At 41.0% G+C, this 124410-nt stretch overlaps 3 protein-coding genes and 1 pseudogene across 4 annotated transcripts in view; 1 reads left to right on the forward strand and 3 right to left on the reverse strand.

Moving 5' to 3' along the window:
* Positions 1 to 17552: 17552 nt before the first annotated feature.
* Positions 17553 to 56882, reverse strand: RPF2 (ribosome production factor 2 homolog). Its single transcript, XM_028104266.2, has 10 exons — positions 56798 to 56882; positions 54676 to 54808; positions 51674 to 51711; positions 46348 to 46387; positions 41938 to 42019; positions 40843 to 40919; positions 34483 to 34582; positions 28565 to 28667; positions 20339 to 20483; positions 17553 to 19574 (listed from the first exon to the last, which is right to left on the reverse strand). The coding sequence occupies exons 1-10, from the start codon at positions 56818 to 56820 to the stop codon at positions 19395 to 19397; spliced, it is 921 nt and encodes a 306-aa protein (XP_027960067.1). The 5' UTR covers positions 56821 to 56882; the 3' UTR covers positions 17553 to 19394.
* Positions 56883 to 63594: 6712 nt separating this feature from the next.
* On the reverse strand, positions 63595 to 76739 carry GTF3C6 (general transcription factor IIIC subunit 6). Of its 2 annotated transcripts, XM_028104106.2 has the most exons (6): positions 76633 to 76738; positions 76236 to 76316; positions 74498 to 74561; positions 74358 to 74402; positions 72699 to 72812; positions 63597 to 66777 (listed from the first exon to the last, which is right to left on the reverse strand). In XM_028104106.2, exons 1-6 carry the CDS (start codon positions 76696 to 76698, stop codon positions 66476 to 66478), a joined length of 672 nt encoding a protein of 223 aa, XP_027959907.2. In that variant the 5' UTR covers positions 76699 to 76738; the 3' UTR covers positions 63597 to 66475. The 2 variants fall into 2 exon arrangements, with proteins under 2 accessions (XP_087880018.1, XP_027959907.2); XM_088023892.1 differs by lacking the exon at positions 72699 to 72812 and having other exon boundaries at positions 63595 to 66777; positions 76633 to 76739.
* Positions 76740 to 89016: 12277 nt separating this feature from the next.
* On the forward strand, positions 89017 to 89532 carry LOC148164065 (oocyte-expressed protein homolog; annotated as a pseudogene).
* Positions 89533 to 112456: 22924 nt separating this feature from the next.
* The window catches only part of AMD1 (adenosylmethionine decarboxylase 1), a 22877-nt gene continuing 10923 nt past the window's right edge, over positions 112457 to 124410 (reverse strand). Inside the window, exons 2-9 of the mRNA XM_028104175.2 lie at positions 118564 to 118650; positions 117596 to 117722; positions 116922 to 117024; positions 115769 to 115811; positions 115521 to 115665; positions 115318 to 115410; positions 115083 to 115238; positions 112457 to 114685 (exon numbers count right to left, since the gene is read on the reverse strand). Coding sequence (XP_027959976.1) covers positions 114545 to 114685; positions 115083 to 115238; positions 115318 to 115410; positions 115521 to 115665; positions 115769 to 115811; positions 116922 to 117024; positions 117596 to 117722; positions 118564 to 118650 — 895 coding nt within the window. The 3' untranslated portion in view covers positions 112457 to 114544. The remainder of the gene's footprint in view (positions 114686 to 115082; positions 115239 to 115317; positions 115411 to 115520; positions 115666 to 115768; positions 115812 to 116921; positions 117025 to 117595; positions 117723 to 118563; positions 118651 to 124410) is intronic.

Here is a 124410-nt window from a genome sequence, read left to right on the forward strand (position 1 = left end):
CAGAGCAAATTGGAATCTGCTCCAAGTCTTTAACACTGAGCCAGGAGTAAAAAGAGTCTCTACGTCTAACTTGAAACCTCAAGATTCAGAACAGCGATTGTCCTGCCTCAGCTGGCCATAAATGTCTCCTTGTCTGAAAACTCCATGCCTGCCAGATTGTTGGAACAATGCAATATTATTTGAAAACATCTAAGTTTGTGCAAAAGCAGAGGTACTAACTAACCAAAAATAAGGATATGATAAAAGTCACTGGAGTTCCATTAATAAAATTTATTTCAAAAGGTGTTTGTCTGTTTGTTTTTTATTAAAAGATTTTATTTATTTATTTGACAGAGAGAGACACAGCGAGAGAGGGAACACAAGCAGTGGGAGTGGGAGAGGGAGAAGCAGGCTTCCCGCTGAGCAGGGAGCCCGATGTGGGGCTCGATCCCAGGACCCTGGGATCATGACCTGAGCTGAAGGCAGACGCTTAACAACTGAGCCACCCAGGCGCCCCTCAAAAGGTGTTTGTATGGTGTCTGGGTGGCTCAGTTGGTTAAGCATCTGCCTTCGGCTCAGGTCATGATTCCGGGGTCCTGGGATCGAGTCCCGCATCAGGTTCCCTGCTTCATGGGGAGCCTGTTCTCCCTCTGCCTCTCTCTCTCTCTCTCTCATGAATAAATAAATCTTAAAAAAAAAAGTGTTCGTAGTTTCTAACCCAAAGGTTTCTGTTCCTTTAAACAGGTTTGAGGGAAGCAAAAATATTACATTTGCATGTTTTGGCTAAATGAATCAAATATGGACAGAGTTAGTTAATCGTCAAGAATTAGGTCAGGGTTTTACCTCTAAAAGAAATCCAAATATTAGCTTTTCCGTTTTTCTCATTTTATAACCATAGGTGAGCCTTATTTGAAAGGATCATTGTGTTCCTGGAAGGTTATGTATAAATAACATTTTTGGAAATAAAATGATCTAATATCTAAAGATGCCAACTATTTTAGGGATCCTCATACTGAATTTTGCTTGTAATATTAATAACTATGTTTATAATGAAAATATTCACTTTTTAATTCTTCCATCTTTGAAAAGCAGAATTTACAGAGTCAGATTTGTCTTGTGGGATTATACACAATGACCAAGTAGGATTTATCCCACGAATGCAAGATTGGCTTAACATACAAAACATCCAAAATACATCACACTGATAGAATAAAAGTCAGACCCCACAGGATCCCCTCAATAGATGCAGAAAAGCATTTGACAAAATTCAAGACCCCTTCATGATAAAAACACTCAACAAACTAGGAACAGAAGGGAATTTACACAACCAGATAGAGTGCATCTACAAAAAACCCACAACTAACATCATCCTTAAAGTAAAAAACTGGGTGCTTTTCCCCTAAGATAAGGAACAAGACCCTACTCTATTCAACATAGTGCAGGACATTATAACCAAGGCAATTCAGCCAGAATAAGAAATAGAAGGCATCCAGATTAGAAAGGAAGAAGTAAAACTATCCTATTAACTGATGATGTGAACTTGCATGCTAAAAAATCTATTAGAACTAATAAACAGGTTCAGCTAGTTTGCAGAATACAAGGTCAATATAATACAAATTGTGGGGCACCGGGTGGCTTAGTTGGTTAAGCGTCTGACTCTTGATTTCGGTTCAGGTCATGATCTCAGGTCATGAGATTGAGCCCTGCCTTGGGCTCCACACTCAGCAGGGAGTCTGCTTCTCTCCCCCCTCCCTCTCCCACTGCCTCTCCCCCACTTGCACACACACTCTCTCTCTCTCAAATAAATAAATAAATCTTTTAAAATACCACAAAAAAACACAAATATAATGGTATTTCTATACAATAGTTACCATAAGCAACCAAAAATGAAATAAAGAAAAGAATTCTACTTAGAAGAGCACCAAAAGAATAAAATAATTAGGACTAACCTTAACAAAAGAAGTACAAGACTTGTACACTGAAAACTACAAACATCTTTGAAAGAAATTAAAGACCTACATAGTGGTACCTGGTAGCTCAGTTGGTTGAGCGTCCAACTTTTGATTTCAGCTCCGGTCATGATCTCAGGGTCATGGGATCAAGCCCCATGTTGGGCACCAAGCTCAGCTAGGAGTCTGCTTGAGATTCTCTTCTCTCCTTCTGCCCCTCTCCCACTCATGCTCTCTCTCTCTCTCTCTTTCTCTCTCTCTCTCTCTCAAATAAATAAATAAAATATTTTTAAAAAGAAGAAGATTAAGGCCTGTGTAAATGGAAAGACCTCATATGTTCATGGATTAAAAAACTTAAAATTGTTGAAATAATTGCCATTTGCAAAGACATGGATGGAGCTAGGGAGTATTACACTAAATGAAATAAGTCAGTCAGAGAAAGACAAATTCCACATGATTTCCCTCTTATGTGGAATTTAAGAAACAAAACAAAGGAATATATGGGGAAAAGAAAGAGAGAAAAACCAAGAAACAGACTCTACTACAGAGAACAAATTGATGGTTACAGGGGGGTGGGGTGGGGGTGCAACGGGTTAAAGGGGTGATGGGAATTAAGGAGGGCACTTGTGATGAGCACTGAGTATTGTATGGAAATGTTGAATCATTAAATTCTACACCTGAAACTAATAACTAATATAACACTGTATATTAACTACTTGGAATTTAAATAAAATCTTGGAGGAAAAAAAAGCCCTTAAAATTGTTAAGATGGAAATACTTTTCAAATTGATCTACAGTTTCAACACAATCCCAGTCAAAATCACAGCTGACCTCTTTGGCAAGCTGCTCCTAAAAATTCATGTGGAAATTCAAAAGACCCAGAATGGCCAAAATAATCCTGAAAAAGAACAAAGTTGGAAGACTCACATTTCTCCATTTCAAAACTCATTACAGAGCTACAGTAATCAAGACATTGTGGTACTTGCATAAGGAAAGACATATAGGTCAATGGATCCAGAGTGTAGAAATAAACCTTCATATTTACTGCCAATTGATTTTTGACTAGGATGAAAGACCATTCAATTGGAAAAGAATAGTCTTTTCAACAAATGGTGCTGGGGCAGTGGATATCTATGTGCAAAAGAATGAAACTGGATCCCCTACCTTACACCATACAAAATTAATTCAACTGGATCAAAGACCTAAGAGCTAAAACTCTGAATGTTTTCAAAGAAAAACACAGGAGTGGGTCTTTGTGACATTGGAATAGGCAATGGTTTCTTAGATAAGACACCAAAACCTAACAAAAGAAAAAAATTGATAAATTGGACTTCCTCAAAATATAGTTTTAGTACTTCAAAGGACATCATCAAGAAACTGAAAAGGCAGCTCACAGAATACAAGAAAATATTTGCAAGTCATATATCTAATAAGGGACTTGTGTATCTAGAATGTATTAAAAAAAAAAAAACGTTACAACTAAGTAAAAAAAGACAACCCAATTTAAAAATGAGGAAGGGATCTGAATAGACATTTCTCCAAGGAAGATAGACAAATACCAATAAAGGCATGAAAAGATGCTTAACATTATTGGTCATCAGGAAAATGCAAATCAAAATCACAATGAAAAGTAAATCTGCCTGAAAACAGCATTATGACAACCTCTTATTTACTGATAAAGAAGTACCCTTTTTTGTTGGCATATGAAATAAAAAGCATCCCAGGGGCACCTGGGTGGCTCAGATGGTTGAGCATCTGCCTTCGGCTTGGGTCATGATCCCAGGGTCCTGGGATTGAGCCCCACATCAGGCTCCTGGCTTGGTGAGGAGCCTGCTTTTCCCTCTCCCTCTGCCTCTCTCGCTGCTTATGCACTCTGTCTCTCTGTATCTCAAATGAATAAAAAAATCTTAAAAAAAAAAAGAAATAAAAAGCATCCCCAAAATACACAAAGAAGTATCATTTCATATCTGTTAGAATGGCTATGATAAAAACAGGGGGTGCCTGGGTGGCTCAGTCCATTGAGCATCGGGCTCTTGGTTTTGGCTCAGGTCATGATCTTGGGGTCATGGGATCAGCAGAGAATCTACTTGAGTTTCTCTCCCTCTCCCACTGACCCTCCCCCCTGAAATAAATAAATGAAATAAATAAATAAATATTTTAAAAAAACAGAAGATAACAACTGTTGGTGAGGATGTGGGAAATTAGAACACTTGTACATTGCTGATGGGACTATAAAATAGTACAACTGCTGTGTAAATAGTTGGGAGATGTCTCAAAAAGTTAAACACAGAATTAACCATATGATCAGCATTCATTTGTCCACTCCTATGTATATACCCCAAAGAATTAAAAACGGGTATTCAAACAAATACATGTACATGAATGTTCATAGCCACATTGTTTACAATAGCTGAATGGTGAAAACAATCCCAATATTCATCAACAGATGAATAAATAAAATGGAGTTAATCCATATAATGGAATGTCATTTGACACCAAAAATTAATGAAGTGCAGATACATTGCATATAATGGATGAACCTCAAAAACATGCTACGTGAAAGAGGCAGTCACAAAGCATCACATGTTGTATCATTGTTTAAATGAAATATCCAGATTAGGCAAATCCATAGAAAGCAAAGTGATTAATAGTTGTCTAGAACTAGCAAAGGAGAGAGAAGCTGGAGGATGATGGCTCCGGGGAGGTGGTTTCTTTTGGGATAATGAAAATGTTATAAAATTGATTGTAGTCATAGTTGCACAACTCTGTGAATGTTCTAAGAGCCATTAAATCATACACTTTAAATGTGTGAACTGACCCCAAATAGCCAAAGCAATCCTGAAAAAGAAAAGCAAAGCTGGAGGCATCACAATTCTGGACTTCAAGTTTTATTACAATGCTGAAGTCATCAAGGCAGTACGATATTGGCACAAAAACAGACACACAGATCAATGGAACAGAATAGAAAACCCAGAAATGAACTCACAACTCTGTGGTCAACTAATCTTCAGCAAAGCAGGAAAAAATGTCCACTGGAAAAAAGACAGCCTTTTCAACAAATGGTGTTGGAAAAACTGGACAGCAACATGCAGAAGAATGAAAGTGGACCACTTTCTTACACCATACACAAAAATAAATTCAAAATGGTTGAAAGACCTAAATGTGAGATAAGAAACCATCAAAATCCTAGAGGAGAACACAGGCAGCAACCTCTTTGACCTCGGCCGTAGGATCTTCTTACCAGACATACCACCAGAGTCAAAGGAAACAAAAGCAAAATGAACTATTGGGTCTTCATCAAGATAAAAAGCTTCTGCACAGCAAAGGAAATAATCAACAAAACTAACAGGCAGCCTGTGGAATGGGAGAAGATATTTGTAAACTACATATCTGATACAGTGTTAGTATCTAAAATTTATAAAGAACTTATCAAACTCAATACCCAAAAACAAATAATCCAGTTAAGAAATGGGCAGAAGACATGAATAGACATTTTTCCAAAGAAGACATCCAGATGGCTAATAGACACATGAAAACATGCTCCCCATCACTCAGCATCAGGGAAATACAAATCAAAACCGTGATGAGATACCACCTCACACCTGTCAAAAGGGCTAAAATTAACAACACAGGAAACAACAGATGCTGGCAAGGATGCAGAGAAAAGGGAACCCTCTTACACTGTTGGTGGGAATGCAAACTGGAGCAGCCGCTCTGGAGAAGAGTATGGAGGTTCCTCAGAAAGTTAAAAATAGAGCTACCCTATGGTCTAGCAATTGCACTACTAGGTATTTACCCAAAGGACACAAATATACAGATTCGAGGGGGTACATGCACCCCAATGTTTATAGCAGCATTATCAACAATAACCAAGCTATGGAAAGAGCCCAAGTGTCCATCGACAGATGAATGGATAAAGTTGTAGTATAGATATATATATGTATATATATCACATATATATAATATCCCATTGCATAATATATATAATATCCCATTGCATAATATATATAATATCCCATTGCATGTATATATAATATCCCATTGCATGTATATGCATTGGATTATTATTCAGCCGTCAAAAAGAGTGAACTCTTACCATTTGCAACAATATGAATGGAGCTAGAGAGTATTATTCTAAGCAAAATAAGTTAGTCAGAGAAAGACAAATACCATATAATTTCACCCATATGTGGAATTTAGGGAACAAAACAGATGACGTGTGGGAAGGGGAAAAAAGAGAGAAAGAGAGAGGGGGAAGCAAACCATAAGAGACTTTTTTTTTAAGATTTTATTTATTTATTTGATAGAGAGAGCAAGGAAGGGCAGAGGGAGAGGGACAAGCAGACTGCACTGAGCATGGAGCCTGACACAGGGCTCGATCCCGCGACGCTGATATTATGACCTGAGCTGAAATCAAGAGTTAGAGATTTAACCCATTGAGCCACCCAGGTGCCCCCATAAGACACTTTTAATGATAGGGACACCTGGATGGCTCAGTTAAGCATCTGCCTTTGGCTCAGGTCATGATCCCAGGGTCCTAGGGTCGAGTCCCTGCTGAGTAGGGAGCCTGTTTCTCCCTCTGCCCCTCCCCCCACTCATGTTCTCTCTCTCTCTCTCTCCCTCTCTCTCTCGCGTTCACTTTCTCTCTCCAATAAATAAAATCTTTAAAAGAGAGAGAGATGTTTATCCTACAGATGTTTATAAAGAGGATCCTGTAAAACGTAGTAAATGACAGTCCCAATGATATCCTTCAATAAATGCAGCAACATTTAAATGAGGATATCCTTAGAATACTCTTTAACACAGGTTAGGATTAAATAAATGCAAACCCACCCTCTGGCTTAATCAAAGAATGCACTCTGGGGAAATAGATTGCACACCTTGCAGAAGAACTTTCCTAATTGTTTCTCTCAGCCTATTTCTTTTTCTTTCCTCCCCCTCTTATTTACAAATACAAAGCATGTCTGTTCAGAGAAATAGACATAAATGAAAAGAGGAAATTAAAATCACCCATAATCTCACCACCTAGAAACTACCACTGTTAGCATTTGGGTCCTTGAAACTGGAGATAACTAGTATTGGGGGAAAAAAGCCTATTTTTAAAGGAAATCCACTCAAAACAAGACCCAGTATGTCATAGTAAATAGTGTTTGGGGTGGGGAGGAAAAAGTTTGACTTGGATTCTGTCTGGGAAAATAAAACTAAAAATTATGAAAACGTATACACTTTATACTGTTTTTGCAAGTGCGAGTGAATCAAACTTTCAGAGATGTGTGATTTTATAATTATATTTGTTTGAGAGCCTGAGTGGATAGCCTTATTTCAATCCTTGCCCTTACAGCACAATTCCATAAAGAATGTTGTTCTTACAAATATATTTGAGTATTTCATCCATTTTCCAAGGGCCAAACTTATCTTTGCTAAATACAGAGCGTCAGTGAGCTCAAGATTACATCCACTGATACAGCCATGCAATGGAATATTATTCAGCCATAAAAAGCAGCAAAGCACGGACATGCTACAACACGAACAAACCTTGAAAACCTCGTGAGAAGTGAAAGGCCAATCACAGAAGACCACATGATGTATCATCGCGCTTACCTGAAATTTCCAGAATAGGCATGGCCATAGAGACAGAGGGTAGGTTAGTCCCAGAAGGAAAGAATGAGGAGTGACTGTTAACGGGTAAGGGATTTCTTCTCGAGGTCGTTACAGTTTTCTGGAATTAGACACATTGGTGGCAGCTGCACAGCTCTCTGCACCAAAACCACGGAGGTGCACATTTCGATGCTAGGTGAGTTATACCGCAATAAAGATTATACTCCCTGATAACTGCACGGAGAAGAGCCATGCTCTGCTCCGAGTAAATGACCCGAATTCATGCACAAATTGAGGACCTTGAGGATGACAAGGGCTAGAAAGCAGCCCATACCATCCCCTGGAGGTGACAGGGAACCACAGACAACAGCTGGAGGACCCCTCTTGGGGAGGTATATCTTACTCCTGCCCATTTTGTGCCCCTCCCATGCATGGTGTAGAAACTGCCAGTAAGTTCCTCTGCTAAAGACCCTACCTATACTGCTCTTTTCTGTAATAAACTAATAATTAATGATACGCTTCACTGAATTAAAATGCCACAAAGTTATATAATATGAAAATGATGCCTGCCATCTTACCTGACAATTCCAGAAGCTTATAGGCAAGGGCTGAAGGAGATCATGGAAGAATGAAAGCAGCAGCTTCCTGACAGTGGGAGGTTTATTCCTTCTCCTCTCTCTCCTCCTCTTCCTCCTCCTCCTTCTGTTCCTTTATTGTTCTTAAGTTTGCACAATACTTATAATTAATGATATAACTTAGTCCTCTAACACATTTCCCAGTTGTATAATTGCATCTGCTTTCTGGATTAAAACCTTGGTAAGTATCATTTGAAATCACTGTTATTACTTTTAAATCGACAGATGCCAAGAAATGCTGAAGGATCCCCGTCATGCTTATTATTAACACGTGCTCACACTTCGTATACACTGACTACAGAAGATGTCATTTGACTGAAGGGAGGCAACATTCCTTTCCCAGCCTTTCAAGGAATACTTGAAGGATTTCTCAGTGCCTATTGTTAAACCCAGACTTAATGGGGAAAAGAAATCAATTGCCTTACAAATTATTGCAAACTACTGCAGTTGGTTTACAAGCTGGATTTGTATTTGCTCAATAACACTTTGAGAGACCAAAGTCACAAGTTCAGTTTCAGTTCCATCTAGTTGTAGCTGTTATTCACATCAGTAGGAAATGTGTTTATTAAAAAAGGAAAAAGAAAAAAAAAAGCTCAACAACAACAACAAAGAACTTAGAACTTGGTCATTCTCCTATCCCTCAATGTCCCACTGTTAAAAGGTTAGACTAAACCAAAACTTTTCTCCATCTAACTTCCACTCGTTGGTTATATTGATGACTCTGACATTTCATAGAATAAATGCAATCCCCTTTCTTCCTGATTATTTTTCAGATCCCTGGAGACAACTATTATACCCTTCATCCATCCATCCATCTTTCATTTCACAAAGACTTTGCGCTCGCCCAAATCTTCATACACTGCTTTCTCCTTAACATTCGGGACTCAGTTCAACTCCTATGTCCACCTTTACGGAGAAATCTTTCCTTGTCATTCTAGTTAAAGGAGATGCTTCTGAGTCACTCTTCACCTCTTCTATTTTATTGTCCTTTTATCATTTATCACTTTCTAAATTTATCCTATCTGGGGGCACCTGGGTGGCTCAGTCAGTTAAGCATCTGCCTTCAGCTCAGGTCATGATCCCAGGGTCCTGGGATCGAGCCCCGCATTGAGCCCCACATCGGGCTCCCTGCTCCGCGGGGGGCCTGCTTCTCCCTCACCTGCTCCCCCTGCTTGTGTTCCTGCTCTTGCTATCTCTCTGTCAAATAAATACATAAAATCTTTAAAAAAAATAATTTTATCCTATACGTTCACATGTTTTACTGCCTGCTTCCCTTGACTAGAATATGAGCCTCGTGGCATCTGGCGACCTCTCTCTTGTTCTGATGGAACTGTATATCCAACATAACCCAGCCATTCCACTCCTAGGTATCTACCCAAAAGAAATGAAAACATTTGTCCACAGAAATTTGCAACATGAATGTTCATAGCAGCTTTGTTCATAATAGCCAAGAACTGGAAACAACCCACATGTCCACAAACAGATGGATAGGAAGCAAAATATACGTCCACACAAGGGAATACTACTCAGCAATGAATTACTGATAGATGAGCAAGATGTATGAACCTCAAAATCTTCATGCTGAGTTAAAGAAGCCAGTCACAGGAGTTGTCCCTTTCTATTCCATTTACTCTACAAAATTCCAGAAAGTCTTCATCAATCTGTAGGACTGAAAGCAGACCAGTGGTTGCCTGGACTTGAGGTAAAGAGATAATGAACTACAAAGACGCATGAAGAATCTTTTTGGGGTAATGAAAATGTTCTCGTCTTTAATGTACTAGTGCTTTCGTGGGTATATACAAATGTTAAAACTCACCAAATCATACACTTTAAATGAAGGTACTCTTTTAAAGATTTTATTTATTTATTTATTTATTTATTTATTTATTTATTTATTTATTTATTTATTTATCAGAGAGAGAGAACACAAAGCAGGGGGGAGCGGCAGGCACAGGGAGAAGCAGGCTTCCCACTGAGCAGGGAGCCCAAAGTGGGACTCAATCCCAGGACCCTGAGCCAAAGGCAGACGCTTAACCGACTGAGCCACCCAGGTATCCCAGGTACCCTTTAAAAAAAAAAAAAAGCTTTATTTAGTTATTTTAAAGAGAGAGAGGGAGCGGGAGCGGTGGTGGTGGGGAGGAACAGAGGGAGAGGGTGAGTGAGAATCTCAAGCAGACTCCTCACTGAGCATGGAGCCTGACACAGGGCTCAATCTCATGACCTGACCTGAAACAAAGTCAGACACTCAATCCACTGCACCACACAGGTGCCCCTAAAGGAATGTACTTTATTATACATAAATTATATTCCAATTAAGCTGATAAAAACAAATTTTGTTCAGTGAATGCCTTTCTTCCCCTGGGAAATTATTTCCACATCTGGCAAGGTTTAGAGGTCTTCATCACCCTCATCACCATCTTCTGAACACAATCCAGGTAGCTCAGGTTCCTCCAAGGGTGGTGCCCAGAACTGGAACCAATACTGTAGATGTGGTTTGGGCAATTTCGAGACACTGGGGCTCTGTTACCTCTACCCTTTTACTAATTTTCATATCAGGCAGTGCCATTTTCAGACTTCCTTGTTTATCTTCAGTCAACCTGAATGTTCTGTCAGTGCAGTTTCTATTTCTATGGACCTTTCTGAAGTCTGCTCACAATGATGACTGACAATGGGTTTGTCCCCAAAGTTGGTCATTTCCCAACTGTAGCACCATGTCTTCCTTATCCTATGTTTGTTTAAGTAATCTCTACGCCCAACATGGGACTTGAACTCACAACCCCAAGATCAAGAGTCACATGATCTACCTACGGAGCCAGCCAGGTGCCCCTATCCTAACTATGTTTATAGTTCCCCCTCTAGATACCGAGCTTCTCACTTACCTTACTAAATGTCTCCTTTTGGCTTCAGTCCACCTGCCCACCCTGCCAAGATATTTTATATCCCAAGATACTTTACTTATATGTCATCTAATATTCTCATTGCTTTATGTCATCCACAAATTTAATAAGTGTGTCATCTTTGTCTTCATTCAAGTGGGAGATAAAATTGTTCAGGAGACAAATGCCAAGGACAGAGCCCTGTGGCTTGCCAGTGAAGATTTCCTTTGCAGATGTCACAGATTTATTCATCATTCATCAACATTCTTTGGGTACAGTAGTCCTTCAAACTGCCATGAAGTGGCCTAAGTGTTTTAGTTATATCACATTTCTCCATCTGATTCACAAGAATACTTTGAGAGACTTAGATGTCTTGTTGAGAATCCCCTAGACTAGAGATGAGAAGACAGGGGATCTATCTAGGACCAGCTTCACTTCTTTCAGGTGTGTGACTTCAGACAAGTAACTTAGTCTCTCTGAGCCTGTTTCCTCAACTGGAAATTATATATAATACCAACTGCACTATACATCTTACAGGATATTTTCAATGGCAAATAAAATGAACATACGAGAATGCTTTCTAAAAATATTTGTCCTTGTCTGGGATTGAGACTCCAAGTCATTTCAATTAGCCAGGTACTTACCATACCACATCTCACCCACCTTGACGGTAGGAGGATTACTCTCTGGAACCCTCCTTCTCAACCATGATGGCTCTACACTTCTCATATTCTAAGCATGGAAATAACATAAGAAATCTGTCAGTTAGTATCATACCACCTGCCTTATTAGGCATTTTAAAAAGTTATACTTTGGCAGCAGCTCTTTCTGCCCACGGGTCCTGTCCCTGAGCTTTAATAAAATCGCCTTTTTGCACAAATAAATAAATAAATAGTCATACCTTGTCATCCTACCACCACCACAAAACAAGACCTCATTTGTTTCCTCTGCATTTGTGGGGGAAATGCTGGGAACTAACACTCTCACACTACTGTTAGAGAACCACACCACTAATTGGGGATGACCATGGTTTTTTGCTGTCCTTAATTAGATCCTTGTCCTTTAAAATCTCAGCTGAGCTCTCAGAGAGCAAGAGCAGAGGATGTCAGTTTCTTTTAACGCCACAACCCCCACCCCCACCCCCACCGCACCGCCTGCTGTCCTTCCCTCCCATATTTTCCGCAGCCAGAATTCTTGCGAGGAGCTCCCATGCCACTTGAGCTTTGTTTATCGATTTTTCAAGATTCCGTCTAATCCTTCCCTAAGGTCTCCCTGTATGGAGGAATGTGCTGGGAGTAAAACTCAAACCATTTGTGACCTGGACTAGATTTAAGTGATGAGTCAAAGGAAAAGAAATGGGGCCTAATGGAGACAGCAATGAATTCTCATGCTCTTCCCCCAGTGCCCCAAACCCCAGAGCTGCCTCTGAGAGGCTGAACTGCAGGTGCTGTCACACTTGTCATCTAAAGTGATGTCTCTAATCTCTTGGGTCACCTTGCCATTTGCTTTGTCAGGTGACTCGGGGGAATCAGCTAAGGGATGGAGGTAATAAGCTTCTCATGTTGATGAATGTGAATCTTCCAAGTCTATATCAAATGCACCAATTAAATAGTTTGTACTTTACCTCCAGGAACCCCTGAGCTCACTTGCAGTGTTTTGAGAGGGACAGAAGTGTTACCTGAATACAGCCGCAACTTTTGCACAGCCCTAACTCTGCTTGCAAGTCCCTTACCCTGATCTGGAATCCAGAGGTGGTCCCCTGAAGCCCTGGGTTACAGCTGAGTGGGAGGGCATGCCTCACAGAGCCAACATCTGCCACTCTGCTTCTTGCTGAGCCCTCAGAAACCCAGTTTTGAGTTTGAAGAATCAATCCAAACCCAGTAAAGTACTTAAACTTCAGGGGCTTTGATCTTTGCTTGGCAAAAGTCCTAAATGCAAAGTTCTAGTTTTGTTATTTCCCCATTATCTGCCTTTTTGCATACTAGTCCCAGCCCCGCTCAGCAGGGACTTGCAATGTTGGACTTTTCTCCCTGGGTTCGGAACCTATTTTCTGATGCCCAGAGTGTGTGTGAAGGGTGGAGGTGGGGGTGAAATGGGTGGGAGGAGGGAAAGTTGTTTAAAGAAAGAAGCAGAACAAGAACAGATATAAAATGCATGTTGGTTATCTTTAAAAAAAAAAAAGGTGCCTGAGTGGCTCAGTCGGTTAAGCGTCTGCCTTTGGCTCGGGTCATGATCTCAGCGTCCTGGGATCGAGTCCCCCATCGGGCTCTCTGCTCAGTGGAGAGTCTGCTTCACCCTCTCACTCTCCCTCTCTGCTCTCTCAAATAAATAAATAAATAAATAAATAAATAATCTTAAAAAAAAAAAGGTCTACTTTATTTATCCCTTATTTTAAAACTTTTTCCCAAAGGGCTTTGAAATGGAAAAGTGGCAAATGGCTCCACTCTAACCAAGGCAGTTAAAATTCCTAACGTGGGCCCCTCTGGGTGATACAGGAAACACACAGCAATAGCTTTCCTGTGTTAAACTTGAACAACTCAAGTTGTCAGCTTGAGAGAAAAACAATATATATTTTTTCTTTAAATTTTTTATTGTTATGTTAATCACCATACATTACATCCTTAGTTTTTGATATAGTGTCCCATGATTCATTGTTTGGGAATAACACCCAGTGCTCCATGCAGAACGTGCCCTCTTTAATACCTATCACCAGGCTAACCCATCCCCCCACCCTCCTCCCCTCTAGAACCCTCAGTTTGTTTTTCAGAGTCCATCGTCTCTCATGGTTCATCTCCCCCTCCAGTTTCCCCCCCAAACAATATATATTTAAAAGCAAGTTGACTGGGGCGCCTGGGTGGCTCAGTCGGTTAAGCTCTGCTTTCGGCTCAGGTCATAATCTCAGGTTCCTGGGATGGGCTCTCTGCTCAGCTCACTCTCCCTCTCCCTTAAATAAATACAATCCTTAAAAAATAAATAAAAGCAGGTTGACTTTCTTGTCACAGCTAGCATAAACCTCAAGCCAGCTAGCCTATCTTACCTTCTTGTTCATAGTAGCTTATTTCAGTGGAGATATATATATATATATGCGCATTGGGATATATGCACCTTTAATGCAGTTACAGGATATTGTGACCATGTTGATGATCTGTTAAAAGTGCTCTAAAGACGTAATGAAGACCCTGTATATTTGCAGGCTCTTAATTTTATGATGGACAAAGCAACCAACAACTGAAATTCAATTAAAAAACAAGGCTTCCTGGGCGCCTGGGTGGCTCAGTTAGTTAAGCGTCTGCCTTCGACTCAGGTCATGATCCCAGGTCCTGGAATTGAGAGCTTGTTTGGAGGTTCTAGCAGGGGAGCGCAGCTACTCGTATATCCTTGACCGAAGAACAGTCCTCTCCTCTATCGGGGAAGGTCGTCCTCTTCGACCGAGCGCGCAGCTTCGGGAGGGACGCACATGGAGCGGTGAGGGAGGAAGGAGACACCCGCCTAGCCAGCCAGATCAGCCGAATCAACCCTGGCGATCAATGGGGTGACAGATGTCGCAGCCAGATCGCCCTCACATCCCCAGGTCCTGGAATTGAGTCCCACATTGGGCTCCTTGCTCAGTGGGGGGCCTGGTTCTCCCTCTTCAGCTCCCCCTGCTTCTGCTGTCAAATAAATAAAAATCTTTAAAAAAACAAGCCTTCCCTTGTTGGTCAAATGTTAGCAGTGGTTTGAACTTCCATTGTAAAGTTTCTTTCCTGGCCCCGCCTGGGGGAAGGGGGGGATATGAAATGGCTAAAAATATAAACAAAAGGAAGGAGAGATCAGAAGCTAGATGATAACTGAAAACTGACTTGGGGTTAGTTCTTTTCTCCCCCTTCCTTTCTTTTTTTTAAAGATTCATTTATTTGTCAGAGAGAGACACAGCGAGAGAGAGGAAACACAAGCAGGGGAGTGGGAGAGGGAGAAGCAGGCTTCCGTGGAGCAGGGAGCCTGACGCGGGGCAAGCAAGCCGAAGGCAGAGCTCAATGACTGAGCCACCCAGGAGCCCCTCCCCCTTCCTTTCTTGAGTAATGACAATTCTACTTTGGATTATGTTCAATACCAAGAAAACAAATAGGCTTTAGGTTATAAAAAGAAACCAAATTTCATTAAATTATATATAGCTTCGTATCAGTGGAAATTAAAACGCACTTCCCACAAAACCAGTGGGTGATATAAATGGCGGATCAAAGTTTCCAGATGCCTCAACAACTCCAACAAAGATTTCTTCCCCCCCCCCAAAAACAGGCTTCCAACTAGATCTCAGTAATAAATCCTAAATAGTACTTTTCTTACTGAAGAGTATGCATTCAAATACTTATTAGAGGGCGCCTGGGTGGCTCAGTTGGTTAAGCGACTGCCTTCAGCTCAGGTCATGGTCCCAGAGTCCTGGGATCGAGTCCTGCATTGGGCTCCTGCCTCAGCAGGGAGCCTGCTTCTCCCTCTGACCCTGTCCCCTCTCATGCTGTTTCTCTCTCTCTCAAATAAATAAGTAAATAAAATCTTAAAAAAAAATACTTATTAGAGACTCTATAATCTTGAGATAAGAATTTCATAGGAAACAAAGGGATGCATTACCAAATCTCAAGAGGATTGATTAAAACAAACAACCTGGGGTGCCTGGTGGTTCAGTCAGTTAAGTATCTGCCTTTGGCTGAAGTTATGATCCCAGGGTCCTGGGATCTAGCCCCACGTCAGGCTCCCTGCTCACTGGGGAGCCTGCTTCTCCCTCTATCCTTCTCCCTGCTTGTTCTCTCTCTCAAATAAATAAAATCTTAAAAATAAATAAAACACCCTAAGGGGCACCTCACTGGCTCAGTTAGCTGAGCATGCGACTCTTGATCCCTGGAGCTATTAAGTTTGAACCCCACACCAGATGTAGAGATTACCTAAAAATAAATTTTAAAACAAACAAACACCCTAAGACAATGTCCCACATACCAAAAATGTGACCATCTCTATCAGTTGAATTGCTGGGAGAGGTCTTCCTGGTAGAGAGGTCAAAGTATGGCAGGGTCTTTCCTGTAGGTGGCTAGTAAGACCCATTGCTTGGCTGAATCATTATTTCCGTGTTAGCTGGAAGTAGGGGATCAAGCATTGGATAAGAACTCTGCATTCATTGTTTCTGATGCCCCTTTCATGGCTCCTCTTCTCCCCAACTATTGTCCATTTACTTTTAGATGGCTGGATATGAGTTATTTTAGCCTTTTCTCCACATCTAGACATAAAATGCCTGCTTCAGATCTAAAACTCTGTGGTCTTTGGGTAAATGTATAATCAAGCAACAAGTGCAAATGAATAATACCAGCTCCCTTTTTATGAGGAGAGGTATTAACCATCTGGAAAGGGATGGGGAGAGGGAGGGCTAAGGAATGGGTTTATTGGAGAAGAGAAATTTAAAATTGAGGCTCTAGCTTTTGCTTAGTGTCAGCAAACTCATGTTAAGTGTACGCACACACAGGCATAAGGGAGCTCCTTGACATGGAATTGAAAACAAAAGCATTTCCACTTCATATAACAAATTATAGTTGATGTATATTTGTGTTTTTGCAACATGGTTGGTTTGCACTTGTATAAAGGAGCTTCTTTACCAGGAACCTAAATTTGAACATTAGGGAAAACAAGTATGCAACACCAGGAAGAGGAAGTAGAAAGTCTCTTCCCATTTTCCTAGGCACAAGGTCCATTTTTAAGAAAATTTCAAAATAAGCTGTTTCGCTTTGGCTTACTCCTACTTGGTATGAAAACACCCAGGGCCTTCATGTGACCTTTAGCTACCCAGAGCTACTCAGTACCCTAAGTGCCCATTGTCTCAAACCTTACCCAGTCCCTCCTTTCTCACTTCTAGCCCTACCAAAACTGCTTTTCTCTCACAGAAGAGGGGGGACAGAGCTTAGTGGCAGAATCTCTTAAGATAACCAATAGTATGGTAGGTAATATGTCAGTGATCAGGTGGTGAACTTTTTTTTTTTTTTGCTACTTACTCATAATTTTAAGCTTTAGGATTTATAAATTAAATTTATAAATTGATTTGTGAAAAATAAAAAGTCCTTAAAGTGTATATCTGATTGTTTTAGAACATACTGTTTCTTTCCATTTATATGTCTCTCTTAATAATACTGTTGTTTGAAGGTAATTCAATTTATTCTTGGACTTGAGATTTTTTATCATTATAATGAAAACCTTTCTTTCTGAGATACAGATGGTAAAACTTTTATATGCATGTATCAGCCACCTTACTATGACTAGTAGACTGCACAAAGGCATTTGGACTAATGGCTAATGAAGAGATGATGTGCTACCAACCTCCCTGCCACTTGTTCATGTATGACTGAATTAAACATTACTAACCACAATCTTCTTTTTAACAAAGTTATTCTCCAGTGTTGTAGAGCAATCAGTGGAATGAAACAAATGGAGTAAATGCTTAATTCCCTCCTTCTCCCACCCTTGCTCAAGGGTAGGCTCCTTGCAAGGTCCCTCCAAGTCTTCCTAACTAATGATGGATATACCAACTGGCAACTGGTACGGTGACAGTGGTTCCTTTTAGCTGAGTTACAGCAATTAGCTATTTGCTAACTGGCTTTTTCTTACTGGGAAAGTCCTCGGATTAAATTCGGTTTAAAACATCTGAACAAAGACAGTTAGTATTGTAGCCCAACATGTCAATGGCCTTGATTCTTTGCCTCCCTTGTAGTAACACCGCCAGCTCCTGTGTAAAAGGAAGGCGACTCTTGACTGGTCCATTTCCTCCCCGCCTGATAATGGAGTCAGAAGAAAGCATGCTTCCATATTATTAGTTTATTTCTTCTTAAGTTAGAAGCAAGACAGAGGATGCAGTTCCTACAGGTTTGAATGCTTGATCATACTTAGGTGAGAATTGATGCAGTGAAAGAAAAAAAGTGCTTTAGCCAGAGTGTGCAGTGAATACATAGCTCAGATCCAGACACATTCAGGCTTTAAATCTTCACCATGGTTGGCGTATTTGTCTCCTACTGCCTGGGACAGTGTAGTACAAACTTTAAGGCCTTCTCTTCATCCTGTGAAGCCAGACTGGGTGCTGAGAGTCTCCCTTTTGTTTGCTTTCTCTAGGACGCTGCTGACTGAATCTATGAGATTTCTCCCAATCCGGGAGAGTAGGGCTGCTTTCTGCACACGCTCACTAGCCCCTTCCAGAAGCTCCCTTGTGTTGCCCTCCTGTGTGCGCTGGTGGCAGGCCACAGGGTGGGATGATATATGGGCAAGGGACTGAGTATTGTGTGTGTCGTGGACCATTTGTGGGGGTCTGCTGGCAGGCCATCTCCAGTGGCTCATGGGCAGATTCCTAATGGAGGCTGTGCCGTGGTTTGTACGGTCCATGTTGGTTTACTGCCCTCCAAGAGCCCTGGGTGCAGTTCTCCTAGGTGCACCCCATTCCCCCGTTGAGCAGTGTATCTCAGTATTCTGGGTGGGGCTAGAAAGAGGGTTCTCTCTTTGGCAGCATCCTGCAGGGCTGGGGGAGCCATTGCTCACTCACATGTTCTCCCTCCCCTCCATGGGGAAATCACAGGCTGGAAGGTTTCTCTTGGTGGGGAGCTGTGTCACATGGGCAGGGCTGATGAGGTTAAAGTTAAATTGTTCTTTGTGCCCTCCTCAATCTATCCAATCTCAGATTTGTTTTGCTCCACAGTGTGCTGGGTCTTCTCTGCTGGACTTCCTCACAGGCACTTCCTTTAGTTTAGTGTATAACCGTGGTTCTTTTGCGGGGGTGGGGGGGGCGGGTGGAGATGGTAGAAAATTAGTGGACATGCTCTTAAGAGAAATGTTTTAAGACACAAAGTTAAAAAACTCAAATGAATCTCTAACTGGCAAAATTTCAGGCAAAATAACAGAAGAGTAAAAAACAAAAGTCAGGTTGTAGGTATGTGTTGGGAGATGGGGTTAACTTTCCAGGTAACGCATACTACTAAGTGTGTATACAGTTCCTTTGGGCCATTTCTACTTTCCATGGCTTTCTCCCATTATTGAAAGCTTAACCCAGAAATTCTTTAAAATACCAATGGCTGTTCGGGAGATCACTCCTCACCTACCAACCCTGGAGGGGAGGGGACAGAAGGAATACCATTAACACAGAGAGAAAAAGGCCCATCAGGATATATCCCAAAGAGGCTTATTTTCAACCTCATACTAGTAGATTAGTGTTCATAATATAAATAATACATAGTTTAGGTAAATTACCATGCTACAAAAATATTTAATAAAATCTTTAAGAAACTTAGAAATGACTGATGATTGATAATTCTCTTAAGTAAACAGACTACAATAACATTATAGTCACTGGCTAAGTTCCATCAGTTTTTTTTAATTCTCTTTGATTTTTTCTCTTGGTCTTCTGTTATCCTTTCTGCAGGTCGCTTCTTCAACCCCTTCATTTTCCTGGTTTGTAGTTTGCTTAGGTCTTGCTTCTGCATATGAATCCTTCCATAAGTTGTACCAAAAGTATCATGGGAGACATTTTTCTTCTTCTTTGGCTATGAAACAAGAATATATATATAAATAAATATGTATTTATTATGTATGTAATGGTATCGTCATAAACTGGTAAAAATCTAGTATACAACTATCTTACTAATAACTCAGAGCACCAATTGAATAATATAGTCTCTAACCCTATAGACCTTTCTTCTCAAACTTAAGTACATACAAATCCCTTGAGGATCTTGTTAAAACGCTATTATAAATCAACAGGTCTAGGGTAGGACCTGAGATTCAGCATTTCTAACAATTCCCAGGTAAACTGTCAGACCACACTTTGAAAAGCAACACTATAAACTATGCTAACCATTGTCATGCACTGAGAGAATTTCCTGTGTTTAGCTTAAGGAATTGTGACTATCATTTCAATCTTTATTGGCATTCCAGAGATGCCATTTCTACTTGTTTTTTAAAACCATTCAAAAGTCAAAATACATTTTATGCAAGTATGGGTTATATATACATCCTGTACTCTAAATCCCCAATCTCCACAATGCCCCAATTTTCTTTCTTGCTTAAAACTGGCAGTCTTGGCTACCAGAAAGCTCTTAGCCACAGCTGATGCATGGTTTCTACAACTCTTTTATTATCCTTTATGGTGGCTTATTTGCTTCTTCCTCCTCTTCTTTGTTCTGAGAGTCTAATTTTATCTATATTATTGAGCTCTTTCTGTATGTTTAGTGTCCTATGCTGCAAATCTTTTTTGGAAAGAAGAGTGGAATATACAAATAAATATGGCACCAATCTGCAAGTTACAAACCTTGAGCGCTTTTGGCATTTTCATAGATAATTTATAAAGATCATCTGATGCCAGATGTGTCCTCCTCAGAACCAGATCCAATGAGGGCCCTATCTCTTCCAATTCAATCCTTGGTGTTCTACAACCAGATTTCTTCAACAGCAACCTTTATGAAGTAGAAAAAAAAGAAATACTGCTTTGACTTTGATGGAAGTCCTATTCCCTCAAATATTTTTCTGTAAGAGAAGTACAGTTCCATAAAATGACACTGTCTTTAGGAGGCTAAGCTTCTTAAATACTGTCTGCATTTAGGCCAAGTATATTCTTTGGTTTGCTGCTTTTTAAAAATCGAACACAACAGGGCGCCTGGGTGGCTCAGTCGGTTAAGTGTCTGCCTTCGGCGCAGGTCATGATCCCAGGGTCCTGGGATCAAGCCCCGCATCGGGCTCACTGCTCCGCGGGAAGCCTGCTTCTCCCTCTCCCACTCCCCCTGCTTGTGTTCCCTCTCTCTCCATGTCTCTCCCTGTCAAATAAATAAATAAAATCTTAAAAAAAAAAAAAGTTTTAAAAATCGAACACAAAGAATACAATACTGTTGGGCGCCTGGGTGGCTCAGTCAGTTAAGCAACTGCCTTCAGCTCAGGTCATGATCTCAGGGTCCTGGGATCAAGCCCTGCATCTGGCTCCCTGCTCAGTGGGGAGTCTGCTTCTCCCTCTGACCCTCGCCCTACTCGTGCTCTCTTTCAACTAAATAAAATCTTAAAAAAAAAAGACAATACTGTTGAGAAACAGCAAGTGAGACAGACCATTCTTCTAAGAAATTAAATCTTTTTTTTTTTTTCCAAAGATTTTATTTGGGACGCCTGGTGGCTCAGTCAGTTAAGAGTCGGCTTTTGGCTCAGGTCATGATCCCAGGGTCCTGGGATTGAGCCCTGCATCGGGTTCCCTGCTCGGCAGGGAGCCTGCTTCTCCTTCTCCCTCTGCCACTACGTCCTACTTGTGCTTTCTCAGTGTGTGTGTGTGTCAAATGAATAAATAAAATCTTTAAACAAATAAATAATAAAAATAAAAGATTTATTTATTTGAGAAAGAGTACAAGTTGGGGGGTGGGGAGGCGGGGAAGCAGGGTCCTTGCTGATGATGATGCAGAGCTTGATCCCAGAACCTTGAGATCACAACCTGAGCCGAAGGCAGCCACTTAACTGACTGAGCCACCCAGGCACCCCAGAAATGGAATCCTTTGATTTGACTTCTTCATCTTACTTACAGATTTACATAATTATAAAAACAATTTCAACTGTGCCTTTGAAATGTTACGTTTACATGATTAACAAATTCTTATTTCTCTAAGACCCATTCAGAATCCACTTTTGTGCATAGTACAGACACTTACTGATCTCTATAGCTTGGAATGAACTTTAAAATCCTCATATAATGGGGTGCCTGGATGGCTCAGTCGGTTAAGCGTCTGCCTTCGGCTCAGGTCATGATCCCAGGGTCCTGGGATCGAGTCCCACATTAGGCTCCCTGCTCAGTGGGGAGCCTGTTTCTCTGCCCCTCCCTGGCTTGTGCTATCTCTCTCTCTTTTGCTCACTCTTTCTCTCTCAAATAAAGTCTTTAAAAATTTTTTTTAAGTAAAAAATAATAAAATCCTAATATAATAAAACCACAACTTTCTAGATTCTATATGTCCAAATAGCTCTGGATCTGGAAACAGATGAGGGACACAGGCAGGAGAAGAGGAGACTAACAATCTCTTTTTGTGAGTGATACCACAAGAACAGCTCAAAGACCTGAAGATTATTTGAGCTGACTCAATTTGTTCTAGTGGCCAGATCTCTACATGGAATAAGAGAATTAAATGAATAACAATGTTTATAAAAGATCAAACTTTGCGAAAAAAATGATCAAACTTTTCACACCAAAGGTGGAAAGTGAGAGAGGCAACCAATGACACGAGAGAAGAGACAGAACATGAGTAAAAGCTCAGTAAGGAAAACCCACAATCAACCAACTCCAGGAAGCAGAACAGAGTGTGCACAAGCTCATTAATAGCTTTTCGGGCCCCAAAAGCGTCACATGCAGACAGTCCACCCATGGGAGGTGCACCTACTGGCTGTTAAGAAGAGTCTTAATGATAGATACGCTGTATCAGACACAGTTATTTACACCAAACTGAACAAGACAAAAACAAAACAAACACCAACCCAGGATACGAAAAAAGCAGAAGTGTTAAACAATAAAAAAAGCTCACTAACAATGAAAGATAACATGAATATTAGTATGGGACTTAAAGGGAGCAAGCAGAGGGGAAAAAAGCCAAAACAAGAGTGCTTAGGTAACTCTCTTCATTGTGGTTCCAGGAAAAGAGAGTTGAGGGTACACCTGTCTCAGGCCCATGGTGAAAGTTGGTGGTATTCAGGGCATCTTCCCTAAAAGCTGATTTAAAGCATATGGTGGGGGCGCTTGGGTGGCTCAGTCGTTAAGCGTCTGCCTTCGGCTCAGGTCATGATCCCAGAGTCCTGGGATCGAGCCCCGTATCAGGCTCCCTGCTTGGCGGGTAGCCTGCTTCTCCCTCTCCCATTCCCCCTGCTTGTGTTCCCTTTCTGGCTGTGTCTCTGTCAAATAAATAAATAAAATCTTTAAATAAATAAATAAATAAATAAATAAATAAATAAATCTCTGTCAAATAAATAAATAAAATCTTTAAATAAATAAATAAATAAAGCAAGCAAGCAAGCATATGGTGGCAGTGACTGTTTTAACTCATAACTCATGTATTTCTGCTTCTGCATCCACATTTTCAATACCTCCAGATAAATGATAATAAATATAAAGCTGAACTCATAACAAGATAAGTATCTTGATTAACATCTTGTGTTCAGTAGACTACTTAAGAAATCAGGGAAATTGTATATATAAAAATGGCAAACTAAAAGTGTTTCTACCACTCAGAATAATTTTCAGCTAAATAGAAAAGTTGTAGATCTAGAACAGCTCATTGCATGCCTGATGGATTCATATCACCCAAGTACCTTTTTTTTTTTTTAAAGATTTTATTTATTTATTTGAGAGAGAGAGAATGAGAGATAGAGAGCATGAGAGGGAAGAGGGTCAGAGGGAGAAGCAGACTCCCTGCCGAGCAGGGAGCCCGACGCGGGACTCGATCCCGGGACTCCAGGATCATGACCTGAGCCGAAGGCAGTCGCTTAACCAACTGAGCCACCCAGGCGCCCTCACCCAAGTACCTTTTTACCTATGCAAGTATCCTCCTACCAAAGTAATTTTTTGAGTGTATATAATTAAGATTATTTCCAAATAACTACATACACACACACACACACACACACACACACACACACACAATCTACGTATGCTGTTATTTACCAAAGAATTAAGTTACAGTGCCATACTGTCTATGTAGGTAATCTTTCTTTTTTAAAGATTTTATTTATTTATTTGAGAAAGACAGCATAAGCCAGGGGAGCAGGGCAGAGGGAGAGGGAGAAGCAGACTTCCCACTAAGCAGGGAGCCCAACATGGGACTCAATCCCAGGACACCAAGATCATAACCTGAGCCGAAAGCAGACGCTTAACTGAGCCACCCAGGCGCCCCTGTGTAAACAATCTCATCTGAATTACTTCAATGCGCATGTTTATTGGCGGATCAAACTGACGGAATCAGAAGAAAACTTTCTCCAATTTTCAGTTATCTATGTATGGTTTCTGGTGATAGATCTATAAATTCTTTTTCTTTATCAAACTTTTAACAGTGAAGGGGCGCCTGGGTGGCTCAGTCGTTAAGTGTCTGCCTTCGGCTTGGGTCATGATCCCAGGATCCTGGGATCAAGCCCCGCATGGGGCTCCCTGCTCGGCAGGAAGCCTGCTTCTCCCTCTCCCACTCCCCCTGCTTGTGTTCCCTCTCTCGCTGTCTCTATCTCTGTCAGTTAAATAAATAAAATCTTAAAAACAAAACTTTTAACAGTGAAATCTAGAATCTAAAATTATTATTTTAGAATCTAAAATTGTTAATCTTTAAAAAAAAACAACTTGTTTACTTTTTCTCAGAGGGAATGCATTAATAAAGAACTTACAAATGATTTTTGTGATCACACTAAGCAAAGAGACTGACATTGACTCATTAAAAATAAAATTAAAACCTTTTCCTTTACACTCATCCCATCATACACACCACACTGTTTTTTAAAGATAAGACATTTCATTTCCAGGCCATCATGTCTCCAGCCAAATACCTACGCCCAAAACTGTTACATCATATGCCTATTAATCTCCATCTCAGATCCTAACTTCAAGTTTTGTTTTGTTTTGTCTCCCTGTAAGCTCTAAATCAAAAGTGACATTCAATTCTGCAAGGTTCTATGGTATAAGATGCAGGGACGCAAAGACAACCCAACTCCTTCCTTCTCAAATGAGCTCAGGCTATTAGATATGTTGATGGGTAATTTTCATATATTTTAAAACCTTATTTGCCTATTTCTTGAGAAAGACTGCCATTACCACTCTTGTTCAAGTTGTAATTTCCCTATTTTTCTCCTTCCCATATCCCTCTCTCCTTGCCTACAATGCTGTTTGCTTGTTAAGGTACACTAATACTTCGTTTTGCATGTTTCTCCCCATAAAACCTAACCAATGTCATGGCAAAGGCAAATGTGGCAGTTACTAAAAATTTCCTGTTTTATATTCTTGGCTTTGACTTTATAGTGAATAAAATTCTCCAAGGAATATAAATGGTCACTCATATATGAGGAATTAATTATTATATGATACATGGGAAGAGGTCAGTAACAATGACTTATTCCCCCCAAAAGGTCAGATCGAAGTTATATTAATATAATTTCATGTTTACACTTTTCATCCAAGAAACTCGAAGCCATTTTCTAAGATTAACCTTATTAACTTCACAAATAATGTGTATCAATGTTAACTATTACCTTTTACCAATTGCTTAAGTGCTGGTTCCAAGTAAAAGAAAGGGGGCAGGACACCGAAGAGTAGCTTGCAAGAGTGCCTAAGGAGCCACACTAAGTCAGACACACCTCTCCAGTATATTCCCACCTCTATCCACAACCCTCTCCCTCTTATAAATGAATTACTATTGATCTTAGAGGGACCACAGAATTACCTACATGGTATCACCACCTTTTGCAAAGGAAAAATGGAGGCCCTAAGCAGTGACCTGCCTAGGTCATGTGGCTAAGCCTGGCCCAGAGCCAGCTTCCTGGGCTCGAGGTGATGCTCATTCCTCAGACCACTTCCTTCCTCTCCCAAGGGCAGCACGGCCTCTGCAGACTAAGCTAATCTACATCGAATGATTTTTTTTTTCCCACTAGCAGCTTGCTCTCACTCACACAGTCCATTTTCTATTATAAATCAATAGCTAGCAGGTTATTATGGGACCCATATAAAACATCTGGGATTAAAATTACACTAGGGTGTCTGACCTCAAAAGTTCAAACTTTTTTTTTCATTATGGGACATGCCATGCTAACCTAATGGTGATTCCAGCAATTCCTCTTAAAGTAAGTGGATGGGTGGATATGTGTAATTACTGCTAACTTATCCATGTTCTGAAATCTGATTTACTAATTTTCTGTCCGTTTTATTTTCTCTGCATTTCTTTCTTTACAAATTAATCTTTCTTTTCACTAAATACAAGTTCTGATATAAGTGAATTCTTTCTTTCTTTTTTAAGATTTTATTTATTTATTTTTGGGGGAGAGACAGACAGCAAGCACGAGCGGGGCAGAGGGAGTAGCAGACTCCCTGACGAGCAGAGTCCCCCTGATGCGGGGCTTAATCCCAGGACCCTGGGATCATGACCTGAGCCGAATGCAGACGCTTAACTGATTGAGCCACTCAGGCGCCCTAAGTGAATACCTTCTTTGAAACTGTTTACAATAAAAGAGTTTTAGATTACTGTTATTATTCATTTCTTATTCTCAAAGATTTTGATCTGTATATTTTTAGCTCCTTTGTATTCCCAGGGTGGGCTGACACAAGTTTTTGGGTTTTTTTTTAATATTTTATTTATTTGACAGAGAGAGAGAGACACAGCGAGAGAGGGAACACAAGCAGCGGGGAGTGGGAGAGGGAGAGGGAGAAGCAGGCCTCCCACGGAGCAGGGAGCCTGATGCGGGGCTCGATCCCAGGACTCTGGGATCATGACCTGAGCTGAAGGCAGACGCCCAACAACTGAGCCACCCAGGCGCCCCAAGACACAACAAGTTTTCAAAAAGATTTTTTTTAATGTTAGTGATTTTTCATCTTTCTTATTCTATAAATTGGAGTCATCTGCTTTGTAATATATTCTTCATAGCACCGTAGTTTGGGAACTCAAACAGACATAAGGCTTTCAATCTCAACAAGCTCAAAATGATTATAAAATCCCTCGTTTTAAAAAAATAAATAAAAAGTATTATAAAAATCTCTAACTACCTAAATATCTAAATATCATGTGGATATTTTATTGCATTTTGCTTACTATTGTTATTATCTAAACAAAAGGAAAATAGAAAAACAGAAGTGATGATACCAATCATGGTGAAAAGAACAAAGTATCTCTGACTCAATACAGTTGAAACAAAGATGCGAATTATTGACAAGAGGTGAATATTTAGTTTCATTTGGACATTCACTAACATAAGCTGGTCAACCAGATATTCATTGTGAAGAAAAAAACAGAATTAGGGGCCTGGCTGGATCAGTAGGTAGAGCATGTGACTCTTGATCTCAGGATCATAGGTTCGAGCCACACATTGTTGGTAGAGTTTACTTAAAAAAAAAAAAAAATGTAGGGGCACCCGGGTGGCTCCACTGGTTATGCATCTGACTCTTGATTTCAACTTGGATCATGATCTGGGGTTGTGAGATTGGGCTCCATGTCAGACTCCGCTGCACTGACCATGGAGCCTGCTTGAGATTTCCTCTCTCCCCGTCTCCCTCTGCCTCTTCCCCCTCTGCACATGGGCACATACACACTCATTCTCTCTCTTAAAAAAATAATTTAAAGAATGTAAACCATGGATGAAATGCTGAAGTCCACAAATGGTTGCACATATGGCACTAACATACAGAAGGCACTGTCAACATTGAATGGTCAGTGGCTCTCAGGCTGCACTGGCATGCCATAACTCAAAAATGGACATCAGTCTGAAATCAATGTACAAAGGAAGGCAGTTTGTGGGAGTTGACATATTCTCCAGGAAAAGTGTGGGCTTGATCAGCCAGTGCCAACGCTTTATTTTAAAGAAGGAAAAAAAAAATATATCTATATCATGATTACCTCACAAGGCACGATTGCAGCATGTCACTAAGCTTTTTAATGAAAACAAAATCAGTGTTAGGATTTATATTTATATTGTGGTAGAGGTAGGGCTAGACAGTCTAGGCTGGAGAAACAGGGTAAAATGAATCTAGCCACTGAATCTTTTTTTTTTTTAATTTTTTATTTATTTTTCAACAGAGAGAGAGACAGTGAGAGAGGGAACACAAGCAGGGGGAGTGGGAGAGGGAGAAGCAGGCTTCCCACTGAGCAGGGAGCCCGATGTGGGACTCGATCCCAGGACCCTGGGATCATGACCTGAGCTGAAGGCAGACGCTTAATGACTGAGCCACCCAGGCGCCCTAGCCACTGAATCTTCTTATTCCTTTCAGACTCCAGTTTTTAGGTTCAGTTTTGAGATTTGCTTTGGCCTAAGACTTGTGGCTTGGTGCTCTAAATCCAGTCAAGAAAAAGAAGGAGGGGCATCTGGGTGGCTCAGGTGGTTAAGCATCCAACTCTTGGTTTCGGCTCAGGTCATGATTTCATGGGTCATGGGATCAAGCCCCATACTGGGCTCTGCAAGGTGTCTGCTTGGGACCTTCTCTCCTTCTCCCTCTGCCCTCCCCTCCACTTCTCAAATAAATAAAAGACCTTAAAAAAAAAAGAAAAAGAAAAAGAAAAGAAGGAGATATTGCATAAAGTAGGGTCAAGACTGAATTAGTGTTCTAAGGTCAGAGAAGTGTAGCATCAGATGCTCTGGGACCCTAGAAAAGCAGGGTTTCAGAGGAAGAAGTGAGCAAGGGAATGACAGATTTGGGGAAAAACACAGACCTGCTGTGCCACTGCTAGTTTGCAGACTCTCCAAACAAACTTTTGACCAAACACCAATTCTAAGTCTGAGCTCTACAAAGGTCACACTAAAATGCTAACCCTGGATTCAAAAATATGCTACAAAATGTACTTACTTATAGCTTCGAAAATAAATCTTCCCATTCAATGCAGTGAAGTGCAGAACATACTCTAAACCAGCCAGGCGGATATTTGGTACTGTGGGGCCTCTGAAGAAATCTGAAAACAAATTTGAGATTGTTTAAAAAAAAAAAAGACTAACATGCTTTTAAATTCAGTTACAGAAAACCAGATTGCAAAATGCTCCATGTTGTATCAATACGTACCTAAAAAGATGAAAAGGTGGCACAAAAACTGATCCCTGAAGAATGTCTGAGAGTCTCACTCCTCTACCATTTAAGCTCATGACTTTGTGTGTTTAGTTCACTGAGTCACGTAATTTGTCAGTTTTGGGAAGTTCTCACTCTAAGCCAATGCTTAACATATGAGTATATCGTATTTATCATGCATATTAACTTTTTTAAAAATGTAAATCAAAGCATAAAATTTTTTATCTATGAGACAGGTAGGTTAAGATGGCAAATTTCTATGGGGCGCCTGGGTGGCTCAGTCAGTTAAGCATCCAACTCTTGATTTCAGCTCAGGTCATAATCTTGGGGTCATGAGATCCAACCCTGCATAGGGCTCCACACTCAACATAGTCTGCTTGTCCTCTCCCTCTGCTCCTCCCCCTGCATTCTCTCAAATAAATAAATCTTACACACACACACACACACACACACACACACACACACACACACACAAAACAGCTGTTCAAACTTTGACTATTAAATCAAATTAGCCTTTGTTTTATGGTAGAGGCCAACACGGAAGCAATTCTAAGAAGAAATCTCAATTACATGAGCAGAGATAATAAACTAAAGTGTTAAAGCCAAAAAAGAACCACTGAGATCCATGAGTAGGCTGTTTTCCCACAGTGTGGTAGTCATATCACTGGTGGCACATGAGATGATCTTAAATGATACACAGGCAGATATAATTTACTATGTATTATTTATTTTATCAGATACCATTTTCCATTCATGGTAGAGACATAAAGTTTCCTTGTAAAAAAAGGAGTCAGGATAAAGAAACATCTCCAGTGAACAACACTAGGAATACTACATGGACTCGGCTAAAGTTATGAAGGTAGCATGTGAATGAAAAAAGTTTGAAAAACAACAATCATTTTATCTTAACAAACAAACAAATTTCAAAGTCCTGTTCACTAGGGGCGCCTGGGTGCCTCAGTCAGTTAAGCATCTGCCTTCGGCTCGGGTCATGATCCCAGGGTCCTGGGATCAAGCCCCACATCCGGCTCCCTGCTCAGAGGGAGGCCTGCTTCTCCCTCTGTCTGCCGCTCCCCCTGCTGTGCTCTCTGTCAAATAAATTAAAAATCTTAAAAAAAAACTACAAACAATGACCAACCATGAAACAATTCCTATCACCCAGACTGTGATTTCCAAAATAATTTTTCAATTTTAAAAAAGTTCAGGGCTCCTTAGAGAAACAGCTGATTCCAGGAATGGAGCAATGAAAGTATAAGAGGAGTCTGAAACATCAAAGGGGCAATGAATTAAAATGTGTCTCAGAACATGGCCAAAAAGACTGACCCTAAAATGGGCAGGAATGATGGCTGAGATAAAGAGAGATATTAATGAGTAAGATAAAAATAAAAACCTGGCTAAATACAAGTAAGGGGGTGAAGAGGCAGAAGAAAAATTGGTTATGGTCAGAAGGAAAGCCCTAGCTTGGACCTTTTCTCAATGGATCAATTCCAGGTAAAAATAAGGCCTCAAGCGTGCCTGTGTCCAGGAGTAAATATACTGAGAAAGGGCATAGAAGGCTAACCAGGGTTTTGATGGGAAAGACCAGGGGATCCAGAGTTAGAGAATAGATCAGATCCTGATTCTGCCACTTACTAGCTCTTTACTCTGGATAAGTAAGTTAACTGATCTCAATTTCTTCATCTACAATATTACCATAATAAACTGAATATTTGCCCCCACTACTCCTCCCAATCCCTACCAAATTCACATGTTAAAGTCCTAACCCTTAATGAAGCTGTATTTGGGCCTCTAAGGAAGAAATTAAGGTTAAATGAGGCATGTCATAAGGTTGGGGTTCTGGTCCCATAGGACAGTATCCTTATAAGAGACCCTACAGGGGCGCCTGGGTGGCTCAGTCCATTAAGCATCTGCCTTCGGCTCAGGTCATGGTCCCAGGGTCCTGGGATCCAGCCCACATCAGGCTCCCTGCTCCGTGGGAAGCCTGCTTCTCCCTCTCCCACTCCCCCTGCTTGTGTTCCCTCTCTCGCTGTGTCTCTCTCTGTCAAATAAATAAATCTTAAAAAAAAGAGAGAGAGAGAGACCCTACAAAGCTGACACCTTCCCTCCTCTCTCTCCCTCCCTCCCACACACAGACATGAAGGAAAAGCCAGGTGAGCACATAGCAAGAAGGCAGTAAGAGTCCTCATCAGAAAAATCAGATCTTGGACTGTCCTTCAGCCACCAGAATTGGGGAAAAAAAAAAATTCTGTTTTTTAAGCCACCCAGTGTATGGTATTTTTTTAGCAGCCCAAGCAGACTAATATGATTACCTTTGTAAAGCTGCAGATTACCTGACCTAAACTATGGCAGCTATTTTCATCACTATATATTTTTCAAGTGGAGTTAAGAATTAGGAAATGAAAAAGGTTAAAAAAATTAAAATGGCCACTGATATAAAGAAAGGCAATAAGAAAAAAGTAACCCAGTTAGGCAGTTAAATTTTAAGATAGGCTTTAAAGGAACATTTAATAAAACTAACCTACTACTTGATTTACTATATCTTTGTATATAAGAAATAGTAATATTAAATAGTAACCATAAAAATTAGGATACACTGAATCTAAAAATAGATATTTACTGATTTTCTATAAAGCAAAGCAAGACCACTAAGATTAACTACAAATTTATACACTGCATAAGAAAGCAAACAGAAGCAAAATTCAGAATGAACAAAATGGGTACCTGGCAGAGAAACACTGATGTTAATAAGTTAAATTTTCTTTCTGGCCAACTACAAAAAAAAAAAAAAACTTCCTAAAAGGAAGCAAGCCCTTGATAAAATCCTCTTTCCCTGCTGTTCTACTTTATTTTATATGAACATAAACATACACCAAGGAGTCTACAGCTGGTCTTACTTCATATTTATATTAAAAACTCAACTTCCCTTGGGACCTGACAATCTCACTTCATTCCTCTACCTTTCTTCTTCCCCAAATTCCTTTTGGGTTTTCACTCCCTCCCCTTCACCACTGCATTATGTGGTTATTCCTGCCATCTAGTGGAAGCACGAAATAATAAAGTTCTCATAAAAACCACTTAAAAGCAAACAAAAGCCTTTTCTAATAAATATATATTGACAGTTGATAATTATACATAAGAACTAGGGGATAAAAGGCAGAAAATCTGAGCCAATGGAGTACAAGAACAAGAAATTTTGGCTAAAAACCACCCTTGATATTCTGGGGCGTGTGATATTGAAAAAAGGAAATGTTGGTCATTGTCTTTCATTAATGGTGTTTGTTCGTTTGTTTTAGTTCATGAAAAATTCAGGTCAGAACCTACAGCAAAGACTGCAACGAGTCAGTTGTTGAGCATGGCGAGACGGGCGGCAGAGGCAGAAAAGCTCAGCCTTTGGTTTTCATTTTGGCCCACCTACTTAATAGCTCTGCGTGTCTCTAACCTTCCATTTTCCCATCTGTAAAATGGAGTATCGCTAAACTCAAGAGCTTTAGTAAGGACTCAACTGAGCAGTACTCAGTTCTTTAAAACACAGCCATTTTTTTAAAGTAACTTCTACACCCAACATGGGGCTTGAAGTGACCCCGAGATCAAGAGTCTGATGCTTTACCAACTGAGCCAGCCAGGTGCTCCCAAAATAGCCATTATTAGTAAGAGAAATGAAAAGTTTTGGAAATTGCAATCCCAACAATAAGACCATAAATAATCACAACAAGGAAAAATGAAAGCAATGTGTCTGCCCACAAATGTTTTTCAGTTGGCTCAGATTTGTTTTTTGTTTTTTTTTAAGACTTATTTATTTATTTTAGAAAGAAAGAGAACACAAGCGGGGAAAAGGGCATAGGGAGAGAGAATCCTCAAGCAGACTCCCCACTGAGCACAGAGCCCAACACAGGGCTCAAAACCAGGACCCTGAGATCATGACCTGAGCCAAAATTGAGAGTCAGCTGCTTAACTGACTGAGCCACACAGGCACCCCCCAGTTGGTTCAGGTTTGTAAAGAGCATGTGTACAATTTAATTTACTTATAACAGGCAGCTCTTCCCGCCCATGGGTTCTGTCCCTGTGCTTTAACAAAAACACTTTTGCACCGAAAAAAAAAAAAACAGAAGAACAACTTATTTATAACATATACTCCATCAACTTTCCAAAAGTGATCTAGGGCAAAGTATATCAAAATCCAAAAGAAGGACAACCAAAAAACTGTAGCAAAGCTTGTAAGAATGGTCAAGAAAGGACACCTGGGTGGCTCAGTTGGTTAAGCGTCTGCCTTTGGCTCAGGTCATGATCCCAGGGTTTGGGGATCGAGTCCTACATCAGGCTCCCTGCTCAGTGGGGAGTCTACTTCTTCCTCTGCCTGCCGCTCCCCCTGCTTGTGCTCTCTTTCCTCTCTCTCTCGCTGACAAATAAATAAACAAAATCTTAAAAAAAAAAAAAAAAAGAGGGGCGCCTGGGTGGCTCAGTCAGCTGGGCATCTGCCTTCGGCTCAGGTCATGATCCCAGGGTCCCAGGATTGAGCGCCACATCGGGCTCCTTGCTCAGCTGGGAGCCTGCTTCTCCCTCTCCCTCTGATGCTCCCCTGCTTGTGCTCTGTCTGTCGAATAAATAAATAAAATCTTAAAAAAAAAAAAAGAATGGTGCAAGGAAAGCTCAGATGGAATAAATTACTTAAACTTGAAAAACTGCTGCTGTATAACAGAAGAGTTTATATCTCTAGGGATGAACTAAATTACTCTCCAGAGTTAGAAAAGAGCTGGCAAAAGTGATCACAAAATATTTAGTAGGATTAATATTAGCAACCTTTAAGAAATTACAGAGAACAATAATGCCAGCTTTTCAAAAAAGGGGAGAAAAAGTGATTTAAAATAGGTAAATTTAACGTCAATCCCAGATAATGACAATAACTGTATACTGGATTTTAAGAAGGTGACTTGTGAACACAAAGGAAAAGATGTAGTCATTACATAAATCATTAGGAACTAATGTAGTTCACTAAGAATAAGTCATCTGTAAGACAATTTTACAAGGTCGTGAGAATAAAGCAATACATATAAAGTACTTAGTACATGCTTGGCACTTAGGATGACAACGATAATGAGATAAAAAGAGCTGGGAAGTCACTGAAGGTTTCCTGGGGAAGAAACTTGATCTAAAACTTGCAAGAATAAAAGAAACTAGGTAAGTAAGAATGAAATCAGAAAAGACAATAGGAAAGTGCATGATATATTTTCAATAAACCACTTTTTTAATGGAAAAGAGGGAGGAAAGTGGGAGAGAGAAAAAACAAAACAAAACAAAACAAGTTATAAGGGGTTATAGTGTAAAAAGCCTTGCACATCAGCCTAAGAAAAATTAATAGAGGTGTTTTGAGTTCGAAGCTGATGATGTATAACAATCTTGAAAATTAAACTTTCCAATTTTCTAAATTTAATGATGCCAATGACAGGAAATGGGTTTTATAAAATGCTTTATAAATAGGTTGATACTGAAGTTACTATAGCATCAAAAAGTAATAATGGTCTATGCAATATAGCGTCCCTTAACCTCTCCCCTGCTAGTGCGGAATAAAACAAAAGATGAAAAGGGGGAAAAATGAAATCAAAAAGAAAAAGCTGTGTACCTACAGTGAAGTGGCAAAGTGTCACCAATGACAGTCCTAGATTGCCTACCTCACCTATCCTGGGGATAATAAGTATTAAAATGCTTACCAATAAGAAGACTTTTTAGCCTTCTGTAGTCTTCTGTTACATCAAAATCATCACCAGCAAATATTAACATGGGTTTTGTTCCCTCGGGACATTTACTATTCTATGAAATGGAAAAAAAATTATAATGATATAATTATCAATTAAACTGTTTATAAGCTGGTTTTAAAGTAGTCAATACTTACATACAGTGATTAGTTCTCATATTCTGACTGTCCTAAAACTATGTTTATGAATATTGATTAAAATCTAAAGACTTGGGGCGCCTGGGTGGCTCAGTCGGTTAATCATCTGCCTTCAGCTCAGGTCATGATCCCAGGGTCCTGGGATCGAGTCCCGCATTGGGCTCCCTACTCAGTGGGGAGTCTGCTTCTCCCTCTACCCGTATCCACTGTTCATGATCTCTCTCTCTCTGTCTCTCAAATAAAATCTTTAAAAAAAAAAATTAAGACTTGAAACTACAGTTGCAACTTTTAAACTAAAATACAGTTGTTTCATTCCCTCACATTGTCAAATAAGTGGTCAAAGAATGACTCAAAGAATAAAATAAAAAGCTAAAATTGCTGCAAAACATACATAGCCCTTTAACAGCCAGCATCTCAGAGTCTAAACAAAGTTAATTTCTTTGAATTATTTACTACCACTGTACCTTTGCCTACTATATCACATAAACAGTATTTTAGGGGCGCTTGGGTGGCTCAGTCTGTTAAGCAGCTGAGGTCATGATCCTGGGGTCCTGGGATTGAGTCCCACATCAGGCTCAGCGGGGAGTCTGCTTCTCCCTCTCTCTCTGCCCCTCCTCCCTCTTGGTGCATGCGTGCATGCTTCTCTCTCTCTCACTTGCTCTCTCAAATTTTTAAAAATCTTTAATAAACAGTATTTTTAAATGAAAGCTAACTGAAACTACCAACTAAACAGGGGCGCCTGGGTGGCTCAGTCGTTAAGCGTCTGCCTTCGGCTCAGGTCCTGAGGATCAGGTCCTGAGGATCAGGCCCCGCATCGTGCTCCCTGCTCAGTGGGAAGCCTGCTTCTCCCTCTCCCACCCCCCCGCTTGTGTTCCTTCTCTCGCTGTGTCTCTATCAAATAAATAAAAAACCTTAAAAAAAAAAAAACTACCAACTAAACATTCACATGAGAAGTAACAGAATTTTATACAAGCTATAGAAAGTATGAGCAAACCTTACTCAGCATGATTGAAGCTCTTACTATAAAAGTATTTTGTCCCGTTTTGGATTTTTTTTTATACAAAGAATAACATGATGTGAATAATAAAGAATCTTTAAAAGCCACAAAAATAAAAGAAGAAAAAAATTCTTTAACTGAATGATTAATTTCTGAAGGCAAACGAGTGTTAGTCTGAGCTTTCCGTTGATTCTAGCACTTCTACTCTGGTTCCAATCAAGGACTGCACAAATCTAGAAATAAACAAACAAAACTGGACAAGAAAACAAACATCCTCTGCCCTAGGACCAGAGGTCACGTTGCTTCCCTGTTCATCATGACCACTTTTGTTGACACTCTCTGCTTCCAAACTCTGAACCTTAACTGTCTATATTTAGGAGGTGTGCCTAAGATCGTCTGCGTGCTCTAGGGCCTGAAGGAACCTACCAGACCCAATGACTCTTCCACTTACTGTCTGTGCCGACCTGACCCTGCTACTTCTACCCCTATGTCTATGGGGTTTAAGTATACAGAAGGTAGGAGAAAGTGATGCGACATCCTGACTACAATGCATAGTAATAAAAAAAAAATCACGTTAAGTCATGACCCAGTATACACATCATAAAAATACGAGGGGGCACCTGGGGAGCTCAGTAGGTCAAGCGTCTGCCTTCTGTTCAGGTTATGATCCTAGAGTCCTGGGATCGAGCCCCACATAGGGCTCTCCACTCAGCAGAGGGCCTGCTTTTCCCTCTCCCTCTGCCCCGTCCCCCTCCCGCTCATGCTGTCTCTCACTCGCTCACTCTAGCTCTGTATCTCAAATAAATAAATAAATAAAACCTTTAAAAAAATATGTAACTGAACAAGTTATATGAAACAGTACTTAACATTTAGATCACTGATATTTTTCACAATGTGAAAACCCAGAACTAGAAGAAAATACAACAGATGAGCTTTATTTGAATAGTATAAAAGACACTAAAAATTCAAATACTATATAAGTACTGTGATTATAGTATACTAAAAACATCATAATTATGTGACATCCTTGAACTAATCTTCTGAATTTTTTTTTCTTTTTTAAGATTTATTTATTTGAGAAAGAGCGTGAGCCCAGGGAGGGGCAAAGGGAGAGAGAAACTTTAGCAGACTCTGCACTGAGTACAGAGCCCGATGCGGGGCTCAATCTTATGACCCTGAGAGATTATGACCTGAGCTGAAACCAAGAGTTGGATGCTTAACCTACTGCACTACTCAGGGGCCCCTGAATTAAGTTTTGTTTTTAAACAAAGGGAAAAAATTCTTACAAATCATACACAAACTTTCCAAATAAAATATCTCCAGGCAACTGCAATGTATCTTATCCTACCTAAAATAAAACCAACTAGCCTTAAATTTTAATCATCTCATTCATTAAGGCTCATTTTACGTAAAATAACCATCCCTAGAAGTTTGGCCACATCTTAGAAAATAGACTCCTACAATAATCACTCAATTTCCTGGTAGAATCGAATCACCTGTTGCTTGAGAGTAAACAAAAGGATGAGGCTTGGCTTGGTAATAAAAGTAGGCAAGTGAGAAAAGAAATACTGGTGAAAAAGTCTTAAAAATAAAGAGGTAGGGGCGCCTGGCTGGCTCAGTTAAGTGTCTGCCTTCGGCTCAGGTCATGATCCCAGGGTCCAGGGATCGAGCCCCACGTCGGGCTCCCTGCTCCGCAGGAAGCCTGCTTCTCCCTCTCCCACTCCCCCTGCTTGGGTTCCCTCTCTTGCTGTGTCTCTCTCTGTCAAATAAATAAATAAAATCTTTAAAAAAAAAAAAAAGAGGTAGATGTAAAAAGGAAATAAATATGAAAAGATAACAAACACGCAATTCCCAAAACAAACTAAAAATAGAAGGTTATAATGGAATAATGAAGTAAAAGTGAAGGTCCGGTTAATAGTCTATGGGTGGGGGGAGGGGGGGCGCCTGGGTGGCTCAGTCAGTTGAGCGTCTGCCTTTGAAGGAGGTCATGATCCCAGGGTCCTGGGTTTGAGCCCCACGTCCAGCTCCCTGCTCAGCAGGAAGCCTGCTTCTCCCTCTCCCCACTGCTCACGTTCTCACTCTCTCAAATAAATTAATAAATAAAATTTTTTTTAAAACTTAAAAAAAGGGCGCCTGGGTGGCTCAGTCGTTAAGCGTCTGCCTTCGGCTCAGGTCATGGTCCCAGGGTCCTGGGATCGAGTCCCACATCGGGCTCCATGCTCCGCGGGAAGCCTGCTTCTCCCTCTCCTACTCCCCCTGCTTGTGATCCTGCTCTTGCTATGTCTCTCTCTGTCAAATAAATAAATAAAATCTTTAAAAATAAATAAATAAATAAAAAATAAAACTTAAAAAAAAATAGTCTATGTAGGAACTGCCAATGTAAGCATACCATCATCAATTAGTGACTTTAAGAGTTAATGGTTATGCTCCATGAGTGAAAATTTAGTATTCAATTTAAATGGTTCTTGTTTAGAATGAGATCTGACAATAATGGTTTTGTGGTCTGGTACAGAAGCTACAAAGTAACGAAAGTACTCCTTTGCTTAGGAAGTGAAATACAAAGAGTGGAGGGGTTGGCATGCTCCCATCTGCCAGTGTTCACACCCACTAACTGCTGACCAAGTAGCAGCAGTGGTGAAGGTAAAATGGGGATATGGGGCTCATCTCCAAGAATTCATGCACTGTGGGGCGCCTGGGTGGCTCAGTTGGTTAAGCGACTGCCTTCGGCTCAGGTCATGATCCTGGAGTCCCAGGATGGAGTCCCGCATCGGGCTCCCTGCTCAGCAGGGAGTCTGCTTCTCCCTCTGACCCTATCCCCTCTAATGTGCTCTCTCTCTCTCAAATAAATAAATAAAAAATCTTTAAAAAAAAAAAAAGAATTCATGCACTGTCCTAAAGACAAACTGTAATAGATGAGCTTCCACCACAATAAAACATCACAGTTTATACACTTTCCCAAACACCTTCTAAAATATTATCTTCACTAACTAGTATTTCCACATATATTATCTCATTTGAATACCTATTTATTTTTCTTAAAGATTTATTTATGTATTTGAGAGAGGGGGAGAGTGAGAGCAGGGGGAGAGGCAGAGGGAGAGGATCTCAAGCAGGCTGCTTGCTGAGCACAGAGCCCAACAAGGCTTGATCTCACAATCCTCAGATCATGACCTGAGCAGAGATCAAGAGTCAGATGCTGACCAACCAAGCCACCCAGGCACCCCTGGTATTATTATACCTTTTTAATACTTGATTGCAATTGAGGGTCAAGGGAGTAACTGACTTGTCATGTCACAAGTCATCTAAATGGCCAACACAGGCCTTCAACCCAAATGTTCTGCCTCTAAATCCAATCTCAGGCCACTGTTCTACCTTGTACCTGAAGAAGCTGCTATAGCTAAGTCCGGATCTGGTAAGTGGCTTTTTCAAACCCACAGAAAACTTGGAATGCATGTTCTCTTTTTAGGGGAGACTAGGAAAAGGAGTCATTATATATTTTACAATTCTTTCAACTACACCATGACCCTCAAAGACCCATAAACAAAGAACAATTATGTAACTTTCCATTACAAACTTCAATATTCATTCTTTCAATGTTCATGGTTATACCATTTACTATATGTATGACTCCAGGTCACCAACAGAATTCCTCTGGGCCCTGATCTCCAACTCTACATAACAGAGAAAGTAATTTCAGCCTTACACAGGGGAGCTATGAAGTCTAAATAAAATAACTATTTGATGGAATATTTGATGGGACAGATTAAGCCAGAAGCAGAATTCTGAAGGAGTAGAAGCCCAATTTGGACCCAAGAACTGAATTAGCAGTTTCCTTGCCTTTCTAAGACTATTTACCACTATTTTATAATACCATTTAAACAAAGGAGACTCAAAGATGCAAGTCCTAAAGGAAAGGACTAAACTAGCATTTTGGTGGCCAGCAGCCTAAATACTGTAGGATCAGCTAAAGCATCCTAGGTTTAGAACAGGGTTCACTTTGGGGTAGCTTAGGGAACAGGTTCACTAAGCCTGGGTGGCGTAGTCGTTAAGCATCTGCCTTCGGCTCAGGTCATGATCCCAGCGTCCTGGGATCAAGCCCCACATCGGGCTCCCTGCTCAGCGGGAAGCCTGCTTCGCCCTCTCCCACTCCCCCTGCTTGTGTTCCCTCTCTTGCTGTCTCTCTGTCAAATAAATAAATAAAATCTTAAAAAACAAACAAACAGGGTTCACTTTGAAAACTCTGGTATTGGGGCACCTGGGTGGCTCAGTTGGTTAAGTGTCTGCCTTCGGCTCAGATAATGATCACAGGGTCCTGGGATCGAACCCCGTGTTGGGCTCCCTGCTCAGCAGGGAGTCTGCTTCTCCCTCTGCCTCTCCCCTCACCCCCCACCACTGCTTGTGCTCTCTCTCTCTCACTCACTCTCTCTCTCAAGTAAATAAATACAATTTTTTTTTTAAAGATTTTATTTATTCATTTGACAGAGAGAGACACAGAGAGAGGGAACACAAGCAGGGGGAGTGGGAGAGGGAGAAGCAGGCTTCCCGCTGAGCAGGGAACCCGATGTGGGGCTCGATACCAGGGTTCTGGGATCATGACCTGAGCTGAAGGTACACGCTTAACCGACTGAGCCACCCAGGTGCCCCTAAATAAATAAAATTTAAAAAGAAAAGAAAACTCTGGTATTTATGAGGTTCTATAAAATAGGTACTGTGCCAATTCAGAGGGATGGGCCCAGACAAGAGCTAATAATCGCTCTGAAGTCTAACTGCCAGAAGATCCACATGTGTTATATGCTGTAAATAAATACTTTTTAAAGTAAAGATAAAGGGGCGCCTGGGTGGCTCAGTCATTAAACGTCTGCCTTTGGCTCAGGTCATGATCCCAGGGTCCTGGGATCGAGCCCCACATCAGGCTCCCTGCTCAGCGGGAAGCCTGCTTCTCCCTCTCCCACTGCTTGTGTTCCCTCTCTCGCTGTGTCTCTCTCTGTCAAATAAATAAATAAAATCTTAAAAAAAAATAAAGATAAAATGAAATTTGCTTTTATCTCAGCACACTAGGATAAAAAATAAAGTTCTTTATTTAAGGTATAAAACTGTAACAGTACTCTTCACCACAAGATGTCACTATTGCCGAAGAGCAATATAACAAAATGCCTTGTATTTTTATGCTGAGTATCTTACCTTAATATCTTTTAGAGAGACAAACTTCTCGATACCCAACTCAATCATATCCAGCACGTGGTAGTCATACATACGACCTAGAAGGAAAACACATTTTCTTTTAAACATTTATTTTTCCCAAACAGCCACCTTATATGTACCCACTTAATCTGCATGTTCAAAATGTTAGTCTCTGCCTCTTTTTTCCCCTCACACCCCACCAAATACGTCCCCTCTTTCTTAAACTTTCAACTCTATCTAGAATAGACTGTTACAATCTCGGCCCTGAAAGAATCTTGGAAATTACTGAGCCAAACTCCCTGATTTTATATAAGAGTAAATAAAGGCCCACAGAAGGAAAAGGGCTTGCTTACATCAGTGACCATGCCAGACCAAGTGCAATACTTACCAGGGAAGGGTTCATTTATGTGGGTAGGTATGTTACTTTGTGTTTTTTTCTCTAACACAGATTTAAGGTACATATATTTTATATCAGGAAAGTATCTGCAACTTTAGGTAAAGTAATATTTACATGCCCATTGTTTACTTGCAATCTGATAGATAAAAACTTTTATTCAAAGTCACAAGGAAAATTTTAAAAAACTAGCTTAGAGCTTACTTGTTACTCCTGAATCCTCAACACCATCAATTAATCTGAGTCACAAAACTGACTCTCTAAATAACAATATTAGAAAGTAAGTGATAGGGGCATGTGGGTGGCTCAGCTGGTTAAAAATCTGCCTTTGGCTCGGGTCATGATCCCGGAGTCCCAGGATTGAGCCCCACATCAGGGTCCCTGCTCAGTGGGAAGTCTGCTTCTCTCTCTCCCTTTGCCCCTCCCCCTGCTCCTTCTCTCTCTTGCTCGCTCACTCTCTCACTCAAATAAATAAGATCTTTAAAAAAGGGGCACCTGGGTGGGTCAGTTGTTAAGTGTCTGCCTTTGGCTCAGGTCATGATCCCAGGGTCCTGGGATCGAGCCCCACATGGGGCTCCCTGCTCCACCGGAGGCCTGCTTCTCCCTCTCCCACTCCCCCTGCTTGTGTTCCCTCTCTCGCTGTCTCTCTGTCAAATAAATTAAAAAATCTAAAAAAAAAAAAGAAAGTAAATGATATTTACCTATTACTAGATTATTTGGCCGCTTCTTATTATGGGAGCCAAACATAAATAAAGAACAATCTGACTTCTTTGAAAAGAATTCCTGTAAAACCAAAAAAACTCTAATTAGTGCATTAATATAAGAACTTTAAGAATCATACCTCTGAACTTTAAAAAAAAGTAATGAATACTTAATGAACTAGACAGGAATAAGCAGAGGAAAGGGACTTTATTTCAAGCTTTTTATTTCAATTTTTCTGATTTTGGGGTACCCTAGGGAAAAGAAGTAAGTTTAAGACTAAAAACATGTTGAAAAGTTTAAATTAATAAATAAAATGAGACTATTTATTCTCACCGATGCAGTTTTGAAACAGCACACTAAGTATTTCATTTGCTGAACAAATGCCTTTATTCATTAGACATTACTGCTACCATCAATGGTACATCTTACCATGCATTTAAAATACACATGAAGGGCGCCTGGGTGGCTCAGTTGGTTGGGCGACGCCTTCGGCTCAGGTCATGATCCCAGAGTCCCGGGATCGAGTCCCGCATCGGGCTCCCTGCTCTGTAGGGAGTCTGCTTCTCCCTCTGACCCAACCCCCTCTCATGCTCTCTCTCTCTCATTCTCTCTCAAATAAATAAATAAAATCTTAAAAAAAATAAAATAAATAAAATACACATGAATAGGGGCACCTGGGTGGCTCAGTCGGTTAAGCCTACAACTGTTGTTTTTTTTTTTTTTTTTAAAGATTTTATTTACTTATTCATGAGAGACAGAGCGGGAGGGAGGGAGGGAGGGAGGGAGGGAGAGAGAGAGAGAGAGAGAGAGAGAGAGAGAGAGAGAAGCGGAGGGAGAAGCAGGCTCCCAAGGAGCAGAGAGCCCGATGCGGGACTCGATCCCAGGACCCGGGGACCACGACCCGAGCCGAAGGCAGACGCTTAACCATCTGAGCCACCCAGGCGCCCTACAACTGTTGTTTTTTTAAGATTTATTTATTTGAGAGAGAGAGAGCGAGCGAGAGCACATGCACAAGCAGGGGGCAGGGGCAGAAGGAGAGGGAGAAGCAGACTCCCTGCTAAGAGCAAAGCCCAACGCAGGGCTCAATCCCAGGACCCCGAGATCATGACCTGAGCCAAAGGCAGCAGCTGCTTAACCAACTGAGCCACCCAGGAGCCCCCAAGCCTCCAACTCTTGATTTCAGCTCAGGTCATTATCTCGTGTCAAGCTCTGCGCTCAGCAGGGTGTGGGTATGGAGACTACTTTAAAGAAAAAAAAAAGTTTCTTAAGTGTCCAAATAAATTCCAAATAAATGAAAATGCTTTCTTAAAATGTTTTTCTTTTTACATTCTCTTACTATGACTAACACCCCAAAGCTATTCATGAACTACCTTTCACATATATATATAGTACTCATCTCTATTGTTCTTCTCCATAAAAAGTCCACTTTTTGTTAAAATTCTAGAGCAAGCATAGTCAAATTATCTGCAAAAGGCCAAATAGTAAATGTATTTAGGCCTCTTACATGCTTCTATAAAGAAACCCTTTAAAAATACAAAAACCATTCTTAGTTTATGGTTCTCACAGAAACAGGGATTTGACCCATAGGAGGTATATTTGCCAACTCTTGTTCTAAAGCACAGTTCCAAAATTGTAGTATAAGAAATGTGCTACTTAAAAAAAAAAAAAAAAAAAAGTGCTACTGGAGGGATACATGGTCAGGAGAAGGAATTCAACCACATTTCAAACATGACCACTGTTTCCACAACTATTGTGAGCTTTAGTAGTCTGAGATTTTCTCCATCCAATGAAGTATCTCCTATCTCTGGAGGTGGGATATCAAAGAGAGGAAAGTCACAATTTCAAGTGTAAGAAAAACTGTCATATCAAAACGAGACAAAAAAAAGTACAGAGGGGCTCCTGGTGGCTCAGTCAGTTAAGCATCTGCCTTGGGCTCAGGGTCCTGGAATGGGGCCCTGCATCAGGCTCTCTGCCCAGCGGGGAGTTCTCCCTCACCCTCTGCCGCCCCCTCCCCTTGCTTGTGCTCTATCAAATGAACAAAATCTTTAAAAAAGAAAAAGTACAGAATGCTACAGATTCTACATCACAACACTGCTACAAAGTGGTCATTCAACTAAAAGCACCATGGTGCCAAAACAAAGCAAGCCCTTGATAAGCAGTATATGAAAGAGACAATGTTGGGTTAGAGCCCTTATTTTCAATTTCATAATCTCTTCAACAATGACTGTGAAAAACCCAAGACTATAATGAAAGTAATTTTGTAAAAAACCGAATATTGGGATGCCTAGATGGCTCAGTTGGTTGAGCATCTGCCTTTGGCTCAGGTCACGGTCCCAGGGTCCTGGGGTCGGGCTCCGCATCAGGCTCCCTGCTCAGTGGGGAACCTGCTTCTCCCTCAGCTCCTCTCCCCACCCCACTCCTCGTTCTCTCTCTCCCTCTCAAATAAAATCTTTTTAAAAAAATTTTTTAAAGGGGCACCTGCGTGGCTCAGTTGGTTAAGCATCTGCCTTCAGCTCAGGTCATGATCCCAGGGTCCTGGGATCAAGTCCCACATCAGGCTTCTTGCTCAGTGGGGAGCCTGCTTCTCCACCTGCCCCTCCCCCTGCTCATGCTCGCTCTCTCTCTCCCTCCCTCTCTCTCTCAAATAAATAAAATCTTTAAAAAAAATTTTTTAAACCCTGAATATTGATTTTTCTTAATATGTTATAATTTTCAATGCAGTCAGTTGCTACATTAGGAGAAGATGTTCAATTTTAGTCTTCTAATTAATTAATGAGATTCTATTCAAAAGTTCTTTCTTTTAAATTCACTAACTAGGGGCGCCTGGATGGCTCAGTCAGTTAAACATCTGAGTCTTGATTTCAGCTCAGATCATGATCTGAGGGTCCTGGGATCGAGCCCCATGTCAGGATCCATGCACTCAGTGGGGAGTCTGCTTAAGGTTTCTCTCCCTCTCCCTCTCCCTCTGCTCTTCCCCCCTGCTCATGTGCATGCATGTGCATGTTCCCTTTCACTCTCTAAAATAAATAAATCTTTAAAAAATAAATGAATTCACTAACTAAAAGGAAAAACAAGTAATGGTGTCCCCTCAAGAGAACATGATCCCATTCTGACTTTTTTTCAGTATCTTTTAATCTTTTTTTTATTTAAGTAAGCTCTATGCCCCATGTGGGGCTTGAACTCATAACCCAGAGATTGAGTCAAACGCTCTGACTGAGCCAGCCAGGTGTCCCCCATTCTGACTTTTTTTAAGTCAATTTAGTTTAAACCACTTATTCTTTTAAGGTTTTCTTTAGAAAGAAAGCAGTATCATCACATACCCAAAGTCCATTCATCATTCACCATTTATTATATACCATCCTTTATCTTTTGATTTTATTCACTAGCCTTTTTCATTTAGTTTGGTTGCCAATACACTCAAATAGGAATTTTAGTAAAGCAACTGACAATTGTTAGCAGTAATTCAGGTCGCAGTCCTTGTTCTAAAAATATCCAAAGAAAGAAGTCAGATTTTTAAAAATCAAACTTGCTTTATAAGAACAGACCTGTAACAAGCTTCCTTTTGATAATCTATTAATTATGCACATAAAATATAATTCAACTTTTAAAAATTCTGTCAATATACTTACAAGCAGTGAATACTGGTCAAAGTAAAATATGAGATCTATAGTCATATTTTTGAAAGTATGAAAGTCTTATTTCAAAATAATAAATAAATGTCTTATTTCCCCTCCAATTTACATTAAAATTCCCTCATATAGGATGATTTCTAGTTCAGAAACATCACAAATTAGGAGTACTAAAGGAGCAGTGATTAGTCTGAATAATCATTTACATGCTCTCTTAAATCAGAAAGATGCTTGGGGTGCCTGGATGACAAAGTCAGTTAAGCAACCGACTCTTAGTTTCAGCTCAGGTAGTGATCTCAGGGTCCTGGGATCAAGCCCCATGTTGGGTTCCACACTCAGCACAGAGTCTGCTTGAGATTCTCTCTGCCTCTTCCTTTGCCCCTCCCCTCAGCACATGCATGCTTTCTCTAAAATAAATAAACTTAAAAAAAAAAAAAAAAGATTCAGGGTGCCTGGGTGGCTCAGTCGGTGAGTGTCTGCCTTCAGCTTGGGTTGTGGTCCTAGGGTCCTGAGATCAAGCCCCACGTAGGGCTCCCTGCTCAGCGGGAAGTCTGCTTCTCCCTTCCCCTCTGCTGCTCCCCCTGCTTGTGCTCTCTCGCTCTCTGTCAAATAAATAAAATCTTTAAAAAAAAAACTTCTTCACATTCTGCATGGAGCACTGGGTGTTATGCACAAACAATGAATCATGGAACACTACATCAAGAACTAATGATGTAACGTAGGGTGATTAACATAACAATAAAAAATTTTTAAAAAATAAAATAAAATTCTTGTACTCACCAATGATGTCTGATCCTCAAATGGTCTTGTAATGTTTTTCCTAAGAATATTTTAAAAGGTGACCTTAATTTTAATAATCTTGATAGCAATTCACCCATAACAATTAAGTAATATATTAAAGACAATTTTATATTCAGATGATCAAAAATAAAGCTGGAGAGATATTCATTCATTCAAATATGTATTTAGTGCCTGTTATGTACTAGGCACTGTTTTAAGAGCTAAGGATCCTGGAAAACAAATCAGACCCTTGCTTTCATGGAGACTACATTCTAGTGAAAAAATAAAAATTTCAAAAGTAACTGTAGTGACAAAAATAAAATAGGGTATTCTATTAGTATGAAGAGAAGAAAATGACTACTTGAGCTGAGATCTGATAGATAAGCAATAAGCCACTGAAAAGTTTTGAGGCTAAGAGTATTCTAGGAAGAAGGAACAGAATAAGCAAAGATCCTGAGATGGAAACAAGCTTAGACTATTCAAGAAATGGAAAGAAGGCAAGTGTCACTGAACTTAGTGTGCAAAGGGAAAATGGTGGGGCATGAGGCCAAAGATGAAGACATGGCCCAGATTATGTAGGGCCTTGTTGATCAAGGTAAGGAATGTAGATATTAATAAAGTAATGGGAAGCATTGAAGAGTTTCAGACAGGAGTGATAAGATCAGACTAAAATTTTCTTTTTATTTATTTTTAAAGATTTTATTTATTTATTTGAGAGAGAAAGAGAGCACAAGCAGGGGGAGGGGCAAGGGAGAAGCAGACTCCACATTGAGCAAGGAGCCCAATGTGGGGCTCGATCCCAGGACCCTGGGATCATGACCTGAGCTGAAGGCAGCTGCTTCACCAACTAAACCAACCTGGTGCCCCTAAAATTTTCTTTTTCTTTTATTTTTTAATATATTTTTTAAGATTTATTTATTTATTTGACAGAGAGAGAGAGTGAGCACAAGCAGGGAGAGCGGCAGGCAGAGGGAGAGGGAGAAGCAGACTCCCCACTGAGGAGGGAGCCCAATGTGGGGCTCGATCCCAGGACCCTGAGATCATGACCTGAGCCGAAGGCAGATGTTTAACTGACTGAGCCACCCAGGCGCCCCTAAAATTTTCTTTTTAAAGGACTGTCTGTCTACTATGTGAGAATGCAATGTAGTATGGCAAGAATGAAGAGAGTAAGAAGCTATTGCAGTAATCCAGAAGGGAAAGAAAAAAATGGTGCATTGGACCAGGAAAATTAGTAGTAGAGCTGGAGAAGCAGTGGGTAAAACATGCTATCTTTCATGCAAAAAGGAAAGAAATACAAATAAATATTTTTCTTTGCTTAAACATGCATAGAGGGGCACCTAGGTGGCTCAGTTGTTAAGCATTTGCCTTTGGCTCAGGTCATGATCCCAGGGTCCTGGGATCGAGCCCCACATCAGGCTCCATCCCAGGGTCCTGGGATCAAGCCCCTGCATTGGGCTCCCTGCTCAGTGAGGAGCCTGCTTCTCCCTCTGCCACTCCCCCTGCTTGTGTTCTCTCTCTCGCTGTGTCTCTCAGCCAAATAAATAAATAAAATCTTTAAAAAAAAAATGCATAGACAAATTCTGGTAAAATATGTAAGGAACTAATGAGAGGTGGTTGTTCTGGGAAGAGTGTTTATATTTTCACTTATAATTTCTGATTTCTAATTATGTAAATGAAGTTTCTATAAAATAGTTCATGATTTTTATGAAGCAAAATCTATACAGAACATGATCTCAGTTTTGCTTAAAGCCTAAAATAGCGACTCCCGGGTGGCTCAGTTGGTTGAACAGCCAACTCTTGATTTCAGCTCAGGTCATAATCTCAGGGTCCTGGGATTAATCCCCACCTTGGGCTCTGTAATTAGTGGGGAGTCTGCTTGAGGATTCTCTCTCTCTCGCCCTCTGCCCCTCCCCCCGTTCACACACGTGCTCTCTGTAAAATAAATAAATCTTTAAAAAAAGAATAAAATAAATGTACAGATATGGAAATATCTGTTCAGATATGAAAATGAGTGAAGGGGAGTGGGAGATACAGGCTCCCAGTTATGGAATCAATAAGTCATGGGAATAAAAGATACAGTATAAAGAATTTAGTCAATATCATAATAGTGACAGATGAGGGGCGCCTGGGTGGCTCAGTCGTTAAGCGTCTGCCTTCCGCTCAGGTCATGATCCCAGGGTCCTGGGATCGAGCCCCGCATCGGGCTCCCTGCTCAGCGGAAAGCCTGCTTCTCCCTCTCCCACTCCCCCTGCTTGTGTTCCCTCTCTCACTGTGTCTCCCTCTGTCAAATAAATAAATAAAATCTTTAAAAAAAAAAATAGTGACAGATGATAGCTACACTTTTAGTGAGCATACCATAATGTATAGACTTATCAAATCACTATGTTTTACACTTGAAACTAATGTAACATTCTGTATCAACTATACTCAAATAAAAAAAGAAAGAATGAAAATATACAGGGAAAAAGATATGTCAGAATGTACATAGTGCTATGAGTGATTACTTATTCCATTATCCCGATTATCTAAGAGAAATATGTATTATTTTTATAATCAGTAAAAAAAGAGTATTATTTTTAATGATGCAAGGCAAACAAACCAAGAAAAATTATTGCAGCATTTATGATTAACAGCTAGCTGTAATTCACAATAAGCAAATACGACCTGTTGGAAACACAGAAAATGCAAATTAAACAAAGTATGTTTTTCACTTCTTAGCTTAAAAATATAAACCAAAAGTAGGTAATGGCCCATGGAACTTATATATTACACTCTGTCAAAAGGAAAATCTTTTCAAAAAGTAATAGAATTAATTTGCCCAATTGGGCATGAAGCTGTACCCAGTAATCTCATGTCTAGGAGTCTCACATAGGAACTAATTCAAAAGAATAACTCATTTGTGTAAAAATGGCCATTTTAGCATTATTTATAAGAATGGCAAAACAGAAAAACCTAAATTCCCCCAAATTAAGTTACAAGTAAATTTTAGTATAAGCAGGAACACTACATCAAAAACTAATGATGTAATGTATGGTGATTAACAATGAAAAATTTTAGTATAACCATTTAATAAGCATTATACTGGCAATGAAAATAATACCTAAAGGATCACCTATCAATAGAAAAATGTTTACAATATAAATGAAAAAGGCCAGATATAAAATTTAATGTATGGCAACAACACAGATAATTTTTAGACATTTTGTTAATGAAAGAAAGCAGACTCCAAAGGCTGCCTGTTGTATGATTCCATTTATGTGACATTCGGAAAAAGGAAAAACTATAAGGATGGAAAACAGTTCAATGGTTAAAGGGGTGGGGGAGGGATGGACTACAAGAGCGCACTGCACAAAGAAATTTTCAGGATGATGGAACTGTTTCTGTATCATGAACTGTAGTGGCAGACATCGGTCAATGCATTTTTCAAAACCCATAAAACTGTACACCACAAAGAGTAAATTTTACATACGTAAATTAAAACAACAACCAGGATGTGGAGAAAAACCCAAAACAGAATACAAACTGTAATAAACAACCCCAATTGTAGTTTAAAGGAATAACACAATCACATTAAAGAGGCAGAAAAAACCTATGTTCCATTGGGAAACAGTATTTGAACTGAATACTCTAAAGCTAAAGACACAAAGAACTATACACACATTCTATACTCTAGTTAATCCGTTGCTTATAGGGTTGGAAATTCTGACACTATGTATGTACTAGAATTATACAAATAAACAAATATGTATATTATCAATAATGAAAGCCAGGTTTCTTGCTGTCAGAAGAAAAAAGTTACAAGGAAAGAAGAAAGGCTGGAAAGAAGTCTGTGGCATTGGGCTGGAATTGGAAGTATTAGTATGAATGCATGATTTTTTAGGAAGTATCGATATGAACTCAGTCTTTAAAATACATAAATATAAATTTAGATGTGCATGTATGCACAGGTTAATATGCATAACACATATTTTCAAGCTCTGTCTGCTGAGGGCATCTAGAGACAATGACACTCCCATAGCAACAGAGCATACTTAGTGTACTTAGTGCCCAGATCTTTGTTTCTAAATTATCAGTCTCCAATATATGGGAACAGGGCTCCACAGAGAAGGGGTTGATTCCAGGGCTGTTACAAGGAAAAATAAAAGATGAGTGTAGAGCATCGTGTGGTACCAGAAAGGAAGTACTCAAATACAAGGAGCATGTTGAAAAAGCACAGGTGCCAACATGAAAAAGATCCCAATGGCCAAAGGTAGAATTTGAGCAACAAAATAATGATAGCATTGGATTATAACTCCAAAGAATATAATAAACATCCATAAGTCCACAGTAATATAAATGAGTAATTCAACAGAGGAGAAGGGAGAGATTTTCCTTACAAAATTCCAATTAATAAATGTAGAAGGAATGAAGGAGATAGAAAACCACCATCAGAACAACACTAGAGTAATCACCTCTGTAGACAAGATCCATTCATGGATGCTAAAATGAATAAGAAAAAGTGTGAGGAGAAAGAGGATTATTTGCATAGTCTTTGCAGAGTCTCAAAGTATTTCCTCCAAACATTTATTAATTACAAAGGGAAAAATAGTAAATTTATCGTGGAGAAACCAAGCAGACTCACTTTAACTGAGGTTAATGCTACCAACGTAACACATCCTGTACTCCCTGGTATGATTTATGGAGAAAAGCACATCACTTTAGCGGTATTCTTGCCACTTATGCAAAAATGCATAAGGCTCAATCTGTTCATGAGAAACTTAAGACAAATCCAAACTGACGGACATTTTACAAAATAATTAACAAGTATTCATCGAAAGTGTCAAAGTCATCAAAAAAGGAAAGACTGGGGGAACTGTCACAAATGGCAGAGTAAGGAGACATGACAACTAACTGCAATGTAGGATCCTGGAAGAGAAAAAGGCTATTACTGGAAAAACTGGTACAACCAAATCAAGTCTACAGTTTAGTTAACATTATTGTACCAATGTTAATTTCTTACTTTTGATAACTATACTATGGTTATGTAAGATGCAACATTAAGAGAAGCTGGGTGAAGGTTATGAGAAATCTACTAATTGCTGCAACTTTTCTGTATGCCCATAATTATTTCAAAATAATATATATATGCTAAGATTACAACTATGTGAGTATTCAATACAAATGAAAACACAAACTGGAAAGAAATAAATTTTAAAAATACTAATAGCTATTATGTAAGGAACCGTCGTGTTTTTTAAACAAAATACTTTTCTAAATCTCCCATAAAGTAACTGTTTGCTACTTTTATAACAGAACGTAAGTTAAAATAAAATAAGTCATTACTTACTTTTTATACAGAACTCCATACGGTTTTTTCAGTGCATACTGTAAAACATAATTTATAGCTTTCAAAACAAATTACATTCTGAAAAGCGGAAGCAAAGATTAAATTGCATTGTATCAGTCACTATACAAGATTACCTGGTCCCTGAATCCTATTCTGATGTCTTCTGCTTAGCTCCCTTTTAATCACTTATATAAACCTGCAACATAAGCTTAATAACCTAACTTAGACTGCACTTCCTTAATCTAAAGTTTCTATGCCCTTTCAAAAATCTATCCAACTTAAATGATTCCTTTCATTTCTTTACATTCTACCTATTCCATTCTTTCCAGACAAACTATTTATTTGAGAGTAGAAAGAAAAGCAGAAGAGAACAAAAAAATAAATCCTATCAGAAAAGGCTGACGGAGTTGAAATACTGTTGTCTGGAGATAAGAGAACGGAGAAAGAGTCCCGGTGATGACAATCAGAATACTACTCAGGAGTTTAAACACAGCCCTTTAAAAAACTCCTGTCATTCAACCCTCTTTTCATTTTTTTCTTACTTCTTTCCACTCATTCCCTAATAATCACTTATTACCGGTATGGTCAGTTCTGCTCTACCCCAAGGAATAACAAAGACCTAAGGCATTCCCTTGCATTAGGGAAAGGGGTAAGTTAGGGAAACAATGAAACGAAAAATGATCATTCATCAACAATCAGAGCTGATGAACAAAGGAAATTCAGCAGTAAAACCTATCTTTTTAAGTACTAAACTTTTTTTTCTTTTTTTATGTGTTTTAGTAATCTCAACAGCCAACGTGGGACTCAAACTTTCAACTCCAAGATCAAGAGTCACATGCTCTTCCGACAGAGCCAGCCAGGAACCCCTTCAATACTAAAACTTTTAAATAATTCTTGACCGAATGTTTCCCTGCCTTGGTGTAACGCACCATTACCACAGTGACAACTCAAGAATCATAAATATGAATGTTAACTACCGCAGTAACATGTAATAGTGTGCTATTCTTAGAGCTTACTTAAATACCGGGCCAGTATCCTACCAACACAATGACACTGAGACAGAAAGATGAACATGTATTAGACATTCAGATATCTGAACTATTGTGTTTAACAAGCATAGAGAGTTTAGTCAAGTTTAAAAGTCTATTCAATTACTTGGTTGATTTAAGTCAAAGAACCTATTGGCTGTATTCAAGGCCTAAATATTCAACCACCAACTAGGTATCTCCATAGACTATGCTTTCTAATCATTGATTAGACATTTACTGGGCATCTACCATGTGCCACACACTGGGCTAAACATCAGGCTACAGAGGTAGAAAAAAACATAAAGTTTCTATCTTCATCACTTACATTACAGGTCCTGAACTGAATATACCACTTCTCTCTCCAAACCTGCTCCACCTGGTGTATTCTCTAATTGGCATTATCACTCATCAAGAACCCAACCCAGACACCATGCCCAAACTCTTCTACCCTCAACATCTAGTCTCTCTGATCATCTCTCATTTTCACTGGCAATACCACACTCCAGATACTCATTACCTGCCTGACAGCAATGGCTGAATTAGTTTCCCACATTTGCTCTCAATTTTCTTTTCTTTTTTTTCTTAAAGATTTTATTTATTTATTTAACAGAGAGAGACACAGCGAGAGAGGGAACACAAGCAGGAGGAGTGGGAGAGGGAGAAGCAGGCTTCCCGTGGAGCAGGGAGCCCGATGTGGGGCTCGATCCCAGGACCCTGGGATCCTGACCTGAGCCGAAGGCAGACGCTTAACGACTGAGCCACCCAGGCGCCCTGCTCTCAATTTTCTCTGGTCAAACCGATTAAAGGAGCTGATCATATCTGTCACCTCCAATCTTTCAATGGTTCCTTAGAGCTTTCAGAACAAAGCTCAAACTCCATGTTATCTGATCCCTGTCTGTTCTTCTAGCTCCATGGAGCCCATTTTCCCTTTAGCCATCCCCAATTACTTGCAGTTCCCCAAATGCATTGTGCTCCCTCACATTCCCTTTTGTTGTTGTTTTTTGTTTGTTCGTTTTTTGCACAGGTATGTCCCTCAGCCTTGGAAGACTTTCTCCTCCTCTTCCTCTCCTCCTACTTGCTCCAACTCCTCCTTCAAAACGAAGTGTAAGTATCTTCTCTGGGAAGCCCACTGTGTGTGGCTACCCTTATGGGATTTTAACTCTGCCTCCCATCCTACCCTGTACATGCCTCCAGCACAGCACTTAATTCACAGTGCTATAATTTCTTACTTGCCGGTCTCCCTCATTAAGCTCACTGAAGGGATAGATGTGTCTTATGTAACTATTAATCCTCAGCACCTAGCACAGTACTTGGTATTGCTGAAGGAATAGACAGTAATATGCAGTTATTTCACTTTACAAACTAGATATGTTCCTTAAATGCGAGTAAACCAAATTCTAGTAATTGAAACCAGCTGAATTTTACTAAGGGAACTACAGTAGTTGCTTTAAGGAAAACCAGTGGTTAGTGTCTTGCCAAGGCAAATAACCTCCAACTTGAGCCTTTCTCTAAGGCTAGCCGTTCTTAAGGCAAGGCAAACTTATCCATGTATTTCTCCAGCAGCCTAAACTAGTATGCTGAAAGTTTCCTAAAATAATTTCAATACCATTTGAAAAATAAGTGTGCAGGGACGCCTGGCTGGCTCATTAGGAAGAGCGTGCAACTTGTGATCTCAGGGTTGTTAAGTTCGAGCCCCACGGTGGGTGTAGAGATTACTTAAAAATCTTTAAAAAATTAAAAAATAGGGGTGCCTGGGTGGCTCAGTCGTTGAGCATCTGCGTTCGGCTCAGGTCATGGTCCCAGGGTCCTGGGATCGAGCCCGGCGTCGGGCTCCCTGCTCAGCGGGGAGCCTGCTTCTCCCTCTGCCTGCCGTTCTCCCTGCTTGTGTTCCCTCTTTCACCGTCTCTTTCTCTGTCAAATAAATAAAATCTTAAAAAAAAAAAAATTAAAAACTAAGTGTATATATATACATACCACATCTTTAAGTACTTGTGTCACCATGGAATTTGCATTTCCCCCTTTAATCAGCATAGCATTTTTAATATTTTCACTGAGTTTCGGTTCTCTCTTCTCAAGGAATCTCTTGGCTCTTTTCGTTTTGGGCTTTCTGTTCAGAAAATCACAATTCATAACAACTTAAAACGTTTTCCTCAGAGTACAAAACCATGACTTGACTAACATGCAAATTCTTAAAAACCAACAGATATTACAGAACATTTATCAGTCAGGATTCTACCACTAAACAAAATCTCACTTTTTAGGGAGATAATAGTACAAGGTATTCAGTTATTACTGTGAAGTGTTAATTAGCTTTTGATTTTTTTTAAAAATGCTTTCATTTTTTATACCCCCAACATTCTTTCATTACCGCTTTTTTCAAAACCTTTATTTAAAAAAAAAAGACTCAATGCATATACTGTTGCTATTTTTTTTTTTACTCCATTATTTTTTCTTCAGTCTAAATAAAGCAAATAGTACTTACCCTAACACAAAGAATTGCACACCAACTAGTGACCAATCTGTGGGCAGTTACTAAACAGAGAGAGGCTACTAAATGCCTCTCTTTCATCCAGGTTTAAGACCACAATGCCTAGTAGGAAGTATACACAATTCCACTCCAACATCACAGCTGAGAAAGTCAAATATTATTGCTACCAATGGGGGAGAATAATGACTGACAACTTTATAGAGTCACTCTATTAAGGTTTATCTTCACCCAGATCCCACAACACAGGTAAAATTATTATCTTCATTTTACAGATGAGGCAACTGAAGCTAGGGAGGTAACGCAGCCAAGGTCACACATCTTACAAGTAGGCAATCTTCAAAATGAGCGAGATTTAAAAACTCATCTAGACCAATCACAGCAAAATATGAAGGGAAAACAAATTCGTTATTCTGATCTTACGATGTGACAGCAGGAGTAGAATGTTTTCATACATTTCTATTCAGAAAACGGGCTTCACTTCTGCTTCCACTATATCTTGCTTTTCCAACAGTTCTCTGCCATCTACTGAAAGAATTCCTCCTCTCTTAAGTAACTATGACCCTCCATCCTCCTTTCAGTCCTATGGACACTTTGGACAGCAAAAGAAAAACAGAATATACACACACTCAATTTATCACGCAGAGTTTAAAAATTCTCCTCCAGAAAAAATGTCAAGCAATATAAAGCTTCCAGTCATTTGCTGTTTGATAAAGATATGCGTTTGTTAAATCAAATCAAGAAATATTTAGTATGTCTAAACTAAAAAAAATGAAAGTGCTCTATACTCTACATTCCATGTGGTTTGTTACTTCTCACTAGCCAGCAACTAATGCAAATAACATCTTATATATTTTATCATCTGTTTGTGCCCCAATCAGATCGTAGTCTTACTCATCTTTGCCATCCCCATACCTGGAGGAATATATAGCAGATGCGCAAAAATCTCTGAATTAATGACTAAAAAAAGAACTTGTTTTGGTTGGATGTTAACCCAGGCAAATCTCAAGAAGTAACAGTAGGACTATTTAGGATATCAATAAATATTTTCTGAACGCATTTAAAACAAACATCAACTCAAGAAGAGAAAGAAAAAGCTAATCAACATGTCTACGTGCTGTAGCAAAAAGGCTTTACATACTTTCTCGCCAATAAGCCTCACAGTTCTAAGTACGATTATTACGAACGCTATTTTACAAAGTAAACCGAGGTTTAGGGGTATTATATCGCCCAAAGTCACAAAGCTTTGAGAACGCGCCCGGACTGTCACCTACAGCTGTCAAATTCCGAGGCCTGGCGCTGGTGACCACTCATTCCCTCACACTTCTTGGGAAGCCCAGGACGTTTCTAACTGGCCAAGATAAAAGCGGCCATCTCCGTGCTACCGCCTGGCAGCTCCCACTAGTGGGCAGGAAGGCTCTCCGTCTCCCCGCGGGCGGCACCAACAGAGGGAGACCCAGGCTAGTGGATAGATCGGCCCACCGCAGGCCCAACTGACAAAGAGCGGGAGGAACGAGTGGCAGCCAGGCGGAGCAGACACTTTTTCACTCCTTCCCACCACAGGAGTCCCACTCTCTAACGTCCCCCAGAGAAGGGACCCAGCGCACTTACACAACTCGATCCAAAGCGTCCATGGCTACCGCAACGCGAATCCCGGGAACGCACGTGCACGGCGCGCTTCCGCGAGATAGGCCAGTGTTCCGGAACAGGCGGAACCGGAACTTGCGGGTAACGCCACTTCCTGGGACCGCCCGGTCGTGGACGCTTGGGCTAGTGCTGCGTTCCCTTGGTTACAGATTGTCTTTTAGCCGGAAATAAACACTCTAGGTAACACCGCCTGTAGCCGCATGATGTACACGCCTGTGTGTACACCCGGAATAAGATATTCAGGGACCAGATGTTATTCTTCTGGGAATCTCCCAGAATGCTAAAAAGGTTGATGACATGGTAGGTATTCACGTAGTGGCTAAAAATGTCAATGGGAAATGTGCACTATTGACTGAACTGTAAGATCAGTGAGGCAAAATTTAAAACTACCACAGTGGCTCATAAAAGGTGTGCAGAAAATAACCCTGCTGGGGAGCCTGGGTGGCTCAGTCGTTGGGCGCCTGCCTTCGGCTCAGGTCATGCCCCCGGGGTCCTGGGATCGAGCCCCGCATCGGGCTCCTTGCTCGGCGGGAGGCCTGCTTCTCCCTCTCCCACTCCCCCTGCTTGTGTTCCCTCTCTCGCTGTGTGTCTGCCAAATAAATAAATAAAATCTTTAAAAAAAAAAAGAAAAGGGCGTGGGAAAGCATGTCTGACAGAGGTAACAGCAGAGATGAAAAAAAAGAAAGAAAATAACACTGCTGATCCTTATTTTTCCCCCAATTTTTGAGTTGCCATATACTTCATATACCATAAATTTTACCCCTGTAGAGTGTACATGTCAGTGGTTTTTACTATATTCGCAAAGGTAAAACTATCACCACTATCTAATTTCAGAACATCTTTATCACCCCAAAGGGAAACACCCACCCTCTCAACCCCGTAGCCATCACTACCCATTTTCCCCTCTTGCTGATCCCTGTCAACCAATGATCTATGTCACTATAGATACGTCTATTCTGAACATAACATGTAAATGGAATCATACAGTATGTGCCCTTTCGTGCTGGCTTCTTTCACTATGTTCATACATGTTCGTGTTTAAGATTCAAATGTATAGGGCGCCTGGGTGGCTCAGTTGGTTGGGCGACTGCCTTCGGCTCAGGTCATGATCCTGGAGTCCCGGGATCGAGTCCCACATCGGGCTCCCTGCTCAGCGGGGAGTCTGCTTCTCCCTCTGACCCTCTTCCCTCTCGTGCTTTCTCTCTCTCTCAAATAAATAAATAAAATCTTAAAAAAAAAAAGAAGTGAATGATATTCTAAAAAAAAAAAAAAAGATTCAAATGTATAGCATGTATCAGTACTTCACCAGTACATTCATTTCTTTTTTAGGACTGAATAATATGCTATTGTATGGATATGCCACATTTTTTATTCCTTCAAAAATTTATGGACATTTGGGTTTTTTCCACTTTTTTACTATTATGAATTATGCTTGTTTGAACATTCACATACAAGTTTTTTTGTAGAAGTTTCAATTCTCTAGGAGTAGAATTGCTGGATCATATGGTAACTCTATGTTTGACATTTTGAAGAACTGCCAAACTAGTTTCTGCCTGTACCATTTTACATTCCCACTAGCAATAAAAGAGGGTTTGGCACCAGTATTTCTATTCTATTTCTGTATTCTATTACCATAAATTTACTGGTGTAAATAACACAAAGTTATGTTAGGGTTCTAGGAGTCTGAAGTCTGAAATTAGTTTTGCAGTTCTAAAGTTAAGATGTGGGGCACCTGGGTGGCTCAGTTGGTTAAGCAACTGCCTTCAGCTCGGGTCATGATCCTGGAGTCCCGGGATCGAGTCCCGCATCAGGCTCAGCAGGGAGTCTGCTTCTCCCTCTGATTCTCCTCCCTCTCATGCTCTGTCTTTCATTCTTTCTCTCTCAAATAAATAAATAAATCTTTAAAAAAAAAGTTAAGATGTCACAGGGGCCCCTGTGTGGCTCAGTCGGTCAAGTGTCTGTCTTCTGCTCAGGTCATGATCTCAGGGTCTTGGGACTGAGTCCCGCATCCAGCTCCTTGCTCAACAGGGAGCCTGCTTCTCCCTCTTCCTCTGCCTGCTGCTCCCCCTGCTTGTGTTCTCTCTCTCTCTCTCTCTGTCAAATAAATAATAAATAAATTTTTTTTAATCTTTTTAGGAAAAAAGATTTAATTTTAAGTAATCTCTGCACCCAACGTGGGACTCAAACTCACCACCCTGAGATCAAGAGTCGTATGACCTACCTACTGAGCCAGCCTGGAGCCCCTAAACTTCTTTATAAACTTTTTAGGGGCACCTGGGTGGCTTAGTTGTCTAAGCATTCAACTCTTGATTTTGGCTCAGGTCATGATCTCAGGGTGGTGAGATTGAGCCCTGAGTCGGGCTCTACAAAGGGTGTGAAACCTGCTTAAGATTCTCTCTCTCTGCTCCCCCACCTTGATCTCTCCCATAAATAAACAAATACATACATACACTTTTTAGTGGTTGCCCTAGAGTTTGCAATATACATTTACAATTAATCCACATCCATTTCAAATAACTACTTCATGGAGTGCACAGGTACCTTATAATACAAAGATACTCCTAATTCCTCCTTCCTGTCCCTTGTATCATTTCTGTCATTCACTTCACTTAGACATAAGCACACATGCCTTAGGCCATTTGAGGCGTTATCAGAGAATATCGTATACTGGGTGGCTTATAAAGAACAGAAATGTATCAGCCACAGTTCTGGATGATAGCTGGAAAGTCTAAGATCAAGGCATCGGCAGATTTGGTGTCTGATGAGGGCCCATTTCCTGATTCACAGACAGCCATCTTTTCACTGTGTTGTCACATGGAACAAGGAACAAAGGAGCTCTCTAGGGTCTCTTTTATAAGGGCACTAATACTATCTAGGAAGGCTTCACCCTCATGACCTAATCACCTCCCAAAGGCCCCACCTTGCAATACCATCACATTGGGGCTTAGGATTTCAACACAAGAATTTTGGGGGGACACATTCTGTCTATAGCAATCCATATACACAGAAGCATTCATAGTCAAATATATTATTATTTGAACAAATTTATCTGGTAAATCAATTAAGAATAAAAATAAAATTTTTATTTTATCTTCACTTATTCCTTCTCTGATGATCATCTTTTCTTTATGCAAATCCAAGTTTCTGACTCATCTCATTTTACTTCTCTCTAAATAACTTCTAACTTTGGGTGCCCGGGTGGCTCAGTTGGTTAAGCGACTGCCTTTGGCTCAGGTCATGATCCTGGAGTCCCAGGATCGAGTCCCGCGTCAGGCTCCCTGCTCAGCGGGGAGTCTGTTTCTCCCTCTGACCCTCCCCCCTCTCATGTGCTCTCTCTCTCAAGTAAATAAATAAAATCTTTAAAAAAAAATAACTTCTGGGTGCCTGGGTGGCTCAGTTGGTTAAGCGACTGCCTTCGGCTCAGGTCATGATCCTGGAGTCCCGGGATCGAGTCCCACATCGGGCTTCCTGCTCAGCAGGGAGTCTGCTTCTCCCTCTGACCCTCTTCCCTCTCGTGCTTTCTATCTCTCATTCTCTCTCTCTCTGAAATAAATAAATAAAATCTTTAAAAAAAAATAATAAAATAAAAAAAAAATAAAAAAAAATAACTTCTAACGTTTCTTGCAAGGAAGGTCTACTGGCAACACATTCCCTCAATTTTTTTTAAAGGTTTTATTTATTTATTTGAGAGAGCATGAGTGGGGTGAGGGGCATAGACAGAGAGAGAAGCAGACACCCCACTGAGCTGGGAGCCCAATGTGGGACTTGATCCCAGAACCCTGGGATCATGACCTGAGCCGAAGGCAGACACTTAACTGACTGAGCCACCCAGGCACCCAGCAAATTCCCTCAATTTTTGTTTGTCTTTATGTTTTTGAAAGTCTTTCTCTCTCACATTTATTTTTTTAAGTTTTTTTTTATTTGAGAGAGAGAGAGAGAGAGAGAGTGCATGAGAAGGGGGAGGGTCAGAGGGAGAAGCAGACTCCCTGCTAAGCAGGGAGCCCGACATGGGACTCGATCCCAGGACTCCAGGATCATGACCTGAGCCGAAGGCAGTCGCTTAACCAACTGAGCCACCCAGGCGCCCTCTCTCTCACATTTAAAGGATAATTTTGCAGAGTACTGAATTCTAGCTTGGTGGGTTTTTTCTTTCAACATTTAAAGTATTTCATTCCAACTGTCTTCTTGACTGCACAGTTATTGAGAAGTCAGATGTAATTCTTATCTTTGCTCCTCTATAGGTAAGGGGTTTTCCCCCATCTGACTTCTTTCAGGATTTTAAATTTATTTTTAATTTTCTGTAGTATGAAAATGGTATCCCTAGGTTTAGGGGTTTTTTGGGGCATTTATCCTAGTTGGTGTTCTCTGCGCTTACGGGATCTGTGGTTTGGTGTCTGAAATTAATTTGGGGAAATTCTTAGTCATTATTGCTTCAAAGTTCAGCTTTTTATTTATTGTTAAATTGGAGTGGCAACTTCCAGCTTCTCAGTGCTAGACCAGAAATGAGAAATGTCTCTGATAATATTTTATTGAATGCCAGATATTGTGAATTTTACTTTGTTGGATGTTGGATATGTTAAAAAGATTCTTCAGTGTTGGGGTGCCTGGGTGGTTCAGTCAGTTAGGTGTCCAACTCTTGGTTTCAGCTCAGGTCATGATCTCAGGGTCATGGGATCAAGGCCCACATTGGGTTCCACACTCAGCTCAAAGTCTACTTGTCCCTCTCTCTCCCCCTCAGCCTCTCCCCTAACTCATGAGTTCTCTAATAAAGAAATACATAAAATCTTTAAAAATATATATTCTTGGGGCAACTAAGTGGCTCAGTTATTAAGCGTCTGCCTTCGGCTCAGGTCATGATCCCAGCGTCCTGGGGTCAAGCCCCCCTTCGGGCTCCCTGCTCAGCGGGAAGCCTGCTTCTCCCTCTCCCACTCCCCTTGCTTGTGTTCCCTCTCTCGCTGTGTCTCTCTCTGTCAAATAAATAAAATAAAATTTTATATATATATATATATATATATATATATATATATATATATATATATATATATATATGGTGTTACCTGAGATGCAGTTACTTGGAAATAGTTTGATCCTTTCAGGTCTTGCTTTTAAGTTTTGTTAGGTGAGGCAAAAGCCTTATTTAGGCTAATTATGCTCTGAGGCAAAACCGTTTTGAGTACTCTATCCATGCTCCATGAAATATGAGGTTTTTCTACACTGGGTGAGAACTGCAAACCCAGGGATTGTTCAGATGGCTCTTTTCCCTGCCTCCAGTGGTTTTCTGGCATAGATGTGATCAGTATTCTACTGAGGACTCCAGGAGGATTCTCTGTAGATCATTGAAGCTTTCTCTCTGTACTCCCTTTCTGATATTCTGCTTTGCAAGTTCCAGCTCTCTTGGTCTTCTAGGGGTTCCAGTTCCATCTCCTCATCTCAGAAAGACTTCTGATATTCATCTGGGCTTCTCCTTCTTACACTGTAACCTGGAAATTTTCTCAAGGCAGTATTCTAAGGAAATCATAAGGCTACCTCACTTGTTTCCTGGGATGGGACAATTTATGCACCAAAGTGAGAATGACAGTGTAGCAGACAGAATAATGTCTCCCTAAAATGCTGAGATCCTAATCCCCAGAACCTGTGAATGTTATATATAAAGGGTGTTTTGCAGATGTAATTAAGTTCAGGATCTTTAGATAGGAAGGTTATCCTGGATTTTCTGTATGAGCCCAATCTAGTTACAAGGAAACTTTTGAGTTACAAAGGACCTTTTAAGAGGGACACAGGAGGGACGCCTGGGTGGCTCAGTCGGTTAAGCGTCTGCCTTCGGCTCAGGTCATGATCCTGGGGTCCTGGGATCGAGTCCCGCATCGGGCTCCTTGCTCAGCAGGGAGCCTGCTTCTCCCTCTGCTTGTGCTCTCTCTCTCTCTCTCTCTCTCTCTGACAAATGAATAAATAAAAAATCTTTAAAAAAAAAAAACCACACGTTTTAAAAAAAAAAAAAAGGGACACAGGAATGTAAGAATCAGAGATGTGATTACAGAAGCAGGTGAGAGAGAGATTTGAAGATGTTATATTGCTGGTTTTGAATATGGAGGAAGGGGCCTCAAGCCAAGGAATGCAGGGAGCCTCTAGTAGCTGGAAAAGACAAGAAAATGGATTCTCCCCTGGAGTCTCAAGGATGTAACCCTATCAACATCTTGATTTTAACCCCATAAGACTTAATCTTGGAATTTGACCTCCAGAACTATAATAAGTTTAGTGGTGTTTAAGCCACTAAATTTCTGGTAATTTGTTACAGCAGCAATAGGAAACTAATATAATCACCAAATGGGAGCATGGAGTATGAATAGAAAATAAGAGTTTGTGAAGACATGATAGTGAAAGAACTCTTATTTGGGATTTGAGAAAACTAGGACCTTTGCTTTCTTGACATCCTTATTCATGATATGCAAGTATGGCTACATTAAACCCAGAACAAAGTACCAGCTGTCCCTCCCACCCCCCAAAAAGAAAAAAAATTTTTTTGGAAGATTTTATTCATTTATTCATGTGAGAGAGAGGCAGCGGGAGAAGCAGGCTCCCCACGGAGCAGGGAGCCCAACATGGGACTCGATCCCAGGACCCTGGGATCATGACCTGAGCCAAAGGCAGACGCTTAACCGACTGAGCCACCCAGGTGCCCCAGCAATATAACACTATTAAATAAAATATCGTTACTTGTAAGCAAAAGCCAACCACTGCATTCAGTGTCAGAAGTAGTATTGTGCCAGCTACATAGAGACTGTAGTTCCAAGATTAGTTTGTAAGTAATTTTATTAAGTCAGTAAGGCCGATCAATGGTGAAAAAATTCATTTGTGAAGTTCTAGTTTTACAAAATATTTCATAGTTGAAAAATAAGATTTAGTTTACCAAATTGCAAACATTTATTCTCATTTACAAGTAAGGAACTAACACACATTATGTTCTCTTCAGAATATAAGACTTTATTATCCTCTTCAATTTAAGGTAGAACCGCATCAGTCTATATCAGTTTCTTTAGCAAGATTACACGTCAAGAATCTTCCATTCTACTTCCTTATACTTTTCTGTTTTTCAAAATGCGTACTGTAGTAAATAGGATTAAGTGTGGCTCTACAGAGTGACTTAAACGAGAGCCGAGTTATTTCTCTCACATAAAGGCCAGACGCAGGCAGTCACAGCACCTTCTCTGCCTCAACAGTGGCAGTCGTCACAGGTTTAGAAGGACGTTCACACTCACAGGACCCCATAGGCCTTAGGGGACCGAACCCAGCCCCCGACTCACTTAACTTCATAGGAAACAGCACAGCACCAAGAGGCTTGTTTCAACAGGAGGCTTTACTCTGGTGCCCAAGTGTCAGTTCAGGTGTAAGGAGACAAGCTCATCTGGGTGGATGCAGAAACCATGCTGGCTTAGAAACTTCACGCTTCCCAAGAACCAACATCTCTTGAAACAGCCATGAGTGTAGCTTTCGGGAATCTTTGTAATAAGAAACACAGGGCTTGGAGCACCTGGCTGGCTCAGTCAGTAGACCACGTGACTCTTAAATCTCAGGGTCGTGAGTTCAAGCCCCACGGTGGGCATGGAGCTTGGTTAAAAATAGAAACAAACCAAAAACACATGGTGCTTAAGTAAGTCTAAAGTCCGTATTTTCCAATGGGCATTTATAGCGGTTGTAGTCTTCCTGGTCTAGACACAGTTTACCAATAAGGGATCTTTTATTTTTTTTTTTAAGTAGGCTCCACATACACGGTGGAGCCCAATGCAGGGCTTGAACTCACGACCCTGAGATCAAGACCCGCGCTGAGATCAAGAGTCAGACACTTAGGGCGCCTGGGTGGCTCAGTTGGTTGGGCGACTGCCTTCGGCTCGGGTCATGATCCTGGAATCCCGGGATCGAATCCCGCATCGGGCTCCCTGCTCAGCAGGGAGTTTGCTTCTCCCTCTGACCCTCTTCCCTCTCGTGCTCTCTATCTCTCATTCTCTCTCTCTCAAATAAATAAATAAAATCTTTAAAAAAGAAAAAAAGGAGTCAGACACTTAACCAACAAAGCCAGGCTCCCCAGGCTCAGGGGAGCTCCTCCCCCAGCTCAGGCTCTTTTTTTTTTAAAGATTTTATTTATTTATTTGACAGAGAGAGACAGTGAGAGCAGGGACACAAGCAGGGGGAGTGGGAGAGGGAGAAGCAGGCTTCCCACTGAGCAGGGAGCCCGATGTGGGACTCGATCCCAGGACCCTGGGATCATGACCTGAGCCAAAGGCAGACGCTTAACGACTGAGCCACCCAGGTGCCCCTCAGGGGTCATTTTTAATCACAATATTGCCTGACATCACAGCTGACATTCTATTATTATCTTCTCTAGTAGATTTCCAGAGAAATAGTGCCAAAAGGTAAAGTTGAAGTCATTTCACCACGGGGAAAAAGAAAGGATTTACTAATCTTTATTCTTGGCAGTCCAGGACAACACATCAGGATCCAATCTCCTATCTTGTTGCTCTGCCACTCATGGCTTCTATTTCCAAGGTTTCTTTACAATCCAAAAAGCCTGCTGAAGCTCTAGCCACCACATCCATACTCCAGAAAAAAGAGAAGATGAACTGGCCCATCTCCCTTTATGCCTTAAAGTTTAAGGAAACTTTCCAGAAGCATCCATCACTCAACACTTATAATTCCATGTCACTGGCCAGAACTTAGTCATTTGGCCACATATTTACACATATATGGGTACGCTGCTAACCTGAATAATTCTGGGATTGTTACAAAATAAAAAAAGAAAGAACAGATACTGGGTCAGGTAATTAGCAAGGTGGGTCAGAGATAGGATGATGGAAGAAGCAAAGAAGCAAGAGATTTACTGGCTTTGAAGAGAAGAGGACCATAAGCCAAAGAATATAGGCAGCCTCCAGAAGCTGGAAATGGCCCTCAGATGACAGCAAGAAAATGGGACACTGATCCTTCAATGACAAAGAATTGAAATCTGCCAACAACTAAATGAACAAGGAAACAGAGTCTCCCCAACCCCCAACCTCCAGAAAAGAATGAAGTCCAGCCAACACCTTGATTTTAGCCCAGCCCATGTCAGATAGCTGAATTACAAAACTATATGATAATACACTTGTCATTTTTTTTTAAGATTTTATTTATTTATTTGACAGAGGGAGAGACAGCGAGAGAGGGACACAAGCAGGGGGAGTGGGAGAGGGAGAAGCAGGCCTCCCGCCGAGCAGGGAGCCCAACGCGGGGCTCAATCCCAGGACCCTGGGATCATGACCTGAGCCGAAGGCAGACGCTTGATGACTGAGCCACTCAGGCGCCCCACACTTGTGTCATTTTAAGCCACTAAGTTTGCAGTAATTTGTGATGGCTGCAATAAAAAAATGTATACACTTACCTTAATAAAACTTCCAATTTAAAGAAATTCAAAGAAGGATCCCTACAGTCATTTATACCAGATTTTTAAAAATTCAATTCATATCGGGTCCTTAACGACTCTGGTATATTAAACTGTGCTATAATCAGAAATGCATGTATAGCCAACAAAACTAATAAAATAGTGAACTGAAAGCTACACAATTATGTTATATAAAAACTCCAAAAAGTTCATTACTAGTTATGAGAAACATTTCATCTAGGAGTGATTTCCGAGGCACTATCTTGAGTTTCCATAAAAACATAACCTTCTGTCTCAGAAGAAGGGATATCAATAAGAGGACCAGAATTCTCTACTTCCAAGTTCAGTGATTTCCCCTGTTCATAATTCAGGTTTGAATTATCTTTTGTTTGAATTTCTTGCTCTTCCAACTCCAAAGATTTATCTGAGGCTGTAGCTACAACGTCGTCATCTTCACATTCATGCAGAAAGCTACAGATCATGTTGGGTCTGTAGGAGAAATCATTGTCCTTGATTTGCAGCCATTCCACACCACCTAATGGGGGACGGTGAGGGATGGGAGGACAAACCAAGAAAGAAATAGGAAAAAGGAATTTTAGTTACTTACATTTATTTCTCTTTAATTTTTTTTTTTTTTAAGTAGGCTTCACGCCCAGTGCGGAGCCCAATGTGGGGCTTCAACTCATGACGCTGAGATCAAGACCTGAGCTGAGATCAAGAGTCAGACACTCAACCAACTGAGCCACCCAAGTGCCCCTCTCTTTAATTCAAATTTTCATCCTATGAATACATGTCAAAATAAAGCCCCAACATAAACCAATGAACATGGTACCATGACTATTAATAAACAATCACATTATTTTCATCTTACATGGAGACCCTGGAGTGCCTATAGTATATGCAACATCAAAACTCAGTGTAAGTGAAATATAGTCAATAATACTGTAGTAACTATATGGTGACTACACTTATGGTGAGCACTTTGTAATGTATATAATTAATGAATCACTATGTTGTACACCTGAAACTAATATAATATTGTATATCAACTATACTTCAATTTAAAAACATTTTTTTAAATTTTTTTTAAAGATTTTATTTATTTATTTGACAGAAAGAGAGAGAGAGAATCACAAGTAGGCACAGCAGCAAGCAGAGGGAGAAGGAGAAGCAGGCTCCCTGCTGACTAGGAAGCCTGATGCAGGGCTCAATCCTAGGACCCTGGGATCATGACCTGCACCAAAGGCATACGCTTAACCAACTGAGCCACCTAGGCGCCCTAAAAAAAAAAATTTTTTTTTTAAGATTTTATTTATTTATTTGACAGAGAGACAGAGAGAAAGCACAAGCAGACAGAGCAGCAGGCAGAAGCAGGCTCTCCGCTGAGTGCAGAGCCCAATGCCAGGGCTCGATCCCAGGACCCCGGGATCATGACCTGAGCCAAAGGCAGACGCTTAACCGAATGAGCCACCCAGGCGCCCTCTAAAGAAATTTTTTTAAGATTTTATTTATTCATTAGGAAGAGAGAGAGCATGAGCAAGAGAGAGCACACAAGCAGGGGGAGGGGCAGAGGGAGCAGGAGAAGCAGACTCCCCGCTGAACAGGGAGCCCGACTCGGGACTCGATCCCAGGACTCCGGGATCATGACCTGAGCTGAAGGCAGACACTTAACTGACTAAGCCACCCCAGTGCCCCTCCAACTAAAAATTTTAAAAAATAGGGCACCTGGGTGGCTCAGTTGGTTAAGCGACTGCCTTCGGCTCAGGTCATGATCCTGGAGTCCCTGGATCGAGTCCCGCATCAAGCTTCCTGCTTAGCGGGGAGTCTGCTTCTCCCTCTGACCCTCTTCCCTCTCATGCTGTTTCTCTCTCTCTCTCTCTCTCAAATAAATAAAATCTTCAAAGAAAAATTTTTTTAAACAATTCAGACCATAAAAAAAATCACTAAAACTAATCATCTTCATTTACTATTCCAAGCCCTTTTTCCTGAGTCCAATTCCCAACTCACTGAGATAATTTGAGCTCTCACTACCACCTTGTCTTTCACTTCCCTATAATTTTCTCCTCAGTCTCCATAACAGATGATACTACCCTATCATCTTTCAACTCAACACTCACATGTCATTTTGAGTTGGAACATCCAACTATGAAATAAGACACCTCTCCAAAAAAAAAAAAAAAACTTGAAAAAAATTGTTATCCTTTTCATACTTACAGTCACAGCCCTAACCCATCAATGAACCTCCCATAATCAAGTATTGTTTCAATAATGCTAGTAATTTGGGGGCGCCCAGGTGGCTTAGTTGGTTAAGCGTCTTGACTCTTGGTTTTGACTCAGGTCCGATCTCAGGGTTGTGGGATTGAGCCCTGCATCAGGCTCCACACTCAGTGGGGAGTCTGCTTGAGAGTCTCTCTCCCTCTCTTTTTCCCTCCCCCTCTGCCCCTCCCTGTTTGCGCTCTCTCTAAAACAAATTTTAAAAAAAGTGCTAGTCATTTTTTTCTTTTATCCTTATGACCCCTTCAAATATTTTCAATGGATCCTCATCAATTTCTATAGCAAGCCTGAGCTATTTACTGTCATCTTCAAAATGCCATTCGATATCTCTAAGATACCGCAACTTATCTTGCCACCCTGTTCACACTTCGAACTGCTCCTATTCCCCACCATAAACCAACTCTTCTGTGACTGTTTGTTGAAACATCCCTACAGCTGATGCCATGTCTTCTCGTAGGTTATTACCATAAAATCTCCTTCTATCAAAAGTTGTTTAGTCCTTTTCTCTCTAGTCAGCTTCAACTATTCTTTCATTTTTTCCCCCTTGCAATAGCATCATTCACCTAGTCACCAGCTTCAAAACCTTGAAGCCATTCTGCAGCCTATTCTGTTATTTAGCATGGTACATGGCACATTCCAGATACTTAATTGCATAAAATGGGTGTTGAGTCACATTCATACATGTGTTTCAATGTGATTTATTTTTTTTTCTATTTTTTTTTTTTAAGGATTTTTTTACATAGTGAGAGAGGGAACACAAGCAGGGGGAGTCAGAGAGGGAGAAGCAGGCTTTCCGCCGAGCACGGAGCCCGATGCGGTGCTCCCTGGGATCCTGGGACCATGACCTGAGCCAAAGGCAGACGCTTAACGACTGAGCCACCCAGGCACCCCCAATGTGATTGACTTTAGAGTGCAAATTCCCAGAAGGTAAGGACCACATCTCCTATTTTGTTCTGCCTGCAGCATATTGCCATGTTTGGTCACCAGCCTCCAAGATGGTCCCCAAAGATTTTCACCTTCCCAGTATTCATGCCCCTGTGTCATCTCCTCCCACAATGAATAGGACATGTCATAAATAACAGAATGTGACTTCTAAGGCTGGTTCATAAAACATATTGTGGCTTCTACCTTGTTCTCATGGATCATTTGATCTGGAAGAAGCCAGCTGCCATGTCAGGAGGGCACTGGAACAGTACTGTAGGGAGGCAAGAACTGAGACCTCCTGCTAAAAGCTGGCACAAACCTGCCAAGCATGTGAGGAAGCTGTCTTCTATTTAGATTTTCAGGTCACTGCAACCCAGCCAACATATTGACTGCAACCTCAAGACAGACATCGAGCCAGAACTGCCTGGCTAAGCTGATCCCAAATTCCTGATTCACGGAAACTGTGTAAAATATTTTTGTTGTTGTTTTTTCAAACCGTTAAGTTTAGAGGTAAATTTCTATGCAGCAATACATAACCAATACAGCCTTGTTGGCTAACTAATTTATGTGATTAAACAAAATACCCAAATCTCCCAGAAGCCCTATTAAAGACTCCAGGAAAGGAAATTCTACAACTTCCTTCTTTAAAAAAGAATATCTAGGGTGCCTGGGTGGCTCAGTCGATTAAGTGTCCACCTTCAGCTCAGGTCATGATCCCAGGGTCCTGGGATCGAGCCCCGCATCGGGCTCCCAGCTCCACAGGAAGCCTGCTTCTCCCTCTCCCACTCCCCCTGCTTGTGTTCCCTCTCTCGCTGTATCTCTCTCTGTCAAATAAATAAATAAAATCTTAAAAAAAAATAAAAAAGAATATCTAAGTAATAGCTAAGCTATCTGATATGTATCTACCTTTCAAGTTCTTTCTAGAACTTCAAGTACCTCTTCCTGTTATTTTCACAGTGCTAAAAAGGAGAGATTGAGGATATACATGTGAGGAACAAAGATTTTTTATGTACTTATGTGTAATTGGTATAATTAATTTCTACATGACTAATATACCTTCAAATAGTTATTCCTTAAAATACAATAAATCAAGCCATAAATATCAAGCCATAAATATCCATCACCAGAGTCATGTTTACTAGAGTTTGAAATACGTCTTTGAGCAAGGAGGTTTTTGGGTTTCTTTTTTCAAATTATGTGAATTTTTTTAATTTTTTTTTTTTTTAAGATTTTATTTATTTGACAGAGAGACACAGTGAGAGCAGGAACACAAGCAGGGGGAGTGGGAGAGGGAGAAGCAGCACCCCCCCCCAAACGGGGAGCCCGATGCGGGGCTCGATCCCAGGACCCTGGGATCATGACCTGAGCTGAAGGAGGACGCTTAACGACTGAGCCACCCAGGCGCCCTATGTGAATTTTTTTAAAACTGAAATATAACTGACGGGCACCTGGGTGGCTCAGTTGGTTAAGTGTCTGTCTTTGGCTCAGGTCGTGATCTCTAGGTCCTGGGCTTGAGCCCCGTGTCGGGCTCCCCGCTCAATGGGAAGTTGGCTTCCCCTCTCGTCCTTTCTTTGCCCCTCCCCCTGCCTGTCCTCTTTCTCTCTCTGCTTCAAATGAATAAATAAGATCTTTAAAAAAAACTGAAGTACAGTTGACAATGTGACGTTAGTTTCAGGTACACAACACAGTGATTTGAAGTCTATACATTCACTACGCGATGCTCACCACAACTGTAGCTTCCACCTGTCACTACACAACACTGTTACAACACCATTGACTATTCCCTAGGCTGCACCTTTAACCCCCATGACTTACTCGTGTGCCACGGGAAGCCTGTATCTCCCATTCCACTTCACTCATCTTGTCCACCCCACCACTCCCTCCCCTCTGGCAGCCACCAGTTTGTTCTCTGTATTTATGGGTCTGCTTTTTGTTTATCCGTTTGTTTTGTTTTTTCTATTCCACATATAAGTGAAATCATTTATCTTTCTTTCTCTTTCTTCCTCTTACTTCACTTATGAGCAATGAACTTGTAAACTATCAAGTGATTATGTATCTCCACAAACATGTGCCTGCTATGGTTGCAAGAAGCAATAGTCTAAAGTCTCTACTTTGGAACGACCAGCAACTGGAGAAGGCTCAGCGGATGTGAGTTAAGAATGAAACTCAGGTCCAACAACTGTGGTCCTAGAGTCCTTCCCTCACATATAAAGTCAGCTTCTTCCAGTTATTAGCTTCCTGGGGAAGGTTGCCACCACTGCCACAAGTTTCCAGGAGATTCTCTGGGGTTTCACCTTGAGAATCCAGATCCTACCATCGCCACGTACAAAGAAGTTTTAATTAAGGGGGTGGGGGATGGTGGCTGCTGAATTCCCTAGGGGTTGGAAATCTATCAAGTTTCTTAACAAACTCCTCATAATTGTCTCCAATGCAAAGCAGGTAAGAAATTTCTTACATGTCTCCAGTGCCCTCTGCTACACTCAAGTTCAAATGAAATTTTTTATTTTATCTTTTTTTTTTTTTAAAGTAGGCTCCATGCCCAGAGCAGAGGCCAACACGGGGCTCGAACTCAACTATGAGATTAAGACCTGAGCTGAGGGGGGCGCCTGGGTGGCTCAGTTGGTTAAGCGATTGCCTTAGGCTCAGGTCATGATCCCGGAGTCCCGGGATCGAGTCCCGCATCGGGCTCCCTGCTCAGCGGGGAGCCTGCTTCTCCCTCTACCCCTGCCCCCTCTCCTGCTCTCTCTAATAAATAAATAAATAAATAAATCCTTAAAAAAAAAAAAAAAAAAAAAAGACCTGAGCTGAGGGATGCCTGGGTGGCTCAGTCAGTTGGGCGTCTGCCTTCGGCTCAGGTCATGATCCCAGGGTCCTGGGATCGAGCCCCACATCGGGCTCCTTGCTTAGCAGGGACTCTGCTTCTCCCTCTCCCTGCCGCTCCCCCTGCTTGTACTCTCTCTCTCTGTCAAATAAATAAAATCTTAAAAAAAAAAAAAGACCTGAGCTGAGATCAAGAGTCAGAAGTTCAACCAACTGAGCCACTCAGGTGCTCCTACAATTCAAATGAATTTTAAATCTATATCTGGTACTAAAAAAAAAAAAAAAAAAAAAATCTATATCTGGTACTTTTCAGGAAGCACTCTCAATTTCCATAAAACATAGTTGTTACTACAAAGTACAAGGAATGTCCTGGCAACAATGTGTCATCTTCAAAGCCAAGAGTAAATCACCTACTTTCAGAGAACTAAGTGAACTAACCTATGCTTTCTTCTCCTTCCTTCTTTTCTGTCAAAAGAGTTCTTGTCATGCTGAGCTTCTTCATTGTATGGCATTTATATTTTAGCACTGTTTTACTACTGCCTTCTGCATCACCTAGAACATAAAACGAACTCAATTATTTTACTGTTGATGCCACCAAATAATCATGTGAAGCCTCAATAACTCCAGTTCAAAGAGTGAGACTAAACTACTTCCTGTTGAGATAGTGTAGTAAGTTCAAAATTTAACTCATCCCTCCTGCTCCCAGCACAGAGAAATGACAGATAAAATATGTAACAACTGAAGGCACAAGTGGACCCCAAAACAACAAACATCTCCAGAGGACCAAAACGCAAAGCTGTGAGTGAAATTAAATCTATTGGCCTGCTAGGCTCCAGCCCTGAAGTAGGCAAGTGGGACCAGGAATTGCCTTACAGGGTAATGGTGTCTCAAATTCTACCACTCTAAATGAAGCACCAACGTCAGACTTACTACTTGAAGCCTGAGACTGGAGCAAGGACGTTCTCAATCACAAAAGAAGCTGAGAAAAAACCTGCTGCCAACATGCTGCCTGGGGTTACAGCTTTACGGGAAACTGTGGGCGCAGGCAGGAGGGAGGATGAGACTCTGAGTTAGAGGTGTGAAGCACACTGAAAACTTCCAGACGCTGCTATGTGTCACTGACACTACACTTTAGAAAGGATCATACCGCTACCTATAAGGATGAACCACATTAAACTGTCCATATTTAGTTCAAGTTGGTCACTTCATATGGTTAAACCTAACACACACTCAGCAATCTGGTAATTCCATTTCTAAGTGTGTATCTTAGAGCCATTTTTGCATACATGTACAAGGAGACACAAAATACTCATGGCAGCATTTCTGCAGTAAGTTAATAAGCATAGTTAAGATCACGGGCTTTGGACCAGACCACCTGGGTTCAAATCCCAGCTCTGTCTCTCACTTCGTGTATGACTTTGGGAATGCTATTTACCTCTTTGTGTTTCAGTTTCTTCAAATATAAAATGAAGACAAAATGGTATCTACCTCACAGACTTGTGATGAGGAATAAATGAGTTAATACGTGTAGCATTTAGAACAATGCCTGACATATAAAAGGCATTCAATAAATTTTCATAGCTATTAATAATTACTGGTAAAAATGGAAGCAATCAACATGTCCAGTAACTGGACAATACACTGTGGTGTGGTCACAAACAGAATACTTAGCAAAAGGGAAAATAGAATTATACATACCAACGTGTATAAATCTCAAAACCTATCTCTAACTGAAAAAAAGATATACAATGGTACATATAATATGCTGTAATTTGTGTCAAGTTTGAAAATATACCAAAAAAATGCTACTTATCGTTTGTGGATACATATATATGTAATACAAAATCAGGTATAGGAAAGAAAAACATCAAATTCAGGAAAGTGATTATCAAGACAGAGGAAGGGAGTATGTTAGAGAGGGGTATACACGAGGCTTCAAATGTATCTGGAATATTTTTTAACTATCCGGCAAAATGGTAGGATTTGATATAGCGAGACAATGGGCACATGAGATGTTAAATTTTAATATTTACTGTACAAAAGTAAGTTTGCAATATTTCACAGTAAAAAATTTGAGTCAGCAATGCAAGCACTTACCATGTTCAACATTTTCTTCAAATATAACACAGGTCCCAAGAGTGTCTGCAGAAAAGTTGAAGGCAACTTGTTGAGAAATAACAGAGTAACTTCCTCTGAAAAGCATATTAAAAAAGGAGTTTTATCTGACATCCTCCTACCTTCATACTCTCCAGCAAAGACATAGCTGTCCACTTGCAGAATTGGCCTCTCAGTGTCAATTCCCTGCAACAGAATACAGGATCATTAAAAAAATCATCATTACAGGGTGCCTGGGTGGCTCAGTTGGTTAGGCGACTGCCTTCGGCTCAGGTCATGATCCTGGAGTCTCAGGATCGAGTCCCGCATTGGGCTTCCTGCTCAGCAGTGAGTCTGCTTCTCCCTCGGACCCTCCCCCCTCTCATGCTCTCTATCTCAAGTAAATAAATAAAATCTTTAAAAAAAAATCATCATTACAAAAAGCCTTGCAGGGGTGCATAGGTGGCTCAGTCGGTTAAGCACATCCAACTCTTGATTTCTGCTCAGGGTGGGTCATGAGATCCAGTCCCACCTCAGGCTCTGTGCTGGCTGTGGAGTCAGCTTAGGATTCTCTCTCTCCCTCTCCTTCTGCCTCTCCCTCCCCCTCTATAAAAAACAAGCCTTGGCGGGGGGGGGGGGGGGTGAAATGGGTGAAGGTAGTCAAAAGATACAAACTCTGTTATAAAATAAGTCCTGGGGATGTAATGCACAACATTACTCTACTTATTAATACCTTGGTGTACACTTAAAAGTTGCTAAGAGTGTAACATCTTAAAAGTTTTGACAACAGGGTGCCTGGCTAGCTGTCTGTAGAGCATGCAACTCTTGATCTTAGGGTTGTGAGTTCAAACCCCATGTTGGGCACGGAGCTTGCTTAATTGAAAAAAAAAACCCTCATTACAAGAAAAAAATTGTAACTGTGTGTAGTGATGGATGTTAACTAGACTTACTGTGGTAAGTACATACAACGGTTAAATCATTATGTTGTACACCTGAAATGTAATGTTATATGTCAATTACATCTCAATTAAAACCAAAAAAAGGAAGAGGCTTCAATATGTAACCTTGCTACCAAGGAGAGTGAACGCCAAAACTGGGGAACCTCTGGAGCTTGTCCTAGCAAGTGCAAGGTAAGCTAAAAATGCTCTGCTCACAGCAGTTACAATACTTCATTCATATCCAAGTAGCACGCTGTACTTCAATCAACCCCCTCTTCAAGTTAAGGTAGGAACAGAAAAAGTCTTGTCAACAGTAGCTCAAAGATTTTTTTTTTATTGTGTTATGTCAATCACCATACATCACATCATTAGTTTTTGATGCAGTGTTCCATGATTCATCGTTTGGGTATAACACCCAGTGCTCCATTCAGTATGTACCCTCTTTAATACCCATCACCAGGCTAAGCCACCCCCCCACCCCTCAAGCTCAAAGATTTTTAAGTAAAATGATAAAAACAGATGGTAATATGACACCACAGCTCAAGTCAACAGTAGAGTGTGAGGTCTTTACATTCTTTTCTTAGTAGGCTTCTTTCCTCCCTTCTCCAGTTAATCTGTGTGCATATCTAAATAGCCTGTCTTCACTGTTTTCTCTCCCCGCTCACTATCTAAAACAATGTACTTTTTCGAAATATATAGGTTGGTAACAAAATGCTACCTCCTCTCAATCTTCCACTCTCCCCGGGCACACATTCAGACTCTGAAGGCGAGCACGGCATTTTCTCCCATTTGTTCCCATAGTCCCTCTGTACTTCTCTCTGATTGTCCTTAGAATTCAGTGCTTTGTAACGAGGAACAGATCTTTGGGGATACGTATTTCAATATTCATTCTTGTTTAAATGTAAGAAAATCTACAGAAATCCCCCAATTCTAGAAGACTCACCAAAATCTTGCATTTATTTTCACATTTTGATAGAAAGTCTGAATCAATAATTCCGGACAATTCCACCAGAACCAACTGCTCCTGGTGGAAGAAAGAGGAGTTAACATGCTAGCACGGGAGAGTTCAGAAGAGGCAGTTAATAAGCGAAGCCAAAAATCCCCACCGGAGCGATCCCAACTTTTGTGAACACTAGGTCCTCCTTTCAACGAGAGGAAGCAAGCGACGATGCCTAAGGTTAACTTCCTCTACTTCCCCCATTCTAGCTACTGTGTGGCAGCTAGGGCTGAGGCCGGCGCTCCGGCTCCGCGCGCCGGGGGCTCTCCCTCCCGCCAGCGGCAGCCCGACTCCCTGCCCCACACGCCGCCCGCGCCGCGCAGGCCGCCGCCGTGCCACTCACTGCTTCCTCTTCTTCCTCTTCTTCCTCTTCTCCGCCCTCCCGGACCCGCTCCTCGGTCGCCGCCATGATTCCGCACCTTTTCGGAACCTCCGAGTCGCTGGCCACGCCCTCCGCGGCCGCCATCTTGAGTACGGGCAGCAGCTCCCCAGGTCTGGCTGCTGCTCGGGCCCCGCAGACCGCTCCTGCCAGGACGCGAGATGGTCGCCCCCGTACCCACGTGGAGGTCCGCGCCGGGCTTCCTTCTTGTTTCTTTCTTGAGAGGAGGAGTGCGGGTCTGGTGGCAGCCGGCCGGGGCAGGCCTGCGACCGAGGACACCCTCAGGCTACCGGCCCGAGTTGGGGGAGAGGGCTGGGGAGGGAGAGAGGATAAAGAAGGTGCAAGCAAGGAGGCCGCCATGTGAGAGGGAAACGAAGAGGCCTCTCTTTGGCCCGACTCAACATTTCTTGGAAAGATATTCTTAATATCGTGTGAGCACTACTCCTCAATTCTAGTTCTCCTTGAGCCGAGTTAAAAGCACATTTCAGTGTAACACGTAAGGAGCGCGCAAAGTGGGCTTGGGTTTCAGGCCTGCCAGCATCAGATCTAAGATAGGTAGAGAAAGGGACCCAACCAATTATATGCTAATGAGCTTGCCCTAGGTACCGTAAGACAAACATTGTTAGGGGAATTCACAGACCTGGGGAAGTGGAGTTTTGAACCGAATTTTCTTAAACTCATGGGTTTCTCTGATAATAAAATAAATGATCTTTGTATAGGAAGCAGGATGATCTAGCTCCAAAGAGCATGAGCTTTGGGGTCTGATACTTGTCCAGTTCAGCTGCATTTTTAGCAGCAAGGCCCTAGGCATGTTGGTTATTGTGAGGATTAAATGAGACAATACATGTAAGATAGACTTAGCCCAGCATTTGGCACAGATTGAGCATTTAACGTGTTTTATCTAGAAGGGGGAGTGGGTGAGGGAGAAGCAGACTCCGGCGGAGCAGGGAGCCCGAATGGGGGCTTGATCCCAGGATCCTGGGACCATGACTTGAGCCCAAGGTAGATGCTTAACAACTGAGCCCCCCAGATCCTAGGACCATGACCTGAGCCGAAGGCAGATGCTTAACGACTGAGCTACTCAGGTGCCCCTAGAGTATTGACTTTTAAAAAACACTTTCCCATATATCCTTTCTGCTTCTTTCTACACATAAACACTTTTTTTAAAGCATTAAATTTATATCTCTGTTTTTACTTTACTCACTGTATACAACATCATGGATTTTTTCCAAGTTTTCCATGGTAAATACAGATTTACATCATAATTTCTAGTAACTGCGTAGTATTTATTGTGTAATATTATTTCACAACGCTTGTGTGGCCTGGCTGGCTCAGTTGGTAGAGCATTCAACTCTTGATTTCAGGGTTTTAAGTTGGAGCCCCACCTTGGGTGTAGAGATTACTTAAAATATTTTTTTTTAAATAGCACACAACACTTTAGTAAACATCTTTGTACATTTTTACTGAGTTGCCCCATTAAAGAAATAGGATTTCATTGCTTAAAAAAAAAGAAAAGGGGGCGCCTGGGTGGCTCAGTTGGTTAAGCGACTACCTTCGGCTCAGGTCATGATCCTGGAGTCCCTGGATCGAGTCCCACATCGGGCTCCCTGCTCAGCAGGGATTCTGCTTCTCCCTCTGACCCTCTTCCCTCTCGTGCTCTCTGTCTCTCATTCTCTCTCTCTCAAATAAATAAATAAAATCTTTAAAAAGAAAAAAAAAGGTAGAGCACTTAACTTGTTAGACATTGTAGATTTGAATTCTAGCTCTGAAATGTAATACTTGTGATCTGGGACAAGCTCCTACACTTTCTAAGCCTCAGTGTTCTTATTTATTAAATGAAGATAAAAATATTTATACTTACTGTATATTTTGCATTTGAAGATTAGATCCTGTTGTATCTAAAAGTGCTTTGTAAATTGAAAAATTACACAAGTTGTCAGATTTTATTGGGGTAAAAGGGAAGATAAAGAGGAGAAGGGCAAGCCAAGGTAAGGGAACAGCAGTCACAAAGGCTTGAGGAATGAGAATATGTGTGTGTACGGTTTTTTTTAAAAGATTTTGTTTATTTATTTGACAGAGAACACAAGGAGGGGGAGTGGCAGGTAGAGAGGAAGGAAGAATCAGACTCCCTCTGAGCAGGGAGCCAGACACAGGGTATGATCCCAGGACCCTGAGATCATGACCTGAGCTGAAGGCAGATGCTTAACCATCTGAGCCACCCAGGCACCTCGAGAATATGTGTGTTCTGCAAGGTCAGTGTAATAATTTAAGAAGTCCCTTGCAGGGACACCTGGGTGGCTCAGTCGGTTAAGCATCTGCCTTCAGCTCAAGTCATGATCCCAGGGTCCTGGGATGAGTCTGACATCGGGGCTCCTTGCTCAGCGGGGAGCCTGCCCCTCCCCCTGCTTGTATGCTCTCTCTCTGACCAATAAATAAATAAAATCTTTACCCAAAAAAAAGTCCCTTTCAAATAAACAAGCCTCATACATCTAGTCAAGTTTATTACTGTTTGCTATTTATGAAGTAATTATTATTTTTATTTATTTTGAATTTACAAAAGGATATAGAGTGAAAAAGGTTAGAATAAGAAGTAAGCTTTCCATCCCAGTCCCCCTACATCCGCTTCCCAAAGACAAGCAATTTTACCAGTTTCTTACATACATATACTTTCAGAGATATTCTATATATTTACAAAAATATGTGTATACAAAATCTGTAAGGTAATTTTAATATTAAAACATCGCACACAAAGTAGAAAACCATTCCCTTGGGAGGAAAGGAGACATAGTATGGGCTTCATGGCCTAGAGCTCCTGCCCTTTGAAAATTAGCTTAAAGGTTGAAACTTCTTGGACAGAAAACAGGTAGTTATTGGGCATAATAACCCATCAGCAATCAACTTTGAAAGAGGGAGAAAAAGAAGCCTTTTGGTGATTGGGAGGAATTTCAGTGGATTCTAATTGGAGTCCATTTTTTTTTCCCCCTAAGATTCCCCCCAGGAATGTCTACATCCAATGTGGGGCTCGAAGTTGACAGTCCTGAGATCAACAGTTACATACTCTACCAACTGAGCCCGTTCTTAATACATTCTATTCTCAGGGTACCTGGCTGGTTCAGTTGGTAGAGCATGTGACTCTCGGTCTTGGGATCATGTAGTTCAAGCCCCATGTTGGGCATAGAGCTTACTTAAAAAAACAAAAAAACAAAAACCATTCTATTCTCAATCCTAAAAAAGATAGTAAGTCTCAGATGCCAGCTTAAAAAGACTAAATTATCTTTACTTAAAAACAGAAGCAATAGGGGTGCCTGGCTGCCTCAGTCGGTAAGCTAGAGCATCCCATCCAATTCTTGATCTCGGGGTAGTGAGCTTGGGCCCCACCTTGGGTGTAGAGATTACTTAAAAAAAAAAAAAAATAGAAGCAATAAACCTAATTTGGCTGATCTATATATGGAATCCTTTTTGCAATAAAAATGAAGTAGAGATACATGCTACAACGTGGGTGAACTTGAAAGCGAGAAGGCAGACACAAAAAGCCACAAATTGAATGATTCCAATTATATGAGATTTCCGGTTAAGTGAGCCTATGGAGAGAAAAGGTGATTAGTGGTTGCCAGGGCCCCCGGGGGAAGGGAAATGACTACAACTGGATGTGTGGTTTCTTTTGGGGGTGATGAAAATATTCGGGAGTTAGTGGTGATGGTTGCACAACTTTGTGAATATCCTAAAAACACTGAGTTGTATACTTTAAAATAGTCCATTTTATGGTATGTTTATTATATCCTAATATAGCTGTTATTAAAAACAACAACAATAATAGAAGCTGCTAGTTTGAAACTGAACAGGGAAGAGAAATTTCTTAGGTGATTAAAAAAAAATCTTTGAAGGCCAGATGAGGGCCAAATACTATGGCAGCTGTATAGCAGAAATATAATTTGGCCCTGGATCCAAAAAGATGGCTTAAGGATCCATGCTGAAGGGGGCAGGGAGGAGTTGGTAAGGGTCAAGTGTCATTAGCATGTTTTGACTGAATCTACTTTAAGCTTTATGACAGTCTCAAGAGGTAATTATTATCAAGAGTGATGTTCAGAATATTTAACTGTTAATATTTAACAGGATGGGAGGAAAATTTAATCTCTGTCAGTTTTCTCTCCTTTACTGTTCCAGATCTTACATAGTATTTGGAGAGAACTTTCCAGTCTCCAGCCCACATTGGTTACTACTGAAATTCCCATGGTTGAAGCCACACAGATCCTTGAAATGCAGGGACTCTTGTTTCCCAGAGCATGGGAATCCCCGCTGTGTTTGGGAACCTCAGTGTTTAAAGGTCTAGCCTTTCTAAGCAGATCATAGATCTTGGCACCTGTCCAGGGCGCTGGGAGGGGATTGAGGACATACCAGTCTATGCTCCTTCCCAGACTCCAGTTTTAAATAAAGGCACCCCCTCCCCTTTTCCCTCTCAGACATCTAGCATAATTTCTTCAGTGAGCTCAGACTCTAACAATGGACAGGAAAAGGCACCATCTTCAGAGCTTCAGCTTTCCATTCTTTAGACATGCCGAGATGATGGAATACAAATGGCTTGGCTACCTGCTTGGAAGGGCTAAAGGGGGAAATGTGGGGTATTAGTATCTCCATAAATTATCCTGCCATATCAATAAAATCTTTTGGAAAAAATCAAACCTTGTCTTGTTGGTTTTAAGAATCAAAAAAATTTGTTCACACCCTAGGTCAGTTATAGCCTGGGAGCTTAAGGGCTCAAAGTGCTAACTGAAAAGAGATTTGGTGGCAGGGGCTGTCCCAGTACTCTGAAGATCTTGTGTGGTTGTTGGGGCATTGCAAGAAAGGGGGTGATAATGAGAGGAATAAAGGATAATGACCTGGTGTCCTTCAGTCCTATAAAGGAAGAAAATGCATTTCAAAGTGTTCTAAGTAGTGAGGTTCTACTGCTAAGAAGTAACAAAATGAGGGAAAATTTACAAGTCAGCTTAAAAAGAGCCATGTTGGAGACAAATTACATGATTTTCTGCAGTCACAGTTAGAGTGAATAGAGAAAAATTTATGGAATTTGGTGGAGAGGGCCAATTGATTTTAATTGTAGTTAATAAGAGGACTCTTAGGGAAAAAATCAGAAATATATTTTTTAAGAAACATAAATAGGGTGTCGTGCTCAATATTTAAAAGCCTGCCACTAGGAGGAGACAAATGAATTAAAAATTGTTTAATTGGCTCTTCCTCTAGAAATTGAGAAGAGCCTGTATGAAAAATATATTTAGTAGAAGAATTCTAGTAAAAAAAAAAAAAGCCTTTAGTGGAGAGTGAGGAGCTGGGGGGAGGGGGATGAGTATTAACATTTGTCTTAAAAATTAACAGGGGTAGGGGCACCTGGGTGGCTCAGATAGTTAAGCCTTCGGCTCAGGTCATGATCCCAGGGTGCTGGGATCAAGCCCCACATCGGGCTCCTGGCTCAGCGGGGAGCCTGCTTCTCCCTCTCCCTCTGCCTCGCTCCCTGCTCATGCTCTCGCTCTCTCTCTCTATCTCTGTGTCTCAAATGAATAAATAAAAATTTTTAAAAAAAATTTTTTTAAAAATTAACAGGGGTGCCTGTCTGGTTCTGTTGGTGGAGCATGCAACTCTTGATCTAGGGGTTGTTTGGGCCGTGTATTGAGCGTAGGGATTATTTAAAAATAAAATCTTAAAAAAAATAAAAAAAGAACAATTTGCTGTTAAATAATAGTTCATATTTCATTAAGTTCTTTTTTTAATCTATATTTTACTCTGTTTTAGATCTGAAAACTAAATGCTAGACCAGTGATCCCCAGCTGCATCAGAATCACCTGATGGGGGCGCCTGGGTGGCTCAGATGGTTGGGCGTCTGCCTTCGGCTCAGGTCATGGTCCCAGGGTCCTGGGATCGAGTCCCGCATCGGGCTCCCTGCTTCCTGGGAGCCTGCTTCTCCCTCTGCTTCTCTCTCTCTCTCTCTCCCCCTCTGTCTCTCATGAATAAATAAATAAAATCTTTAAAAAAAAAAAAGAATCACCTGGTGGGCTTGTTAAAATGCAGATGGCCAGCCCCATACCCAGAATTCCTGATTCAGTCTGGTGTAGGACAGAACAGAATATAGGCATTTCTAGCAAGCTCCCAGATGATGCTGGTTCTTTTGGTCTGGGGAACACACTTTGAGAAGCACCGGGCTAGATGACTATGGAAGTAAGCCATTTGGCAATAGCCAGATTTAATGAAATATTGAGAACATACTAACTAAAATATTTCAATTTGCAAAAAAAGTAACAGTATCAGAAATAAGATTTGATTGATCATTTTTGGAGGGGTTTGAATACAGAAGAAAGTAGTTTATACTTAATTTGGTAGCAGTGTGGCACTTTTGGAGACTCTTGGAGTGTGTTGTAGGCAGTGGTGAAATTAAACAGACACTGAGTGCAGACAGACCAGGTGGGCTACAGGGGTCCTTCTCAAACCAGGACACAGGTACCCCGTGTGAAGGTCCTGACAAACCCAAGATGTTCCCAAAGCATCCATTTGGCTCCCTGACAAATAATTAAAAGCTTCCTTTAATGTGAAAATAAAAATAGATGGAAAAATAAAATAAAAACAGACGGAAGAGGTTGCAAAATCTGCCTTTTTAAAGATAACAGGAGTCTACCAATAATTTTCTCCAAAGTGGGGAGAGGAAGATTTAAAAGCTTCCAAGGGGTACAATCCCTAAGGGTACCCTCCTCCTCACCCTTTATATTTTCTCTGCTGTGAGAGGCACTTTTTGGAAAAATTTGAGAAATACTGGTGTAGGGAAAGGGCAAGAGGTCATGATGGAAAGGAAATATCAGTGTGGGTAAACAAGCATTTAAATATTATTGACTTAGGACGCCTGGGTGGCTCAGTCGTTAAGCGTCTGCCTTCGGCTCAGGTCATGATCCCAGGGTCCTGGGATCCAGTCCCACGTCTGGCTCCCTGCTCCGTGGGGAGCCTGCTTCTCCTTCTGCCTGCCGCTCCCCCTACTTGTGCTCTCTCTCTGTGTCAAATAAATAAATAAAATCTTTCAAAATAAATAAATACATACCATTGACTTTAGAGCACAAAGTTTAAAGATGTTACAGTGTTTAGGTTAATGAGATGGGCAAAGAGAGCCAATGGACAGAGCATCTGAGGGCTCTCAGGGGGAAGGTGATCTGGCATGTGGGGGTGGGTGGCTTGGAAGCTTTTCTATAGCTATTCGGGTTCTGGGAGATGAGACCCTGGATTGGGGCAGTGACAAAGGAAGGGAAAAGGGGTCAGAGACATTCCAGGTGAAAAGCAGTAGGACTCAGGAGACTGCCTAAATGAGGAGGCCAATAAGAGAAGGACGTTTTTAAAAGTCTCCATATATGAGCCTGAGAGTCAGTTTAGTTCGGAAGTACAGTGTCGGTGACACTGTAGAGATAGAGCCCCAGCTGCTCTGTCCAAACAGGAAAAAAGGGTGATTAACGGGACCGTGGTTCTCAAGAGTGGTCCCCAGACCCGTGGAGTCAGCATTACTCAGGATTCTGTTACCAATGCACATTCTCAGGCCCTACCCCAGACTACTAAATCTGAAACGCTGGGAATGAGGCTCAAGGCTTTGTGGTTTAACAAGCTCTCTAGGGGATTCTTCTGATGCCCACTGAAGTTGAACTCTGAGCGAGGCCAGTCAGGTTTCCTTTTTTTTTTTCCTTGCAAGCATTTGAAGTGAGATATACAGAGAAAATCTGTCTGTTGAATGTAGGGAGAGAAGCTGAAAGTCGGTTATAGAAAGACTATGAGTAAGCTGGAATTATGAGTAAGCAGAAACTATAACTAAATGAGGTAGCCAGCCGGTAGTCATAGAGACAGAGGAGGGATGGTGACACCCTATGGTTGGGGAATACTACATTCCTGCTGCAGCCAAGAGTGACAAGTCAACCCAGGTTCTGGATGTGCATGGAATTTGTCCAGTTCCCTGTTCATTTTCCTTCCCAATTGGAGCCCAATCATATTGCTATTCTTAGGTCCCTACGATATTCCTATCTCCTTTATAGTCACGTGTATCCTTAAAATAGCGAGACTTGCCATTGCTTGAGGTGACCTGAGTGGATCTGCATTCCTCAAACATGAAAAGCTGATAAAGCTCCAAAGTAGATGGAGCAAAAGTTTAAATTAATGAAAAGAGCTCATTTAAAATATATATATGGGCACTTATTTTTTTCTTCTTTTTTAAAAATAAAATTTACCATCGGAACTATTTTTCAGTGTATGCTTCAGTGGTTACGTATATTCACATTGCTGTGCAACCCATGTCCAGAACTTTTCATCTTGCAGAGAAATAGTTTCTAAAGAATTACTTTTGGGGGGCGCCTGGGTGGCTCAATTGGTTAAGCAGCTGCCTTCGGCTCCGGTCATGATCCCAGAGTCCTGGGATTGAGTCCGGCATCGAGCCCCGCATCGAGCCCCGCATCGAGCCCCGCATTGAGCCCCGCATCGAGCCCCGCATCGGGCTCCATGCTCGGCGGAAGCCTGCTTCTCCCTCTCCCACTCCCCGTACTCTCTGTCTCGCTGTCTCTCTCTCTCTCTGTCAAATAAATAAAATCTTTTAAAAAATTAAAAAAGAATTACTTTTTTGATGAAATCTATTTTTTGTTACTAAACATTTTATTGCTTTTTTTCATTTTGATTCCAGTCTAGTTAACGTACAGTGTTCTATGACTTTCAGATGTACAACGTAGTGATTCAACAATTCCGCACGTCACCCGGTTCTCATCATGGTAAGTGTACTCTTTAATGATGAAATCTATTTTAATGCTATCACCTGTCCACCTGAAAAACTGAATAACATCTAAAATTCACCATCAAATCTAATGCTGCTCAGGTTCATACGTGGAGGTGTTTGTTTTGTTTTACTATTCTTACTCTCTCTCTCTTTTTTTTTTTTTTAATTTTCATTTAAGTAATCTCTATACCTGACAGGCACTTGAACTCACAACTCTGAGATCAAGAGTTGCATGCTCTTCTGACTGAAGTCTGCCTGGGGCCCCTACTATTCTTATCTTACCTCCTTATTCGGACAATCATGCTAAAAAAATACTATTAGTTTTTCAACTGGAATGTCCTTTGACCTGTTCTCTCATTTCCCTCAGGAATTTGCCCTACTCCACACATCTAAAATTCCCACCCTTAGATTTCAGCATTTTCCCTGTATGGTGTCTTTATCTTTTCCTTTCTCTGATTTTTATATTACACATTTTTCATATTGATCTTCAAGTAACAATAATCAAGCAATTCAGGTACAGTCATAAACAGTTACCATTCCAGCAACTGTCCGCAAGTAAGGCAGCAGCCTAACCTGGCTAGTCAGTGCCTTAGATAGGACCCCACTCTGCATCCTGGGTTCTTAACCTCTCTCATCTGCTAAAACGTGGCTTGGATTAAAATAGATAATCTCTAAATTTTTCCATCCATGACATTGCCTATACCATTATATTTTGCTTTATCATCTTTTTTTCTTTAATTTCTTTTTTTGGGGGGGTTGGGGGCTGAAGGAGATGAACAGAGGGAGAGAGAGAGAATCTTAAGCAGGCCCTGCATTGGGCATGGAGCCCGATGTGGGGCTCGATCTCACGACCCTGATATCATGACCTGAGCTGAAATCAAGAGTTGGACACTTAACAGACTGAGCCACCCAGATGCCCCTTGCTTTATCATCTTGATGGCATTTCCCTTCAGTCTATTCACAAAATATTACTTATTTAAGTAGCTTGGTCTTGTAGAATTAATGTTCTACTATCAATACATTTCAAGAAAGGAAGTCAGAGTTCTGAGAACAAGACTGTTATACTTAGGGTTACAAATGTTTTCATTTGTTATGACAGCTTGGTTTGTATCAGAATGTACCATAGCTTATCAAGCTTCACACTCTTCCTTTCCACCCACCAACTAACCCTTTTGTTCCAACCAAACCAATCTGTTGAAATTCTACATCCTGCCTTTTTTTTTTCTTTTTGCCACAGGGCCTTTGCTAATGTCATTTGCTCTGCCAGGCTGTCCTTTACTCCTCAGTCCATGCCCATTACTTCTCTTGGTCCAAGAAACTTGGCCTGACTCACTTACTCTAATCTTACATTCATTCATTAAGGCCACATTTACCGAGCACTTAACGTTTGCTAGGCCCTCCTTTCACGTTTCCTATGAATTTCTGTATGCAACTGTTAAATTTAATTAAACAAGGAGCCCATTAGATTGAGGTGGCTATAATGAACCTACAAGAAGCAAACCAAAAATCTAAGCCTGTAAATGCCTCAAGTTTACAAAGTTGGAACCAAGGACAAGGAAGCACAAAGAGCCAACGAGGCTTTACGCTGTAGCCAATCAATGAGTTCCTTGCTTTGCTTCCACCTTTTCTAAGTCTCTCCCCAGCTCTTGCAGAGCACTTGTAACCGTTTATGGTTTGGTGCTGTCTGATGCAAATAGATTTTTGTTCACAGGTGCCTGGCTGGCTCAGTGGGAGGAGCATGTGACTCGGGAACTCAGAGTCATGAGTTGGAGTTTCATGTTGGGTATAGAGATTACTTAAATAAATAAATGTTTTTTTTAAAAACCACCTTTTGCTCAAATAAACTCCTAAACATTTTAATATGCCTCACTTAAATCTTTTTTTTTTTTTAAGATTTTATTTATTTATTCATGAGAGACAGAGAGATAGAGGCAGAGGGAGAAGCAGGCTCCCAAGGAGCAGGGAGCCTGATGTGGGACTTGATCCCAGGACCCTGGGATCATGACCTGAGCTGGAGGCAGACGCTTAACCATCTGAATCACCCAGGCGCCCCTCACTTAAATCTTTTAACACAATTTTAAATCATATTGTTCACATTCTGCTTTGCATTTGTTCGTGAATGTGTATTTTTTTTCTCAACTTGATTCTAATTTTTTTGGCTTCTTTTTACAGTACTGTGGGTTCATTAAGGATATTGAATAAATGGATAGATGAATGAATTAAATAATATGAAACTGGTTTAATTCAAAAGAATTTGAAGGAAATACTTTTTTAAAAGATTTTTTATTTTATTTATTTGAAAGAGAGAAACAGAGATAGCGAGAGAGTGAGAACACAGGCAGGCAGAGGGGGAAGCAGGCTCCCCGCTGAGCAGGGGGCCCGATGTGGGGCTCGATCCCAGGACCCTGGGATCTTAACCTGAGCTGAAGGCAGATGTTTAACCAACTGAGCCACCCAGGCACCCCTGGAATCACTCATTTTTTGACTCTTACTCATTCACCATTTATATTATTTCTTCTCTATAGAAGTGAATGACTGACACGTTAAGCATTCAGAAGATGTTTGTTAATTATTAAAAGGAATTAATAAAATCTTTAAAAAGGAATTAATGTATATTATTTAACCTTTACAATTAAGAGAACAAATTCCTTCATGACAGGGACCCAGTATTTGAAGTAGTCACACACACACACACACACACACACACACACACACACACACACAGATTTTATTTATTTATTTCGTAAACTCTACACCCAACGTGGGGCTCCAACTCACCACCCCCGGATCAAGAGCTGCATGCTCTACCAACTGAGCCAGCCAGGCATCCCACATACACACAGATTTTAGAATTACAGTCGACCTTTGAACGACACTGAATGAACTACATGGGTCTACTTATATGCCTGTGGTGTTTTTCAGTAAATACAGTACTGTATTTTCTCTTCCTTATGATTTTCTTAATAATATTTTCTTCTCTCTAGCTTACTTATTGTAAGAATTTGGTATATAATACATATAACACATGTCTCATATATAGTATATGTAACATATGTATTATATATGCAGTATATAACATATAAGATATGTCTTAATCCACTGTTTATTATTAATAAGGCTTCCTGTCAATAGTAGGCTATTAGTCATTAAGGTTTTGGGGAGTCAAAAATTATAGGCACATTTTTGGCTGTAGAGGGTGGGGGTTGGCACCCTAACCCCTGTTTTGCTCAAGGGTCAACTGTAATACAATGCTGAGTTTACTGTGGGTACTTAGTAAATGCTTCTTGAATGGATGAATAGATTGCAAAGAGAAATATCTTCCATGGATGCCTGGGTGGCTCAGTCGTTAAGCATCTGCCTTCGGCTCAGGTCATGGTCCCAGGGTCCGGGATCGAGGCCCACATCGGGCTCCCTGCTCTGCAGGAGGCCTGCTTCTCCCTCTCCCACTCCCCCTGCTTGTGTTCCCTCTCTCGCTGTGTATCTCTCTGTCAAATAAATAAAATCTTTAAAAAAAAAAAAAAGAAAGAAATATCTTCCCTTAGAAGAAAGACTCTTCTTTCCTGGTACGAGCAATGGCGCCCTTCAGGATGAAGACCCTGCACGGATCCCACAGCCCAGGTGCCAGAAAGAAGTGGTCCCCTTCCAGGAATTGGCTCCTTGTGCACACTCAATGGTACTGGTGTAGTTTAAGCACTTTCTGGAGCCATCAGTGTCTCACGTGGAGACACGTCTGGAAAAGATTTTTGGTCCAAACCGAGGCCTCCTCCCAAAGTTCAAATGGGAGCTCCAAGTCCTGCTCCAGATGAGAGAGCCCAACTCCGAGGGCAAAGCTGAAGTCTTCATTATGGGGAGACTCTAGTACCACAAGTGCCAAAAGGCTGATTTGCATTTTGGCCGTGAAGCCCCGAAGGATGCGGTGTGGAGGCACCATGATGCTCAGCCTGGAAACCATGAAGTCTCTTGAAAAAGAGAATGTTCATTCCAGCACTTTCCTCTCCACCACAGTGATGAGCAGCCTGGACGAAGACATGCAGTCACTGGAAATAGGTCAGGAGACTGTCTAGGAACCTGTTACCAAAACAGTGTGATTTTTGTGATTAGGATCTCAGTGCAGGGGGGTCAGTCTGGGTAAGGAGCCGCCCTTAGAGGCCCTGTCTGAACTCTGCCTTTGTTCCTGTGGCTCAGGGAAACAAGTAGTGTTAGTGGCCTACCCACTTCCCCTGCATAGACAGTGGTTTAAAGATTCAAATGTGAGTCAGACCTGTAACCCTGAAACAAATAATACATTATATGTTAATAATTTTAAAAAAATCTTTTTAAAGATTAAAATGTGAGTTATAATAAATAAACTTAAAAAAAAACATATTGACATATACATAGATATAGATTAGTATTGTCAGGAAAGGCAATCTTGCTTTGCATGCTCCAAGATGGGAAAAAGCTAAGAATTAACAAATGGTTAGTTCTGCTTTTTCATAGTGTGTTGTATTAGGTGGGTGTGGCTAGGATCTTCAACATTCCAGGGAGCTTTTGTAGATAAGGAAGAAATTTACTGTTTATTCTTTCATTAATGCCAATTTTGAAAAAAAAGTTACATTGATATTAAACAAGCTTTATAAACCCCCCTCCAAAAAAAAAGAATCTTCTTTCCCTAAGTCAGTAGTTCTCAGTGGGATACTTACCCCTATACGAGAGTCACTTGGGAGACTTGTTAAAAATACGAGTTCTTCAGCCACCACAATCAGAATCTTGTGGGAGTGGTGTTGGGCGGGTGGGTGTAAGGGCCAGAAATATGCACTTTTAACAAGTGCCTCAGATGATTCTGATGCTCCCATAATTTTGAGTACCCTTACCCTAAGCACAAGGTAGAACTAACAGGGCTCATGAAGGTAGCTGCTCAGCAGTTAAGAGCAGGACCTTGAAGCCAGATTGCCTGTGTTCCTCAGACTCTACCACTTACTAAATGTATGTTCTACCCATGCTCTTTAACTTCCCCGTACCTCAGTTTCCCCACCTACAAAATGGGAAGAACCATATAATTATCTCGTAAAGTTGTGAGGATTAAATGAGTCAATATATGCAAGGTGCTTGGAACAGAGTCTGACAGTATAAACACTATGTATATGTTGGCCATTATCAGAATTATAAGTATCCACTTTCAAGCAACTGGTACATTTTTGTACAAAGCCTGTCCTCTTGTAGAAAACCTAACCCACAGAGCTTTTCCTTTCTTTCTCCTTTTCTGTTTTAAAGAAGTAGACACCTCAAGCCAGAATATGACCTTATTGCAGGGTAAACCCGCACAAAGAAAGCTTAGATCTTTTACCACGTGTTGATGAGCCAGAGATTCGTACTCAGTCTTTTGTATGGCTTCCCCATAATTAAAATCACATAAAAAGGGCAGGAATTCAAATAAGCCCAACATGTTTTCTCACTTACCGGAAAGTGTTTGGGTAGCTACGAAGGGCAACAAAACACAAAGCCTATTGTAACAACAATCCCATGGCCAAATCATCTCCTGTCCCAAGTCTGCTTGGAGAGCCCGTTGATTCCAAGGCTCTTATTCCTCTCGTCTCCAGGAGATTTGCTAGCCTCCAGAAGATGGAAAATATTCCCAAGACCAAACCGGAGAGTGTATAATTCCCCAGTCCCCTCCCTTTATAGAATGAGATGAGCTTTGGCAACTGATCCCTTGAGGACGGATCCTTGACAGCCGGTGTGCTTGGGAAGTTTAGGACAGTTTTCCACAATGGGCTCCTTGTTGGTGTATATATCCAGACTGGATATAATTAACTGACTCTTTTTAAACTGGGCTTTCTTCTTCTCACGTGACTTCTGGAAAGTTAGTTTAGAATTTCTATTCCCTATTTGCAAAAAGGAACTTACATTAGAATATTAGTACTACAAGGACTTTTTTGAGACAATTTAATATAACTCTTTAAATGTTTATAAAGAGGGGCGCCTGGGTGACTCCGTCGTTAAGCGTCTGCCTTCGGCTCAGGTCATGATCTCAGAGCTCTGGGATGGAGTCCCGCATCGGGCTCCCTGCTCAGCGGGAAGCCTGCTTCTCCCTCTCCTACTCCCCCTGCTTATTTCCCTCTCTCGATGTGTCTCTCTCTCTCTGTCAAATAAATAAAATCTTAAAAAAAAAATGTTTATGAAGAAACTAGATCCAGAGGGAGAGTGTGGGAGTGGAGGGAGGGGCAGAAGGAGAGAGAATCTCTAGCAGACTCCATGCTCAATGCAGAGCCCCATGACCGGCTTGATCTATTGACCCTGAGATCATGACCTGAGTGGAAACCAAGATTCAGAAGCTGAACCAACTGTGCCACCCAGGCGCCCCTACTTAAAGATTTTTTTATATAATTTCAGTTATACAGAAAAGTTGCAAAGAATCCCCAGATAGTCTTCACTTTATAACATTATATATATTTCTATATACATTTTTTTCTTTCTGAGCCCCTAATATTGCAGACATGATGCCTTTCTAACCTTAATTCTTAAGTAGAAAAAATATACCACACTCTGTAACTGTAGAGTCAGCCAGTATCGGTCTTTTCAGCAACACCCACTCAGACAGATAATAATCATTGTTGATAGCATCATTTTCAAATTGTACATCTTCTGACTTGAACAATGGTAGATAAAAATCTAGCTGTAAGAACAATTAATATAGTCTTCACTCAATAGATATTTACTAAAGAGTACATTAGTGCCCTAGTGGATGGAAGAACAAACTTGTCCATATTTTGCTCGTTTTAGAGATGCTGAGCTCAGCAAAGAATTCTCTCTCTCCCCGCCCCCCCCCCCGCTCCCTCATCTCTATCTCTTTCCCTCCTCTCTCTCTCTCTCTCTCTGCCTTATCTTTCCCCTTATACACTGAAGAATTTTCTTTCAGGGTGAGAAGAGGATGTAAAATAAAATGGCATTTGCTTATAGATGAAGGATTGAAGGATCAAATCAGAAATCTAAAAGGAGCAGTTCTGAACTAAGAATTAGGTGTTGTTTTCTGCATTTTCATTATTGTGCTGGTCAGTTCTGTTTTTGTTGAAGTTGAGATGAAATTGATGGTTGTCAAATAGGTCTTTAAGAAATTTCTCTTTCTTGCTTTTATTGCATTGTCTTCCAAATGATGTTGACATTCAGTGGATGCTTCAGTACAAGGAAACCTTTTCACTTGTCACCTTGAATACACGTTCTATCCACATCTCCATGTGAATCCCAATCCCCCTGGCATCAATAACCATAGATTTTGTGAGATCAAATTATGGGTTCAGTGGACAATACAGGTGCCCTCTTATTTAAAACTGCCACAGGAACTCTGAGTAGCAAAAGGGGACAGCGGGTTAAAAATAATACTTGGCATTTATTTAAGCCCACTGGATTTCCAGTGCTATCCTTTGTGAACAAAGCACCCTTGTGCAGGAAGTTAGTTATCATCACTGTATAGATCAGCATAAATAATCAGAGAGCAAACTGGCCTGCTGTAAGGCAAGCTCATCTCTATGAGCAAGAAAGTTTTATAGCAACTTTTTTTTTTAGCAACTAGACCCTTATTCCTGGTTTTAAGCACAAACCTTCAAAACACACTTATTTCTCATATTTAAGAGGACAAATTTGTGAAAGATATCTAAACCTTAGTTATAAACTCATCCTTCTGTGTTTTTTTTTTTTTTTGAAGTTTTTATTTATTTATTTGACAGAGAGAGAGAGTGAGAGAGCACAAGCAGGGGTAGTGGCAGGCAGAGGGAGAGGGAGAAGCAGACTCCCCGCTGAGCAGGGAGTCCCATGTGGGGCTCTGTCATGGATCCTGGGATCATGACGTGAGCTGAAGGCAAAAGCTTAACCGACTGAGCCACCCAGACGTCCCTGAGGGGGTTTTTTTGTTGTTGTTATTTGGGGGGCACCTGGGTGGTTTAGTCGGTTGGGTGCCCAACTCTTGATTTCAGCTCAGGTCATAATCTCAGGGTAGTGAGATCGAGCCCCGCATGAGGCTCTGTGCTCAGTGCAGAGTCTGCTTGGGATTCTCTCTCTCTTTCTCCCTCTGCCCCTCCCCCTGCTTGTGCTCTAAATAAATAAATAAATAAATAAATAAAATCTTAAACAAAAAATCATTTGTGGGAGGCCTGTGTGGCTCAGTTAAGTGTCTGCCTTCAGCTCAGGACCCTGGGATCAAGTCTCACATCAGGCTCTTTGCTCAGTGAGGAGTCCACTTCTCCCTCTGCCCCTCCCCCCACTCGTATTCTCTCTGTCTGACAAATAAAATCTTTAAGAAAATCATTTGTTATTTTTAGGGAGGGAGGTGCTTGTTTCAATTCTACAGAACTCTTATAATGATTCCTCACGTCATTTTCTATGTGGAAGTCACTCTGGTAGGTTGGGAACACAAATGAACATCATCAGTAGCTTTTCAGAAGACTCTTGATAACTTTAGATACAGCTGGGGCGCCTGGGTGGCTTGGTTGGTTAAGTGGCTGCCTTTGGCTCAGGTCATGGTCCCAGGGTCCTGGGATTGAGCCCTGCATCGGGCTCCCTGCTCAGCGGGGAGCCTGCTTCTCCCTCTCCTTCTACTGCTCCCCCTGCTTGTGCTCTCTCACTCTGTCAAATAAATAAATAAAATCTTAAAAAAAAAAAAGAGTTGCATGCTCCACCCACTGAGCCAGCCAGGTGCCCCCTCACATTATGCTAAATTAACAGCATCTATTTATTCTTCATGAACTTGTGTTCCATGAAACACTGTCCAGAAGCTGATAAACAATTTGAGAGTAAGAGACCGTGTGTCATTATTATTATGTCCTTTGGTGTCAAGCATTAAAACTACATACATTGTAGGATATTGATATATACTTGATGAAATGGAGCAATTCATTACAAAACGCCAGTTTGTAGATAAAAATTCAGTACATAAGGGCAAAAAAGGATTAACTTGGGGAAACAAACTGACCTTAGTTTTTCTAACTTTCCTAACATGAAAACCACATATATTTCTATTCAGAAGTATGTCACCAATCCAACTGGGTGTCATTTAAAGTTGAAGCTTGGAGGGGTGCCTGGCTGGCTCAATCAGTAGAGCATGAAATTTTTGGGTTTTTTAAGATTATTTATTCATTTTTTTAGAGAGAGAAAGAGCACATGCAAGTGGGGGGAGGAGCAGAGGGAGAGGGAGAGCGAGAATCCCAAGCAGACCCCCTCCCCACCCCCCCGGCCCACTGCAGAGCCCGATGGGGATGGGGGAGGCAAGCCCATGATCACTACCCAAGACCATGACTTGAACCGAATCAGGAGTCAGAGGCTTAACCAACTGAGGCACCCAGGCCCCTGGAGTGTGCAACTCTTGTGATTGGGTTGTGAGTTTGAGCCTCACATTGGATGTAGAGATGACTTCAAAATAAAGTCTTAAAAAAAAATAAATAAGGGCGCCTGGGTGGCTCAGTTGGTTAAGCGACTGCCTTCGGCTCAGGTCATGATCCTGGAGTCCTTGGATCGAGTCCCGCATCGGGCTCCCTGCTCAGCAGGGAGTCTGCTTCTCCCTCTGACCCTCTTCCCTCTTGTGCTCCCTATCTCTCATTCTCTCTCTCTCAAATAAATAAATAAATAATCTTTATAAATAAATAAATAAATAAATAAATAAATAAATTTGAAGCTTGGGAAAAAAGATAAAATATAACAAAAACTAATTTCAAAATTCTTGTGTATTATTGTGTTTGACAGTATTGATGTTTCCTTGAGAAATAACAAAGGCTCTTTTTTGACTGGCATGGAACAAAAGTTCCCCACTGCTTGTGGGGACATAGGGATGGGCAGCAGAAGTGGCTTGGAGTGCTTCATCACGTTGGTGCTAACCTGCTGTCACATCCTGGGGAAGTCATGAGATAGGAAATTTAAGAAATGTCCAAAAATGACGAATTACAGTATAAAACTTAAATATAAGTGCCTTTATCATCAAGGAAACGAATGAAAGACAAAGCTTCCTGGCCCTTAAGCAGTTGTTTAGCAGATGTCAGCTGCCTCGTTTATAAAATGAGAAAATTGGATTGGATAATACTAAGATCCCTTCTACATAGCTTGCTTCATGCTTTTTCAGGAACCAAAAGTTCTTGTGGCTGAGACAAGGAACTGACAAAAAACAGTAATGGTAAGAATAATGGTAAGGATGGTGCTAGAGTCATACACGGCATCAGCCTTCAGTAACGCCACTCAGTGGACTTTGGTAACCCAGCACCAGACACTGTGGTATTCACCTAAGGCTATCCACAATGATAACATGTTGCCCAAATTTGGCCTTAAAGGGGTTTGCTGTGTTCTAGAGCTGGAGGACACAACAGTATGGTGGTCAGAAAATCTTTGTTCCAGTCCCAGGGTTCCAGCTTTCTGATCTTCTATCATTCTGCAAGTTGTTAGGCAGGTATTTTCATGTTGGTATTGTCCACTCTCTTGTAATCCCGTCCAGGGCAGGCATCAGCAACTCTTCACGTCTGTCTCCCATTCTACCTTTGCATGTGCTTTGCAGATAGTAAGTACTCAATACATGTCATTTGAATGATCTGTCTACAAAATAATATTGAAAATAATATTGCCACTTACAAAATAAGTGGCATTTCACATGAAAGAATATAATATTCATATAGTATCTACCACCGAAAATATTTGCTTTGCCTTATGCACATTAAACATTTGACCCTTTCTTCAGGGGTTAGGTCAGGTTGATCTTTTTCTATGAAGAACTCATTGGTTTTTACAACCCTTGATGATGACTTCTTATTTTTTTGTACCACTCAGGTGCCTTAGTATTTTTTTTTTTTAAGATTCCATTTTATTTATTTGACAGAGAGAACGTGAGAAAGGGAACACAAGCAGAGGGAGTGGGGGAGGGAGAAGCAGGCTTCCCGCCGAGTGGGGAGCCCGACGTGGGGCTCGATCCCAGGACTCTGGGATCATGACCCGAGCCGAAGGCACATGCTTAATGACTGAGCCACCCAGGCGCTCTAGGTGCCTTAGTATCTTGAGTCTATATCACATTAGGTTTTTAGTTTATCACAGGAAGAATCATTCCATGTCTCCTTGTATCCTGCCAGCATGCTGCTTTCACAACAAAGGTGCTAAATAAATATTTGATAATGATCATAGTGATCATAATGACCAATATTAAGTGACTTACTGTTAAAGGTTCAGATCATTTGCTTATAGAAAATCCCCCAAATACTTCAACCACATGTTTTCTAGCAGGAGAGTGCTTTGGGAGTAGCAGCTTTGTCACTGTGTTTTTTGGTACGGGCCTTCCTCCCAGACCCTGCAGCCTGCTTTAGCTCATACCCGGGCATAGCCTTCTCTATATTTTATTGCTTTAGTTTTTCTGGAAGCCAGGGGATTAAGAGGAAGATCAAATGTTTTTTTTAAAAAAAAGGGCTGCCTGGGTGGCTTAGTCAGTTAAGCATCTGCCTTTGGCTCGGGTCATGAGTCCTGGGATCGGGCCCACATCAGGCTCCCTGCTCGGTGGGAAGCCTGCTTCTCCCTCTCCCACTCCCCCTGCTTGGGTTTCCTCTCTCGCTGTCTCTCTCTCTCTGTCAAATAAATAAATAAAATCTTAAAAAAAAAAAAAGAATAGACATTGTAGACATTTGAGGTTACTGTAATCTAATGGGATAATCTGTATACACACCACTGAAAATATATAAGAATATAGAATATAGAAATATAAATGTACTATATCTTGGGGGGGGGGCGCCTGGGTGGCTCAGTGGGTTAAGTGTCTGACTTCGGCTCAGGTCATAATCTCAGGGTCCTGGGATCAAGCCCTGGTCAGACTCCCTGCTCAGCAGGGAGCCTGCTTCTCCCTCTGCCTCTGCCTTTCCTGCTTGTGCTCTCTCTCAAATAAATAAATAAATAACCTTTAAAAAATGTACTGTGTCATACATATGCAACTGTATCTCTCTCTCTATACTCAGAGGTAGGACTAGTCAAAGAAGGGGAGAGGAGGAGGAGAGGAAGGAAAGCAGGAAGAGAAGGCAAGATGAACATGGCTCCTAAGAGGAGAGATGGTGCTAAGCGAGGCTTTGGGGTGAGTGTGTATGACTTCGTGTGGTACATGGAGCTGACTGGCTTCCTGGAATGGAGCTCATGCTCAGCAGGTTAAGAAGCTGGTTGAGTAAGGGGGAAAAGGTCAACTGAAAGGGGGCCTTAAGTCTCAGTATGAATAATGGACAGTTTCTGAGAACATCATAAGCATTATACATAACTTACCTGTACTCAAAACAGTGCTTGAGGAAGATGAATTGTGCTACGCTACTACTAGCTAGCTAACATTTAGTGAACACTGACTGTAGGTCAGGTTCATGTACATAAGTGCTTCACGTATTAGCCCATTTCATCTTACAACCTCCCTATGAAGGAGGCACTGCTACTTCTGTTGTACAGGCAAGGGACGCAATGATCTGTTAAAGTGGCATATTTCCCCCAAATCCCATTGTTTCTGAGTAACAGAACTGGAGTATGAACGTGGGCAGTCTAACTCAAAAACTGGTGTTCCTACCCATTATGTCACATGGCCTCTTTCCACAGAGCTGTTTATCTACATAACAGACCACCAGGGGAGTCCTCAGGAGTTCGTAGTAGTATGAAGCATATAGTGAGCTTGCGCTGTGGCCACAGAAAAGCAACGAAGAGATGAAACTGAAAAAAATTCCCAGTGGAGAACCATTTTTTAAAAGATTTTATTTATTTATATGAGAGAGGGAAAGAGAGAAAGAGAGTGGGAGGGCACCAGTATGAGCGAGGGGAGGGGCAAAGGGAGAGGGAGAAGCGAACTCCCCTGTGGAGCGTGGAGCCCGACGTGTGACCCTGAGATCAGGACCTGAGCCAAAATCAGATGCTTAACCGGCTGAGCCATCCGGGCGCCCCTCATTTTTTTCTTTTTAAGTAGGCTCCATGCCCAGCATGGGCCTTGAACTCACGATCCTGAGATCAACCGTCGGGTGCCCCATCTTCTGAGCCGGGGAGGTACCCCCCTATTGGAGAATCAATTAGACTAGCTAGGTAGATCTAATTGGATCTATGGAGATCTCCATAATGGAGAAGAGAGATTAGAGAGGTAAGGATGATGTTTGTCTTTATATGATTTCATTCCACAAATATTTATTGAGACTTCCTATGTGCCAGGGACTGTGCTGGGGAAGAAACAGTGAACCAAACAAGCAAAGTTCTGGCACTTACGGAGCAAGACTGTGTTATTACTAAAAAATCAGTTATTTATGTATAGACCATGTCTAGAAGGAAATACAACAAAGTGGTAACACTAGTTGTTCAGGAGGGGAACAAGATGGAAGCAGGGGCATGTATAGAAGGGGAATTTCAGTTTTATGCCTATTGAATTTTAACACATTATGTGTTATCTATTTAAAAGTCATTTTTTGCCGGGCACCTGGATGGCTCAGTCATTAAGCGTCTGCCTTCGGCTCGGGTCACGATCCCAGGGTCCTGGGATCGAGCCCCACGTTGGGCTCCCTGCTCCACGGGAAGCCTGCTTCTCCCTCTGCTACTCCTCCTGCTTGTGTTCCCTCTCTCGCTGTGTCTCTCTCTGTCAGATAAATAAAATCTTAAAAAAAAAAGTCATTTTTTAAAAGATTTTATTTATTTAATTGAGATAGAGCAAGAGTGTGAGAGAGAAAACATGAGCCCGGGGAGGGAAGGGGCAGAGGCAGAGGGAGAAGCAGGCTCCCCACTGAGCAGGGAGCCCACCATGGGGCTGGATCCCAGGACCCTGGGATCATCACCCGAGCAAAGGCAGACACTTAACCAACTGAGACACCCAGGTGCCCCGTCATTATTATTTTTTTAAAAATTGAGGTAATAAGACTGTGTGCTATGGGGGGTGCCTGGGTGGCTCAGTCGTTAAGCGTCTGCCTTCGGCTCAGGTCATGATCCCAGGGGTCCTGGGATCGAGCCCCACATTGGCTCCCTGCTCCGCGGGAAGCCTGCTTCTCCCTCTCCCACTCCCCCTGCTTGTGTTCCCTCTTTCACTGTCTCTGTCAAATAAATAAGTAAAATGTTAAAAAAAAGAAAGACTGTGTGCTATGTACTAAGACATATATATGTAAGTGTGTATGTGTGTATGTTTGCCTGTATATGCATAGACTCTCTGGCAGTTCATACAAGAAACTGGCAAAACTGGATGTTTCTGGGGTGGACACTGGGTAGGTAGGGAATATAAGTAGGAGAGTGACTTCACTCTATGCTCTTTTTACAATTTGCATTTTTAATAAATTCAGTTATTGATTATACACAAGTATTTTTAAAAAATATTTATTTATTTATTTGAAAGAGAGAAAGAAAAAGAAAGTGTGAGCATGGCAGGGAGGAGCAGAGGAAGAGGGAGAGAGAAACCCAAGCGGACTCCTCGCTGAGCAAGGAGCCCTACACACAGCGCTCGATCTCACCACCCTGAGATCATGACCTGAGCTGAAACCAAGAGTCAGAGGCTTACCTGACTTCACCAGCCAGGAGTCCTGGTTATACAAAAGTTTTAATTAAAAAATCAGTTTTGGGGCACCTGGGTGGCTCAGATGGTTAAGTGTCTGCCTTTGGCTCAGGTCACGATCCTGGAATCCTGGGATCGAGTCCCGCATCGGGCTCCCTGCTCAGCGAGGAGCCTGCTTCTTCCTCTGCCTCTGCCTCTCTCTCTCTCTCTCTCTGTCTCTCATGAATTAAAAAAAAAAAAAAATCTTAAAAAAAAATAAAAATTCAGTTTGCCTGGCTGGCTGTGTCAATAGAGAATGCAACTCTCAATCTCAGGGTCATGAATTCAAGCCCCATATTGGACATGGAGCCTACGTTAAAAATAAATAAATAAAAATTTAAAAATAAAAATTGGGTTTTGAAAATAGCAGAGCCCTAGGGGATATTTTATATAGAAAGAAAATCGCCTAAGTTTCTTTTTTTTTTTTTAAGATTTTATTTATTTATTTGACAGAGAGAGACACAGTGAGAGAGGGAACACAAACAGGGGGAGTGGGAGAGGGAGAAGCAGGCTTCCCGCTGAGCAAGGAGCCTGATGCGGGGCTTGATCCCAGGACCCTGGGATCATGACCTGAGCCGAAGGCAGACGCTTAACGACTGAGCCACCCAGGCGCCCCCTAAGTTTCTTTTTTTAACAAAATTTTTTTTGGAATATAGTTGACACACAAAGTTACATTAGTTTCAGCTGTACAACATAGTGACTCAATATCCCTAGACATTATGCTATGCTCACAAGTGTAGCAGCCATCTGTCCCCACACAACATGATTACAGTATCATTGACTACATTCCCTATGTGGTGCCTTTTTTTCCCATGACTTATTCATTCCATAACCAGAAGCCTGTGTCTCCCACTCCTCTTCCCCAGTTTTGCCCATCCCTCCACCCCTAAAAATCGTACAAGTTTTTATTATGTTTTATATACTAGTGTGCTTTCTCCGAGTTGTAACTTCTTAAAGATTTTATTTATTTGTTTGTTTGTTCAGAGACAGTAGGGGGAGAGGCAAAGGGAAAGGGCGAGAATCTTAAGCAGGCCCTAAACAGGCTCTATACCCTGTGCAGAGCCGACATCAGGCTCGATCTCACGACCCTGACATCATGACCTGAGCCGAAAGCAAGAGTCTGACACTTAATTGACTGAGCTGCCCAGATGCCCCTCCAAATTGTAACTTTTACCAAATTCTACATTCAAAGAAAAAATATGCATGTATGAGCGCACATACAATCTAGGGGAACCCCCTCCTCCCTCCCCCCAAAAAGTTGGTGTTTGTGAAAATAAGAGAATTGAAATGTTTTGGCCTTTGGCTGATGTGGGAAAAACTCCTCAGCTATCAAAATTCTCTAGATAAGCTTTCAAAAAATGCCTAAGGCAGTTTCACTCCATACAATAGACACACTGTTGAAACAGGTTCAGCTGGTGGCCAACCTCCACCCATAGGCTTCAGGGATTTTGTGCTTTCTTACAGAACTAACTAACCCTGACATGATAGCTTATACTGGACTTTAAATCTGAATTGATCCACTCAGTCTTCACCAAAATATGGATCATGAAACCCCTTAATCTTTCACAGAAGTAGGATGCTCAATTTGGTGAAATCATGATTAGAAAATTTAGTTTTGTTGCAGGTGTCCAATTACATTGCTTTCTGCTAAATGACAATAATCATAGTATTGATGAAAGTCAGGTTACTTCTGGCAGTTTTGTTCCTTCCTGGGATATTTATTAAGTGGCTACTATGGGGCGCCTGGGTGGCTCAGTTGGTTAAGCAACTGTCTTCGGCTCAGGTCATGATCCTGGAGTCCCTGGATGAGTCCTGCATCAGGCTCCCTGCTAAGCGAGGAGCCTGCTTCTCCCTCTAACCCTCCCCCATCTCATGTACACACTCTCTCTCTCATTCTCGCTCTCTCAAATAAATAAATAAATAAATCTTAAAAAAATAAAAAATAAATGGCTACTATGTGTCATGCATGTAGTTCTAGATCCTTGGTACATTAGCTATCTCTTACAAAGTAACTACCCCCAAACTTAGCAGTTTAAAACAGTAAACTTTCGGCTGCCCTGGGTGGCTCAGTCGTTAAGTGTCTGCCTTCGGCTCAGGTTATGATCCCAGGGTCCTGGGATGAAGCCCCGCATCAGGCTCCCTGCTCTGTGGGAAGTCTGCTTCTCCCTCTCCCTCTCCCCCTGCTTGTGTTCCCCCTCTTGCTGTGGCTCTCTCTGTCAAATAAATAAATAAAATCTTAAAAAACAAACAAACAAAAAACACAGTAAACTTTCTCTCACAACTTAAATAAACTTGAAATTTGGGAGCACCTTAACTGGTTCTGGGTTAGGGTGTCATGAGATTGCAGAAAAGATGTTGGCCAGGAGCAGTCATCCAAAGGCTTTATGGGTCTAGGGGCGCCTGGGTGGCTCAGTTGGTTAAGCGACTGCCTTCGGCTCAGGTCATGATCCTGGAGTCCCAGGATCGAGTCCCGCATCGGGCTCCCTGCTCGGCGGGGAGTCTGCCTCTCCCTCTGACCCTGCCCCCTCTCATGCTCTCTCTCTCTCAAATAAATAAATAAATAAAATCTTTAAAAAAAAAAAAACAAAGGCTTTATGGGTCTAGAGGTTTCTTTCCAAGATGCCATGTAAAACCTTTCTTTTGAAGTCACACTTGGTAATTTCCACACCATCCCATTGGCTACTTAAGTAATCTCTATCAATGTAAGAACAATCAGGGGCCATCTTGGAAGCTGGCCTCCACACTTGGGAGATAAAGAAATAAAACACACATTATCTCTGCCCTCAAAGCTTACATTCTAGTGGAAGCATCTGGACAATAAACATGATAAATTACTTAGCATCTAATAGAAAAAAATGAGTAAGAATTAAGAAACAGGGGTGCCTGGCTGGCTCAGTTGGTAGAGCATGTGACTCTTGATCTTGGGGTTGTACGTTCCAGCCCCATGTTGGATGTAAAAATTACTTAAAAATAAAATCTTAAAAAAAAACGATTAAGGAACATTAAGATTGCTTTGGGGTCAGGTTCCAATTTAAAATAGGATGTTCAGGGGCGCCTGGGTGGCTCAGTCATTAAGTGTCTGCCTTTGGCTCGGGTCATGATCCCTGGGTCCTGGGATTGAGCCCCATATCGGGCTCCCTGCTTGGCGGGAAGCCTGCTTCTCCCTCTCCCACTCCCTCTGCTTGTGTTCCTGCTCTCACTATCTCTCTGTGAAATACATAAATAAATAACTTAAAACATTAAAATAAAATAGGATGTTCAGGGGGCGCCTGGGTGGCTCAGTCAGTTAAGCATCTACCTTCAGCTCAGGTCATGATCCCAGGGTCCTGGGACTGAGACCCATGTCAGGCTCCTTGCTCAGCTGGGAGCCTACTTTTCCCTCTTCCTCACCCCCCCTGCCCCCCCTCCCCATTGCTTGTGCACACTAAATAAATAAATCTTTAAAAAAAATAAAAATAAAATAAAATAGGATGTTCAGGGGCACCTGGCTGGCTCAGTCGGTAGAGAATTTGACACTTGATCTTGGGATCATGACTTTGACCCTCATGTCAGGGGTAGAGATTACTTAAAACTAAAATGAAATTTAAAAAATAGGGTGTTCCTGGGGCACCTGGGTGGCTCAGTCGTTGAGCATCTGCCTTCTGCTCAGGTCATGATCCTGGGGTCCTGGGATCGATTCCCACATCGGGCTCCCTGCTTGGCCAGGAGCATGCTTCTCCCTCTCCCGCTCCCCCTGCTTGTATTCCCTCTCTAGCTCTCTCTCTGTGTCAAATAAATAAATAAATAAAATCTTCAGAAAAAAGAATAGGGTGTTCCTGATAGGTCTTATTGGGATATTTAAACAAAAAGTTTGGTTGGTGGGACTGACCTATGTAGGTATCTAAAGGAAGAGCATTCCAGGGCACAGTTGCTGCAAAGATTCTGAGACAGAATCATACCTGGTATGTTCTAGGAAAATCAAGGAGTCAATGTTCCTGGAAGGGGTGAGCAAGGGGAAAGTAGATGAGGTCAGAGAGGAGGAAAGGGGAGGCGTCTGACTCTTGGTTTCTTTTTTTTTTTTTTAAGATTTTATTTATTTGACAGAGAGAGACAGTGAGAGAGGGAACACAAGCAGGGGGAGTGGGAGAGGGAGAAGCAGGCCTCCTGCGGAGCAAGGAGCCCGATGTGGGGCTCGATCCCAGGACCCTGGGATCATGACCTGAGCTGAAGGCAGACACTTAATGACTGACCCACCCAGGGGTCCCCGTTCCTTTAAAAAAAAAAAAAAATATATATATATATGTATATATATATTTTTTAATTTAAATTCAATTAACTAACATATAATGTATTATTAGTTTCAGAGATAGAGGTCAGTGATTCATCAGTTTTATATAACACCCAGTGCTCATTACATCACTGCCCCCCTAAATGTCCATCACCCAGCCACCCCATCCCTCCCACCCCTCTCCCCTCCAGCAACCCTGTTTCCTATGATTAAGAGTCTCTTATGGTTTGTCTCCCTCTCTGATTTCACCTTTTTAAATTTTTCCCTCCCTTCCCCTATGATCCTGTTTTCTTTTTTTTTTAAAGATTTTTTTTTTTAATTTATCTGAGAGAGAGAGAATGAGAGAGAGCACGAGAGGGGAGGGTCAGAGCGAGAAGCAGACTCCCTGCCGAGCAGGGAGCCCGATGCGGGACTTGATCCCGGGACTCCAGGATCATGACCTGAGCCGAAGGCAGTCGCTTAACCAACTGAGCCACCCAGGCGCCCAATCCTGTTTTGTTTCTTAAATTTCACATATGAAATTATATAATTGTTTTTCTCTGATTATTTTGATTAGCATAATTCCCTCAAGTTCTATCCACATCCTTGCAAATGGCAAGATTTTTTTTTTTTTTGATGACTGAGTAGTAGTCATTGCATTGTATGTATGTATATATATACAGCACATCTTTTTTATCCATTCATCTGTCAATGGACATCTTAGCTCTTTCCATAGTTTGGCTATTGTGGACATTGCTGCTGTAAACATTGGGGTGCAGGTGCCCCATTGGATCACTACATTTGTATCTTTGGGGTAAATCCCTAGTAGTGCAATTGCTGGATTGTGGGATAGCTCTATTTTCAGTTTCTTCCTTTTTTTTTTTTTTAAGATTTTATTTATTTGTCAGAGAGAGAGAGTATGAGCAGGGCAGAGGGAGAAGGACAAGCAGACTCCCGGCTGAGCAGAGAGCCCTATGTGGGGCTTGATCCCAGGACTCCGGGATCATGACCAGAGCCCAAGGCAGATGTTTAACTGAGCCACCCAGGTGTCCCTATTTTCAACTTCTTGAGGAACCTCCATACTGTTTTCCAGAATGGCTGCACCAGCTTGCATTCCCACTAACAGTAAGAGGGTTTCTCTGCATCCTTGACAATATCTGTCGTTTCCTGACTTGTTAATTTTAGCCATTCTGACTGGTGTGAGGTGGTATCTCATTGCGGTTTTGATTTGTATTTTCCCCAATGCCGAGTGATGTTGAGCACTTTTTCATGTGTCTGTTGGCCATTTGGATGTCTTCTGCCCATTTCTTGACTGTATTATTTGTCCTTTGGGTGTTGAGTTTGGTAAGTTCTTTATATAGATTTTGGATACTAGCCCTTTATCTGATAAGACGTTTGCAAATATCTTCTCCCATTCTGTCGGTTGTCTTTTGGTTTTGTTGACTGTTTCCTTTGCTGTGCAAAAGCTTTTTATCTTGATGAAGTCCCAGTAGTTCATTTTTTGCCTTTGTTTTCCTTGCCTTTGGAGATGTGTCTAGCAAGAAGTTGCTGCCTGTGTCCTCTACTGACTGTTGGTTTTGGCTCACATCTGATCTGGGGTGATGAGATAGAGCGCTGTGTCTGACTCTGCCTTCAGCAGTCTGCCTGAGTTTCTCTCTCCCTCTGCCCCTCCCCCACTCTTTATCTCTAAAATGAATCTTTTTTAAAAAAGATTTTATTTGAGAGTGCGCACAAGCTGGGGAGGGGAGGGGCAGAGGGAGAAGCGGACTCCCCACTGAGCAGGGAGCCTGACACAGGGCTTGATCTTAGGACCCCAGTGTCATGGCCTGAGCCAAAGGCACTTAACCAACTGACTAAGCCACCCAGGTGCCCCGTGAATAAATAAACCTTTTTTTAAAAAAAGATTTTATTTATTTATTTGAGAGAGAGAGAATGAGAGATAGAGAGCACGAGAGGGAAGAGGGTCAGAGGGAGAAACAGACTCCCTACTGAGCAGGGAGCCCGATGTGGGACTTGATCCCAGGGTTTCCAGGATCATGACCTGAGCCGAAGGCAGTCGCTTAACCAACTGAGCCACCCAGGCTCCCCAAGATTTTATTTTAGAGAGCACATGTGGGAGGTGGAGGGGGAGAGGGAGAGAATTTCAGGCCGACTTCCAGCAGTACCGGATGCGGGCTTGAACTCTCAGCCCTGAGATCATGACCTGAGTGGAAATCCAGTCTCTAAACTGACTGAGCCAACCAGGCGCCCCAACAATGTAGTGATTTTAAAAGGAGAATCAATGTTAAGGGATGCCTGACTGGCTCAGTCGGCAAAGCATCAGACTCTTGACTTCAGGATGGTGAGTTTAAGGCCCACATTGGGTGGGGAGCCTACTTTAAAAAAACAGTGTTGGAGCATCTGGGTGGCTCAGTTGTTGGGCGTCTGCCTTCGGCTCAGATCACGATCCTGGGGTCCTTGGATCAAGCCCTGCATAGGGCTCCCTGCTCTGCGGGAAGACTGATTCTCCCCCCCCCCCCCCCCCCCGCCCAGCTTGTGTTCCCTCTGGCTGTCTCTGTCAAATAAATAAAATCTTTAAAAAAAAAAACAAAAAACAAAACAATGTTAAGACCTGTCAATTTGTTAAGAACTAGATCAAATTTTCTTCCAGGGTGTATAAGAGCTACCAGATTAGGGATTTATTGATCATTAACTGGTGCAAAGGTTAAATTGTTAAGTAATTGCTTCAAATTCTACAATGTCCTTGAGCAAGTCTTGCCTCCCACTATAGTAACAATAATGATGATTTGAAATGGGATGATCTACTTTCCAGCTATAAGACCTTTTTGTTCTAGAAAGTGAGAGTTGTATTTTATATGTATTTTAATGCCATGTTTTATAAATGTCTAATAAATTCTAAAAATTACCCAGAATTATCTGCCTTTAGTGTAGAGCTCATTTTCTCAGGACAGGCAATACTAACACTCAAATGTTTTTTGAATGAACCTAATGAATGAGTTGTGTGGTGGGGTTGGCCCATGTCCCCAAAGGCCATTTGAATTATTCCTTATCAGGGTGGCATGACTTCCACAAAGACAGGAAAGTGACCCTCATGTCAGGTTTCCCCTTTCCCATTCTTCAGTTGCTATGTTCAGAAGTACATAAAACTCTAGATCGGTGCTACCAAATGTCTGCTGACTGCTATCAGCCCCAAACTTACCAGCTTACGACCCGATAAATACAGAAACTGAGGGCAAGCATTTCGAGTCTTCAGAACTATTTGGCAGAGTGACTGTCAGCCAAATAATTTTTTTTTCAATCACACTGTATCTTTTAAAAACCCATTTTCATTATATTTGGCTTTTTACAGTATACATTTTTCAGGCTGTGAGAATTTGGAAATAAAATCTGGTCCTTTAAGTAAAAAATCTGAAACACTGTTCTAGATGACCCTTTTACCTCTGATGCCTTCAGAAAAACATCAATTTCTGCATCAGTCCAGCCGTGTTTTGGAAGTGTGAATGCCAGTGGCCTCAGTCTTTGAATGTAGTCTTACTGTGACCTTGGCCTCCATTCCATCTCTGCATCAGGGCTGAAATCCAGTATACTCATTTCAGCAGGCTTCCATAGTGCTGCACCTACTTGGCAGGAGATTCTAATTCACACTACTATCCCTGCACAGTGCAGGTTACGGTAGGAGGCTCAAAGGAATTGGTGACCAACAACAGCAGGAATGCCTTTGGTTGTTATTCATATTTACTACTCAAACATTATGCCAATACACACCAGAGTTTTGATAGCTTCAACCTATTATCTAACCAGGCCCATACAGGTGCACGGGTTTGTTTTGCCTGTGTGATGCAGTTCTTTTCAAATCATAAACTTTAAAAGTTTGGAGAATAGGTTCGACATTCTTTATGAAAGTACCAATAGTCTCACAATCCCAGCATAGCAAATTTGGGTTTCTTTATCCACCTTTTCACTCATTAAGCTCAACATATCCAAAAGTGAACTTCTCTTCTAGCCCAATCCTCCTCCCTCTCGTCAGGAGAACCGAGCCAGAAGACCTCCAAGTCTCCTGTCATTTTGTTACCATGACTTCGTCACGTGAGCTATCACATTCACCTCTCTTCCTGCAGAGGCTAAACGGTCTTCAGAAATCCAGCCTTTCTGCAATCCATTTTGAAGCTCCTTCCAGGATTATCTTTACATTTCCCCCACCCACATTGTTTCTTCAAATATTTTCAGAAGTCTTTGGATGAAACAATTTCTTGAGAAGGGCTCAGATGTGAGGTGTTAGGTGTGTTGGTCCTCGGAGCAGGGGTCGAGGGGAAAGGAAATCTAGGTTTACTACCATAGCATCCACCACCACCTTAACCACCTCCCCTACTCTGTCTTCAGCTCCTCCACGTAGATTCTTGCAATTTCTAAAGCAGTTCACCTCTCTGAAAAAAAGATCTTAGAATGTTGTTCTTGCTTTTTACTGACTCCCACAACCGTGAATAAAATAAAAGGACTTCTATTAAACCTTCGCCAACCTCCTCGGGGTAGAGGCACTCTCTCCTCTGTGCTCTTGCACCTGTCTCCATCATACCTCTATGCATCTACTTCCTCTAGGGGGGTGGGGGGATTATGGTTCACGCTTAAGTATTCTCAGCATCTAGCATTATGGCCAGCTTTTTGATTCATACTCTGAATTTTTCGCTTAACACTCATAGTTTTACCTGTACAGTGAACGTATTTATTTTTGTTTAAAGATTTATTTCAAGAATGAGCAGGTGGGAGGGGCAGAAGGAGAGAATCCCAGACAGACTCCATATCGAGTCCATTTATCTCAGGACCCTGAGATCACCACCTGAGCCAAAATAGAGACAGACACTTAACCAACTGAGCCACCCAGGCGTCCCTTACAAAATTCAATGCAGTTGCATAGAGATGTCCAAATGAACGAAACAGCATGCTAATTTTTGACATCCAGGTTGTTTCTACATGCAGTTTTGTACAGGACTATATATACGTTTTGAAAAATTTTCTCAAAATTGAAAATGGATTGCCGGATTATTCTCCCTAGGAACTATTATTCAGATTACCATCATTGAATTAGTGTTATTTCCAGAAAGTCTTGCCAGTGTTAAGATTTATTTCATCTCATTTTGCAGGCTTTGAATCCCTGCAAAATGATCAGGGCTGGTCAGGAAAATGTTGAGATACCAGGAAACTACTAAAGAGAACCAGGGTCAAGGATATAAAGGGGTTAAGGAAGGCTTCTCTAACTTCCAGGGTTCACCTCAAACCTCTTAGTACCAAAATGCTAACGATAATGGCTAAATAGGCAAATCTATCAAGGGTGGGGAATTGAGTTGTAAATAAAGGTGAAGTAACTTAACTCCCAAGTTTTAGGGTAGCTGTGAAAAGGAAACATTTCAAAAAGATTTAGCTGAGACCACATGGTGATTAAGAAAATGAATCAAGAGAGGGTGCCTGGCTGGTCAGTCACTAGAGTGACTCAATCTCCAGGTTGTGAGTTTGAGCCCCATGTTGGGTGTGGAGCCAACTTAAAATCTTTCTGAACCTTTATTTCTGTGAAACCTCAGGCAAAGTTACATTTAAACAAGACATTTCTGCCTCCAGTGTTTGGGAGCCTGCTTGTCATTAAGTTCCATTACTAAACTCCCCCGAGGATAGGAATATTATCTTAACTGATAAAGACATAGGATCATTTCATGTATGCGAAAAGGGAGAGGGGAGGCCTAATAAATTACCCATTCCTGAGAAAATGAGCAAACTATAAAGACTACATAAAAGGTATCTATACATAGAAACCAACAGCAAACATTCCTGATGGAATATGCAACGCTTCCTTCCTAAAACTGAATCAAGTAGATGACTTTAATAGGAGACAAGGATAAGACTCAGGCAAGCAAAGCCCTCGTTGAGCAAAAGGAAAGGATGTATTCTCAGATGCCAACTTGCACTACCCTCAAGATACCTCCCTGAATTTTGCTCCCTAGGTGTCTTAAACTCCCTTAGCCACAGCCTGCTCTTACCACCTATATTCAACAAGTATTAGAGGTCCTAACCAGTGCATTAATAAAGAGCTCAGCAAGGTCCTACACAGACTTTAAAATTATAAATTACCTATAAATTAGCAATTGGAAAGAAAACTCAATTGACAGCACCAAGGAACCTAAAATACTTGTTCATCAAAATCATACAGAACATCACAAAACATTTCTGAGAAAGATAACGGATTCTATCCAATCCTAACAATCGGGATCATTATTACCTTTTAAAGGGGGGGGGGGGCGCCTGGGTGGCTCAGTTGGTCAAGTGGCTGCCTTCGGCTCAGGTTATGATCCCTGGGTCCTGTGATCGAGCCCTGCGTCTGGCTCCCTGCTCAGCAGAGCCTGCTTTTCCCTCTCCCTCTGCCTGCCACTCTGCCTGCTTGTGCTGTCGAATGAATAAATAAAATCTAAAAACAAAAAAAAAAAACTGCGGGGGCAGGGGCAGCATGACATGGAGAACTCCAGCAGACTCCACAATTTGACCAACTTGACCATGACCAGAGCCAAAACCAAGAGTCAGACCTCAATAGACTGTGCCACCCAGGTGCCCCAGGCTCTTTTAAAAATAGAAATTGAGGGGTGCCTGGGGGGCTCAGTCGTTGGGCATCTACCTTCGGCTCGGGTCATGATCTCGGGGTCCTGGGATCGAGCCCCGCAACGGGCTCCCTGCTCAGTGGGGAGTCTGCTTCTGTCTCCCACTCCCCCTGCTTGTATTCCTTCTGTCAAATTTTTTTTTTAAAAAAAATTTTTTTAAGATTTTATTCATTTATTTGAGAGAGGGAATGAGATAGAGAGAGCATGAGAGGGGGGAGGGTCAGAGGGAGAACCAGACTCCCCGCCGAGCAGGGAGCCCGATGCGGGACTCGATCCCGGGACTCCAGGATCATGACCTGAGCCGAAGGCAGTCGCTTAACCGACTGAGCCACCCAGGCGCCCCTCAAATAAAATCTTTAAGGAAAAAAAAAGATACCACTACACATCCAGAAGCCACAAAAACATTTGTATGCAAATATTCATAGCAGCTTTATTCATGTTTTCCAAAAATCAGATACCAATGAACAGTGGATAAACTATAGTATATTCATACACAATGGCTCCTACTTGGCAAAAGGAATACATGGTTCCAACCTCTCAAAAATGAAAAAGCACTTTATGAGTATATACCTCATGATTCAATTAAGTTCCAGTGGAGCAGGGTCCCCAGTGGGACCCTATGCTGTGGTGAAAAAAACTGGTTTAAGTAGTTAGCTTGGGGGTGGAAGTAGATTGCTGAGTTGCCTAATCAGGGTTAAATGAACCTTTTGTCCCAATATGGCTGTGGGCTAAAAGTGTATTCACTTTTGAGAACTATAGTTAAGATTTGCATATTTCAACTTTATAAATCTTCCCTAGAAAGATGTGTAGTAGATATGTACCAGAGCAGAACTGAGGATAGTTTAAGGTAGGATATGAAGATTCAATGTGCTAGTTTGTTTTACTTTTGTGTATTTGAAGATTCTCCAAGTAAAATGTTTAATTACAAATCTCATCTATTTTCTGGGGTCCTAGCTAATCCCTGCAGAAAGCTGTTACAAAGTCTCTCAAGGTAGAAGGGATGGAATCCAAAGAACAGTTTCCATTTTAACAGGAATAAAAGGGGGTAAGAAAACATCAAGTTTGAAGATGGGGAGTCAGGAATTGGTGAGTTATTTGGCTAGGAAAATGAAAGTAAAGTCCTGCACCTTTCATAGTGTAAATACCACACCTGCAACTATGTGTCTGAATCTCCATCACTTACCTGTTCCTGTAAAAGAACCTGGTGTTGATGCTATTATGCTGTCAACATTTTACTTTTCTAGGATCCATCCTTTTTTCATTCATGTCTTAGAAAAGCCTATTCTACAATAAAGGCTGGAACATTTTACCTTCAAACTTTTGACTTAAATCCAAACTCACAAACGTACTTTTTCTTACTACTTACCTTTCCTCTTTGATATCCAGTACACATATATAACCCAGCTATTTCTTTTAAGCTTCAGTTATGAAGCCACTAACAAAAAAATGCTTAAATCTGAGTATAAATTATTCTCCCAGGAGCTTAAAGATGTCTTCATGATTATTCTCCCAAATGTTAGGAAATAACCAAATATAAATTTCCTCAAATCACAAAAATTTGTAGATACATTTTTTAAATAGTATACATGACCAAATACTAGACATCAACAGAAAACTTTCTGAATGTCACTGGACAATGAATTAAGCAAACTTTTATTGAAGCTTAAATTGTGGTACAGAAATACATTTCAACTGATTTAAGTCCAACACCATGAAGAGAGAAATAATGGCACCAAGATTTTCCCTCCTCTATCATACACACTAGGATTAATTTCAATTACTATTTAATCTGTAGTTTTAATTTTTCTAGGCTTTATTCCATACAAATTTGTGCAGTTTTTCAATGTTAGATAGAAATCTTTATCTATTAGGAGAAAAAAAAAATCAGACCTCAAGCCAACAAATGTCATCAAATCTACTGGGACACTGTTCAAGAACAAAATCCACTTTGAGCATTGGTCCTCAAAACAGTACCAAAACATTAGGTACTGTGTGCTAATTACAGAATCAAACTTGATCCATTGACTGAAAGTTTCTTCAATGAAACTTTGAATCAACATGCTTAAAATAAAAGTCAAAATTTGTGTTCCAACCACTTGATTTCAAACCAAGTAGATTTTATGTTTAGAAACACTAAAAAAAAGTGTTTCATTTATAAATACGGAAGGAACAAAAACATCACTGCGTCAATCCAGAAAGAAAAAAAATTTTGTGAGGACAAGAATATAAAAAATTTAGTCAACTCTGTTTTCTTAGCTGCTTAATCTCGTATTTGCAAATATAGCTAAAAGATGCCAACTCCTCAAAGCCTGTATTTCTAGTCATTTCCCATTGACCAGTTTGGAATTTTGTCTTATGGATAGCATTCTGCTTCATTGTGTATGTCTGAATAACCTGAACAGTTCTCATTCTGGGAAGTTTCACTTGATGCTATGAAATCATGGTGAAAGGAACACCAGGAAGAGAAACAGTTCAAGTCAGAACACTATCATAATGCATTACAAAGTCAAAGAACTTTAAGTCACAAGATGACAAAGACAAGACTCCATTTTCAACCCAAGTTTATGGTATATTATGAATGAAAATGATTGGAGATAGCTGCTAAATAAAAGTTAAGGTGAATCATCTGAGCTGACTCATTAAATCCTGTAAATACCTTTATCTTAATTTCCTTGCTAATAAACTTAAGTGATAAAAATTTTTATATAACTACTTATCAAATTACTAAAGGCATGGTACTACTGAGAAGCTAATCTCATTTAATGGGAACACAGAATGGCATAGTTTCTGGAACAGTTCTGCCAGTATACCCTAATATAAATGTGTCTTCCTTGCTAATCAACAACAGGTTTATTTTTGTCACTATCTCCCAAAAGAGCCCATGTCAATATAAAAGGAGGCCAAACTCCCTTGACCTTAAAAAGAAAATTAAGCCCAGGGTCCACTCTCCCTTCCCCCTCCCGGGTGTAAGATTAGTATAAACCCACAGTGTAACAGTGTATTGCTTTATTGAGGTGGGGGTTGGGAGGCAAGACACCATGGTGAGGAACAAAATCAATTAAAGGAAGTACAGTTACAGGAAGCAATAATGTTAAAATAGTGATACACAAAATGGATAACTGCAATCATTTTCTTAAGAGGACTTGACTCATGGAAGATAAACTTTAATTGCTGTTGCAAAAAACATCTGTATGAAGTAGAAACTGGTTTCAGTAATATTAGTAGAGAGTATGTTCTAGAAAGTGGAGGTAACTGGATGTAAAATCCTGGCAGCAATTTAATAGAACAGTCCCAGATGATTAGGCTGAGGCCAACACCTAATGAGGACGAAAGCCTTGTCTGTGGGGAATTTTGGATGATACCTGGAGAAATATTACACTGTGCGTAAACCAAATTGAATTGTTTTCACAAGTGTTGTAAAGTTTCATATAGTAAAAGTTTTTTTCTACATGCACTTCAATTTCACAGCAAGAGTGGCATAGGATACCTAAACACAGAAGAGAGCATTCATGCAAGATATCTAACTCCTTGATATAATAATGCATACAATTCAAAATGATTACACTATCATTACATCTAGGGCTTTCTGCAGCTACAAGGTGGTGGTTATGGAAAGCACGGCCCCCGATATCAATATCTAAAAAGCAGCCACCACCTCCTTCTATGTGTGTTCTCTTTTTGCGTTTTTTCTTCATTTTTATTAATCAACTCTGCTGTTGTTGCTGCTTCTTAGCAAAACTGGTAAAAACAAAATTGTAATCATTGAACATAGCGCTCTGGCAATCAAGACGTTTAAAGCCTTCAATCTTCTGGGGTGAAGAAAGCACTGTGCGACATTTAGAACTCTGGGGAAAAATTTTAAATAGAGCATTAGTGTTTCAAATCTGAAAAAGTATTTTCAAACAAAAGTCACTTAAAAGTATTTAAGACTACTGTCTGAAGAAACTGTGGCATTTGAATATTTTAGCTGTCCCATGGGTAGATGGAGTGAGACATCCTACATTGTTCCCCCACCTGCCCATCTGTCCACAGGGAAAACAGGACAGAAGGAACCCATCACTTGGGCTAGATAGAAAGCAACAACCAAGTCTAATCAAAGATACAAAGCATCTCCTCTACCAGTAACCTTAACAGTAGTACTTTTAGATATCTGACTGATACCTGCCATCTTAGAATACATTTTATGACACAACTCACTATCCTTATTTCCTGTAAGATTTGGTCAATAATAAAACAAATTACCTGATTTACAAACAGGGTGGTCACAAATTTTCCTGGCTTGAAGACTTCCACAACTTTCCTGATCAGGTCATCATAGGAGGTCTGACTTAAGTTTGTTTCAAAGCTAACATAAGAAAATTCTGGTTCTGGAGTGATGTGAATAGTCCAATAAGTTCCCTTAAAGAAATAGGTTTATGTTAGTAATGGAATGGGGACACTTAAATATTTAGTAATTATTAAGCAAAATATCACTTACATCCGATTTCATTCCATTCATTGAATACCCACAAGGATTGAAAAGTGTGGCATCAATGACAGAACCTGGTATCAGGTCACGAATTCCACTCTCCTGGGAAAAGGGAAAGACTGAATTACATACAAATTTGAAAAATAAACTGAGAATGAGTTAAAATATTTAGTTCCCAAGAATAATCAAGAATCATTCTTGAAACCGCTTACACGAGTGACATCCTTTGCAGTAACACCATCTTTCATGTAGAACTGGTCCATAACTGCTGGGTCAAGCTCACTCATCAGAATTTCCAGGGTTTGATCTGGCTGACTGATTACCCGAGTCTCTGGGAAATCCAAAGTATACAAGTACCTATACAAAAGTAAAAAGTAGTTTCTAAAAATGATAAATGGCAATTTAAAATAAATCCTATAAAGACCAAAAAAAAAAATCCATAAAACTGTGTTCAACATACCAACAGTCAGAATTCATACGTCCCATACAATATGCTGCTCCATCTGTTGAGGGAGGAGAGAATGTAAAGTAAATTTAACACCTCCATTTGGTAGCTTTGCCCCCACCCTTCTAATGGTTAGGGTGTTAGTGCTTGCCTCCTATCAGAAATGTTATCGGTGAAGGGAAGTGAGTTCACAAGTAGGCAGGATGCCCTCCGTCATCCCCTAAATATTTTACTAAAAATATTTTACTGTCATTTAGAGATATACTTCAACTAGTGAGTTACTCTGAGTGCTGAGAAAACCATGGCTCACTCTCCCCTAAGACTCCATTAAGGAATGGAATTTGATCACCCATTTATCTACATTCCCAAGTACGTACAAGTCATTTTATGTAATACATTCTTTCCATATTTTTGTTCCAAAGCCTCACTCAACACAGTAAATTAACTGGGAGATATTTACACTAAATTATACTCAGCACTGATACAGCCTGGTATAATTTCATATTAGTAGATAAGAATAGGATAAAAAAAATCGGACTTTCTTGTCAAATCATGCCTGTGAGGGAGGCGGTGGAAATCTTAAATCATGCCTGGAGTGCTTTTGTGTCAAGTTAGTAAAATCATCCTAGGTTTTCAGCCACATCTACGATATAAGGGTGTTAATTAGATAACCTTTAGTTCCCTGACCTTGAAACTCAAAAAGGAAGGTCTATAAATAAAAGCTCAGTAAATGGAAGAAAATCTTGCCAATGTATTTGAAGTGACATTATGATCTGTGTTTATCATTTTTAAGCCAGCTCAATTCCTGAATAGAAGAATGCCAGGCCAGAGTTTTGTAACATGGACCAGGATCTTAGCATGGGTACGTGAAGGACCATGCATTCTTCTGGATGAGGGAACAACCACTAAGATATAAATTAGAGCAACTGGCTAAACAAAGATGATCTCTCCCTCTGGGAAGTGATCAATTCATTTTCTTTTCCCATCTTTTCGACAGCACTGACCTGACGTGCATGCACACTCTAAAATTTGTCATCAACTTTACTGATATTTTTATCTTAACTATATAATGCATCATAATTGCACTGAAAAGCTTTCACATATATAAAAATATCTCTGAAAGGACAGACCCTCTAAGGAAATGGGTTTCAAGTCTATTTAAACTTACTTGGGAAAATTGCATTAAGAAACTCTATTTCTTCCTGGAAATTCCGGTGTGGGTACCCTTGGTGAGAAGGCTTCATGAAATTCTTACGAGAATAAAAGAAGCTCTGAAAAAGACAGATAACTTTATACGTAGGATTCTATCACCTTTCATAGTCAAATATTTTCTGAATACGTATATCAAAATCAAATCTATAAATATTTTCTCCAATGCAACTTAACATGTTTTTTCCCTTTAGGTGTTTAAAATGTAAGTGGTCTTTTGCTGGCCAATAAAAAAATGAAGGCCACTGTGTCAGAGCAAGATTCCAGACCAAAATGCATGAGGTAGTGTTACACAGAGCAACTTCAAGTTGTGGAGAAGAATCTCAAGAAAGCCTTAGGAATGCAAATCACTACTGTGAGTTTCTGGAAACTAAAAAATACCCATTCTACTCATGATGGGTCACAACTGTAGAAACAAGGTACATTATTTCTGGAGCAGTAATTTCAGATCTGAGCTTTTAAATAGGCATGGAAGCAACAATCTGAGAACATGTGTACAGTCAGTTTCAAGAGTCAGTGATTACCTACTACAACTAAGCATTAAACACACAAATTTATTTACTAGGCATATGCATAACACAGAGCCCTAATGTTTGCCTGGAAAAAAAAAGGATTAAATGTTTGATTACTTACTTGAATCGAATCAAACCCACTGTAATCCCTAGCAAGTTTCAACAGGGGAACCAGTGCTTTCAGCAAGAGGGTGGTACCACATGTCTTCAAAATGAAACGTCTCTTGGAGACAAACATGCTACTCTCACTGCATTTGAAAAAAGTCACAAGGTTATAATGTTTCTGTATTACTGAGATGCAATTAATCTATTACTAGATTATTTACCATGTATAATTTGGCTATTAACCCCCATCTACTTCTAAACTTTCCTCCTCACCTCACCTACCTTAATGAAGTCATACTTTACTTCAGCTTGTACCAACCACTCTCACATGTATTTCTGTAAACATCTCATTACTTCTTTTACTAGATAATAAAGTCCACGAGGAAAGGAATTTATTTTTACTCACCATTATATTCCTAGGGCCTGACACATAAGCATTCAATAAACATCTGTATATGCCAAACATAAGCTTAGTAAAAACCAGGCACCTTATGCACCTTGTTCAATCCAGTAACCACAAGGTCCATTATAATACATAAGAAACTAATGTTTTTATTGGGGCACCTGGGTGGCTCATTCGGTTAAGTACCTGCCTTCTGCTCAGGTCATGATCTCAGGGTGCTGGGACCGAGCCATATGTCTGGCTCCCTGCTCGGCAGGGAGTCTGCTTCTCCCTCTCCCCCCACCCCTGTTTGGGCTCTCTCTCAGATAAATAAAATTAAAAAAGAAAAGAAAAGAAAAGAAAAGAAAAGAAACTAATGTTTTTATTGGATAAATTAGCTTTGTACCTATAAACATGTTGAATGGCTTTCTTCTCCTATATACTGCAAAGGGACACTTAAAGTAAATATTTTATACCATTATTTCTCAAAATAAGGAAAAAATGATTATAGTACTAAGATCCAGAGAACAATCTGCTATTCCCATGTAAAGAATGATTCAGACTAAAATCAGGTAGCAAACAATTGTTTCTGCAGGACTTACCTGAGTACATAAGCTTCCTGCTTGTCAGTTTTTGTCACACTTATGATTGAACATTGCACATCCTTCAGAAGTATGTCCCACTCAGATCTATTATTCAACAACAAAAAAGACGATTAAGTCATAACAGTACTTGCCTACTTGGATAAAAATTATAAAGCTCTTACACTTTGGTGTTCTAACACAATTTACACCATGTATTTTGTATTTGCTGTCACATTTTTGTTCCAGTTTCTGGGTAACATTTAGTTTTATTTCAAAAGCCTATCTATATTGACATATCCACCAAGTAACAAAGAGCAAACTGGAAAACAGGAAATTATAAGCTATTTGCAATTTACTAAGAAAAAACAAATAATGAAATGAGTAAGCCATGCACAGAGATAATTAAAAGGCCCATAAACCAAGGAAAATCATTACCTTTCACCAACAAGCAAGTGAAGAAATTAAGTCAAAACGAGATGTTTGCCTATCAATTTTTTTTTTTTTTTAAGATTTTATTCACTTACTTGACAGAGAGAGAGCATAAGCAGGGAGAGCTGCAGAGGGAGAGGGAGATGCAGGCTCCCCACTGAGCAGAAAGCCTGACACAGGCCTTGATCCCAGGACTCTGGGATCATGATCTAAGCCAAAGGCAGATACTTAACTGACTGAGCCACCCAGGAGCCCCAATGCCTATCAAATTCTTAGATTTTTAATCCTACTGGAGGAATTACAATTTAAAAAGCATCATTTCCTTCACCGATTAGATCGGCAAAAAGATTTAAAGGCCAAACTGTTAGTAAGCTGGAAACTCTTATACTGTTTAGATACTATTTTCTATCAAATTAGCAGCTAATCATAATACCTAGTGGTGTCTAAAGTCTAGAAGCATCAGAAACTTGAAACATGGCTTTTGTTGACAATTCGACTGTCAGTAAGATTTTGGGGGAACATTATGCAACTCTTTAATAGGATAAAAAAAATGCACATTTCAACAAAGTAAAAAGTCTGTAGTACAGGCAATAGACAGCAAAATGGAAGTCAAATGGACATAACTAAAGAAATTGGTTTTGGGGCACCTGGGTGGCTCAGTTGTTAAGCGTCTGCCTTCGGCTCAGGTCATGATCCCAGGGTCCTGGGATCGAGCCCCACATCGGGCTCCCTGCTTGGCGGGGAGTCTGCTTCTCCCTCTCCCACTCCCCCTGCTTGTGTTCCCTCTCACTGTGTCTGTCAAATAAATAAATTTAAAAGAAAAAAAAATCTCTAATAAAAAAAAAATTGGTTTTAATTTTATCTGATTGAGTCCTAAGAAGTACTTCCTCTTTAGTGTGCCCACTACAAACAGAAATACATAAAACAATTCCACAGGTCAAGCTTGTAATTACTGGATTAAAGGCTAGAAATGTTTTTAAGGCTCTTAATGTGACAGATCATTCCTGTAAACCCAAGAAAATGGCATATTATGGTTTTCTTATCCAATTAAGACTCGGTAAAAGAAATCCTCAATAGCACAGCCAGCACACAAAAACAGGTTATGTTTTATTCTTTTGTACTACAAATCAAGCACCGGGCACCTGGCTGGTTCAGCCAGTAGAGCACTGAACACTCAATCTCAGGGTTGTGAATTCAAGTCCCATGTTGGGTATAGAGAGAACTTAAAAAAAAAAAAAAAATCTTAAAAACAAAAACCCACATAGTATCAGTCAATCCTGCTAGCATTTTGTGCCTGTTTCATCATTTTCCAAAAGAAATTATATGACCAATCACAGAAGGCAGTAATTCCTACATTGGGTAAATTAAATTGAACAGTACTGAGACCTACCTGAAAAAACCTAAATGAGTTAGGCTTGCTAATGATTTTAAGATTTTATTTCTTAGAGAGAGAGAGCGAGAGAGCGCGTGTGCACCGAGAACCGGGGGGGGGGGGGAAGGTCAGAAAGAGAAGCAGACTCCCTGCTCAGCAGGGAGGCTGATGTGGGACTCCAGGATCATCACCTGAGCCGAAGGCAGTCGCTTAACCAACTGAGCCACCCAGGCGCCCTAGGCTTGCTAATGATTATAGAACCTATTTGCCTATAACTTTACCAAGGTGTTTTTTAAAATTTATTTTTATTTTTGGGGCACCTGGGTGGGTGGCTCAGTAGGTTAAGTGTCTGCCTTTGGCACAGGTCATGATTCCAGGGTCCTGGGATCGAGCCCCACGTTGGACTCCCTGCTCAGCACGGAGCCTGCTTCTCCCTCTCCAGTTCGCTCCCCCTGCTCTCTGTCAAATAAATAAATCTTTAAAAGATTTAGAGGGGGAGTGGGAGGAGAAGGAGAGAAAGAGAAAGAGGATGAATCTGAAGCAAACTCTCTGCTGAGTGTGGAGCCTGACATAGGGCTCGATCTCACAACCCTGAGCTCATGAACTAAGCCAAAAAAACAAGATGCTTAACCGACTGAACCACCCAGGCGCCCCGCGAAGGAATTTTTTAAAAAAGCTAACAATTAGCTTTCTTTCAAAAAGGTGCCAACAACTGTTTATATAAAGAAAAAATACATATTAGACTCGCCATATCTTGGCAGTTTGTTTCAAAATTTTGAAATGGTACAATTTGTTGTTTAAGAAGAAAAAGTTAAAATTGAGACCCAGTTCTGAGCAACACAAACTGATCATTTTAATCCTTTTTTTTAAGATTTTATTTATTTATTTGACAAAGAGACACAGCGAAAGAGGGAATACAAGCAGTGGGAGAGGGAGAAGCAGGCTTCCGGCTGCGCAGGGAGCCCGATGTGGGGCTCGATCCCAGGACCTGGAATCATGACCTGAGCCAAAGGCAGACGCTTAACGACTGAGCCACCCAGGCGCCCATTTTAATCCTCTTATTGTAGGTGGCCATGCAATAGCTTGGGCTTTTTTATTTCTAAGGCTCAAAAGTTCACTGATGTTATTATGAACATTTCAGGACCCACTGTAGTTCAATTCCACAAATAATATGCTTTAATGCAAAAAGTAATGGGGCTCTAAAAGAAGCTATTGCTGGGGTGCCTGAGTGGCTCAGTTGGGTTTAGCAACTACCTTCGTTTCAGGTCATGATCCTGGAGTCCCAGGATCAAGGGGAGTCTGCTTCTCCCTCTGAACCTCCCCCCCGCCCCCGCTCGTGCTCTCTCTCTCAAATAAATTTACGTACTTGATGGTAAGAATTCAAGCACTGGATACATAGGTAAATAATAAAAATACCCACTATAAGAGGCATTAAGTAAAATTCTGCAGCACAGGGGTCTCTCTTTAGAGCTTATCTAATTCAGATCCTACCTAATAACTCCCCACTAGAATTCAGCACTCTTGCAAATATTCTTTTCCACCCACAGAACACACTACCTCCTCAGTTATATTCACTATTCATACAGACTCTGTCACCCCATTTTATTGAGATAATTGACATCACTGAAAGTTTAAGCATAATGGGTTTGTACTTACACATTTGTGAAATGATTACCACAGAAAGTTTAGTTAGCATCTCACATATACAATAAAAAAAAGCAAAAAAAGAAAACAAACCTTTCCACTATGAGAAATCTTGGGATTTTCTCTTAATTTTCATGTATCATACAGCAGTGTTAACAGTATATTAAGACTTTTAATCATGCTCTGTGACTTTTTCTTTCTTGAGGGAGAAGCAGGCTCCCCGCATAGCAAGGAGCCTGACGGGGGACTCGATCCCAGTATGCCGGGATCATGACCTGAGCTAAGGGCAGCCGCTTAATTGACTGAGCCACTCAGGCGTCCCTCTTTTTTTTTTTTTTAAAGATTTTGACAGAGAGAGAGAGCGAGAGCACAAGCAGGGGGAGGGCAGGCAGAGGGAGAAGTAGGCTCCCTGCTGAGCAGAGCCAGATGCAGGACTTGATCCCAGAACCCTGGGATCATGACCCGAGCCGAATGCAGATGCCTAACGACTGAGCCACCCAGGCGTCCCTGCTTTGGTTTTTTATGCATTAATTTATCTTCAAATGTTCCCCCAACTGTTTCCTTTCAACATTTCTTTTGAGTGATTCTTGGCCAAGATTAGGGTACTAAGACTTAGCTAAGTCAGAAAGTCTATACACATGGATGGGGCTTGTTTACTATGGGCCTCTATACAGGGCACTGTGGGGGGTTTCACTGGGCAACTCCCTCCCTATTGTTTGTTTGTTTTTTTTTTTTTAAAGTTCTTTCCTGGGCAGGTCAGATTTATCCAAATATTCCATTCTCTTGCCTGGAGAACATGAAGATTTCTGGTAGGCAAAAGATAAAGGGCTAAGGATCTATCTCATTATGAGCCTTTATTCTTTATTTTCAGTATAGTTACTCTACCCCAATAGTACCTCATTTCAGAGAGATCCTTTTTTACTCCCATTGAATAATTATCTAATCTTCAGGTCTCCTGGCATCCCTCTTTTCATCTGACTCAAATTTTATAATATAAAGACAATGAATCAGAAGAGCAGCTGAAATAAAAAAAACACACACCGACAAATATATAGGTAACTAGCTCTATCCCCATTTCCTGTATTTCAGTCACATGGGACTTTTCCACCAACCATTTTCTCCCTAGAAATAGGGCACCATAAATTTATTCACCCAAATCAAGCCACATGAGAGTGTAAGAGAGTATTATAATTATGCTGGACAACACATGTAAACTTTGTTCTGAGTACCGCTGGAATGGATTTCACCGTACCCTGTCCTCAGCACCTTCTTCTACCTCAAGTCACCTCACTATTCCCACCAGATCAAAGATCTTTTCATGAAAAAGTTTTAATACTCAGAAAGCTTACCAAAGCATTTTATTTGTGTGGCTATTCTGGTATTCATGCAAATCCCACTAGACATTCCATATAGTTAGGGAGTTTGTGTTTTGTTTTTATCTCCAGTGCCTAGCCCAGTTCATAAGAGATCCTCAATTATTTGTTGAATCTGGCAAAAATTATCCTGATTCAATCTTTTTTTTTTTTAAAGATTTTATTTATTTATTTGAGAGAGAGAGAGAGAGAGAAACAGCATGAGAGGGGAGAAGGTCAGAGGGAGAAGCAGGCTCCCCGCTGAGCCGGGAGCCCGATGCGGGACTCGATCCCGGGACTCCGGGATCATGACCTGAGCCGAAGGCAGTCGCTTAACCAACTGAGCCACCCAGGCGCCCCTATCCTGATTCAATCTTATGGACATTTGGGAAAATAACAGCCTTAAAATAAAAAAAAAATATATTTTATTTATTTGACTGAGAGAGACGGAACACAAGCAGGGGGAGTGGCTGAGGGAGAAGCAGGCTTCCTGCCGAGCAGGGAGCCCCATGTGGGGCTTGATCCCAGGACCCTGGGACCATGATCTGAGCCAGAGGCAGATGCTTAACGACTGAGCCATCCAGGTGCCCCAAAATTTGTTTTTTATTTTTAATTGTAATCTCTATGCCCAAGTGGGGCTCGAACCTACACCCAAGATCAAAAGTCACATGCTCTACCAACCGAGCCAGCCAGGTTCCCCATAAAGCCTTAAAATTTTCAAATCTAAAATTGTTACATACTCCTTTACTGTTTGGGACCTGTGCGACATTTGCTGCCCCCAATCTTTTTTCTGTGTCCAGAATGGATAATTCCTAACCGATCTATCTTCAGGTTCACTTACTCTGTCATCTCCAATCTACTAGAGCCCACCCAGGAAACTTTTTATTCCAGAAATTATTTTCCGGTTGTATTTTTAAGTTCCATCTTCTATTTCTCTAAGATCTTGTCTTTTCCTTTTAAGAATGTTCACATTTCTTATAGAATGGTTATGACAGCTGTCTGTAAAGCTTGATCTGCATCACCTTGAGGTTGTCTTTTTTCTTTGAGGGATGCTGAGAATTTCCCATT

Source organism: Eumetopias jubatus, unplaced genomic scaffold (assembly GCF_037043125.1).
Source record: "Eumetopias jubatus isolate StellerSeaLion01/CBP00866 unplaced genomic scaffold, mEumJub1_p1.0 scaffold_6, whole genome shotgun sequence".
Classification (NCBI taxonomy): Eukaryota; Metazoa; Chordata; class Mammalia; order Carnivora; family Otariidae; genus Eumetopias; species Eumetopias jubatus.

Excerpts from the sequence above, each read along its gene's own strand:
- RPF2 (XM_028104266.2), bottom strand. The coding sequence starts at position 56,820 with ATGGACGCTTTGGATCGAGTTGT. Across the intron at positions 34,583-40,842 it reads TCTCTCTAAAAGATATTAAG|AATAGTAAATGTCCCGAGGG; the intron begins GTAAGATACTCA and ends TCCATTTCATAG. Across the intron at positions 19,575-20,338 it reads AAATGCCAAAAGCGCTCAAG|CCAAAGAAGAAGAAAAATGT; the intron begins GTTTGTAACTTG and ends CTTGTTTCATAG.
- GTF3C6 (XM_028104106.2), bottom strand. The coding sequence starts at position 76,698 with ATGGCGGCGACCGAGGAGCGGGTCCGGGAGGGCGGAGAAGAGGAAGAA. Across the intron at positions 74,403-74,497 it reads CTTTGCTGGAGAGTATGAAG|ACACTCTTGGGACCTGTGTT; the intron begins GTAGGAGGATGT and ends ACTTTTCTGCAG. Across the intron at positions 66,778-72,698 it reads GGAAGGAGAAGAAAGCATAG|GTGGTGTGGAATGGCTGCAA; the intron begins GTTAGTTCACTT and ends GTCCCCCATTAG.